Here is a 138,761-nt window from a genome sequence, read left to right on the forward strand (position 1 = left end):
GCACACGCATGACACACACCCCTCTCCCCAGCTTCCTGGTTAGCGTCAAGTCCCCTTGGGAGGCGTGTGTGCAACCCCCTCGCATGTGTCCCGGCTGGGCCGTGGTGGCCGGAGGAGGAAGAATTTCCAAACAGGAAGAGCTCACTTGGTGGCACCGTCTACCCTGTGTCAAACATCACAATCTGGCCTGGCTGAGGGGCAGGAGCCTGTCACCGGTCCCACCGGCCCTCCTGGGATTCGCACCGGCTCTGCCCAGCTAGGCTGTGGAGCCCACCCGCCCAGGTGGCCCGACCTCTTACAGGTAAGAGAACTGAGGCCAGGAGTGGGGCTCGGCTCTCCAAACTCAGCTGCTGCTTCAGCCCCCTCTGACCTCCCCAAGGTCTGGGCAGGTGCTCCCCCGACGGCTCACCTGTGACTGGCCAGGTGGGGCAGGGATGCACTTCGGTGTTCCCCACACGGCCCTCCATGGGGGCACCCTTGTAACCATCCTGGTCTGATGGAGGGGAAGCGAGGCCTGAGGTCACGCAGCTGGGAAGGGGCGGAGTTGGGGGTTGAACCCAGGCAGCAGCCCGGGGCCTGCAGAGCCCTGAAACTGCCCTGCTGAGCGGGTCTGCTTCCTCTGAGGAAATTTCAGGAACCCATCGCCAGGCACGGTGGAGAGCTCCCCACATCCTGGAAGCCCCGCACCCGGGGCGGGGAGTGCTGGTTCCAGGTCTCTCCCAGGTCGAGGGCCCTGTCCTCAGGCAGTGTTCTGCCCAAGCCCTGGAGGCCCAGGCCGGCCGCCAAAAGGTGCCCCAGCCTGGCCTGGGCTGTGGCTCCCTTGGCAGTGCCAGACTGGCCCACTCAGGTCAAGGGCTGTCCACATCCCCTGCAGGGCCTTGGGACCTGCTTTCTATTTTAGCCTTTCCTGGCCCCTGGAAGGCACCATGGGACCGGAATAGCTCTGTCTGTCTCTGTCTGCTCAGCAGGACTTAGAGGGGTGGCTCCGGGTGCCTGGGCTCTATTTGCCGACCCTGGAGTGGGAGCAGGACCGGCAAGGGGGCAGCAGCATGCGGGGACACTGTCGCAGCAGCTGCTATTCTCTGCACAGCCCTGTCTACCTTCCCTCCCAGAAGATAGTGAGCTCCCCGTCACTGTAACTGGCCAAAATAGAGCCTGGATGGGCACATTCCAGAGCTGCTGAGTGGGTATCAGCATTGGGTGGGCAGGAAGGCTGATGACCTCTGAGAAGTGGGACGCAGAGACCCCAGACTCTAAACATCACTGATTCTAGGATTCTGCGATTCCAAACTGCTAAGATGTTGTCACTTCTAAGAGTCTGGGGTTAAATTTTCCGGGACAGGCTCTCCCCAGGCTCCAACCCCCCTCCCGGAGACAGAGATGCCACCCTGAGGCCTCTCCCCACCGTCTCTGGGGGAGGCTGAGCTCCTTGCCATAACCACACCTTTGCCCACACTGTTCTCGCCACTTCTCTCCAGATCCAAATCCACCCTAGCTTTGAGGCCACCTCTTCCATGAGGCCTACCTTGACTGGCTTCTCTAAGCCCCGGATTCTGAGGACAGTTTGGGCCCCGGTCACTTGTCTGGATCTCCCCAGGCCACCTCTGTCTCTAACTGGATGTTTAGGTCCTCCCAGACAGGGCCAGAATTTTACTTGTTTCTCTCTCTCTGATGCTCGGTGTATGTGACGGTGTACAGTAGGAGCTCAATGAATGCAAATGCCCACTCATTTTTTATTTTTTTGGCCGCGCCGCACAGCTTGCGGGATCTCAGTTCCCCGACCAGGCATTGAACCCGGGCCGCGGCAGTGAAAGCATGGAGTCCTAGCCGCTAGGCCACTAGGGAATTCCCAAGCCCACTCATTTAAAAAAAAAAAAAATTTTTATTTATTTATTCTGGCTGTGCCGGGTTTTCATGGTGGCATGCGAGATCTTTTAGTTGCGGCATGCAAACTCTTAGTTGAGGCATGCATGTGGGATCTCGTTCCCCGACCAGGGATCGAACTGGGCCCCTGCATTGGGAGTGTGGAGTCTTAGCCACTGGACCACCAGGGAAGTCCTTGCCCACTCATTTTTGAAATGGGCAGGCAGCCTGGCATGGCCCCGTCGCAGGCACTCGGACCCCTTTCCTGCCTTTCCAGGCTTCCCCAGAGAGTCCTCCAGCGTGCTTCCTACCCCTCGTACAAACAGGTGGCTCTTCCTGGTGGCCGACCATCTCCCCTCCTGCTGCAGCTTCCTCTCATTCTTGCTGAGTTTTAGGGCCGCTCACCCTGCCCTCTCCTCCGGGGGCCAGGCAGCCACCTCTTGTTGGTGAAGGGGACGGGGTGGGTGGGATGCACCGTCAATACCACCCCTCCCTCTTATAGGCAAGGAAACAGACTCGGAGAGGGCAGGGGCCCGAGGCCACCCGGCTAACGGGCGGTGGAGCGAGGATGTGAAGCAGGCACTTGGGGATGTGATCCCCACATTTCTCCAGCTGGTGGGGCACGGTGGGTGGCGGGAGCCTGGGTTGGCCCCTGCCTCCCAAGGGTGCCCTGGACACGTCCCAGCCTGTCTCCTTCCTGATCTTGGTCTGTCCATCTGGGCAGCAGGGACAAAGCCCAGATCAGGGTGGCGGGAGGATGTCCGGGTCCCTGTCCATGGAGCCCCACCCCCTGCCCACTGCCCTGAGGAGCGGGCAGCTGGTGGGAACGGGAGGAGGGCTGCTGTTTCTTTTGGCTAGGACAGTGGCTTTCTGGAAAGCTGGTGCCAGTTCTCTGGGTTGGTGGGCGGGGAGGGCACTGGGGTGGGGCATCAGGGAGTGGGCAGGCACCGTCCAACGGGCAGACACACAGAGGTGCAGGCTGGATGGTCCCCAGAGTCCCCACTCACGGTCCTGAAGACCAAACTGCTCTGAGACGGGAAAGCAGCAGGTGAGTTACAGCTGAAGGGGCGCAAAGCCCCTCAGCCGTAACCAGCCAGAGGGTATTGGGATCTTTATGGGTTCTGCTCAGAGTGAGCTTGATACTTCCCGCTGCAGAACGATCAGTGTTTGGTGGAAGGGGCAGCCCCGGACCCCACTGGGGCGTCGTGTAATAGACAGTATATACGTTTAGTGTCTTTCTCAAGTTGGAACCAGAAACGCACGCAGCCCCGGAAGGTTCACAGGAGCAGCTGTGTATCTGACAGCCTCCTCCATTTTACAGAGAACTGACCCGGGTTGGGTGGGGTCTACGCTGGGGACTGGGACGTCTGCTCCCTGCCAGACCGGAATCCCTGGCTTTGCTGATGGGGTGCAGTGTGAGGTCATCTCCCACTAAGGAAGCACCTGCCCCCAGATCGGGCTGTTCTGTCCTGTGCTGTCTTCTCAGAGGCCTCCAGGGGAGCTTGGCCCCCAGCCCCACCGGGTCTTGCCCTCTGTCGGCGCTGGGCACAGACCTGCTCTGCCCCCGGCCTCAGGGCACTTGCCCAGGAGAGGCTCATGTGGCCCTCCCAGGGCCCTGGTCATGTCCTCAGGAGCTTTATTTGGTGGGAGATGACAGTGCCAGACTCAGAGTCCAAGGCCCGGGCTCGGGTCCCAGCTCGGCAACTGACCAGCTGTGGGAGCCAAGGCTGGGGCTTCACGGCTCGAGCTGCAGCGTGCTCACTGCAGTAAGGACCAGTGAGCCCTCCGCCCTCCCAGCTCATGGGCCGAGGGGGCAGGGCTCAGAGCGTGACCAGGGTCGGGGCTCAGAGTGGGACCAGGCTCGGGGCTCAGTGTGTGACCAGGGCTCATTTGCTGGCGGGGGTCAGTAGTAGGGCACCCAGCCTGGGTACATGCCACCCCACCATCTGACCCTGGCACCTCTTAAGAAAGGTCTTCACACATCACAAATGACCCTGTGACCTCCGTGCCCTGCCCTGTCCCTGCCCCAGGGAGGTCTCTCTTTCGATGGGGAATGGGGGGGCTTGCTGGGTCCTATGGGAGGCCCTTCCCAAGCCTTCCTCTTTCTCCCTATGGAGCTGGTGGTGTCTGGGATCCGCCTGGGAGGGCCTGCTGGCTACTTCCTGCTTACAAGTCATGTCAGGAGGACAGAGGCCAGACCTAGAAGGTGTTTAGATGGGTGGGAGGAGTTGGGCGTGGGTTGAATTTGGGGTAGGAGTGAGAGAGCCAGGGCGGGGGCCAAGGCCTGTTTTCAGGCTGTCAGGATGGCTGCCCATGGTCAAGGGTGTTTTCTGGTGGCTGAGAATCTGGGTCCCATCTCCAGCTGGGTGACCTTGGGCAAGTCAGTGGAGGGAACGAGGGTGGGGCTGAATGTTTGGGCCCCCAGCCTGCTTTCCCTCCAACGAGGGGGACTCTGGGCTCGGGCCCCTCCCTCACCTGCTCTCAGGCCATGAGCCAAGTGTCCATACTGGGCATTTGTCCCAGGCCCTGCGCTTCAGGCTCTCCTCTGTGGGGGTGGGAGAGCATTGGATCTGGCAGGGACACTGGTCCTCAGAGCCACAGACACAAATGGACATGATGGTGATGGTGGTGATGGTGATGATGATGGTAATGGCATTAAGATGACCAGTAGGGTGGTGACCAAGCAGCAGCAGCTGGAGTTTGTTGGGCACCGACAGAGCCCAGACCAGCTGCCGGGCCTGGGTTGGCTCTCCGCAGGGACCCCTAACGTGGCGGGTGGAGCAGTTAGGAATGCATTTGCGGCAAATAAAGCACCCCCCCCACCGCCCGTCCCCCCAGCCGCCATCCCCACCCCCGGCCGCCCTGTGGCTGGAACAAGCATGGGGGAGTGCCAGTCACCATGGGGCGGGGCTGGGGTGGGACCCGGCCTGATTCAGGAGCAGCTCACAGCCACCAGGCTCTTCTCCGTTGACTTGGGACAGGAAGGCCGCTGGGAAGGCAGGACCTCGGAGACCCGCAGCATCAGGACCCTCGGGTGACAGAACTGACCTCCTCACCCCTAGCCCGGGCGGGAAGGGAGCTGGGAGCTGATCCAACGCCACTGTCCCCCAAAGCTTTGAGCAGCGGAATGCTTTGTCTGAAGAAATTGCTGGGCCAAACAGAGAAGGGGGCTGCCCTGGAGGCACTGGGGGAGGCGACCTGAGGCCCCCCTTCCATAAGCCATAGCCTAGGGGCTGGGCAGAGCCCTGGGGCTCCATGGACCCCAGTCAGCCCCCGGAGAGGGGAGGGAGGAGAAACCCCGCTGGTGAGGTGGGGTTTCAGGTCAGGGCTCAGGCCAGGGGTCACAGCTGACAGCCAGGTCCGGGTGGGGCCTCCTGTCACCTGAGGCGGGAGAAAGGTGGAGGACGGGCTACGGCAGGCCCCCTGTCTCCAAGCGGATGCTACTCTGTCCCTCCTGTGGGTGTCTGGGAGGGGGCAGGCTGGGTATGGCCCTGGGGAGGGGGAAGTGGGTGTGGCTCTCTCAGACCACAGGAAAGGCCCCCGCGTCGAGGCCACCGGCCTAGCCTCTGCATCCCCCAGGCACCTGTGTGCACGGGCATGTGGGCAATCAGGTAATTCAAACACATGCTCCGTAAGAGGAAGCTCTGAGAATCTTTTGTTCTTTTAGCTGATACCGGGTTCTGGATCCAGAGTCCTGGGTGGCTTCGGTGGATCCGCGAACCCCCAGAATTTGTGTGTGAAATTGTCTGTCTGTGTCGTGAGGGTCTGCCAGAGCCTTCAGGGATCCGAGGCCCCGTGCGGGTTGGAGCCGGGTTGTGGTCCGGCCCCTCTCTGCAGATAGGGGGGCGGCCCCCGTGGTCACACTGAGAGTTGGAGGGTCAGAGCCAGGACAGGCTGGGGGAGCTGCTGGGGAGGGCCTCTGCCCCGACGTGCTGGACCCCCTTCTGGGGCTCATTTCTCTCCCCAGGAGGTTGGAGAGACTGGGATGGGTCCTCAGATGAGGTGATGGGGACATTTTGTGATGACAGATTTAGGCTCTCATCCTAGCCCTGCTGCCTCCTACCTGGGTCACTGAGGCTGCCCGTGCCTCAGTTTCCCCATCTGCACGAGGAGGACTGCAGTGAGTGGCACTGGAGTGAGGAGCAGATGAGATAACAGATGTGTTTTGGGGTCCATCTCATGGTCGTGCGGGGTTGAGTGTGTGGCTTGAGGGTCACCTGGGAGCTTTGATCCGATACAGAGGCCCAGGCCAGGCCCTGGGGAGGCTGGCCTCAGTGGTCTGGGTGGGAGCCTGGGCATCAGCATTTTAAAAGGCTCCCCCAGTGATTCTGATGTGCAGCCAGGGGTGACTATCACTGGGCCAACCTTGGCTCCTGCCAGCACACTGAGATGTTGGTCAGAGTGGACACTGGGCTGTCGTCCCTCTTAGCTCCCAGTTTCCAGCCTAGACCCTGGCTGACACCTGAGGTTAGTCTCAGGTAGGCATGATCTCCTTCCGTCCATCCATCCATCCATCCACTCGCCCACCCCCACTCCACCCCTGCATCCGTCCATCCATTCAAGAACAGACTTTGTCTGAGGCCTTGTAGATAATTATTTTTCCCTTTTTGTAAATCAAATCCTGTTTAAATCCCACTTCAATCCTTCCAGTCAGAGCCCCGGCCGCCTGCTGGCCTGCTCCTTGTCTCCGGTCTGCAGAGCACGTTTGTTTAAGGCCAGCTGACACTTCTTCTCCTGGGCCTCCCTGTGTTTACACTGGGGCTGTCAGCGGAAACTCCAGGTGCAGGAGGGAGGCCTCAAGCTTATTCTGGCCGGAGACGGGGCGGGGGCCGCAGGGGGCTTCAGGCCACCCTCCACACAGTGACCTAGCTCTGTCACCATCCCCATTTCACAGGTGAGTCCTCAGAGACTTGTCCAGCAGGCCAGAGTCACGCCTGAGTCCTGGCCCCAGGCTACCAGGTCCCTACTCTCTCAGAAGCAGAGCCCAGGAAGGCTTCTGGAGGAGGTGACATCTGAATTGGTTGCCTGGGAAAACTGAGGAGGGGCAGACTGGTGGGCGGTGGAGGGAAAGTCATCACTAGCAGAGAGAGGAGGCTGGGCTGTGGCCGTCCAAGGGAGGAGCGGCCAGAAGGCAGGCAGTGTGGGAAGGGTGGGAAGTTCTGGGCCAGCTGCCTGGGTGTGAATCCTGGCTCCACCATTTATTCACCTGCTCTGTGGCCTTGGGCACATTACCTAACCTCTCTGTGCCTCAGTTTCTTCACCCCTAGAGGGAAGGGAATAGTTGTATTGACTTTGCAGGGTCACTGTAGGGATGAAATAATCTAGGAACACAGATGGGAGCCACGCTCATGAGTTTGGGCTCTGCCCTGCAGACAACGGGGAGCGAGGGCAGGTGGCTGAGCAGTGCCAGAGCTGCATAGATTCTTGAGGCTCTGGCCAGGCTTCCAGACAGTGCATGGATCTGAGCTCCCAGGGCTTTTCTGTGTGGCTGGGTTGGGGGTTTTACAGTACAACCCTCTGACCAATCACAGATCATCCGCCCTCCCTCCTAGCCAGTGATTGGTTCCAGGGTGGGCAAGTCTAGGCTGATTTAGGCCAGTGAAAGGTGACCAGAGGCGGCCTTGTGGGTTCTGTGCTTTCTTCTGTCCCTGGATAAACAGGCAGCCTTTTTGTGACCATGAGGGGAGCCCGCCCGAGAATGAGGGTGGGGAAGAATCTCAGAGAAGCACAGCCAGAGCCTGATCGATCTGTGTCTAGAGCCCACATTCCCTTTGTGGTTCCTGTTATGTGAGATAACTTTCCTTCCTGGGGAAGGCCGTGTAGTCCTGGTTTCCATCACTTGTTGCTCAAAGTGCCCGTTTTCCACAGGCCCCAGAGCATCTTCCTAGAGCTTAAATCCAACCTTGTAATTCCCTACTTAAAATGGCTTGGGGCTCCCATCCCTTTACAGTGACAGCCTATGCTTCCTGGAGGCCCCAAGGGCCCCACGCCCCACGGGCTCTGGCCTCCCACTGTGGCCTCTGGGCTCCACCCATGACTGTCCTTGACCACACTGGGCACACATCTGCCTCAGGGCCTTTGCTCTGGCTGTTCCCTCAGGTTCCCTGCACTGTCTCACCCCTAGCCTCATTGAGGGCCCTGCTCAGATGTCACCTGTCCGGAGTGGGTGAGAGGTCAGTATAGCAACACACAGCCCTGAGTCCCAGGGGCCCAGACAGTGAAGATATGTTTCTCACTCACACCACGTGTCCATTGCAGGTCAGGGGAGTGGGGGTGGGGCTCCTGCTCCCTGGTGGCCTGGGGACCCTAGTGACAGAGACTCCACCATCACACGAAACCTCTGCGGTCCCAACATGAGGCTTCAGGATCCACCGCCACCGGGAGGGCGGAAGCATCACTCATAGGCTCTGAAATGCTTTGGCCTAGAAGTGCCCCTGTAGCTCTGCTCCTGTTCCCAAGGGCTGATGTCGGTGGCATGGCCACGCCTCACATCAGGGGGTGGGACAGTGACCCCCCGAGCGTGGGAGGGTGGAGACGCACAGCAGTGACCTCTGCCTCGGGGCTCCCAGGCCACTCGGTCTCTCCAAGAGACCCTGTCATTCTGCGTTTATTCAGGAAAAATTCACGTAACATAAAATTAACCATGTTAAAGTGTACAGTTCAGTTCAGTGGTATTTGGTACACTCACAGTGTCATGCAACCATCCCCTTTATCTAGTTCCAGAACGTTTCCACCACCAAAAGGTCTCCAAATGGAAAGCCTGTACCCATTAAACAGTCACTCCCCTTCCCCTCCCCCAGCCCCTGGCAACCACTCATGTACTGTCTGTCTCTGTGGGTTTGACTGTTCTGGAGATCGTATGTAAAAGGACTCGCAGAACACGTAGTCCTTCGTATTCGGCTTCTCTCACTGAGCATGATGTTTTCAAGGTTCATCCCTGTTGTGGCCTGTGTCAGGTCTCACTCCTTCCTATGGCTGAAGAATACTGCACTGCAGGGTGGACCGAGCTGTGCTTATCCTTTGACCAGATGATGAACATCTGGGCGGCTTCCACCTTTGGCTTCCTGAGCGGACTCACAGCACAGTCTCGAGCCGGTTTGGTCTGAGTCCCTGGGCTCGGTCTTTGGGGCACGTACCTGGGCATCACTCCAGAGTTCCTTCATCACACTGATTCTTCTCTGTAGTCACTTCCTGCCTGAGACCTTGGGATGCTCACAATCCCCACCTCCCCAGGGCGTGTCCGAGCCGAGACGCGTGTTGCTTTTTGCGTGGGGGGACCGCCCTCGGCTCGTGCCCACCGAGCTGCCTGGCATCCTGCTGTCGCTGTCTCCTCCTGGCACAGGCCTGGCGCGCAGCAGGTGTTCTACTGAAGCTCGTTGAATCATGAATAAATTCAGAACGATAACTTGGGCTTCCTGGGGAGTTTTGTTTGCAAAAAGAAATCCGCTGCTAAAGAAGTGACGAGCCCCACACTGTACCGGTCTGTTTCCTCTGCCATCGCCGCCCAAACGCCCCCAGCACCCGGGCTGGGGGTGGGCTCCATCTACTGGCGGGCAGCCCCTCCCCCTGGGCCGAGAGCCAAGGGAGGGCGCCCACTGCCAAACGCCGTGTTTGGGCACAGGCGAGGTGGGGCTGGGTGGCGCCTGGTCCTTCCTGTGCCTCATAAATCGCTCCGAAGAAAATTCCCCAAAAGGAGTTTCAGATGCCGCTGTGCCCAGGACAGCAGGCTGGTCTCCCCGCCACTGGGGGCGTCTCCTCCCCCATCTGCTGCCGGAGGAGCCTCCAGTGGGTCACCTCCAAGAATGGGCCTCCAGTGGGTCACCTCAGCGCCTCGCCAAGCCTGGGGTCACTTTTGACTGTTCTTCTCTAAGTCCTAGAGGAACGTGTGAGTCTCCCCAGCCCAGCATCCTGTTATGAACCCACTCTGTTCCTCACTGCCTTGGGCCATCGCCCTAGCTCTCTCCCCCATCTCTCACAGGGTGCCCCCCCCCCACAGTGTGTCTTCAACACTCACATGTGTCTTGAGCAGGTGGGTGGCTAAGAGCATCGGCAGTGGGGGTCTGCGTTGCCTTGGTTCCTCCACTGCTGCACGCACTCCTGCTGTCCTCTGAGGCTTGGTTTCCTCCTCTGTTGAGTGGTGATAAGCAGATGCAGCGGGAAACGTGCTTGGCCAGGGCCTGGCGCGTGAAGAGTACTCAGCAGATGCCAGCTGCAGCCCTAACCATGCCTAACGAGCCCCTGCCGAGCCCAGGAAGGACGTCCTGCACCGCAGAGCAAAGCCCAGGCATGTCGCGTGGCATCTGAGACCCTCTGCCGTCTGGGCACACCTGACAGTGTGCCCCAGTCCTGGTGCTGCCAGCTGCCTTTGTGCTCCCAACCTGCCACGTGCTTCTGCACCTCTGCGCCTTTGCAGGTGCCATTCCTCTGTCTGTGCTGCCCTGCCCACCCCGGGGGCCTGCGGCCTCCTCCTAATGTCACCCAGACCGTGAGCGTCTGTCTGCTGCCCCTGGAGGGCAGGGCCTATGGCATCACCTGCAGAACCTGCAGATGGTGGGGCGGGGGTACAGACTGGGGCCCCAGCCGAGGGCGGCCACTCCTTCAGCCCAGGGAGCCGTAGTCAATACCCCGGTAAGTGATGGTACTGGGTGCAAACTCTTTTTCTTTTTAAAATTAATTAATTAATTAATTTTTGGCTGCGTTGGGTCTTCAATGCTGTGCGCGGGCTTTCTCTAGTTGTGTCGAGCGGGGGCTACTCTTCACTGCGGTGCGCGGGCTTCTCCCCGCGGTGGCTTCTCTTGTTGCGGAGCCCGGGCTCTAGGCGCGCGGGCTCAGCAGTTGTGGTGCACGGGCTTAGCTGCTCCGCGGAATGTGGGATCTTCCCGGATCAGGGCTCAAACCCGTGTCCCCTGCATTGGCAGGTGGATTCTTAACCACTGCGCCACCAGGGAAGTCCCTTTTAAAAAAATTTTTATTGGAGTATAGTTGCTTTACAATGTTGTTAGTTTCAGGTGTACAGCAAAGTACATCAGTTATACATATACATATAACCACTGTTTTCTAGATTCTTTTTCCATATAGTCCATTACAGAGTACTGAGTAGAGTTCCCTGTGCTATACAGTAGGTTCTTATTAGTTATCTATTTTATATATAGTAGTGTATATATGTCAATCTCAATCTCCCAACTTATCCCTCCCCCCTTTCCCTCCTGTAACCATAAGTTTGTTTTCTACATCCGTGACTCTACTTGTGTTTTGTAAATAAGTTCATTTGTACCCGTTTTTTTAGATTCCACATGTAAGAGATATCGTATGATATTTGTCTTTCTGTGGGGTGCAAACTCTTGAGGCATGGGCAGCTCCAATGTGCTCTGCAGTTTGCACCCTCTAGCTCAGAGCATTGTAGAGGTTCAGCACGTGGTCTATATTTGGACACTCGTGTGATGGGGAGCTCACTACATTGCTAGGCCATATTTTCAGCACTGGCAGCTTCCTGGGAACGAGGGCTCAGTCTCCCCACAAAGTCTCCCGTGTGGCGGTCAGCAGCCCGAGATGGTGTGTGTGATGAGTCGTGGGGTCTCTCTCCCACCCCCTCCTGGGGCTCTCCAGCAGGGAGCTCAGGCTACAGAGAGCTGTGCTGCCCCCTGGTGGCTGCGGTTCACGGGGGCCGAAGCTCTCCTGCCCACAGGGCTCCTGTCCTTGAGTGCCCGCCAGTAAGGAGGCAGGGGACAGGGCAGCAAGTGGATCACAGACCCCTTGGAGAAGACAGACACATACATAAATGTGGAGGAGGCGGCATCTTCAGGCTTGGGGAGGTCTGACGGTAGCCTCCCTCAGTCCCTGGATCCATGTGGGCCTTGTCCTGTGGATGGGAGGGTTAGGGACGCTCAGACCCATCAGGTTTGCTTGGCCTGGACCCGCTATCTCCTGGGAAGTGTCACTGTTGGGGGCCCCATGACCTTGGCATGGGGTCATCTGTTCCGAGGTTGCCCTCTGTCCCCTACAGGCTCCCCAAGAGGGGACTCACTATGCAGGGTCAGAACATGCCAGACTTGGGGAGACCTGGCTGGACAGTCCCCACAGCCCTGGGGCCACCACACAGCTCTTACCCAATCCCGGATGCCTGGATGGCCAGCCAGCTGCCCCTGCCGTCTCCTGGGTCTAATGGGGTCTCCTTGGACCCTCTCTGTACCATTCCACCCTCCTGAGCAGTCAGCCCTGCTGTTCCCCAGCCTGTCAGGAGCTCCAACCTTTGAGCCCTGTGCTGAGGGCAGGGGACTCGGGGGGACCTACACTGGGGTTATTCTGCATTGGGGGTGAGCTTGCTGAGACACAGCCGGTGGTCCTGCTGCAGGACCCTCACCTGTCACTCCCGTCTTGCTGGTGTCCTGCTGTCCCCCCTTCCCCCGGGCCTTTGAATCCCCCATCCCGATCCGGACAAACCCTAACCCCGCTCCCACTGCAGGGCCCAGTGGGGGTGTTTCCTGCCCCAGGAAGCCTCCTGGCCTAGTCCCAGGAGAGACTGCCCTCCGGCCTTCCGCAGGTACTGTACCCCTGTCTCCTGGGTGCAAGCCTCTGTGAGGGGTGCAATGACCCTTTCGTTGCCCGCCGAGGCCCCCTGACCATGGACTGCACCCGGGAGGGCTCCCAGCTTTATCCGCTCTGGGCCTCGGTTGCTGAGGGGGGCAATGCATTGAAACAAACTCTCCTCATGGTGTCGGGGTGAAAGGACAGACCCTCTTGGGCTGGCTTCTGGGGCTTTGTGTGGCAGGGGTTCTGACACTCCGAGGCCTCGCCCTGGACCACAGTCTCGGTGGGTGGAAGTGCCAGGGTGGCTGCAGGTGGTTCCGTGAGAACCTGAGCCTCCTGCTACCCCTTTTGGGCACCCCCAGCCCTGGAGCCCCAATACCCTGCTCCTGGGGCACAGTTTTGGCCCCTGTCCCCAGTGCCTATACCAGGCTCTTGCTGGCCCCTGGGGTGCAGAGAGGAGACCGAGCAGGAGGGACCCTGTCCTCCATGGGCCCACAGGAGGTGGGGACAGACTCAGATATATTGGGGACCCCAGAGGGCTGAGATAAGAGACCTACCCCAGGGCTGTGCAGAAGCTTAGTGGGGCTGCCAGCAGGCTCTGGCGGTGGTGGCACGCCCTGCTCTTCCCGTCTCAGTCCCTTCCTTTCTCCCTTCCCCAGGGTGGTCCCTGGAGGGGTTAGGAGCCAGCCCCTGGGTGTGTGGCTTGGCCCCTCTGCGCCTCATTCTGAACTGAGTGGCGGGGCTCGTGCTCCCACACTTCCCTGTTGCCATCTCCCTGGCAACCCAGGTCACTGGGGCTGAGTGGAGGGCCAGGCAGGACCGGCTACGTAATTCCTGGGCCCAGTGTGAAACGAAACTGTGGGCCACCTGTTTCATAAGCGCTGCCCGATGGGGACACTAGAGCATCACACCCATGGCTGAGCCCAGGCCTGTGGCCGCCCAGGTCTCGCTCCCGAGCCGCTGGCCCTTCTCACAGTCACCACGAGGGGGCGCTCGCGAGGCGCGCCCGATGCCTGTTCGGGGCTGGGGCCTGGAGGTGTCCACCTCAAGCCTTCTGGTCCTAACCATCCCAGGAGGTGTCAGGAATGCAGGCTGCGTCGGTGTCCAGGCCTCCTCACTGGTGGGAGCCCTAGTCGACTGGGTCCTCTGGCTGCTAGTTCTCTGCTGCAGCATTACCGGTGGACGGCACAGCTTGTGCAAAGGCCAGGAGGTGGGCTTCATCTGGTGCCCTGGGGGCTCCAGGGATGGAGCTAGAGGTCGCCAAGAGCAGCAGTGGGTGTAGATGGACCCAGGGGTCAGCAGGGCTGGGTGGGGGACACAGCCGGCCATGGCCGTCCTCAGGGAGGCCTTGGCACACACTGGAGCACTCTTCCTGGCCTGCTTGCCTAATGGTTGCTTGGCCTGCAGGCCCCCCTCATGTGCTGATGCCTGGAAGGCACCCTCCCAATTTCCAGGCCCAGCGGCCTCCCCAGGTGCTCCTGACCACCGTAACTGGGGAGCTGCCTGGGTGGGCTCCCCCACTCCAGTCTGCAGCATCCCCAGGACAGCCTGGCATAGCACTTAACACGTGGATGTCAGAGCCAGAAATCGTTGAAAGGGCTGGAACTTCCAGGCTTAGCTGGGGACCCTCCGCTCCGCTGGTGCTCCAGCTCCAATGGCCCCCAGGGCTCCCACACCCACCCCATTGGCAGTCTCAGAAGTCTGGTCTTAAGAACTGCCCCTGCGGACTTCCCTGGTGGTGTAGTGGTTAAGAATCTGCCTGCCAATGCAGGGGACACGGGTTCGAGCCCTGGTCCGGGAAGATCCCACATGCTGTGGAGCAGCTAAGCCCGTGCGCCACAACTACTGAGCCTGCGCTCTAGAGCCCGTGAAGCGCAACTACTGAGCCCGCATGCCACAACTACTGAAGCCTGCGTGCCTAGAGCCCATGCTCCGCGACGAGAGAAGCCAATGCAATGAGAAGTCTGCGCACCACAACAAAAAGTAGCCCGCGCTCGCCGCAACTAGAGAAAGCCGACGCGCAGCAACGAAGACCCAATGCAGCCAAAAATATAAATAAAATAAGTAAATAAATTAAAAAAAAAAAAGAACTGCCCCTCCTCCACCCTGGCACTGGCAGGGAGGACTCCCACCTCCCCTGCGGGGACCAGAGCTCATCCTGCTGCTGCCTTTGCCTCCTGATCAGATTGCAGGCCCATGAAGGGGCCCTGTCCTTCCCACACTGGCTGCAGGGCTGGCCTGTGACGGATGCACAACGGTGGGGAGCGGCATGAGCGACTCCTGAGGCTGGGTTACAAATGCATGGCAGCTTCTCTCTGCGGTCGCTGACTTGGGGGATGCCAGCTGCTGTCTGGTGAGGACACCCCCCTGGGAGACCTGCTTTCAAGAGGAGGGATGGGCTGCAGCCAACAGCCTGCACAGCTGGCCAGCTGGGGCAGTGAGTCGGCTTGGAGCAGGTCCTCCCGCCCCAGGTGGGCCTTCAGATGATGCAGCCAGGCTACCACTGCAGCTGCCATGAGAGCCTGAGCCAGAATTGCCCAGCTAAGCATCGGAACTCCTGCCCCACAGGTGCCCAGAGAGGACAGATGGTCATTGCTGTTTCAAGCTACTAGTTTGAGGTGACTGTTTCGCAGCATACTGAGAGCACATGAAGTCATTGTTTAAGCAACTTGACTGTGTTATTGGAAATTTGGGAATGAGAGTGATGAACACCCAAGGCCTTGTTCTCCAAGTCCAGTTTCCTCTTCATATTTGGAACACAGTTGTGTGTTCGGCTCCCCTGACAGCAGAGCCTGAGGTCGGGACTTGGGTGCAGGGGGTTTACTCGGGTGATCCCAGGTGAGGGTGGGAAAGCCAACACACGGGGGCATTGTGGAGATCTCTCGATGCTTCCAGGGCCTCTGGAGGTGTTCCAGACACCCTCTGTCCGCAGGAGGGAGGCTGGGTGAGTACACAGGTGAGGGCTGTCCTGGTTCACACCTTTGGGGCCCGGTGCACCCTGGGGGTGGGGCACTGTCAGGGGGAGGAGGGTCCCACTGGGCTCAGGATGGGCCTTTGCTTCTGCGGCTGAAATGGGTGTGACGTGGCCACCAGGAGTCAGTCCCCGAGGTTCCTCTTCTCGTCCTGTACCTTGCACCCAGCTTTTGCGTTTACCTGACTTAACGTTCAACCAGAAACTCTTTGGGAATTCACTGGTGGTCCAGTGGTTGGGATTCTGAACTTCCACTGCAGGGGGCATGGGTTTGACTCCTGGTCAGGGAACTAAGATCCCACATGCTGCGCGACACAGCCAAAAAAAACCCCCCAAAAAACCCAGAAGTTTTTTTTCCCTTTGCTCATGTTTGACGCTGGGACCTGAGGATGATTCTGGAAGGACAGTCCTAAGAACGTCTACTGGGCACCTGTTCAGTGACAGGTGGAACCAAGCTGGTGTCAAGTCTCATCCCCCAAGGCTGGAGCTGTCACTCTGACCCCGTTATGGATGAGGAGACTGAGGCAGGGAGAGGTTAAGGCGTGCAGCCTGGTGTTGGGGGCTCAAAAGCAGCTGCCCGCTGCCCACGGCTGGCTCCGGGTCCCTCCTTGTGGCCCTGCCGCCACTGGGGCCAGGCCTGCTGGGCCCAGGCCGCTTTCTGGAAATCCATTTAGCACTGACCTTGCCTTTGTCCTCCTTGGAGCTAATCTGCTAATCCTGTCACCCCGGCAGGCCCTCCCCAGTCCAATCCTCCTAACCCACCTCCCCCTGCAGGCCCTCTTCCCCAGCTGGGGGCCTCCTCTCAGCCATGCTGGGGGGTGGTGGGCAGGTCCAGTGACTGGGGGTAGATGGGGTGGGGCCCTCAATCCCAGGGAGGATTTGGGCGTCTGGAATTCAGGTCTGCATTCTGACTCTGTCCTTCCCTCACTCAGCCATCAGCTCTGTGGCCCCATTTCCCGTGTAAAGAAGATCAGTTCTGAGCCAACCCTTCCTGCTATGAGACCACCACTCAGCTCACCCCTTCTTGCCCCGCCCATTCCACTCACAGCAGGGGTGCCCGCTCTGGCCTCCCCAGACCTGGGTTCGAATCCCAGCTCTGCCTTAACTGAGCCTCGGCTTCCTTATCTGCAGAATGGGGGTGGTGGCCCCTCCTCTGCAGGGCACGGTGCAGACTTGGTGGGACAGTGGGTGTAAGTGTCTGGTACGAGGCTGGAGTTCAGTGAATGTTTAGGGAGTGGAACTCTTGGATCCTCCTCCTCGGGTCCCCATACTGATGCCAAGAATGTGGAGGTGAAAGGGACCCCAGCCCATGAGGAAGGCCACATCCATGGCGAGAAACCTCTCTGAGATTTGGGGCAGGAGAGGAGGAAGAGTACGAAAAGTTAGGGAGGCAGATGCTGCTCTTCGAGGTCAAGCTCAACACTGAAAAAAAAAAAGATCAGTAATTAAAATGGACCCGGGACTTCCCTGGTGGTACGGTGGTTAAGAATCCACCTGCCAATGCAGGGGACACGGGTTCGAGCCCTGGTCCGGGAAGATTGCACATGCCGCAGAGCAACTAAGCCCGTGCGCCACAACTACTGAGCCTGTGCTCTAGAGCCCACGAGCCACAACTATTGAAGCCCGTGTGCCTAGAGCCCATGCTGCGCAACAAGAGAAGCCACTGCAATGAGAAGCCCGCGCACTGCAACGAAGAGTAGCCCCCTCTCGCCGCAAATAGAGAAAGCCCGCGCACAGTAACAAAGACCCAACACGGTCAAAAATAAATAAATAAATAAATGTATATACAAAAAAAAAAAGTTAAAAAAAAAATGGACCTGGAAATGGGCTGCCTCAGTGGGTGCCCAGCTCCCATTTCAGTGGAGGCGTCCTAGGCCCTCAAAGCTGGAATGTATGCCAGATGTTGCCTCTTCCAACAGCACAGCCTTCCCACTCTTCCCTGCTTGAAGGCACGAAGGACAAGGAAGCCCAGCTTTGTGGTTCAACGAGGGAGGCCTGGACCAGCTCTACTACCGACTTGCTGTGTGATCTTTGGAAGTTGCTTAACCTCTCTGTGTCTTCATCTACAAGATAGAGAGGACAATTGTCCTTACCTCATGGGGCTGTGCAGGGATTAAATGAGCTAGTGAACTGAGGTTTGAACCCAGATCGGCAAGGCTCTGCCCTCTGAGCCCCTGATGCCTCTTAGGGAGGAATCGGGGGCCTCTGGGGAGCATCCGACCACCCCCCATCCATGACTGAGTGTACTTCTGGTGTGCCAGATGTAGTTCTGTGCGCTGGAGACACAGATGGGGATACGGGTGAGGTCCTCACCCAGACCACGATCAGTGTTATGTGTAGCAGTTGCCTGTGACTTTCTGGCAGAGCTTGGTGCACAGCTCTGGGGCTGAGTGAGGGGATGGTCAGCGGAGACTGCGTTCTCAGAGGAGACAACAGCTGAGAGGGACCACACGTGAAGGACAGCACCACAGGGATAGTCTGGGGCAAGACTTTCCAGGCAGAAGGAACAGTAAGTGCAAAGGCCCTTAGGTGGGACGGACCCTGACTATTGGAGGAACTGCACGCAGGTGCACGAGACTGTGGCAGTGAGGTGGCAGGTGGAGGGCACCTGGAGGAGCGAGCCTGGGCCTGCTCAGGTGGCCTGGGGACAGTGAGGTGGGGCCCTGCAGGATTCCGCACAGAGGAGGATGGGCTCACTCTTGCCTTCCAGGAGTCCAGGTGGGTGGGTGGTTGGATGGCATCCTCTCCGAGAAATGGAGGCAGACCAGCGTCTGGAAGGAGAGGCTGGGCACTTGGCTGGGCTGGGGGTCCATGGACTGGTGTGGGGGACAGGGTTGGGTGAGTGAGGCGCCCGGGAGACCCCGGCCAGGCTCCATGCGCCCTCTGTCCTGGGTTTCCTCCATATGTCACCACTGGCCGAGCCATGAGCTCCCTAGGAACGGCTGATCCATAAGGGGACCTCCTCACCAGTCCCCAAGGGGGCACCTTAAGATCTCCCAGGGCCCCAGCACCGCCCCCCCCAAAAGCCACCTCCCGCCCCATGTATCATGGGCGGCCTGGGGGCCTCGAGGCCCAGTCTGACCCCAAGCCCCGGGACAGGTGACTGCTTTCCGTAATCCATCCTCACGGCAAGCCGCCGTGCGCGTGGGGCTCAGCCCCAGTCGACACAAGAGGAAGTCCAGGACTCCAGAAGTTTCGTGAAACCCCTGGACCCCGGACTCCATCCCTCAGCCTTGGCGCACCCTGCCCTCTTCACCCTCACTCGGGGTCAAGCCGCTCCCCAACCGCCCCGGCGTCAGGCAGCAGCCGCTTTGCGAGGGATACTGGACCATGGTCAGAGCCCACGGACACGCCCCTTCCCACCTGGGCGGGGCTCCAGGGCGCGCGCGCGCGCCCGCGTCTCCCCGGTGTGGGGAGAGCTCCCATTGGGTCGCGCCGCCCACGTGATGCGGCGGGCCCTGCCCGCGCGCCCGGAGCGGGGCCGCGCACGCGCCCGGGACCCGCGTGCACGCGCACGCGCCCCGAGCCCTCCGCCCGTGGAGCCGGCGCCCGGACCGCCAGGTCAGTTTCCTCGCGCCCGCTCGGGCGGGGGCGCGCGCGTGGTGCGGGCGCGTGGCGGGGCGCGCGCGGCCCGAGGGCGGGCCGACTCCCCAAGTCCAGGGACCCTGCTCCCGGCGGCCGCTGCGGCGCGAGCGCGGGCCTGGAGGCTGCCACGTGCAACTCTCAGCCCGGGGGCCGGCTCGGGACTCCGCCCGCCGCTTCCCCCCCGCGGCAACGGGACGCCCGAGCTGGGAGGCGTGACCCCCTCCCCCCGCCCCCGATTCTGGGGGCGGGAGACCCACCCCACCCCGAGTACCTTTTCCCCAAGGGCCGGCAGGGTGTCGGGTGCTGCCCCCCATCCCCTGGCTCAGTTTCCTCCTCCGCACAGTTTGGGGGGACTTGGTCTCTAGCGCTCCTGCCCGCCACAACCCCACCGGATTCCCTGCGTCGTGATGGCGGGGGGTGCCGGCGAACGTCGCCGAGGCTGAGCTCCAGGTCCCGGTACAGGTCCGCGCCCCGGCTTTCAGACCACTCTGGGGCTGGTAGCCCGGCGGTGCCTCATCTGTCCAAGCAGTCCCCCTGCTTAGAGCAGGTCTCAGCCTTGTCCCAGGCGGCTCGTGATGCGCTCCTGTGTTCTCCCGGGCAGCTAGCTGGTGGCCGGTTGAGTTGGGGTGGGTGGCGTGTCAGCTCCAGGCCAGTAGAGCAGCTGTCGCCCTGGTCTGGCCTTCCTGGGTGGAGCATGGTGACCCCACAGGCCGGAGCCTGATAGCGGGTCTGAGGGTGGGTAGAGTCCAGGCCAGCTGGTCACAGTGTGCCGGGCACTCCAGCCCTGGCAGGTGGGCATGCGCTGTGCCTCCTCTCCTGGCTGGCCGGCTCTGTGGTCAGCGCTGCATGTGATGGTGGGTGCCTGGGTGCTGGGCATCAGTGGTGTGTGGACTCCAGGGGGGCCTGCTCCTAGGCTGGAGCAGTGTGGGGCTGTGGACCAGAGAGGGTCAGCGGACACAGGGTGCCTGTGGCCTTGCCCAAATGGAGACCCCTTTGCAGCTCTGTGCAGGCGCCTTGCCTCCCTGACCTCAAATCCTCCCATGAAGTTCTTAACCCCACTTCTCAGATGAGGAGACTGAGGCCCAGAGAGGTGGAGTCATGTCCAGCCCCTCAGCCTGCAGACCTCACCAGAGCCTTGGTTTTCCCACCTGTGAAGTGGGTGCTGGTTGACCTTCCCGGCAGGCTGCTGTGAGGAGTAAATGGGCCCTGAGGCAGGCGTGGGGGGTCTCCCCACGGCCACCCAGGCCTCCCTTGCTGCAGGTATTCAGGAGAACAGGCTGCCCCCCAAATGTCCCCCTGGGGAGCTGGCCACCCCCCAACACCCCCATAGTGCTTGCCACGCACCATGTGCCAGGCCCGGTGCTGGACTGAGGGGTGGACGATGGCAGGTCCCGCCTCAGACCGTGGCGCTGTGCCTCCTCGTGTCCTTGTCGTCTGGGTGGTGGTCCTCCGTGGGGTCACAAGGTGGTTTGGAGTCTGGCTCTGAGCAGCCCGTCAGGCATTCCTTTCTCACTGAGTCACCAAAACTTGAGCACCTACTGTGTGCCAGGCCCTGATAAGCCGTTATCAAGACTGACCTGGGCCCTGGCCCCGTGGAGCTGGCAGTCAAGTGGAGGCGCCCACACACACAGGTGGCTGTGCCGTCTTGGGCGTGTCCCCGCCGAACCTCACAATACCCTTCTCTCACTTGGGACGGTGACGCCGCGTGACGGGTGGGGCTGTGTGTGCCCACTGACGCATGTGGCCAGGGTCCACTCTGCCAGGTGGGGCTCCGGGCACTGAGGACCAGGGAGCAGAACAGGTGTGACCCTGCTCTCCTGGACCCTGCCTTCAGTGCTGGGGGTTCTGGCGGGTGGGTGGGTGGGCTGCCGGGCTGGCTGGAGGGCCCAGGGCTTGGCCAATGCACCCTGCCGTTTTCCTGGCCAGGAAGTCGGGCCTGGAGGGACTCTGAAGGCTGGAGGGAATGAGGGCAGGTCCGTTTGCGTGGAGGAGGGCTCTGTCCACGTCCCCAGGGTCACAGCGTCTCCTGCCGCCGGGACTCTGGGAGAGGGGTGGTGGCTCCCCTTCCGGGTGGGGAAGCCGAGGCGCAGAGAAGGTAGTCACCAGGTGTGTTGGGTGCCTGCTGTGGGCCGGGCCCCTGCCCCATCCTGGTCTGTCCGCCAGCAACTGGAGTCATTGTCTACCTGTCCTGCAGCGAGAGGCCAAAGTTCAGCGAGGCTCCTCACTTCCCGAGGTCACAGGGGCTCTGGGCGGTGATGGCTCAGGGAGGGGGCCCCTCTGTCCGACCCCACCTCTGGCCCAGTGCCCCGAGTCCCCCGGGCGGGCTGGGAATTGTTCCTGTCGGGACTTTGGAAGGCTGCCCAGGTCAGGGGTGTGTGGAAGCCCCAGCCAGGCCCAGTTCCCGCCACAGTGACCGTTCTGCTGCCTGGGGTCTGTCCCCTCCTCCGCCCAGGCCTCAGTTGGGAGTGTGTGTCCTCTGCGAGCCCTCGCAAGGCAGGTGGTGTGTACATTTGTTTTTGCTTTTGTTTTTTTTTTAATATTTGTTTATTTATTTGGCTGTGCTGGGTCTTAGTTGTGGCGTGCAGGATCTTCGTTGCTGCGTCCAGGATCTTTTAGTTGCAGCATGCGGGCTCTTAGTTGCGTCATGCGGGATCTAGTTCCCCCACCAGTGATTGAACCCGGGCCCCCTGCATTGGGAGCGTGGAGTCTTAACTGCTGGACCACCAGTGAAGTCCCTGGTGTGTACACTTGGATGTGAGGACCTAAGCCTCAGTGCCCGAGGGTCTCAGCGGGCAAGGAGGTGGCTTGAGCCTTGTGGAGACCAGCGTTCTCATCTCTAGAAGGTGACGATCCCCCAGGATGGCTGGAGTGGGGTTCCGCTGTCCTTGGCCATCACAGCCAGAAGGGGGTTGAGGAGAAACTGGTCCGGCAATCAGACCTGAGCCCCGCGTGGCTCCTCCCGCTGCCCCAGCTTCTCAGGCCTCTGTGCCACGAACCCGCTCTCTATCCTGGATCTTCCCGGCCACCACCTTTATCGTGCACCTACTGTGTGCCTGGCCGGAGCTTGGCTGAGTCCTGGATGAGTCCAGGGGTGGGTGTCACCGCCCTGGGTCTCCATTCTGCACCAGCAAATGAGGGGCTGGATCAGATCCGAGGTTGTCAGTGGGGGAGGTGCTCCCAGATGCTTGGTGCTCTCTGAGGTGCGCCCACACGTCCCCCAGGAGATGCTGATGCCCCCGGGAAGGAGGCACGCGTGGCTGATGGGGGCAGGTGGAAGGTTGGGAGCCCCCAGACTGTGTCGTGCTGTGGTTCTATTTCCTGACTCAGGTTCTGAGGCAAGGGGCGGCAGGAGCCATGCAGTGTTCTAGAGCAGGGTGGAGGGATGGTCTCTGGTGCGTGGCTGGGGGCTGATGTGCTGGAATAGGACTCAGCCAGGATGTCCGTGGGTGCTGCTCTGGGTCTCCCCAGCACCCCGGCCTGGCTGCCCAGAGCCCCCTTAGTCAATGAAAGGTCATTAGCCATCTGGCTTTGGGCCAACTTTTCTCCTCTGGGGTCTCAGTTTTCCCTTCTGCAGAAGGGGGGCTCTGACCTGCTGTCACCAGCTCCTCCATCCCCTCAGCCCCTCCTGGGAGCTGCAGGAGCCCGTTCCCATGGCCTCGCTCGCCACAAAGACCCCGAAGCAAGGGCTGGCCCAGCTGGAGGAGGCGGGCGGGCAGGCAGCCCTGCCCTGTCCCCTTCCCATGGGATTGGTGCTCCCGGCCCCTCTCCTGGCCCCGGGGCCCCTCTTGTGACTCAGGCTTCCTGGAAGAGGCGCGGGAGAGCGACGAGGATTCCCCGCCACCCCACCCAGAGTTCCCGCAGTGACCGCCTGCACGTCCCGTCACCGCCCCACCGCTACCTACGGTGGGCTTCACCTGCTGTCTGCTCTGCGCCTGCCCCCAGCGGGCGCCCCTTCCTGCTGCTTCCGCTGCCACCCTCTGGGCATCGTCTGGTGGTGCTGGGACAGGCCCCTCCTCCTCCCTTGCCTGGACCAGGCCCTGCCAAGCCAAACATTTCCTCCCCTTTCATCTCCCCATGGGCTCAGCTGCTGAGCCTTCTCCTGGCCTTCACTTCTCTCTGGCTGGCTGCCCAGTGGCCCATCTGCTGGGAATTGCCATGCGGAGCTTAGGGGGTGCCCGAGGGTGCCCGGGGCTCCCCATGGTGACCTCGCAGTCCCCTCTGCATAGCCCTAGGGAGCCCAGAGCCGTGGCCCCATCTCTGCCAGGCCTCTCTGGGTGACCCTGGGCCGGCCCCTGCTCTTCCTGGGCCTCAGTTTTCTTGTCTAGAGAGTGGAGAGCTTGGAGCAGACCTTGGACGCCACAGCGGACTGAGTAGGGGGTCAGGACAAAGCTGGTAGTCTTGGCGGTTAAGCCCAAGCCGCCTGGGCCAGGCGACCTGCTTGCAGCCCCGCGTCTACCCCTTGTGACCGGCCCGGCAGACTTGCCGTGTACAGTCTCTGAAGCCTGCAACCTCGGGAAGGGCTGTCCGTGGGTGTCTCAGTTCCCCTGTCTGTCAAGTTGCGCTCTTGGGCCAGATCCTGTGCAGGGAGTGGGCAGAGAGGGCCTGGGGCCCTGCCGTGACGGTACCTCCTGGGCCCAGGAGCTCATGTTGGGGGCGGGGACCATCCAAACAGCGCTCCATGTTGTTGTTCAGTACAGATTCGGTGAGGCTCCTTATGAACAGTCACACAGCCCAGGAAATTCACAGCTGCTCTGGGCTCTGGGCTGCGGGGCATATACTGGATCTCACAGGGACAGGCTGCGCACCTGCAGCGTGATGTATCTCACTTGAAATTTCCCTCACCACTGACTGTGGGCCTCTCTCCTGATGGCACTTGGGGGCCCGGGGCCCGGGTCTGGATGGACCCTGTTTATGAATCAGTACCCTCGTGACGGCCTCTTCTAAACAGGGCCCTGCATCCCTCTTGCCCCCGTCACCACCAGCTTGGCTGCTGTGTAGTGGTGTTGGGGAGGCAGCCTACTGGCTTGGCCTGGCTCCTGCCTTCCTGTGCCTCTTGAGGGGCTGCCAGGCCTGCACTGGCCCCTGTGGGGGACGGGAGAGGGCGGAGAAAGGTGGTCCTGACCCCGGGTGGGACCATGGGTGAACAGGACCTGCAGGAGACGACTGTCACCTTCCTGGAGCGTGTGTCCCCAAGATTTTGAGGTCGTGTTGGCTCAGGAAGTCAAGGTAACCTTCTGAGAGGAGGTGGTGTCTGTCTGGGGCTTGAAGGATGTGGGTATCACAGTCGCTGGCGGGAGGGGCTCCAGGAAGGGAGAGCTGGGCGAAGGCAGCTCCTGGGAGCTCGGGGCCTGAGTTAAGAGCACCCCTCAGGGGCCCTGTCTTGGTCTCGCTCTAGGCCGGAGTGGAGCTGGTCCAGGGCACGGCCTTCATCCTCACGGCCAGCTGTGTGGCAGTGGCTGTCACTGCCCCGTCTCCCAGGCCATGTACCCTGCCCAGGGTGGCAGGCGTGTCTGGCTGGTGCCCCTCGAGTCGGGGCTGTGCGGTCCTTGTCGAACGGCCTGGAGCCAGACTGTCGTCCCCTCGTTTACAGATGAGGGGCCTCCAGGTGTGTGTGGGACCGGGGGGGAGTGGACCTCACCCCAGTACAGTCACCGGCTCATCTGGCCCGGGAGACCCTCCCCTCTCTCTGGCCTCAGTTTTCCCTGTTTCTCAAATGGGGCTGGGAGGACCTGCCTCCACGGGTGGGTGACAGTCTGATAAGGAAGGGGCATCTGGTGAGCAGGAAGCCCTCCTTCTGGCCTCTGGTGTTAACGTGCCGGTCCGTGCCTCAGTCTCCCCCTCTGTAAATGGAGGCGTGCGCCCCTTTTGTGGGCATGTTGGGAGGTGTAAAATGGGGCATCCCGGGGTGTGCAGAAGGTGCCCTGCTGAGGGCGCAGCCCTTCCCCGCTCCGCTCCCCTCCGCCGTGGCCTCGAGGGCTGGGCCGTTCCCACGGTCGCCGGGCAGCCGCAGGAAGCCATCTGGAGGCCTTGTTTACCCCTCCTCCCAGCTTCCCTGGCAGGAAGTCACCGGAAGGGCCGTCCCGAGGGGCCCCCTGGCCTGTGAGGACAGCCAGAGGCTGGGGGTCCCTGGGTGGAGCGTGGGGGGCAGGGAACGCGGAGGACAGAGCCAGGCAGAGCCCGCTGTGCGTGTGGGCTGGAGTGCAGATTGAACCATTCATCAAGGGTGTTCCTCTGTCCGTCCACCTCGTCAGCTGCCCCTGCCCCCCACAGGCCCCCGATGAGGCCCAGCATGGCCACAGCCCACGAAGTCACGGTCTGCAGACAGCAGTGAGGCCACCGCAGCCTCGGCCCTGGGTGGACTGTGTGACATTAGGGGAGGTGTGGGGTCCAGGGAGCCGGGGGAGGAGCCCCTAACCCCGGGGAGGGGTCAGAGGAAGGGACTTTGGCGCCTGCTGAGGGTCAGGGGGGAGGCGTCTAGGGGAAGGGCTGGGGGGAGAGCGCTGCAGGTGGAAGGGGCAGCCTCTGGGGCGTTAGAGGTGGAAGGGGTCTGGGGGCATGGATGGTGACGGTAGGGATGGTCGTGCCTCACAGACCTCTTTCTCTCCTCCCCTCCCCCAGCCCTCCCGCCCCTCCCCCAGGACCCCCAGGAGACCCCCAGATCAGCCTGCAGGTCTGGACGTGGTTGGAGCAGGGTTGGGGCCTGGGCTTCCGCCCCTCGGGACGTGCCCAGCTGCCCCGGCATTTGCTACAGCCCCGATGCCCACTGACTGGCCTGAGTGTGGCCGGCCGGGCCTGGGGACTGTTCCCACAGACACTGCCAGCTGGGCCTGCCCGGCGCTAGGAGGGACGCTGACCCCTCAGGGCCTCGCGTCCTGTCTGCTTGGCTGCCTTGTGCCTGCCTGGGCCTCCTGTCTTCGGAAGGAGCCTGGTGGGCTCAGGGTTCAGACAGCCCTGCCTGGCCAGCCCTGGGGAGGCCAAGGAGCACCCCACCTTGGTTTCCTCCCCTCCCTCCCCCCTCCCCCCTCCTCCCCCCTCCCCCCTCCTCCCCTCCCCCCTCCTCCCCTCCGTGCCCCTCCCCCTCCTCCCTCCCTCCCCCTCCTCCCTCCTCCCTCCTCCCCTCCCTCCCCCTCCCCCTCCTCCCCTCCCTCCCTTTGGAAGGCTCTGGCGCAGGTTCTTGTGGGCAAAGCCTCCCAGAGAGTGTGCTGGGGTTTCGGGGCCAGGGTGAGTTTACGGTACCCCACCCCGGGGAAGTGAGCGTGAGAACCAGGGCTTCGGGCGGATCGGGGATTCAGGAGCATGCTGCCGGGAGGCGTGTCCACCGAACAGTCCTGGGTGAGACTGGATGGTGCAGGGGCATCCATGGGCATCCATGGGCCGAGGACAGACACCTGTGAGCCTGTCCCGGGAGGGTCAGTGACCGTTCCCAAGCCTGCTGCTTGTGCTGCTTGCACTGACCCAGCCTCACGGCCGCGTGGGGTGTGGGTGCCCCGTTTGTGGAGGATCAGCTGCCTCCCGGTGGTAGAGGGCCGCTGACCCCAGGTCTGAGCAGTGTCGGCCTCGCTCCGCTGCGTTGTAATGAAATGCCACGTCCAGCGGAACGTGGAAGCAGAGGGAAGGGTGCTCTCTTAAGAGACGTTGGCTGCGTGCGTGAGCAGGAGTGGGGGAGGCAGCAGGAGGCAGAGGCTGGGCTCCCTGGCGCTTGTTGGGATGCTGCTGAAATGGGAGAAGCCTTGAGGGGTGTTGGGGGAGCCCTGCGCCGAGAGCCGGGAACCTGGGGAGGCTGGGGAGGTGGCTGGCCGAGGGACGGTGGCTAGCCTCAGCCCCCAGACCACTTCTTCCTGGGTGCTGCGTGCTCTGTTGATGGTACGTGACAAGATAGTGCTCTCCACGCCCCTCCCCTTCTGCCAGGGCGTCTGGGTAGAAAGTAGGTTGAGATGGGAGCTTCTCAGTGCGTCCGGAGTCCAGCTGGGGCAGGGGCTCCTCCTCAGCCGAGGGCCTCTCTTCTTCTCTTGCTGCTGCTGGGGCCATGGTCTGGGGGCGCCTGGCCCTCAGGGTCACCACCTGGTTGCCGTGGCCAAATTGGCTGTCATGCTAGGAACTGAGCTTTTCTTCCGGAGAGCTCCTTTGGACCCAGAGCGTAGCCAGGGCATCCAGTAGGTGCTCAGTAAGTGTTTGTGAGCTGGTGAGCCGGCCTCCAAGGAGGTGGGGTCTAGACAGGCACAGGAGAGCCAGGAGGGAGTCCTGGGTAGGTGGCACCCATAGGCAAAGGCCTGGTGGCAGTGTGGGATGGTGCAGGGGCAGAGAGCTGGCAGAGGGCACAGTAAGTGCAAAGGGCTGGAGGCAGGATCTCAGAGGCAAGTTTCAGGAACAGCAGGAGGGCAGGTGAGGCTGGAGCCGAGGAAGGGAGTTGGGGGAGGAGGAGGTCAGTGGGGTGGGGCCTTCTTTCAGGCCTAAGGATGAACATAGGCTTTCCTTCTTCGCGATGTGGGTGCCGTGGGAGGGTTTCAGCCGAGGAGGACAGGATGGACTCAGCTGTCACCACGTAGGGAGTCGGGGGCAGGGTTGGGGGGACCTGCGATGCCAGCGGGGGTCTGGTTCTGGGCAGATGCTCCTCAGATTCCTGGTCACCCCAGGTGGCTCCAGGCACCTGGGCCCAGGTGTTGCCATCTCACCACCCATGGCAGCCTTCTTGACCCCGGCTGGGGATTCTGGGGAGTTTCCATTTCCTTACCTTGAGCTTGATTCTGTGACACGCCTGGATTTGGGATTCTGAGGACCGGTGCCCACCGCAAGCCCGCCTGCCCTAGGGACCAGCTCCCTGTGGTTCCCCTGAAGGCTGGGTCACCTTTCTGCTCCCTGCCCTTTCCTGCCTCGTGGCCTTTGCTCAGGCCATGCCCTCCGCCCAGACACCTACCCCATTCACCCAGTTGGATCTTTTAAGGCAAAAGGGGGGCGGCGTGTCCTTCTGTCACTATTGGGTGCCGCCCAGCAGGCCGCCTGGGGCAGTCCAGCTCTCGAGGGATGTCCGTACCTGCTTCTGATTGAGTGGGGCCTGGATTCGGGGGAGTTGCATGAATGTGCAGTTTTGTCTGGTGGAGGAGGTTGCCTCCCTGGGGCGCCGTCGAACACCGCCGGTCTCTTCTCCCCTCTCCCATCTTAGCGCTCAGAATCCGCGGGCTGAAAGCACTCAGTGCCGTGAATTCTCTGAACCAGCGTTGCCCCCTGCCAGCTCCGTCACAGATGATTGACTAGATCTCAGACTCGTACTCACTTTATGTGTGGTAGTTGTGTTTTTAACTTCTAAAAAGGCTTTGACAAACCTTTCCCATCCTTGAAGGCCAGCACTGTCCCGCCTGGAACCCTGGAGGGCCCCTCCCCGTCCGTCTGGCTGCTGGGGCCTCTGTCCCTCCCAGACAGGCCCAGTGCCCTCGGCAGCCTGGCGCAGCCCTGACGGGCCGGGAAGGGGCTGACCGGGTGCCCCCAGGTGTGGACCTGGGTCCTCTCTGCCCGCCCACCCTGTGTCACCTGGATCCCCCTGTCCAGCATCGCTCCCCTGGTACGTGCTGCTGCCCCGTCCCTGTGGGTGAAATAAAGACAGACCTGGAAGTGGCCCAAATGTCCGTCAGCTGAAGAGCAGGTCACGCAAAACGTGGTCTCTCCGCACAGTGGCCTAGTACTCAGCAGCCTGACCTACCCTGCAGCCTGGGTGACGCTTGGAAGTGTCATCCTGAATGAAGGGGGCCAGACGCAAAGGACCACACGGCGATGATTCCATTTGTGTAAAGTGTCCAGAACAGGCAAATCCATAGAGAGAGAGAGCAGATTCCCGGTTGCCAGGGGCTGGGGCGGGGGGATGGGGAGTGACTGCTAACAGTTGTGGGTGTCTTTAGGGGGTGATGGAAGTGCTCTGGAATTGGTGGTGGTGTGGTGATTACACGACACTGTGAATGTACTGAAAAAACACCGAAGCGCACACTTTCAAATAGTAAAATGGCGAACGTCACGTTAGGTGAATTTTATCTCCATTAAAAAAAAATGTAAACGGCTCCCCTGCCCCACACAGCCTGGCTTGAGCAGGCTCACAGTTAGTCTGCAAAATAGGATTAACCCAGCTCTGTCCCAGGGTTCGAGCAGGCAGGGGCTTGATTCGCTTGCAGGAGAAAGTGAAGCAGCCCCTGTTCGCTGCTTGGGACGTGGGCTGCTCAGCGGGTGCGGGAGAACAGGTGGGCCATCCTTCCTCCCTGGCCTGAGTTTTGCTGAGTGAGTGGAGGAGTGAGGCTTAGGGGCAGGTAGACGGCTGTGTGCAAAGTCCCCGCCCTCCCCTGCCCTGTGACCCTCATCACCCTGATGCGTGGGGCCCGTCTTCTTCTTTGTCTGGGATCTGTCTCCGGTCTCTCCCCTGCTTCAGTCCCCTGAGCCCGGGCAGCAGGGTGCACCGGGGGGCGCGGGCACAGAGCAGCCCCTGCCCTGCCCTGCCCTGCACCCCGGGTCCCTGCCCCGTGCGGAGCTCACAGAATCGCCGAGGGGTCAGATGGAGCCAAGAGGGCACCCGCTTGGTCGCCTCTGAAGTGTGCCCCCCTACCCATTCTGTCCCTGCATACATTTCTTTTTATGTTGGCCTTGCTGGGCCTGGCGAGTAGGGCTGCCGGGCCCATGCACCCACCTGGCTCTGGGCACTTTTTTTTTTTCAATTGAAGTATAGTTGATTTACAGTGTTAATTTCTGCCGTACAGCAAAGTGATTCATATATATATATGTGTGTGTGTGTGTGTGTGTGTGTGTGTGTATACACAGACATTGCTTTTTATATTCTTTTCCATCATGGTTTATCACAGGATGTTGACTATGTCAGTAGTTCCCTGTGCTCTGCAGTAGGACCTTGTTGTTTGGCTCTGGGCGTTTCTGCCCGGTGTGAAGGTGCAGCCCAGGGGCCTCCTGGTCCCCGAGGGGCTGACCCGCAGCTGCCCCCCGGAGTCCTGGCCCGGCTCTGCTGGAGGAGGCCTGCAAGCTGCTGTGTTCTTCTGACCGTGGGAATGGCCTGCAAGATGCTGCCAGGTGGAGCCTTTCGTGCACCCTGGGGGCCACCCTCAGGCCAGCTCGTGCAGCCCTCAGCCCGCAGCCCCTCCCGGGAGGGTGTTGTGCTGTGCTGTGCAGCCCAGGGAAAGGGGGCTGAAGTTGGCCCCTGGGCAGGGAGGGGTGGAGGGGCTGGAGCAGCCCGCGGTGCCTGGCGCAGGTCTGCCCTCTGGCCCGCAGCAATGCCCAGAGCCTCCCAGGGAGCCAGGGCCCGGTGCAGACCCCAGGCTGGAAGGTGCCTCAGCCCCTCAAAAAGCTCAGGCCCGGGAGAGGAGGGGTTTCCCTCGGGTCATCCGTTCTGATGGTGCCTTGCTTCCTCCCCTGGGAGCTGGGCAGGTGCTTACGGCGGGTGGTGTAGGCAGCCTGGGTCCTGATGCCCAGCTCCCCAGGACGCGCTGTGCCCGGCCCTCTGCTGCCTTCTGTCTGGGAAGGCAGCTCTGCTGGCATCGGCGGGGCTGCTGAGGGGGCGGCAGGGGCTGCGGGGAGGGTGGCACGGCTGGGCGCTTGGCGGGCACTGGGCTCCCTGTGGCTGGGGCCTTCCCACTGCCCGCTTGGGCTGGGCATCCAGCCTCGGCCGTTCTCAGGGCAGGGGATGCCTGCATCCAGGAGCTAATCCTGCCACCCTCAGGTCATGTTGCCACGGCATGGCCAAGGTGGGGACACAGGGGAAGCAGGGAGGGGTGTGTGCTCTGCCCCCACCCCTGCTGTGACGTTCACACAGTGACCGCCAGCGTGGCCCGCCTGCAACACTCCTCACAGCCACGAGTCTTCATGGTCCCTCTTCACAGATGGCACCCAGGCTCAGAGAGATGGTCCCAGACACACAGATGAGCAGGAGTCGGGGGGGCCAGGCCAGGAGGCTCTCCGACTCTCACAGCTGGGAGGCTGGGGCCCAGGGTGCCCTAGCCTGGCGTTGCCGAAGTGGGGTTCTGTGAGGTGCCTCATTGCTAGGGCCTGGCTTCAAATACATTCTGGAGGGACTTCCCTGGCGGTCCAGTGGTTAGGACTCCGCGCTTCCACCGCAGGGGGCACGGGTTCGATCCCTGGTCAGGGAACTAAGATCCCACATGCCGTGTGGTGCAGCCAAAAAAAAAAAACCGCATTCTGGAAATGCGCCGCTGGCTGCCCTTCAGATCTTCAGGTCCCCATGTCTGTAGAGACATCCTGCGGGCAAGAGGTCCCCTTGAGTGTCCCAAGGAACCCACTGGGAGAATCATGAACCTGAACGTGGACCCTCCTGGGGGTCCCAGAGTCCTGTCAGAGCCCCCGTGGGTGTCCAGCACGGTGGGAGCATTCGGGGGAACGCAGGCAAGGCTGCTTGGGAGAGGAGTGTCCTTCTAGACCCGGGAGAAGAGCCAACGGCAGCTCCGTGAAGGATGAGCTTCCAGTGAACCTGTTCTACCGATGAGTAAACTGAGGCACAGGGAGGTTGAGGGGTGTGCCCAGGGTCACACGGCTTGCGGGGGGAGCCAGGATGGGAAGCACGCCAGGCTCCCGAGCTCGGGATCTGCTGGGAAGGGCAGACTCTGTGGGCAGGAGCAGCTTGAACAAGGCTGTGGGGCAGAAGCCTGGGCCTGGGGTGATAAGAGGGAACTGTCCCCTCCCCCTCGACCCCCAGAGAACCTGCCTGGCCTGGCGGTTTGAGTGAGGCTGCACCTCAGGGTCTTCTGCCCTCTCTGGGCCTCAATGGCCCAGAGGCCAGAGGTTCCCATGGGCCAGATGGTCATTGGTGCCCACAAAGTTATGGGGGTGGTGGGGACCCACATGGGGCAGGTGGAGCCCCAGGCTGGAGGCTGTGTGTGGTAGGGTGCAGTGCTGGCATCTCCGGGGGTGTGGCCCGGCAGGGCAGGGGGTGCCCTTGTGGGCACGGGGTGGTCCCTGCCACGGTCAAAGCCTCCTGCGGCCCTGTGTGCTTAGGGTCAGAGCCACTGGAGAGCGGAGAGCAGAGCCCCCGCTTGTTTCAGGGGTCGGATGTGGTTCTTTGTCCGGCCAAGGGCCCAGCACAGAGCTTGGTGGCCGAGAAGGCCCTTAACTGCCAATGGGACCAACGTGACCCTGACACACTAATGGTGCCGATGGGCTTTTTGAAAGGGAGCCAGCTCAGAGAGGATAGACAGTGGCGCGGGGTGCCCCAGCAGGCCGTCGGCCACAGGTAGAGACCCCGCGTCCTGGGGCTGGGGCCTGCCTCGACCGCCCCTCTTGCGCTGGCTCTTTGGGGGCGCTGGGGGGCTGCGTCTTGCTGCCAGGCTGGCCCAGAAATAGCTGTGACCTTCCGCACCCAGCTTGGCAGCGTCTGGGGCTGAGAGTCCTACGTGCGCCCGGCTGAGTCCTTGCAGGGCGGTGGGGCTGGTTATTTTGGACGTGGCCTGCCGAGGCCAGGTCAGAGCTCTTTCCCGCGGCTCCTGCAGGCCCCTCTGACGTGCATCCACCAGGGCCTTGGCCAGCGGCCCCGGCCACCTCTGTGATCTTGCGCCCCCTTCCTGCCCGCCTGACCATCAGTGGCCCTGTGCTCCGGGCGCAGCAGGGGAGGGGCGGGCCCGGGGACTGGGGCAGGCGCCGGGTGACAGGGCCGCCTCCTGGAGCCCTGACATCTGTTGGAGGCTGGGCCTCAGTTTCCCTCCAGGGGCTGTTTGAAGGAGAATGTACACAGAAAGTGCCCACCCTGGGCTGGCTGGGAATCCTGGCCTGGAGCCTCAGGCAAGTCACTGATTGCATGGTCTGAGCCTTGGTTTCCTCATCTGTAAAATGGGGTGGTGGGTGTCTTCCAGTGTGGCTTTGGGGACAGATGTGGGGAGCGGCCTGTGACGAGGGCACGGTGCGGGGCCATGACATGGAGGGGTCCTTGGGCCTTCTCCCACTTCATGGGGCTGGACGCTGGGCCCAGGGACGGGACATACATGGGAGGTAAGAGGAGGGCTGAGCTGGGTAGTGGCTGAGTGTGTCCTGAGGCTGCTGGGTGGCCCGTGGACCTGGGTTCAGCTGGGCTGCAGTCTCCTCTCTTGCGACCTGGGCAGAGTGTGCTTCTCTCCCGCTCTGGCCAGGCTCCTGGGTGTGGTGGTGAGCGGAAGTGGCCACCACATGCTGACGCTCCAAGGTCCACTCACCCCTGGGGCCCACAAGCCCCCCGGGCACCGTGCTAACAGGTCCAGCCGTGGAGGACAGGCCAGTTCTGCTCCCCACCTCCCTGGTGGGTGCAGAGTGTTTGGGTGGGCACAGGGGACTGGCTGCCCTGTCTGAGGGCAGAACCTCCCTGCCGAGGGTGCTGGGGTGGGAGCTGACCCTGCTCCCCGTTGGGATTGGGGCGCCCAGGAGCGGCGGGGAGGGGCCGCATCACTTGCGGGGTGCTGGCTGCAGCTCACAGCCCTTCTCCTCCTCTCAGTCCCTCCTCATCCTCGGGGAACCGTCCCTGCACTGTCCAGGGGTCCCAAGGAGTTAGCCATAGCCACTACTCCACGAAGAGGGGTTTGGGGCCGTGGCCCGGTTTGATCAGGCTTCATTCTGCAGAGTGGGCTTCGCTGGAACCTGCGTGTGCACGCCACCTCCTGCCCTGCAGGCCACGTGAAAACTCCGTGGGCACCTACGGGGTACAGTTCTGTTTTCTTATCTTTCAACGGGCCTGTTACTCCCGCTTTGTGCTGGTGACTCAGAAGGCCCAGAGAGGTGAGGAGATGGGCCCAGGGCACACAGCAGCCAGGGGAGGACTTTCTCAGCCGCTGTGGGCATCCCAGTGGGTGCTCCTTGTGGGCCTTGTCCCCTTGCCGGCTGAGGACCCTGTGGGGTCTCCAGCCGATCCTGGTGGGTGAGGATTTGGTGGGCAGTCTCCTCCCGGCCAGGGAGAAGGCCTGTTAGGCCACATGGACCCTCTGTGAGGGCCCCGGCACCCACCCCTGTTCTCTGAGGCCCCAGCCCGGGAGCCCAGTTTAAGCCCGGGGTTCCCTCTGCTTGTTGAGGGTCCTGTGTATGCGCTCGTGGAACAGGACGGGTTGGGGCTCTGCCTGGGGAGCACTTAGCTCTCGGGGAGGCCAGGATCGGGGGCCTCCTCTGGGCCTCCTGGGGTCCTTCACTTGAGCAGGGGGGCCTGGGGGGTGCGAGCGCCTCAAAGGGGCCGTTAGCTTCAAGTGGATCCGTGAAACTCCATGCCCTGCTGGGACGCCACGCCCGTTCTGGACAGCAGCCTTTAGGGGCCTTGGAGACGGGGTGGCATGGTGCCAGGAGTTGGTGCCAGCCCCACGGGGCCCAGGAGGAACGCGCCGGGGACTGTGGGTGCAGGTCCAAGTCCGAGGGTGGGGCAGGCTTTGAAGCTCTGCTCCTCCTGGCTAGAATCCCAACCCAGCACCCCATACTCCGGAGTGATGGGCTCTGCATCTCAGATAACCAGACCCCTGGGACTGGGGGCTCTACAAGCAGGGAGCCGGGGGCGCGGCGGGGCCTACAGAGCACTGCTGCCAACTGCCCGGGTCAGCCCAGCTGCGCGTGTGAATACAGATGTCGGGGCCCCGAAGGGGGTGGTGAGGCCTGGGCCTCAGAAAGGTGGGCTACCCATCTGTGTGTGGAGGTCCCTGGCAGTGTGAGGCTGGAGGCCTGGGTGGCTGGGGAGGGCTTTGGGGACCGGCCGAGGCACCGGGTAGCCATGACGGGCTGAGCCTGGGTGACGGGCCCTTAGGAGGGGCCTCCGTCTGGGGGTGGCAGCCGGTGGGAACCAGTGGGGACTTGTGTATGTGGCAGGGGGTGGGGAGGTTATGGGGTAGCCGTCTGGGTGGCATGGGGTAGAGGCCCCTCCTACAGCTAGGAACTGACCCCATTGCTCACCTGGCAGGGAGCAGGCATAGCGTGGACTTCTTGGTGGCCTCCCTCTGCCCCCCAAGAAGTACAGTCCTGGGGGCTGGGTGGGCCTGAGATACCCGCCCCCCCCTCCCCGCCACCATGGGCTCCAGCCCTCCTGATGTCACCATGACGGGCAGCATCCTGGTGGGGGAGGGGCAGGTGACCCTGACTCTGGGAAGCAGGAACAGTCCCTCCCCCACGGTGGGGCTCCCACTTCCTCAGTGCTTTTGTAGGGCCGAGGATCCCAGGCCTGGGCCGGGTGGGCTAACCCGCCTCTTTGCTGGAGGAAACAGGAGGAATTGAGCGCCGGGCTCAGTGGGGCTCTGGGCAAACCTGGCTGCCCCCTGAGCAGGCTGGGGTGGGCACCAGGGGGCTGCTTAGGTTGGGGGCAGGCTGCAGAGGGCTGGGCTCTTTCTCTGGGGGTGGATGGGGGTGCGGTGGGCTCCCCACCCCAGCGAGGGAAGGGCCCTGGGACCCGCTTTCCAGCCCACAGCAGGCAGTGGGGAGACACGCCAGAGGCCCGGGAAGCCTCCAGGCTGTCGCTGCGGTCCCCCACCCTCCCAGCTGCAGGGCCTGGGCTCTGGTGCCTCTGACCCCTCCCCGCTGTCTCTGAGCTGGCCCCGCCTGCCCCTCCTGCCCCCGTCAGCTCTGGCTGCCAGCAGTTACAGGGCTCTGGGGACTGTCCTGCCCCCTGCGGGGCCCCGGAGCCCGGCCCAGCAAGGGAGGGGGGCTCTCCTGCCCTCTTCCCGGGACCAGGGTGCCCGCCGTGACCTCAGACTTGTGCCCCAGCCCCCCTGCTCGGCTGCCGGGGCTGCCCTGGGAGACGGGATCCTTCCGGGGCTGCCCCTGCCTGAGCCCCCGCCTCCCGCGCAGGCGGGTGGTTCCAGGGCCTTTGACGTGGGGAGGGCGGGAGGCCAGGAGGCTGGGAGGGAGGCCAGGCCGGGGATAAAGCTGGGCTGGGGGCCGGCCTCTGCGGACTCCAGGACTGAGGACGGAGGGTGAGTGTCTGCGGGCTCGTGGCAGGCTCAGGTGGGGTGGGGACCGGGAAGTGGGCAGACCCCAAGAGAGGGCGGGGCCCGGGGGTCCCCAGGCCTTTCTGTTCATGCTCGCAGCTCAGCAGGGAGCCTCAGTGGTTTCCTCCGTCAAATGGGGCGAGGGGTCCTTTTCCTTCCAGAGCCCAAACTGGACCACGTGGGAACGTACGCCCTCCTCCCAGGCTCTGTGATGTTGTTGTGCAGCCCGGGCCTCCGGGTTGTGGTACCCCCTGCCTCGGCGGTACAGGGGGAGGGTGACCAGCGGTCCTGGTCACACGGTCAGAGGTGGAACAGGGTCACAGTGCAGAGAGGGGACTCAGGGCACGCCGGGGTCCAGCCTGGTTCTTCTGCCCCTTGGGTAGTGACCGAGCCCCCTCTGCACCCGTGTCCTCATGTTAAATGAGGGTCACGATGCAGTGACCACATGGGTGATCACGTATCATCACGCTGGGGAGTGAAAGGAGGAGGTGCTGTGAATAACCACTCCTCGCCAGCTGGCGTGAAGGGAGCCGTCCGGGGCCACCTGGCCAGCAGGTGCCCTTGGAGGTGCTGCGGGGGCTGGAGAGAGCCCAGCCCCCATGCAGTCTGTGGTTGGTTTGGCCATCAATGCAGATTCGGAGTTGGAGCCTCATAGCAACCAGTGGGGCCGCGTTAAGTCCCCTCGTACAAAGTGAATCAGTGGAGCTTTCAGGGATGCAGAACCCCCAGCCGATAAACAGAGGACCTCACGATCTGTTTGACCCTAACAGTCTTTAGGCTCTGTCAGAAAGCAGGTTCTCGACAAGGGGTAACTGCCGTTATTAATGTTTATTGTTAATAAGTGGTAGCTTAGATTGTCATCCGTTGTTATCTTGGGTTTTAATAACCCCCTGAGGGGGTTGGAAGTATCCCGCTTTCTAGGTCGGTCATAATTGTGTGCAAAGCAAGAGTTGCTGGGCTCTGAGTTGAGGACCGGGAGCTCGGTGGCTGATGCTTGTGGCTGGGCCTCCTGGCATCTGTTCCGGCTGCTCTGAAGGCCTTGTCTGTATTAACACTCCCCCGGGCTGGGCTCTGAATGGATGACGTTTGCATTGATTCGTTGGGGTGAAGAGAAGGAACCCTAGGCTTAGAACCAGAAAACCGGGTTTCGGGTGGCTCTGCTCCGCCTCTCTGTCTGGCCTCCGTGTGGAATGGGGCTCATAAGTCTTCGGCCTCTGATGGGGGTGCGTGTAGCAGTAAGGGTGACAGAGACAGCGGGGGTGGAAGGGGTCCTGCGCTGGCGAGCAGTGCTAGACGGGGCATGCTGTTCTCACGGAGCTCACGGGGAGTCTGATGTGTCCCCGCTCGGGGGCCCCTGCCATGGGTGTGGGTCCTGAGTCTCTGCCCAGAGGCCACCTCCTCAGAGAGGCCTCCATGTCTACCCCCTTACCCCTCAGTCAATGTCCTTTCTGTCGACCTCAATCCATCGCCTGGTTGTGTGTCCCCCCACCGACCCCCGCCCTGCCCTGAGGGTAGGGTCGTGAGGGTTCGCTTACCCCTGACCCCCAGTGCCCACATGGATGCTGGGTAGGTACACATAGGAATGAAAACCCAGGCCTGGAGGGCACCGAGGGCTTCCTGGAGGAGGAGGGCACCTTCACCTGGTCTTGTGGGTGAGGAGCGTCTGGGGGCATTTTGGGCCCCAGAAAGAAAAGGGAGACTGGAGGCATGAATCCTACAGCCCCCTCCTTCCCTCCCCCTACTGAGGGTAGAGGGGCAGGGCTGAAAATTCAGAACTTAGTCTCCTAGGCTATAGGGAGCCATGGATGCTGTGTGGGCAACAGCAGGGTGGGCGCCACCATACCATCTCCCGCCCCAGGCCAGGCCTCGCTGTGGTGACCACTCACTGGGGGTGGGGTGGGTGAATGACATGGGACCTTGATCCCGGGTCTAGTCTTGGGCTGGAGGCAGGATGGGCCCCCGTCAAACCTGTGTTGAGCCTGCCTCTGAGATAAGAACACACGTGTCTCTTGCTACCCACCCTGGTGGGGAGGGTGGGCCAGCTGGTTGGGTGGCGGTGGAAGAGAGAGAAGGGAGGGGTGGGGGGCTGGAGATCCCTGCGATTCCCCTCCCCTGATGGGGGCAGGGTGGGCGGGCCTCCTTTGAGGACAGCTCTGTGTCCCGAGTTTGGGTCTCGGGTGGGGTCCTGAGCTGCCTGGGGGTGCTGGGGTGGAAGGGGCATAGCAGCACGGGGGAGGGACCCGGGGAGGCAAGGCCCTGACACGGGGGACGGGGGTCGAGGGCTCCGCGTCCAGCCTCGGAGGAGGCCGAGGCGGGCGGCCACGCTGAGACTGGAGGAGGGGGCGGCGTCTGTGCTCCGGGGTGAGGGTACCACAGGCAGTGCTGACGGCCGGGCTGTGGTGGTGCTGCGTGCCAGGCCTTGTCAGGCAGCTGCTGTCATTTCCCTCTTTGCAGATGAGGAAACTGAGGCACAGAGAGTAACCGCGGAGGTCACCTGGTCAGTACAGATTCTTGGAGGAGATGGTGTTTGATCTGGAGCTGGGGAAGGTGGGCTGCAGGGGAGCACGGGGTGGTCCCGGGGAAAGAGGCTCGCGGTCAAGTGCCTGCAGTTCCATGGGGGCGATGCTCCCCTGGCAGGAGGCTGGGCCGGTGGCAGGTGTGGCCCAGCTGGGACCCGGGTAGCCCAGCGACAGGTGGCGCTGTGAAAATGCTGTATTCTAACCCTTTAAGTGACAGCGCGGGAAGCTGAGGCACAGGGTGGAGGGAGGTCTCTGCGAGGAACCCAAGGGGCTTGGCTCCAGGGGCGAGGTGCCCCCAGGCTCAGTAGTGCTGCCTGCATGGGGGGCACTTCCACCCCCTCCTGGGGCAGCTGCAGTATTGTAATTAGCCGGCCCGCCCGTGCCCATGGGAGGTGGCTTCTCAGGGTAGGGGTGGGGTGGAGGGCGGTCAGCAGTCCCATTTGGGGGTGGGGCGGGAGAGGGTTGGGCAGGCTTTATGCCTGTTCTGGTGACTTCTTCCCCTGTGTCCCCCAAGCTTAGCCCAGCACCCGGCACTGGAAGGTGCTCAATGAACATTCGTTAAGTTGGATGAATGAATGAATGAACGAACGGATGCTGGCTCCTCTGTCCGCCTTGGAGGGAGTCCTGAGCTTTGGGCCGGGAGCAGGGGAGGCCGCAGGGAGGACCCTAGTGGCAGAATGAGCTCAGAGCCAGTGCTGAGGCCTCGGTAGGTGGGCAGTGTGGGAGTGGGGCGTCTTGGGCAACGATGGGTGAACAGTGGAGCTTCAAGCAGAGGCAGGCAGCCCCAGGGGTGCAGTCCCCCATGTACCTGGACACCTGCGTGAGCTGCGGCCAGTGTGTCCCCGTGTGATGTCACAGGCGGCCTGGCCAGCAGTAGCCACACCTTCCAAGCTATCTGTGCCCCCAGCTGTAAGCCCCCAGCAGGAAGCTGGGTCTGGGAGGGAGGGGTGCTGTCTCTGGCACCCAGGCAGGGGACCTCCCCCCAGCGGGGTGGCGGAAGGGGCACCTGCAGGGCACCTGGCAGTCCTGCTTTCCCTGTTGCACCTCAGTTTCCTTGTCTGAGCTGCTGCATGGTGGCCACAGAGGCCCCGTTTTCCAGCCGTCAGTGCCTGTCCCTTTGTCCCCTCGACACCCCGGCAAGGCAGGGCTTGTCATACCTTTTGGTGAGGAGCCGGGGCTCCGAGGGGCAGGTGGTCACAGGCAGCTTTGGGTTCAACCCCAGACCCGCGAGCCCAAAGCTCTGCAGGCAGATCGGCCCTTGTCCTCCTGCCACTCCTCTGCTCAGCCCCCCTCCTCCGGCCCTACTCCTTTCCTCTCGTGCCAGGTCCCTTCAGGGGAGTGTCCAGGCCCAGCAGGGTGTGGCCAGGCCAGCTGAGGCCAAGGCGGGGAGGGCCAGGGGCCTGGGAGCCCGGCTGTGGGGAGGCCCAAGCCCTCGCCAGGACTGGGGCAAGGGCAGCCTGCAGAGTGGTAGCAGGCACCCTTCACCACGTGGGTGCCTGCCAGGTGGGTGCCGTCGAGGCCAGGGATATGCTTAGTGTGGGCCTGGCGGGCTTGGCGTGCATGGGGTTCAGGAGACCCAGGGTGCCTGGTCTGGCTCTGCTCTGTGCCTGCCACTGATGACAGCCAGGGTGGAGCACAGTGGCCTTGCCCACACTCACACCAGTGCCCACCTGCCTGACCACGGAGGTGGCAGTTATGGCTTCGGGGTCTGCAGTGGAGCTGTGGCCGGCCCGGGCAGTGCTGGCGGCTGATGGCATGTGAGGGCGGGCCACTTGGGTTGGCAAGTGGGTACCATGCCCCACGAGGCACCCTTAAAGCCACGGTGTGGTGAGGGCAGACCATGCAGCGCCCAGGGGCAGTGGTGGAGCTGCGGGGAGTGTGCTCGCAGCCCTCCTCCCCATCTCCAGATCCTGGAGGGTAGAACAGGTGCCTTCCCCGGCTGGAAACTCAAGCCTACTCCCAACAGCTCTGCTTCCAGGTCACAGCCTGGGCGGCCCCTGACCGGCTTGGAGCGGGCCCCATTGGAAGGTGCCTTCCCTTCCTGGCAGTGTCACCATTTGTACAGGAGGCCTCAAGCCCCAGAGAGAGCAAGCATTGGCCCTGGGCTACACAGGGAGTCAGGGCAGCTGGTCAAGCCCTGATGATGAGGTTCCAGACACGAGGAGCATGCCTGTTCCCCTCGCCGGCCAGCTCCTCCAGGAAGCCTTCCCTGACCACCTGATCCTCCAGTTCTGCTCTTCACAGCGCCTGCTGTGCTGGCTTATTCTGCCCCAAAACTTCCCTGCCGCTGGTCCCCGTCCCAGCAGGGGGCACTGAGGAGGCCCTAGAGGGAGGGATTCATAACTTGGGGAGCTGCCCGAGGGTGGAAGGTGCTGCCCAGGAGCAGTGAGCCCCCTGTCACCGGAGGTGTGCAGGCTGGCGATCAGATGGCGTAGTGACCTTTGAGTTTCCTCTGGACTTCAGGGGCTGGGATCCTGTGATGGGTTCTGGATGGTTCCCGGATCTGGACCTCTGCCCAGAACGTTGGGTCACTTGTTCCTTCCACAACAACTGGGGAGCCCTCCTGGTGCCAGGCCCTGTGCTGGAGGTGGGTGGAGTCGACAGCCTCTGAGCCCCTCCTTCAGGACACACCTACCCTGGGGCCAGGACTCTCTGCTCTGAAGGGCATGTGGCTGCAGGGAGGGGGGTGGGGTGGGAGGGGAGGCGGTGGAGCTTGGTCAGCGATCGGGGCTGGACCCTCGGTGCCACGGGTCCAGAGGCAGGAGGGTTCTGGGAAGGTTTCCTGGGGGATCAGCGTGGACTTGGCCTGTGGGGTCTCCCCTCCCGGCCCCCGAGCAGAGTGTGGACTTGGGCTCGTCTGGGAGGGTTCCAGGAACGGCTCCTGCCTTGATAAAAATAGACTTCTCTGAAGGGCTTGGGACTGTGCCAGCTGCAGCAGGTGCCCCCCAGGCCTGGCCAGAGCGGGTGCCCCAGGCGAGGGTGGACAGGGTGCCGGGGCCCAGGTGTGCAGCCTCAGCAGCATGGTGGGCTCTGGGTCCTGGGTGCAGTGTCACAGAGCCTGATGGGACCTTTCACCTTGTACGGATGAGGATGCAATGTGGGGTGGTAGAAGCAGCTTGCCCAGGTCTCCTCTCTCCCAGAGGGCCAGGGTCAGGATGAGCAGGGTCTCTGGGGCCCAGCAAAACTCAGCCCAACTTTGGTTCTTCTGTTTCCTTGGGCAAGTCCCTCGACCCCTCTGAGCTGCTGTTTTATTAATACAGTGTGGCCGACGTGTCTTGTTCATGGGACACAGTGTCCAGCATGGTGTCTGAGGGGACAGACTCTCAGAAAGTGGTCAAGGTGGGAGAGTGGTGGGGCCCTGAGCGCCCAGAGCTGGCCTGTAGGAAGAGGCTGCCGGAAGTGGGGACCCAAGAGCACTGGAGTGGGAGTCCTGGCCCGAGCCCACCTTGGTTCTGGGTGGAGGAGCCCTTGCTGTGGGCCGGTGGGCAGGCCACCTGGCTTGGCCGGGAGGGGGCTCCGGCGGGCCTTTCTGCCCTGTACACAGCTGTCCTGTCCTCACCTCCTCTGCCTGCTTGCCCGGCTGAGGGTGGGAAGAGTGCGGGTCCCGGCATGGCTGACACTCTGGGTACGTGTGTGGGGAGAGCCTGGGAGGGGGCCGTGCTCTGGGCTGGGCCCCTGGCCAGTTCCTCCCACCCCGCCCCTGCGGCGCTGACCGATGATTGCAGGGGCCAGGCTGGCTGTCTGGGAGCTGGGCTCAGAGCCGGGTTCCCAGCGAGGCAAGGCCTCTGGGGACCCTGTGTGCTGGGGGCTCTCCCCACCCTGCTCCACCCCCTTCCGAGGGCCTCCGCGTGGGCCGGGGCAGGTACAGGGTTGACTGCGGCGCCAGGCTGCACTCTCGGGGCTCACAGGCTGGGGAGCACTCGTGTTCCTGACATGGTGCTTCCAGGAGGTGAAGCCAGGACCCTGCTGGTGGGGGCAGGCCCGGACCCAGGGAGGGCTTCCCATCACAGAGGGCCTTGTGGGGAGGGGGCGTCTGCACTGAGCATTGGAGGATGAGCGGGATGTGGAGACCGCTCCCTGTGTGTCCGGGTGCTTCGGTGGTTTCCTCACCTGCATACGGGGGGGGGAGGGGCGGGATGACAGCACCAGCCCAGGGGTGTGGTGAGGATTCAGTGAGGGACAGCAGCGTCTGGCAAGAGCTGCCTGGGCCACGAAGGGGGCACACAGTGGAGGGGCCCCCGGGTTTGAGGCTGGAGAGCTGGGCAGGGCTCTGAGCAGGAGGGCTTCAGGGCCAGACCAGGTGGTCGGCCACCATCCTGTGGGTGTCACCCTCGGGAACCCACCTGGGCCACAGGCACCCTCCTTCCCATTTGCAACGTAGGGAGCTCGCCCTCTGGGCCTTGGCTTGTGCTGAGGTCCCCGCCAGGAGCCTGGCTCCACGCTGAGCTCCTCGAGACCTGGCGCCGCCCCCTTTCCCCAGAGCGAATCCTTCCTTGGAGAAGGAGGGCCATGGGGAGCCCCAGAGGGTTCAGGAGGGCGCCGGAGCACGGCGGGAGGAAGGCGGGGTGCGCGAACAGCGCCCCCGCCCTTGCGTTTCCCCTTCCTCCGCGGCGTTTCCTCTCCCGGCTCGGCCCTCCGCCGCCCCTTTGTTTGCCCCTGCGCGCGGGCCGGGTCGTGGTTATATTTAGGCGGCAGGTGTGGGAGCCACTACAAGCCGGGTCGCTCGCCGGTCACCGGCCACGCCGCCCACGTGATGCCCAGGCGCTATAAATAGCCCCCGGCAGCCTGGCCGCGGAGCATCCGTGGGGAGGCCGGCGCGCCCCGCGCACTGGGTCTCGGCCGCCGCGTCCCGGCCCTGCCCGGCCCCGCGCGAATGGAGGCGGTGGAGGCGGGACGCCTGCGCGCCGGTGAGCCGGGCCGCGTGAGGGCGGGGGGCGTGCCGGGAGGACCCCAGCCCCGCCCCGGGGAGGGGGGCCGCATCCCTCGGAACCAGCCCCCCACGCCCGTTTCTCCCCACCCCACCCCCGCGCCCTGCTGCTCGAGCACCGCGGGACAGGATGCCCGCGCCCACTGGTCCCAGCCCCGCCCACGGTGCTCCCATGCCCCCCTCCTTAGCTCTCCTGGGACCCCACTGAGCCGTGGTCCTCCAGCCAACCCCCCGTACCATACAGGGTCCCGGGTGCAGAGAGGCTGGCGCTCTCCGAAGCCCTCTGCAAACTCCAGCTTCTCAACCAGCTGTGCCACCAGGAGTGAGCCTCCTGGACTTGAGATTGGAACGCCCGCGGGGAGCACTTCCCGGGGCCTGGCTCGGTCAGGGCCCAGAGAAGGCCCTCCAGCTCTCCCTGGCTGGTTTATTCATCGGCAGGCAGGGGCCAGGATGGGGCCTCCCCTAACGGGTCTGGAAAGGAGGACTGTTCTGGACATAGAAGAGGGCTCAGAGCCGGCCTGGGTGGAGGCCGCTGGGGTCGCAGCCCAGCAGTGACGTGGGGCCGGTGGTGGGAAGGCCAGAGGGAGGGGCCTTGGGCTCCCAGAAGGGCTCCCGCCTCATGGGGGGTGGCGGCCAGAAGCAGTGGCTGGTGGACTTGGGTCAGCCCTGCCTGGGGGCCTGCTCAGTGACCTCACTGAGGGGGTGTGGTTAGGAGGGAGGGCCCCTCCCTGGGGGGGGGAGGCCACAGGCCTGGTTGAGCCACAGGCCTGGCTGCCTGGGGCAGGAAAGGGGGCTTTCACTGCTTTGCTCTCACCTGGGGGGTGTGGGCCCTAGACATCGAGGAGACAAGTGGGGTGTGTGGCTAGACCCCGACCCGGCCTGGGCAGTGATCTTGGCCCAACCTCGGCCCAGACCCTGACCCCATTCTATCTAGGGCCGGGCCCTCTGACCGCAGCCAGTCTGACCCCTGACCCCTGCCAACAGGTGACCCTTGAGGCTCACGTGGGCAGCAGTGTGGGGTGGCTCTGGGCCCTCAGCTCTGAGGGCCATCCAGGGACACTGGCAGAAGAGCCAGGCCATGTGCCCTTGCCCCTGGGGTCTCCCCAGGTGCCCAGCAGCTGTGGGCGGTGAGGTGGCGGGTCAGGCCCTTGGAGAGGCCTGTAGTCCTGTGGCTTCCTTGGGCCTTTGCCCTCCTTTCCTCCTGGTAAACACACACGCACACAGGAACAGTCCGCAGCCCCAGGAGGGGCCGGTGTTTGTGTGCTGCTCGGGGCGCCGCGGCTGGCTCTGTCCTTGCCTGCACTGGGCGCCGCGGCTGGCTCTGGGATGGTGTGGGATCCCTTCTCCCTGTCGTTTGCCCCCTCCCCGGGGACGCCCGCGTAACCCTCCTAGACAAGGCACGGAGCAGAGCGTGAGCCTGGGAGCAGCGCTGGAGGCCCTCCACCGCGTCCGGGTCCCAGCTGCGGGCCCTGTCTGCACCCAGGTTGAGGCTCCAGGGGCCCAGCCGGCCTGGTGGGCAGCTGGGGAAGGGGCTGCTGGGCGGGGCAGAGGTAAGAGTTGTCTGCCGCGGGGGATGGAGGGCCTGCCGGGTGAGCAGGTGGGATTGGGCCAAGCCCCGCGGCCAGGGGGGCTCTGCTGACCACTGGGTTGTGCCGGAGGGACCTTGGCAGCGTCTCGTTCGGCCCCTCACTGTACAGATGGGGAAACTGAGGCCGGTGACGTGCCCAAGTTCTCCCAGCCCGTCTGTGCGGGCGGGAGTGAGGCTGGCTGGGTGCTCCTGCTGGGGCCCCTGGCCCGGGCCCTTTGGGGCCTAGAGAGTGAGAGACAGGCATGAGGTGCTTGATGGCTGTCTCTGAGGCCCAGCAGCGTCCCTCCTTGAGGCCCTGTCACAGCGGGACCCCACTCCTGGCCACCTGCACTGTTACCATCTTGGCAAGCACCTGGTGGCCGGCCCTGGCCCTTTGGCCCGTGTGGTCTGTCCCCACTTCTCCGAGCTACTGGAGGGCAGAGCCGCTTGTTTACCTCCGGTGCGTGGCCAGCCCTGTGGGCGAGTGGTGGACGGTGGCCCAGGGCAGAGGCCGACCAGAGCCGGAGGTTTCCCCGGGGAGCCCTTGAGAGATGCGTAAGGTGGCGCATGGCTGCGACTGAGGCTGCCACACCCTGACCCCGCTGTGCTCTGGCGCCTTGGCCTCCGCGCCTGAGCCCCTTTCCCGGAGGACCGGCTGGCCCAGAGCAGTGTGGGCTTGGAAATGCCGCAGAGCCCGGTGTTCTGCAGAGGAGGGGGTGACTGTCCCCGGGCGGGGGGTGGGCATCCTGGGGTGCCCGGGCTCAGGGGATGGGGGCTGGGCCTCCGTTACCACAGACTGCCCTGAAATCCGTGCGTCGGGGTTCAGCACGCTCCGGGGGGAGGGGTGTGTCCCTCCCTCCGTCCCTCTCTGCCCTGTCCTGGTGGCTGTCCTGTCACCTCAGGGCTCTGGGTCAGCCCTGGCAGGAGCCGTCCTTCCTTGTGCCCCCAGATGGGGAAACCAAGGCCCAGGGAGGGTGGCTCGCTCAGCGTGGCCTTGCAGCAGGGCCCGGGAGAAGCACCGGCCGGGACCCCGGCCGGGACCCCTCCCGGGAGTTGGGGCGCCCAGGGACCCCTTTCCTTTTCATTTCTTTTTCTCCCCTCCTCCCCAGACGCTGCCTGCCGCTGACCAGCCCGGGATTTATGGAGAAGAGGGCGGCCCTCTGAGTGCTGCCGCGGCCTGCATCGCCGCCGCGCCTGCTGCTGAGGCCCCGCGCCTCCGGCCCTCACCATTGCCCTCGCCCGCCCATGGCCCCCGCCGCCCGGCCTGGGGCCGGCTCTGCCGCCTGAGCCCCCTGCCCCCTTCCAGGACTCGCCGTACCCCGATGGGGTAACGTGACGGAGGCCCCGTGTCACAGCCGCCTGCACCCACCCCAAGGCCGCCCCGTTGGTTCAGTTCGAGTTCATTCTTCCTTTGGTCCTTGGGGGTTTGGGGCCTTTGAGTGAAGGCGGCCGTTGACCTGTCCACGGATGCAGACGGGGCGTCCCCAGCGACAGGACAGCGCTGGCCACGGCCACAGCGGCCGGACTCACTTTGGGCTTTTTCGAGTTTTCTTTGCTGACTGTTTTTGGTTGTCGTTATTTTTGCTTTTGCCCCCTTGTAATTATCCAGCTCGGAGAGGCAGGAGCTTGGGCTGGTCCATTTTACTTCCGGGGGGCTCTTCCGTTCCTTTCGTTTTTTAAAGAGTTGGGTTTTCTTTTTTAATTATCCACCCGTTAACCCGGGCAGCATCCTCCCCCCTCCCAAGTATTTGCACAATATTTGTGCGCGGCGTGGGGGGCAGGTTTTTAAAGAAGCGTTTTCTCCCTGTTGGACGAGCGCAGGGGTCTCGTTCTCCTTGGGTTCTGGGGCGCTGCCGGGGCCGTCTCCCACCCGCGTCCCCGGCGCCGCCCCGCCTTTGGGGCGCAGCCATGGCGCGGATGAACCGGCCGGCCCCCGTGGAGGTCAGCTACAAGAACATGCGCTTCCTCATCACGCACAACCCCACCAACGCCACCCTCAGCAGCTTCATTGCGGTGAGTGTCCAGCACGTCCGGCCGCGCGGCCGGGGGCCTCCCGAGGGCCGCAGGGTGAGCCGCAAAGCTGTCGGCCCAAGGACCGCGCTTGGGAGCGGAGCTGCCAGCCTGGGCCCAGGGTCCCCGGGGGGCACCCGAGGGTGTCCTTCCTGCAGAGCTGGTGTGAGGACTGCGGGGGGATCAGCTGGGCCCGCTGGGGCCTGCAGGGTGGGCAGCGGGAGTCCACGCTGCACGAACAGAGGCAGGTTCAGAGGCAGGAGGAGAAACGGGCCTCGCCTCCTCAGGACGTCACCTGTGGCCGGGGCAGTCCCGAGCCCTTTGCTGGCCGTTCGGCCTCTGTGCAGAGGCTGAGCGAAGGAGGAGGGAGGGTCCCCCAGGTGAGGAGTGGCTGCTTAAACAGCCTGGACACAGGCGGTTGCAGGGGGCTGGGGCACGAAGGCCAGCTCCATGGCCAGCCCAGGCCGCAGGAAGCCCACCGGCGGTGGGGGAATCCTTGGGTTGGAACAGGCCGGCTGGGGGCTTCAGGCCACAGATACCTGCGTGAGGAGCGGCTGGGCGGGAGTCCGAGGCGGCCACGGGAGAGAGTGACCACTGTACCCTGAGAGCCAGCAGGTTGAGGTGTGTGCTGCTCACGGCCCCAGCAGATGGGGCCAGATGTGTCTGCGGAGCCTGCGGTTCTCCACATGGCCCCTGCGGGAGACTGGCCTCTGTAGTGCTCCTTGCTGTTTGCAGAGCCTGTGGCTGTGTGCAGGGCCATTTGTGGCCTCAGACCTCCAGCCATTCCTTCTGCAACATGAGAAAAGCTCCTTTGAGCGCTTGTCATGGTTGAACAGGGGCCTGGGCACGAGAGGACTTCAACAACTCCATAGAGAGAGGCAGTGGGCGCCCTGCCATTGGGGGACCTGGACCCTGGACATTAAGCTGGGACCCTGTAGGGGAGGGCTGTCCCCCTGTATAGCCTGTGATTAGGGTCAGGGCTGAGTGTGCCCAGGATTAGGGCTCAGTGTGTGACCAGGATCAGTGCTCAGTGTGTGACCAGGATCAGTGCTCAGTGTGTGATGAGGGTCAGGACTCAGTGTGGGACCAGGGTCAGAGCTCAGTCTGTCACTAGGGGCAGGGCTCAGTGTGTGACCAGGGTCAAGGCTTAGAGTGTGACCAGGGTCAGGGCTCAGTGTGTGACCGGGGGCAGCGCTCAGTCTGTGATGAGGGTCAGGGCCCAGCCCTGGGCTGGGTGGAAGCACCCTCGGCTGCAGGCACAGAGGGATCTGAGGTACCCCTTCGGCCTCAGAGCCCTGCACCACCGCCCCCTGCTCCCCGCATTCTCAGAATAGCTCTGTGCTGTCCTCACTGTGTCCAGTGTCCCCGTCACATGATGAGCAAGGTCCAGCAGCTGATTCCTCACTGCTCCTAAAATAGCTGCTGGGAGCAGGTCGGGGTGGGTGCAGCCCCGGCACGTGGACCCCATGGAGTGGAGCCCTCCACCCCAGCGTATAAATATCCCCACGCCTGGCTGTGAACTGCCTTGACCTTCTCCCTGGTAGCCCGGGGCTTCCCCGCTGGTGTGCAGGGCCTGGCTCCCTCCTGGGTGCCATCTGGGCAGGTGCCTGCCCTCCCCGCCCCACGGCCTGCCCCGCCGAGACTCTGAAGGCCCCTGATTGGGGTCTGGCTATGCCCCTTGACTGGACTTGTCCCTGCAACCCTGGCTGGGAGGGCTGCCCAGAGCAGGGACCATGCAGGGGCTCACGTGTGGGCTGGTGGTGTCCTATCCCTGCCTGGGGAGCCAGGATCTTTGCCTGGAAATTGCTGATGTGATCTGGGGTCCTGAGCACCCGAGAGGAGGGAGGTAGTGCTAGGAAGCTGGCTCCCGGCTGAGTAGCCACGATGGCAAGGAGGGTCGGTGGGGACACCCTCCCTGCTGCTGGGTGGGCCCAGGGACAGTTGCCCCAGGAGCATCAGGAAAGACTGTCCCACCCTCGGCAAGTCACTGAGCCTGAAAGTCAGTGAGCCACTGGGGATTCACGCTGGGGATCAGCCTTTCTGTCTGGTCAAGGGGGGGCATGGCCTGGTCAGGGGGTCCGCAGCCCTGAGCCCCACAGCCCCGGCTCAGCCATGCCTTCCTCCCCCTGCCAGGACCTGAAGAAGTACGGGGCCACCACCGTGGTGCGTGTGTGCGAAGTGACCTATGACAAGGCCCCGCTGGAGAAGGACGGCATCACCGTGGTGGTGAGGGCTGCGTGGTGCTGCGTGGGGTCGGGGGGGTGGAGGTGGCTGGGGCCCCTCACTGGGAAGCAGGCATGCGTGGCCTCTCTGCGTGCCCCCTGCCGTGCCCCCCTCGCCGTGTTCGTGCCCAGGCCTCATCTCTAAGGGTCTGGGCTGCCTCAGGGGCGCATCTCTGTCTCCCTGCCTGGCGTTCGGGGCCCTGTCGCCGGGCAGCGGGTGCCTCCGGGAGGGGGGGGGCTGGGGGCACCTGGCGGGCCCCTGGGGAGGCTCTACCGAGGCCGTGGGGAGGGACCCTGGGGGCTGTTTCCTTGGTCCCCGGTGCTGGGGACCGACGTCTAGGCGACAGGCCCTGTGGGAATGGGCCACGGGTTTCCCGGTGCCTCGACCAGAGCCCTGGGGCCAGCCCTCTGGGGAGGACGCCGAGCCAGGCGACTGTGGTGAGAGTGGTGGAAGGGTCGGAGCCTCGGGGTCAGACGGGCCTGCCTGAGTCCCGCCTCTGCCCCTTTCCCGCTGAGTGACCCCAGTTTCCTCACCTGTAGAGCGTGGGTGCTTGAAAGGCACCAGGTGAACGCTGTAAAGCGGCCCATAGCACAGGGAGTCCGCAGCCTTTCCCACCCCTCCCACAGCAGCAGGAAGGATTTGGGTTAGACTTAACAGCAGCCAGGCAGACCGGTTTCCTCCAGGGGTTGCTGAATCCGGAGTCCGGCAGCAGGATTAGATGACCCGGGGGCCGAGCCTTGGTGGGCGCACGTGGATGCACTAAACGGCACTAAGTCTGCTCCACTGGGACTTAAGTGTCTCCATCCTCACTGGGCCCGGCCTGCTCCGTGCAGCTGTGCTGGGGGCTGGGGACACAGACAGGCACATGTCAGCCACGTGTGTGGGCCAGACCCCTTGGGCCTCCTGACCCAGAACCTCTCAGGCTTGGGTGAGGGTCAGGCTTTGACCCCAGAATCGCAGTGTGGGCTCATGGGGAGGGGAGTAGGGCTCCCGGGGCTCCTCAAGGAAAAGAGCAGGGTGTTCCGGGGAGGCTTCCTGGAGGAGAGGACGGCCGCGGGAGCGGAGAGGATGAGGAGGAGCCTTGCAGCGGGGAGCTCCCTGGCCCTGTGCCCTGACCCTCACCCTCACCCTCGTGGGCTCCCGACATCCTCTGCGCTTCTCAGAGTGCCCGTGGGCAGGCCGGCCTGCGCCCCTCGCCCCACCTTCCGGTGTGGAGGGCCCTCACGGGCTGCTTCCTTCTGCAGGACTGGCCGTTTGACGACGGGGCGCCTCCACCCGGCAGGGTGGTGGAGGACTGGCTGAGCCTGCTGAAGACCAAGTTCTGTGACGACCCCGGCAGCTGTGTGGCCGTGCACTGCGTGGCCGGCCTGGGACGGTGAGCCGGCCGGCGGGGCAGCTGGCTCGAGCCTGGGGACCCTGTGGCCTGGCTCACTCTCGGATGTGGGCGCTGAACCCACATCACACGTGACCTCCTTCCTTGGAAGTTCCCAGACCTGGGTGGGGAGGAAGTCCTTCCCACAGTCTGACCCTGCTCCCTCCTGCTGTGGTTGGGGCTGTGCACTTGAGCAGGAAGGAACTGCCAGCTCCGTCCCTCTCCAGGCACAGAGGCCCCGCCCCCAGCAAATAGCCTGGGTTTCACTGAAGGACCCAGGCGGTGGAATCCCCGTTTGCAGAGGGACTGGCTGAGTGGGGTTGATAGCCAAGAGGCAATCTCTTATCCACAACCAGACCTAAGCCCAGCGCTTCGCTCTCCCTCCTTCAACCCTCCCACCAACATATTTACACACAAGGAGCCTGAGGCACAGAGAGGTTGCCTGGCTCACCTGAGGTCACACAGCAGGGTCGGGAGGAGCAGGGCACTGGGGGAGTCTGGGCAGCCCTCAGGCCCTGAGGGGGAAGGCACTGCTCTGTGTCTTCAGTAGGCGGCCTGTCAGGGGACGGGTTGGGAGCGGAGGCTCGGCTGATCTGGTTCTGCCGTCCGCTCTAGGGCTCCGGTCCTCGTGGCTCTGGCCCTCATCGAGAGCGGGATGAAGTACGAGGACGCCATCCAGTTCATCCGACAGTGAGTGGCCGGTGGGGGAGGGCGGTGGTGAGTGCTCAGGGGTCCGGGTTGAGGGGGCCCGTATCCTGTGCTCCCCGCCCCGCAGGGGCCCAGTGCCCTGCCAGTGGGCACTCCTGCCCCCTGGCCCCGGGCTGTCCTCTGAGGCATCCCCCAGTCCAGTGCAGCCTCCCATTGTGGTACCAACGCACCGCTCAGGCCGCCTGGCCCTCACTGAGGACTGGTCCCTGAGTGCGGCCTTCTCCCCTGGCTGGGAGGTATGAGTGAGGAGAGGCTAGAGCGAGGGCCTGGCTGGTCCCATCTCCGCGGCCCGCGGCTCCCTCGACCTGGGGCGCGGCAGTCAAGGCAGGCTGGGCTGCGCTGAGTAACGAGCAGGTCCACGTAGGGAGTTGGGGCAAACAACTCTTTAAGCCTCCAGCACTCCTGATGTGGGGTGTCATTCTTACCTGGGAGAGGAAGGACCCCCAGAAGCCATCCAGCCCAGCCCCTCTGTGAAAAGGAGCCTCCTGTGGCACCCTGCCCACCTCCCCTAACACCCCAGGGACGACTGACACATGGGGGTCTTTCGGAGCCACCCTTCCAAAGCCCTGGCCCCTGGGGCCTCTGCCCCAGCTTCTCAGCCCCCATGGGGGTCTCCCCCCCTTCCCCTCCTCGGGTCGGGGGCTCCTGGCTCTCCCACTGCTCCCGGGAAAAGAGCCCGGGTGGTGCAGGGTCCTGGGGTGTCAGCAGGGACAGTGGGGCGGATGGCAGAGGACCTGGGCCTGTGCTGGGCCCGAGCCCGCCCCCAGGCCAGCCGCCGTGTGCGTGCATGCGTGCGTGTGTGTGCGCGTGTGTGTGTGTGTGTGTGAGAGAGAGAGAGACACGCACGTGCTCTGTGCCTGGATGTGTTCTTGTGCTGCCTCCCCAGTGGCGGCTCCCAGGGCACAGCCGCCTCTTTCTCCCAGAGGCAGGCTTGTTTACCAGCCAGGCAGCCAGCCCTGCGTGCACCCGTGGGAGCTCAGGCCTCCTCGGGAGCCCGGCACTCCTTCATACACGCGCACACACTCGCACACACAGGCACACGCTGTTTCTCTCCGTGAGCCTGTGTGCAGCTCTGCGCCTTGGCGCAGATCCAAGGGGCACCAGGGGGAGGGCCGGGCCTTCACCAGAGCCGTTCCCGCACCCACCGCGTTGGCGGTTCCCCAGCCTGAGGCGCGAGGCCCGTGATGGGGGGCTGGGCCCAACCCGGCGACTCAGAGAAGCACAGGCTTGCTCCTCCCCCGCTCACGTTTCCTTGGCCAGAGCAAGTCTGTGGCCACGTCTGAGGTCACGGGCGGGTGGGGACACATGACCTCCCGAAGCGCCCGGTGGGCAGCCCTAGGTGCCCTCACACCTGGGCAACTGAGGTCCACCTCCCCCCTCCTCTACTCCCCCTCCCAGCCAGCCGGGATGCCCAGGCTCCAGCCCTGCGGCCTCTGGGGTCCCAGGGCCTGGGCGTGAGGTGGTACCCAGGTAGACATGGGGGCCTTGGACGGTGGGGGTCAGGGAGCCAGCCTGGAGGAGGTGATAGCCAGGCGAGTCGAAGGCCAGCTGCGGTGACTGTAGGTGATGGGGGAAGGGTGATTCTGGCAGCAGGAGCAGCCCGGGCAAAGGCCTAGAGGTGGGACGGTCTCTGCTGGCCACGAGGACCCGCTCCAGCCCCACTGGACTCTGGTGCCTCGAGGCCCTGGGGCAGGGCAGGCGGCCGAGCCGGGTCCCGCCTGATCCCCACCCCTGTTCCGTCTGCCCAGGAAGCGGCGTGGAGCCATCAACAGCAAACAGCTTACCTACCTGGAAAAATACCGGCCTAAGCAGAGACTGCGGTTCAAGGACCCACACGCACACAAGACCAAGTGCTGTGTCATGTAGCTCAGGACCTTGGCACCCTGGCCTCGGGCTCAGCGGGGCTCCATCTCCCTCCTCTCCAGATGCCTTGGCACACCCGCCACCAATGATCCGGCCCGCCCCACACGCCCTTTGCTGTCTCCTGTCACCGTCCCCCTGCGTCTCTGTCCACACGCACGTGCAAGTGTGTGTGTGTGTGTGCTCGCACCACTGTCTGGTCCATCCTTCCTTTTGTCTACATGCCCCGCGTCTCTGTCTCTTCCTCGGTGTCCTATGTGTCTCTGTCTGCGCCCTCGGCTCCTTCTGTCCCTCTGAGGCTTAATTCCCCCCTAATCTCCCCCTCACCCCGCGCCCCTGGCTCTCCTGCCAGTGCCCTGCCCCTGGGCAGCTCTCCTCTTTGGCCCGTTTGTTTGGGGGCTGGTGTATTTTTTAACCACTGGGCCCGGCCCCTCCTCTGCAGCCCCTCACCCTGACCTGTTCTTGGCACCTTAAATTATTTGGTCTGGGGCGGTCAGATGTTCTGGACACTCGAAGGCAATAAAACCGGACCCTGTGGCTGTGTGTGCTTGGAGAGTGGGGTTGGGGGCCAGGCGGCCTCGAGGGAGCAGGCGGGGCCCCGGGAGGCCCCTGAGCAGGACGGGCCGGCAGCCCCTCCGGCTGGCTGTGCTGGGGCGCCCCCTGGCGTCCACGCCGGGTCCCTGCGCTCCCTGGCTTAGGGGCAGGAACCATCCCAGATAGAACAAGGGCTGTGGCCTGCGAGGGCTCCGCCTGGTTGCCATGGTGCTGTTTCAGGGCCGGGTCACCAGCGTTGCACCTGTGCAGCACAGGGTGGGTCCCTTGGTAATTCCGTGGGGCTTGTGTCCAGTGGGGTGGCTGCCCTGCCCCCACCAGGTGCCCTTAGAGGCCCAGAGCAGGGAGCGGGTGATGGTGGCCAACTGCGCCTGCCGTGATAGGTCAGAGTGTGTGTGGGAGGGGCAGGGTCTGCCTGGGCCCATGGGGTGCCCTGCTCCCAGCCTCCCCATGTGCAGCTCTCAGCTCTGCACCTTCCCCAGGTGGGATGGTGGCCCACCCACCAGCTCACAGGCCCTGTCTCCCCGCCCCTGGTCTGCTGTGGCCGGCCTGGCAGTGAACTGTTGCCGCTGGTACGGTTCATGGGGCACCTCCCGTGAGCCCGGGTCTAGAGCCCCCCGCCCTGCTGGCAAGGACCGGGCTCCCTCCACTTGAGACTTCTCCTGTCTCGGTTCCCCTGGGGGCTTGCCCAGTCACCGTCGGCTCCAGGAACCTGTTGGGGCCAGGCCCACCCAGCTCTAAGCTTTTACTAAACCAGACTTCCCAGAGGGAGGGTGAACTGGGGCCGGGTGGAGGGATGTGCGGGAGGCCTGCCTGCCCACTGCCCGGAGGTGGCCAGGGGGCAAGTGCTGGGTGAAACCAGGAAGACCCCCCCCCCCCCCGTTTCAGGAGAGATGGCACTCCCACCCACCAGCTGGGCTGAGGGGATCCTCCCCCTCAGGCCTCTTGGTCCTGAAGGAGTGCACCCCTCCCCCCCAGGCAGGGGGTTGCAGCGGAGGAGAGATGAGGGGGTACCCACGGAGGTCCATGGACAAGATGGAGAGTCGTGAAAAGGCAAACCCACCCAGAGCTCCTCCTCAGGTGCCCTGTGCAGAGATGCACAGACGGGGAGACGGGGCTCCCGGGTGGAGAGGGGCCGCCAGCCCTACCGAGAGTTATTTCCTCCTTTCCCCAAACACACCCAAGAACACAAGTGAATCTGGGGCGTGTCCATGAAGTTGCTGTATTTTTTCAACCCACCATCCAAGTTTTGGGGTCTCCTGGGTGCCAGCCCTGTGCAGCCCCATCCCTGCCCCAAGGGGCTCACAGTCTAAGGGGCGTGGTGAGCCGGGTAGGGGGGGGTGCCTGGCCTCAGGAGGGGCTGACGAGGGGCAGGGAGCCTTGTTTGGCAGGCCCTCGAGGGATGGGGCTTGTGGAGGTGCCGAGGCTGGGGATGTGGGCAAGGCGCTCCGGGTGGAATCTCTGCCTGGGCGGAGTGGGGAGGGTCAGGGAGGGCATGGGGCGGGGGGCAGGCTGGGCTGGGCTGGACCTCCTGTTGGAGGGTGGCCGGCTGGGGTCCCGAGAGAGACACCTGGGGGGAGGCCCTAGGGAGGACTCAGGCAAGGGAGGGTCTCACAGGCAGGGAAAGGGCCCACCTGCCCATTGCACAAGTGGAAAAACCAAGGCTGGGAGGGGAAGGGCCTCCTGAAGGTCAGGTGGGTCTCCAGGGGCTCCCTGGGAGTCGGGGGACCCCTTCTAGACTCAGCCCTCCAAGGGGTCTTGGAGGAAGGTCTTACTACCCATTTTACAGATGGGACAGCTGAGGCTCAGAGAGCTGAGACCCTCGCCTCAGGCCACACAGCTCATCCAGGATGGGCCAGGCCCACCAGGAAGGTCTGACTCTGGGCCAGCCTGGTTTCCGCTGCCAACCCCGGTTGCCAGCCCTGACTGGACTCAGGAGGCTAGAGATGGGGGTGGAGGGAGACATTGAGTCCCCTGGGCTGAGGGAGACCAGCCAAGGGGCCTCTTGCCCACCATCAGCACCCCGGTGACTATGGAGCTCTAAGCTGGAGACAAACTGAATTCCGTCGGAGTGCCTTGGTGAATGGCTCCACTCAGCCGTGAGCCCCGAGGGCCAAGGCTGCCCTGGGAGTGCCCTCCCAGCGCCCAGGACACTGGCAGGCCATGGCTTGGGCTCTGGCCAAGGGGAGCCCACCTGATCTCCATGAGGGGAGGGGCTGTCATTTGCAGGGCGCTGCACAGACTTCCCAGTTTGTCTCTGGGGGACACGGTCTCCCCGCCCTCCCCCTGGCCTGCCAGTGTCTCCTGGGGCTTGCCTGGTTCCCCTGGGAACCCACGGAATGGTGGGCGGGGAGCGTACAGGTGTGACGCATCTTTGTTGAATCTAGATCTTTCTTTCAAGTGGAAAAATGTTATGCAGCCAAGCTCTGTGTGGACAGGGCAGGGCTGACTGACACAGTGGGCACGGGGCTGGGGGTGGGTGAGGAGGAAGGTGAGGGAGGACGGCTGGAGGTCACCGCGGTCTGGCTGCCATCTGCTGAAGGAAGGAGGACTGCCTGGTGGCAGGTTCTTGGATGCCAGGCTCTGGGTCATTCTTAAGATCCTCAAAAGCTCCAGGAGAGGAGGGACAAGTCAGAGGTGCCCCCTGTGGTCCCGTCTGCCCACAGCCCCGCCCTGACAGGGCAGCGCCCTCATTCCCACCTGGGGTGCGGGGGTGCAGATTGGCACCCAGACCGCACCTCCTGGGCCTTCCAGGCCTGGGTGCTCCCCTTTCCCACTCCCACCCCCTCTCAGCCCCGCGTGTTTGGGGGTCCACCCTCCCTGCGACACGGGTGCGGGTGTGGACGGGCTGGGGCCGCTTACTGCAGAACAGCAGCTTCGTGTCCATGTCCTTGACCATCTGGGACACGGCTTGGGGGTGGTGGCAGGTGGTGTAACCTGCGTGACAACGAGGAGCACGCTGGCCGGTGGACGGGGGCTCGGACCCGCTCCTGACCCTCCGAGGCCCCCCCGCCACCTTTCCTCTTGCCAGTGGCCCTCGAGCTCCAGCTGCAGTGGCGTGGCAGGCGCTGGGCGGGTGAGGCTCAGGGTGCTCAGGCAGGGCAGGCCCGGGGGTCCCCGAGCCCGGCCCCCGCCCACCCATGAAGAGCGCCGCCCAGGTCTTGATGCGACGACGGCGGCTGTGCAGGTAGCTGGGGGCCTGTGCCAAGTGGATGCTGAGACCCTCCTGGCTGTGGCTCATCTGGGGAGCACGCCTGTCACTTGCTGGGGCCAGAGGGCTGGGCCCGCACAGAGCACGGACCGGAGCCCCAGCCCCGGGGACCCCGGCTCCCGGTCCCCCTCCCCTCCCGCCCTCCGCTGTGGCCCCTAACCAGGCGGCTCCAGAGGACGTGGCGGGCGCTGAGGCTCGCCTCCCAGGCCGGCGTGCAGGAGAGGGTGCGCCGCAGCCGCCATCGGAGCAGCACTGAGCCGCGGTGGAAGGCGAGCTTGGCCTGCTGTGGGGACCGCAGGGGAGGGCCCGGGCTGGGGTGGGGTCTGAGGAAGCCGCAGCGCGGGCGCGGCCCCTCCTGGGCTCCTCGGCTCCTTCCCGCTGCCTGTGAGGCTGCGCTCAGCCCACCCACCGCCCTGGCCGCGGCACCAGGCCCCGCTCGACCGAAGGCAGTACTTGGCCCCCATCGGCTGGGAAACTGGCCGCTTATTATCCATCTCCCTGGCCGCTGGGAGCCCCAGGAAGGCTGAGCTGCGTCTTAATGGCCTGGCGTGGGGCACGGGCTGGCACACAGTAGGGCTCAGCCCAAATCTCAGCAAGTTCAACGAGCAACCTGAGCCCCGACTACAGGCCAGGCGCTGGGGACACAGCAGTGAGCAGGGCAGACAGTGTCCTGCCCACAGACGGCACGGCCATGTGTTTGCACGTGTGTGTGAGTGCACGTGTGTGAGTGCACGTGTGTGCACATGGGGAGGGGCAGGGAAACCAAGGAGGGGGCCAAACCTGCTGCCCCAGGGAGCACCCCCTGCCATCTGCAGACCCCCAGACCCCAGCCCCCTGCCACCCGTGGGTCCCCAGCCCTGCCCGCCAAGGCGAAGGCCCATCAGGAGGCACTGACTGTGATGACGGCCCGGCAGCTGTCCTTCAGGTGCAGGAGCAGGGCCACCATGCTCTGGTGCACCTGGGTTCTCAGGCCACTTTGCTTTCTGCCTGTCATTGACGCCACCGGCTCCCCGGACAGTGCCATGGCTGCTGCCCGGATTCCATCCCGCTCCTGCAAGGCAGAGGCTCAGGGCCAGAGCCAAACCTGCCTGGGGGTCCTGACCCTCCACTCCGTGGTGGGGATGGGGCTCAGTCCCCTCAGTGGGACCCTTTCACCTGGGCTCAGGGCTCTCAGGGACAGGGCTCTGCCTTCCCCCTCAGACAGGGCTCCTGGGGAGGGTCACAGGCCATCCTCAAGGACCTGAAATCATTTCTCATGCTCACAGTCACATCCTGACAACCCAAGTGTCATGAATGCAGCTGAGGGGCGGGGCTTATCCCTCTAATTTCCCAGTGAAGGAAAATCTGCCATTGCAAACGTGCTGACAGGTCAGGTAGGTGAGGACAGGTGGGGTTGGAGAGACTGGATGTCGGCGCTAGCTCAGCCCCATGGAGAAGGGCGAGCGCCACCTGGTGGCCTCCCGGCTGGTCCACCAGCGCCGGTGCACACCCAGGTAGCTGCCCTGGACCTCCACCTCCCCGCCCCAGCTGGACCGTGGCCTGGGGTCCTCCCCGCCTTCGAGGAAGGGAGCGGGGGAGGCACGGGAGGGCCACGAGATGGGGGCGCTCGCCCCTCCCTGGGCGCACTCACGTCGTCGGAGAAGGAGCGGGCGTTGATGGCGATGCCAAGGCTCTGGGCCTCTGTGCTGTGTGCGCCCAGGCGGTGCAGCACGTCTGACACGGTGCCCATGACGCGCACCACCACCGGCTCGCTGCTGTGGAAGAAGCCGTCGAGGAAGGGCGGCGGCAGTCCACGGAGCAGGCGTCCCTGGGGGAGGTGGGGCCGGTGGGCCGAGGGTGCTGGGACCCCTGCCTCTGCACCCCCTGCACCCCAGCCCTGCCGGGTAGACCCAGAACCAACTCAGACTCTGCCCTTCCCAGACCCCCATCCAGGCCTGGGCACCTGCACTGTCCCCCACACCCTGCTGGATCCCGCCCTGGCTCTGCCCATGAGGGAAATGAGCTCCGAGCCCTGGTCTGTCCACTGGGAGCTGTGGACAGACTGCGGGCAGGCTTCTCCTCCCTGAGCCACTGGGGGTCCTTCTGGGGTGAGGGGAGCATTAGCCCCGTGCTAGTTGGCTCCCAGGTCCTTCCTGTCCGTCCTCATGCTGGCCAGAGGGCCCCCACCAAGCCCTGGAGACCACCCTTCCCTTCCTCTGCCCCACCCTGCCTTTACCCCCATTCTTGGCCTCCCCATGGGTCAGAGAGGGCCTGGGGGGCTGGAGGAGACAAATTTGGTCAGGTGGGCACACGCTGAGGTCGCTGGCGAATCACATCATGGGGAGGTGGGTGCACCAGTGGTGGCTCCAGACCTTCTATGTTGCAATGACCATTTCCCATTTTTACATTACTTTAAAAGAAAAAACTAAGCTCATTTTCGGCCAATTCTTTCTGCTCCTCTTGTGTGCAGTGTGCTCATGAGTTGTCTGGATGTACGTGTCAGAAAGTGACATGTCAGCAAATGGATGTTTCCCACCATCAAGCCCCTTATCAATGACTTGTGCAAACTAGGCTGATTTTACAACTTTTCAGCAAGTTTTAGGCAACTTCATTGGCTTCCTAAGCTGTGTTTAGTTTTACAGTATTAAATTCATTTCAGTGACAAACACTTTCTGAGCACCAACTGGGTGAAGCCAGGGTGCTGGGACCCAGGTCTGGCAGTGGACTGGAGAAGGACCCAAAGTTAAACATACAATATGGCGTGTGTCAGTCAGTGACGAGTGGTATGATACAGCAGGGCAGGGCTGGGACCGACTGGGGTGGAGGTACCAGCAGAGGTGGTGGTTATGAAGGTTTTTTAAAAATTATTTTATTTATTTATTTATTTATTGGCTGTGCTGCACGGCATGTGGGATCTTAGATCCCCGACCAGGGATTGAAGCCGTGCCCCCTGTGTTGAAAGGCAGATTCTTAACCAATGGACCACCAGGGAAGTCCCTAAAGTTTTAATGTTAAGTAGGATCAGAGCATTTGTTACTGAGAAGGTGAGAGCTGAGCAAATTCTTACAAAGAGGTGCTGGAAGAGCTTTCCAGCAGAAGGAGCAGCAAGTGCAAAGGCCCTGAGGCAGGAGCACACCTGGGTGTTTGTTGATCGGCTGAACAACCTTACTGTTTGGGGCTGGAGCAACTGGACGGGTGGAGCCCCCGTCACCTGAGATGGGGGCTGCAGGAGGAGCTGTTTGGGGTGAGGGGTTTGCTGTGCACACGTTGGGTTTGAGATGCTGCTAGAATCCAAGCAGTTTGAGGGTCGAGGCTGGAGTTCAGGTCCGCGTTTGGGATACAGGTGTGTGAGCAATTGGCCAATAGGTGGTACGTAAAGATTGGAGGAGACCACCAAGGGAGCAAGTGTAGACCAAGGAGAATGGCGGGAAAGGGTCCAAGAACAGGAGAAGAACCAGTGAAGATGACAAGGCACCACCTTCGACCTGAGGGAGGGGTCCTGGGGCCAAGTGGACGGAAAGGTCACCCAGTCACGTGTGCTGACGGGTCCACTGCGGGGAGGTCACAGGTGACCTGGACGGGAATGGTTTCAGGTCAGCTGTGGGTGGGAGGGACGCTACCTGGAGCGTGTCTGCCTTCCTTCGATGGCTACACTTGCAGCGTTTTCAGTTGAATTATTTCATTAATATGTAGGCATTACATTGGTAGCATCTTCTAAAAGCAAAATATAATTTCTAACAAAGACAAAAATGGCTGGGCGCCAGTCCTGAAAACAGCATCCGGATTTTCAATGCGATCGTCCCATGACTGTCAAGTAGTTTTTAGCCTGGTTGTCTGGATCCCCTCCCCCGAGGTGAGCAGGGGGATTGGTGGAGGGGCCCCTCCTTCCGCCTGCCGAGCTGGCCCCTTGTTCCCTGGTAAGAGGACCCCTTTGTGGCAGGGATGGACTTCCCCGGCCTCCTCGCGTGACCACTGGAGCAGAAGTGAGTGATCAACTTGCAGGTCGTGCCTCAAGGGGCAGGGTGTGCCTGCTGGCTGGAGTGGGCATGGTGGTGGCCGCCCAGGCCCTGCAGAGGAGGGCAGCACCCAGAATGGAGCACAGCAAACGAGGACCCTGCTCCCCTGGGGAGTGCAGAGCAGGACAGCCACAGTGGCGGGAGAGAGATGCACTTCTACCGTGTGTACGCGGTCGGTTTGGGTCTTTTGCACGTAGCTGCTCTCCAGTCTCCCAGTGCACACACCGGCACCCAGTTAGTGCGATTTGTGTTTGACGGTAGACAGAAGTGGACAGTCCTGCGGGGCCATTTGTTCTCATGGGCCCCAGCAGAGGTTGCCTCTCTGACGTCTAGGGCAGCGACCGCAGCCCCTCCCTCAGCCCTGGGGCCCGCTCCATCCCTGCCCAGTTCAACGTGTCCCCACAGAAGCAGGCCTCCCTGGCTGGGGGGCTCACGGTGTGTTGTTTCCCCCAGCCCTGCTGTGGCTGCACCCACCTTGGGAACCATCCACCTTCCCTAGCCCTGGCCGTCCTGGTCTGGTAGCCCCTCTGGTCTGTCTCCTCTGTTCCTGCAGGTCCACACTCAGTGCGGGGTAGAGAGGAAGCACATGGACACTTCCTACTGATGGCCTGTCTGGGAGAACACCTGGGGACAGGTGTCCGGATGGCTGACCACTGACAGAATGAATGAATGAGTGAGAAAGCAAACGTGAATAACTGATTGAGTGAAATCAATGAATGAAAGAAATAATAAAAGAATGACTCATAAATGAGGGACCCAAGGAACAAGAGGATGGGTGGATGGATGAGTGGGTGGATGGATGGATGGAGGGATGGAGGGATGAATGGCTGACTTTATGAATGGATGAGTGGGTAGGTAGGTGGATGAGCTGGGGGGCTGTAGATGGAACGGCCAGACCCCCCAAAGGCAGTATTGCGGGCCTTCCCTTCTGCCTCTTTGGCAATGCTCCAGCTGTTCATTCATTACGGGATGTGGGTTGTCACGGTGATGGGTGGAATCGGGAGGGAGTGAAGCTGAGTCTGCAATGACCGGGGGGACCTGCCCATAAGATTCTCAGGGGAGGCTCCTGTCTGCGGGCCAGCCTTGGGGTGCCACCTGGTGGGGTCCTCCTAGGTGCCTGGAGGTCTGCAGGAGCGTCCACCTATCCCTAGGCATGGTGGAGACAATGTCTTTCGGGAGTAGACACTGCACCCCTCCCGCAGCCCTGCCAAAAGGCCATCACCAGCGCCATTCTGCAAGTGAGGAAACCGAGCCCCAGAGAGGTGATTTTGTGTCCCTAGAGCCGGGATTCCAACCCAGTGGGCCTTGTCTGCACCCCGCACACCCAGCCGCTCTGGGGGTTGCTCCAGCCACGGCTCCCCTCACCCTCTTACCTTCTCTGGGTGGAAGAGGATGTTTCCCAGGCCCTGGAGGCTCAGCACGCGGACCTCGGGGCTGGGGTCCCTGAGGCTTTGGGCCAGCATGGTCAGGGTGGCCTGTTTGGGGAGCACCTCCAGCAGGGCAGGGCTGTAGAGGAACTGTGTGGCCCCAGGGGCAGGCGGGTCAGTCCTGGCACCCTCTCCTAGGGACCCTCGTCGGTGTCTGGGAGCAGGGCTGTAGGACCAGGGCCTGGCAGGCGGTGTGGGGAGGGTGGCTGGCCTGCTCCCTCCGGGTATCTTGGTTAATGAGTATTTGAAACCCACCTCCAAGCTGGTTCGATCCTTCAATGTATAGCTGGGGAGACTGAGGCCCAGAGGGGGAAAGGGCCTTGTCTGAGGTCACACAGCGAGGCTGGGAGCAACATACATCAACAGCCTGGCTTGTGGGGGGGGCACTTGGGGACAAAGCCTCGTGGAAGGATGCCCAGACATTCCTCTAGCCGGGTGGGGTGGGGAGAAGAACCAGGCTTTAATTGGGGTCTCTTTCTACTCTGTCACTGCCCTTTTGGCTTCACGGTCCCAGGGGTGGGACCTCGAGTCATCAGGGAGGGGGGTGGGTGGAAAGACAGTCCCCCCCAGGCTGCAGGCTGAGAGGGGCCTGGGAGGTGCGGACCCAGCCAGAAGCCCCCGACCGCGGGCCCCAAGGAGCTGGGCGGGAAGGAGGGGTGTGAGGGGTTTGTTGGGCAAGTGAGGTCCTGGTGTGGTTCTGGCGGCGGCTGAGGCAGCCGGACGAGGGGGCTCAGGCTGTCTCTGAGGGGCCCCCCTCCCCGCACCCAGGCCCCCGTGAGGATGGTGATGGCTGCCTTCCTCCCCTGCTCCTCCTGGCTCCGCAGGTGGGGTAGCCGCTGGATGATCAGCGCCTTGACTTGCTTGCAGCGGTTCTGCACCGTGGCCCTGGGCGCAGGTGAAGGGCAGGGGCAGGGCTTGGGCTTGCGGACACAGCCCCGTGTCCCCCGCCCCACACAACCCAACCCAGGGGCCAGGCGGCCAGAGGTGCTGCTGAGCGTGGGTGGGCACATCTCTCTTCGACCGTTTCCTGCTCCCTTTGCACCCACTGGCCGCCCACTGGCTGCCAGGCCCGGGCTGAGCATGGGATGGACAGGGGAGGAGCAGACTTGGCCCTTGTCCCCTAGGAGGCCTCAGGCCGGGGGGGAAGACGCCTGCATCCTAGGCTTCCAGGGTGTGCGCGTGAGACGGGGGCGGGGCGCCCGTGCTTTCCATGCCCTGCGTGCACACACGTGAGTCCGTGGGGCTGTGCTCGCAGGCAGGCCCTGGAGGTACGGCAGTCCACAGCCTAGCCTTCTGGGCAGGGGTGACCCGGGCAGTCCGTTCCCCTGGCCCAGCCCCACCCCTACCTGGCGAGGAGGCCCACGCCCTGCGGGTCGGTGTGGGTGGAGGCGAAGAGGTCCCAGGCTCCCTGCAGCTCCAGGTGAGCGAAGTCCTGCCAGTGTCTGGTGGCGGGCAGCAGGCCCTGCAGTGCCCCCAGCGACGTGCTGCGGCAGAGCAGAGGGGTCCCCAGCCAGCCGCGCCCCTGGGGAGGGTGCCCAGCCGCCGCGGGTGGAAAGGTGCCTTGTGGTTCCCGCCTGCACTCAGGGCCCGGCAGCACTGGGGCCTCCTGGGGGCAGCTTGTTCCCGGCCGCCTTCAACAGAGATGTCGGGGCGCAGGATGGGGGCGGGCCCGGTTGCGGAGCAGGAGACTGGAGGGGGCCTCCTGGGAGGGGCGGGTCCAGGGGGAAGCTCGAGACAGGTTTGGCACGTGGTCAGTGTGAGGTGCCCACAGCTGGTTTTCCAGGGCTGGGGCTGAGGGGACAGGGGTGGAGAGAGAGAGCTAGGAGACACCAGGGACAGGTGGTTTTCCCAGTTGCAGGGTGGAGGGGGTCCCAGCGGAGCCTCGATGGGCGGTGCCATTTAAACGTGGGGCTGAGAATGCAGAGGGGCCCCGGCAGGGGAGGAGGACAGCGGGGGTGTGTGTCATGGGGGCCCAGAGGAGGGTCCATCTACAGCTCCTGAGGACACAGGGAAACCAGGTCCACCGGCCGCGTGCTCGCGTGGACTCAAGAAAGAGAGCCGGCCCCGGAGCACGGCGGGACGGGATGCAGGTCAGGGACCGCGCTGCCCGAGCCCCGTCCGGGTCACACAGCCTGGCCAGGGGCCGCAGAAGCAAAGCGCGGCCAGGCCGCGGGCTCCAGACCTGCACAGTGGTGTCGAGTCACGGGCTCTGGGCTGCCCCGGGCCCTGCAGGCAGCGCACGGGCGGAGGGCCCGGGAATAGCTCGGTGGCCCGTCTCCCTGCCCAGCCACCCCGCGCCTGCTGGCGTCACCTGGACGTGTGAGCGCCCCCAGAGCGAGGCTGTCAGCTTGGACCAGGCACAACTCTGATCAGATTTGCAAAACCAAATGTGAAGGGATGAAATGCCACTCCGTGAAAGTCCCCGGTGGGGCCGACTCAAATGTCAGCTGGCCTGTCATCTTGCCCCCAAGCCGTGCCACTAAAAAGAGGCTGTGTTTTCCAGGTCACTGGTCTCAGCCAGAGTGACGCCGGTTTCAGGAGGAGGCGACTCTGGGCACAGTGGCATTTTGTCTGCTCTGTGATGAGTCTCAGAAGCTTCTGGTCCTGGGGCACGTTGGGCATCGCTTCTCACGGTCGCTGTGTCCCTGCACCACACCAGGGCTTCTGGAAAGATGGCGTTTGGCTGATTTGGGCATTCTTGGGACTCCCTTGCTGACTCTCGGGGTGAACAGCATCACTTGTGGGGCCCTAAAGCCTAAGACCACCCCCAGCCCAGGACCCCCGGCAATGCACAGGGACCCATGTTGCCTGAAATTCATGCCGCTCCTTGACCGACAGAAGACGGAGGCCCTCGGGTCCGAGCCCGGCCACGCAGGACTCCCCTCCCTTCCTCCTGGGGTGATGTCGTGCCCTCCTTCAGCCTCACCCCAGGGATGCCTGGGGCAGAGCGACTTTGAAGATGAGGGAGGGCTGGAGGGCAGGATGCAGAGGTGCAGGGAGCCTGCGGGGTTCACACAGAGCTAGGGCTTCCTATGCATCAGTGCCACGGGACACGGACCGCTGTTGTCCCGGGGGGATGAGGGAATGGCGCGCCCTCCTTTCCTTTCCACCTGGTGTCCCCCCATCTGACGTGAGCTGCAGGAGGCGGCTCTGTCTCCTCATCTTTGTACGTCGCCCCAGTGCCGACCGGATACTGTCATTTCCGCGGCTCGGAGCCCCCTGTGGCTCCCCGCTGCTCTGGGGCTGAGCCGTGCGGTCACCTCCTTCCTGCCCCTTCGTCTCTGGGGTCCCCCTGCCTGGAAGGCTCTCTGCCCTCCTTTCCCCACCCAGTGAGCTCTAACCATCATTCAGGTCTGTGCTCAGAGGCCGGGTCCTCAGGGAACCACATGCAGGGGGCGCCCCGCAAGTTCATCCTTTGCAGAGGCTGTGCCTCTCCTTCAGGGCACTCTCCAGGGTGTGTCATGCATCACCGGGCTGTCACTTGACCCCATCTGCATTTCCACCGGGCTGAGCTCCTGAGTGCAGGCATGCCTCTCTGGTGACTGAGCGTGGCCTGTGACACAGCAAGCGCCATCCGTATTCATTAAATATCAAGAGCAGGACACACAGTACACTCAGCAAGTATCGACCAAATAATAAATAATCCGTTAGTCCTTTCTCTCCTCTCTTCGACCAAGAGCTGTGGGGAGCACGGAGTGGAAGGGGGGCCGAGGCTGAGGCCAGGGGCCAGGGAAGGAGGCAGGTCCGAGCAGGGCCGAGGGGACTCCAGACTGGGGCAGAGCACCAACCTTCCCGTCTGTCCCTTCCTGCTCAGGAATCCCTGCTCAACCCCTGGGAAGTCACAACCCCCATGGGTCCGAGGAATCAGGAGGTCCTTGGGCCTGAGACCACGGCACCCCAACTGGGCAAATCGAACAGAAGACGTTTGGGCTGGGGTCATGATCTAACCCTTAACTGAGGCCCCGAGTGTTGGTCGCTTGCACAGGGTCACCCTAGCATAGAGGCTACCCAGTCCTCTGCGGTGCCTGACCCGCACAACACCTGGGGAGGGGCCAACCCCATCGCACAGAAGAAGAAACCAAGACTGTGAGATGGAGAGGCCAGCTCAGAGTGCTCACAGCGGGGTTAGGAGGAGATCTTAGATCTCAGATCCAGGCCCCAAACAGCATATCATTATTAACTGCTTATTTGTTCCTTGTCGACTGCCAAAACCCAGGACCACGAACAGTGTTTTAAATAAAAGAGCTTTAAATTAAACGTAAAGCTTTAAGTTGAAAAGAGGACTAATCAGGAAGTGAGAAACAAAAGGAAGCACCCCTGTGCCACAGTGAGAGATGACTGGACATTAATTTTATATGTGAGCTTCCTGGCAGCCAGGGCAAGAAGGAAAATATGTTGGATTATACCTATAAGTGGATGAAGGGAGTGTCTTTGAAATGAAGAGAAATGAGATGTCCCATTAGAGTTAAAGAGATTCAGCCCATAATGGATGAAACAAGAGGAATGAGAAGTCTTTTGTGGGGTAGGTGGACATTGCCTTGAGGAGGACCTGGCTGAGGACCAACCAAAGCAGGAAATGTCTCTAAAAGAAAGGGGTTTTGTTCATCAGAGATGCAAAGGAAAGGGAGAGTCCCACAGGCAGGGCCATCCACGCTTGCTCCTTCCCTGGCAGGAAGCCCTGCCAAACCCTCACTTGTTGGTTCCAGGGGCCGGCACAGCTTAGCAGGACGTCAGGAACCTCAGAGGCCCAGGACTTGTCTGACTCTGCCTTGAGCCTTGCGTGGCTGCCACAGGTGTTCCGTGCCACCCCCATGCTGCCGGGGGCACCCACGAGACAGCGGGCCTCTCGGTAGTGAGTGCCCAGATCCCTCTTCGGCCCCCGTCCCCCTTGACGGTACCACCGCATCCACCTAGTGTCAGACCTTGGGACCACAGTGATGCGCCTGGATGGTGCTGCCCGCTGAGGCCCGGGAGCGGCTGCTGACCTCCTCACTGTCCTTGATGGCTGGCAGACATCACTGCCGATTGGCCTGCTGTGCTCTTGGGCCCCTTGGGGTGGCATCAGAATCACAGTTGTCCTCTGGGGAAGGGGCCCAGGTCCCATCCCAGCTCCAGGGAAGGTGTGGGAGACAGACCTGGTCAGTCAGAGCCCCACATGCCCCTGTGGCCAAGGCAGTTGGTTCAGGGGTGGGCCTGTGAGCTAAGCTGGGCCAATTAGAGCCAATGGACATGCCCAGGGTGGGAGTCTGTCCTGTGGTTGCTGGGGCCCCGCCCTTCTCTTCCGCGAGGACCTGCCCAGAGAAAAGCCAGGACCTGCGAGGTGGGAGGGGGGAGGGCTGAGGCTGTTGGAGCATCTTGACACAGCTGAGCCTGAGCAGAAGGGCCCCTGGTGCTCCCAGAGAGGTGACAGCCATCCTGCTCTCTGCGGGAGCCCTGTGTGAGACAGACATATGTCCCTGCTCCCCGGAGCCCCCATTATACGGGGCACAGATGACAGCTGTAGCTGGAGATGGGCTGGGGCGGGGGAACACAGCAGGGAGGGAGGAGGGCTGCTATTTTAGAGAAGATGGTTGGGAGACCACAGGAGGTGAGGCTACTGGGGGAAGAGCATCCCGGGAAGAGGGTGCAGCAGCTGCAAAGGCCCTGAGGCAGGAGTGTGCTGGGTTTGAGAAACGGCAGGAAGATGCTGAGGCTGGAGCAGAGGGTGTGCCTGGGTGGTGGGGGCGTGTGGCGGGAGCTGAGGTCCTGGAGGAGACAGGCACCCAGATGAGGAAGGACCAGTGGGCCACTGGAAGGGCTGGGCCCTTCTCAGAGCTAAAGGGGGAGGAAGCAGGAGGGTTCTGAGCACAGGCGAGGCCTGATCTGACTGAGGGGTGGAGGGCAGTGGGGGGTGGTAATGGGAGCAGGGGAGGCTGGACCTCATGGGGCGGGAGAGGGAAGCTGATGGGCCAGGCAGCTCATCATAGCTCTCTCCTAACCCTCCTGCTTCCGGGAGGAGAACGTTTTAACAGCTTATTAGGGAAGATTCATGCATTTTGCATGGTTGATTTGAATAAAAAAGGAACTTGGTGCACATTCGAATTCAGAAGCAATATGAGAGAAGTGACAGTTTTTTTCAGTGAGTGTCTTGGGGAGAGCTGTTAAAACTGACAGCTTGTGTGAAGCTCATCATAATACCAACAAATGAAAAGAGGTTGCCCCGAGGCTTTTAAAGACTCGCTTAATGGATTTCTCAAGATATGCCCCAGTGCAGAGGGAAGGCAAGCCTGCCAGCCCGGGCCACGGCCCGAGTGCAGCTGGCGGGGCGCGGACCCTCCCACATGGGTCCTGTCCACACTGGTCAGGAGTGGGATGGGGGGAGGCTGACAGCCGTCCACCGCATCAGAGCGAAAACGTGCCAGGGTCCAGCGCCCTGTGCAAGGGAACCCGGAGGGCGTCTGCCTGCAGGGGCCGAGTGGTGGCTGGGCAGGCACCCCTGCCGTTCTATGCGCTCTAGCTCAGCAATGCACGGACATTCTGTGTGGCTCAGAGGAAACCTCTGACCCTCTCTGAGCCTCAGTTTCCTCATCCGTCAAAGGGGGAAGACAACATTTGTCTCGCAGAATCCCTGCAAGGACCACATTTGGGTAAGATGTGGTGTCCCGTGTGGGCACCTGGAGACCCCGTGTGTCAGCTGTCATGGGGTGTCTCTGCGGCCAGGCACCTGCGGTCACAAGGAAGCGTGACGCACGCCCACCCTCCGCGCTGACTGCTGCGCTGGCCACAGCTGGTGTTTGGAATCATGTCTGTTGGGGATTCAACTGTGTCCCCAGAAGCTGTCGAAGTCCTAACCCCGGGTACCTGAGAATGTGACCTCATTTGGAAGTTAGGTCTTTACAGATGGAATCAAGTTAAGACAGGGTTATTAGGGTGGCCCTCATTCATTATGACTGGTGTCCTTATAAGAAGAGGGAAGGACTTCCCCGGTGGTGCAGTGCTTAATAATCCTCCTGCCAATGCAGTGGACATGGGTTTGAGCCCTGGTCCAGGAAGATCTCCCATGCTGCGGAGCAGCTAAGCCCGTGTGCCACAACTACTGAGCCTGCGCTGTAGAGCCTGTGAGCCACAACTACTGAGGCCCGCGTGCCACAAATACTGAAGCCCGCGCACTTAGAGCCCGTGTTCTGCAACAAGAAAAGCCACCGCAATGAGAAGCCCGCGCACTGCAACGAAGAGGAGCCCCCGCTTGCCACAACTAGAGAAAGCCCGCGCGCAGCAACGAAGACCCAGCGCAGCCAAAAAAAAAACAAAGAGCACTTGTTGTGTACAACACACTGCTCCCTTTTTAAAAAAAAAAAAGAAAAAAGAAAGAGGGAAATTTAGACACAGAAGCACACAGTGAAGACGGAGGCAGAAATGGGAGTGATGCGTCTACAAGCCAAGGAACACCAAGGAGGCAGGAAGGACCCTCCCCCGCAGGTTTCAGAGGAGCACGGCCCTGCCAACCCTGGATTTCAGATCCCCAGGCTCCGGCGCTGCGCGAGAATAAACGCCTGCTGCTCTAAGGTGCCCGGTGTGGAGCTCTGTCATTCAGCCCTGGGAAGCCGGTACACCGTCTCTGCCCAGGGGTCTGGGCCTTACCTCCGGGCACTGGGCACGGCTGCCTCCTGGGCCTCCTGGCCGGGCTGGGGCTCCTTGGGCAGGTTCAGCTCCAAGATGTAGTGCATCTGGGTGAGGAGGGCCAGGAAGAGCTTGGGGTAGGCCTCCTGCACGGCCTTCTTGAACTCTCGGGCGAACTGCAGCTCATGCAGCGTGTTCATGGCCTGTCGGGGCAGCAGGGGACACTCAAGGGGTCTGGGGTCCAGGTCTGTGGATCAACCTTCCGACAAAACCCACGTCCAACCTCGCCTCCCTGTGCCTGCCCACAGCCTCCAGGACCACAGCCAAGTCCTTGCCCGGGATGTCCTTCCCTCAGGGCCCGGCTCTCTCTCTGGACCCTCCATGCCTCCCCTCTCCCGCTGCTCTCCCTGCAGGCCTGGGTCCTCCATCCCACAAGCCCCGTCCACTCTGCCCTCTGCGCTGCCACTGCCTCGTGTCGGGCTCCTCGGCCCCGTGGGCTTTGCTCCTTACAGTATCCCCAGCACAGAGCCTGGCACACAACAGGTACCCATGAATGAATGTCGAGGGGACACGTGGCCCAGAAGGCAGAGCTACCAGATAGCAGCCCCGGGGTCTCCCGTGCCCAGAGGGGCATTTGGTCCAGAACGTCCTCAGGGTCAGGGGCCAGCACTGCGGAGCAACGACAAGGGGAGGGCAGGGGCTTGGGGCGCGGAGGGACCCAGGGAAGGGGGCCCGGGGACGGGGGGCATCAAGGATCAGGGCTGACGGACGGCCAGGCCCAGAGACAGGGTGGGGCTTCCTGCCGCCGTGGGTTCAGCTGTCACACCCCTCTGCTGGGGGCGGCCGCTTGTCCAGGGCGCTCTGAGCGGGGAGGGGCGGCTGCATGCTCGGTGCTCAGGGGGCTTTTGGGGTGGAGGTGGGTTCTTAGCCTGGAATAAAACAGGGTTGGGGCGCAGCTGCTGCCCCATCAGAGTGCAGCCCAGGGGCAGGTGTGGCGAGTTAGCAAGTGAGCCCCTGCTCCTGGGGCTGTGCAAGCAGGGCCTGGGCTTGTGCAGAAAGCTGGGGGGTGGGCGGTAGGGGGGGGTTCCTACAGGAGGTTGGGAGCTACCAGAGGCAGCCTCTAAGATTCCTCCAGAATGGACAATCTCCAGAACCCAAGTATGGGGGCAGGGGTTCACGAATCCCTCCACGCCCTTCCTCGTGCCTGAACCTGGCTGGCGTGGTCCAGAGCCCTCGACCAGGAAGTGGGGAGCTGGGCCTGGACCCAGGGCCTGTGTGGTCAGTCCCCAGCTGGGCAACCTCAGAGGCCCCCTCTGCCAGGCCAGGCTGGGCAGGGTGGGTTTCTTCTGAAACCTGGATATGGGGCTCCCCGTCCCATGGGGCCAGGCACACGGTGGGCGCCCCACACCCATGTCTGGCTGAACGCACACAAGAAGGCAGCTGGGGACAGCATCTGGCGGTGTTGGCAGAGACTCACGGCCATGGAGCGCAGGTAGGCCTTCTCCGTGGTCCGGGGGCTGCCATCACTGGTCCTGGTGGGTAGGGGTCGCTCCAGCACCCAGGCCAGCAGCTCGGCCAGCACCAGGCAGCTCACAGCCGCTCGGCCCCCAGGGCCTGCCACAGCCGGAAGTCATGGCTGCAGGCAAAGGGTGGCCGTGAGGGCAGCACTGAAACTCTGGCCTGGCCAGGCTGGGTCCCAGCAGCGGGCCGCCATGCCCAGGGCCTCAGGGGCCTGGAGTGGGGGCCAGAGGAGGAGGCCAGGCTGGGTCCTGAGCTGAACCCTGGCAGGACAGGTGGGTGAGGGGTGGATAAGAGCATATTGAGGTTGGGGGAGGGGCACGAGGGGCGGGGCCTGGACAGCAGTGTGGCCTGGGGGATGCGGCAGAGGTTGGGCCAGCAGCCCCGGTCCGTGTTTCTGGGTGAACCGTCTATCAGGCCCCTCTTACCCCAGCTGCAGACTCCGTCTATCACCCTCCATGGCTCCCAAGTACTGTCAGGACAAGTCCAGCTGGTGCCCAAAGCCATCGCCCTCTGACCCCTGCCCTCTGACCTCCAGTGCCTGCCTGCCTTCCCTCCTCTCCTGCCTCTGGCCCCCTCACCTGGCCTATTCCCGCTCAGCCTTTAGGGCTCGCCCTACAGCCACTTCCTCCTGGAAGCCTGCCGTGGCTGCTTCCTCCTAAGCCTGGGTTTGCTGGGGTCCAGCTCCCCTGGCACCAACCTGGGTTAACTTAGGGGCCATCACTGGCGTGTGCAGAGCTTTTCAGTGTCCTTGTGCCCATTTTGCACACGAGGAGACTGAGGACTGGGGACAGGATGTACTCTGATCAGGGCCCTGCCTCGTAACCGGGAGATGGCGCAGGAGGTCAGGCCTGCCTAGTCCCACGGCCTTTCTGCCTGGTGGGGGGGAAGCACGGCCCTGCGAGACCGGGGGAGGCAGGGGGCACCCGGGCTCTCCAGTGTCAGTGGCCATGACGGCCCTCTTGTTTTCTGTGCTAGGTGTCTTTGGGCCTGAGTGCTGGGTGGAAGGGGCTGGAGGGGCAGGAGGGACCCTGGAATGATGGGGTGTGGGCGGGGAGGGCATAGTTGGGGGGTTTGATGAGCTGCAACCCCCAGCTTTCAGAGAGACCCCAGGGGGGCTGCCCTTGAGCGCTGGGGAGGCCACCCCAGTCCCATCTGACCCTAGCTGAGTGGGCTCAGAGGACTCTGGGAGATTCCAGAGTGAGGTCACCACCCATCTAGGAGTGGGGCCTTTGGAGTGAGAAGGGCCTGGATTCAAATCCCTCTCCGCCCCGTCCTGGCTGGGTGACCTTGGCCAAGTCACTTCACCTCTCGAGGGCAAAGCTGCCTCGAGGAGCTTAGGTGAGATGGCTCCCCAGGAGCGAGGGTGCACAGAGGGCCAAGGCTTCTGTTCTTCTCCCTGTGGGTGTCTATCACTCAGTCGGCACCTCTGTGCTGGGCACTGTCACGGTCAGGCAACGTCCCAGGGTACTGAGCAGAGACAGACCCAGTAAGAATCCTGGGCGTGACCCCCCTAGGGTTTGACTTGGGCAGCAAACAATGGTGCGTCAGACACTACCCCACGTGCGTAAAGCAGGGAGGGAGGGGGCACGGCAGGAGGATACATCTGGGTGTCCTCGATTGTAAGTAGGGCAGTCGGGAGGCCTCCACTAAGAAGGGGGGTGCCTGCAGAGACCTGAGAGCAACGGGAGAGGCTGCAGCTCTGAGACGGTGGCCTGCGTGGTGTGTTCAGGGCCAGTGCGGGCAGCGTGGCATGAGCAGCGGAGGGCGGGAAGACAGTGAGGTCGTGGGGCAACGTCACGACTTGTTGGGTGCTGTAAAGGTTTTGGCTTTGACTTTGAATGACATGGGGGCCACTGGCATGTCTGGAGTGGAGAAGAGACGTGATCTGACCTAGTTTTAAAGGACCACTCTGGCTGCTGGGACGGAGGGGCTGGAAACGGGCCAGGACGCGCAGTGAGAGCTCGTTATGTCCTAACTAGGGTGGTGGTGTCGGCGGCTGGGGGAGATGGAGGCAGGTGGACCGCAGGGCTTCCCAGAGGATGGGCTGTGGGGTGGAGAAGAGAGTCAAGGCGACACCGAGAGCTTTGGCCTGAAGCTGGAGGGTGAATCGCCACGTCTGACACAGGAGCTGGCAAGACGAACGGGTGCAGGGCAGGGTCAGGGGGTGGCCTGGACGTGGCAAGTGGATGCCCATTAGACATCCCTGTGCATCCGGCCAGGGCGAACATTCGAGAGGCGCCTGGGCTTAGGTGATATTTAAACCAGGGGGATGGAAGTGGCCACCAGGGCAGGGAGTGTAAGTGAAGATGGGGCCTGAGGCTCAGCCCCGTGGTCCCTGCGTTAAGAAGCCAGGGAGACAGGAGGAAGCAGCCAGGAGGCTGAGCTGGAGCGGCTGGGGTTGGGGGGGGAGGAGCCAGGCGAGGGTGGGCTCCGGGAGCCAAGTCAGGAAAGTGTTCCCAGCCCAGAAATAAGCCCACGCAGACGTGGTCAATTAATTTACAACAAAGGAGCCAAGAACATGCAATGGGGAAAGGACAGTCTCTTCAACAAATGGTGCTGGGAAAACTGGGCATCCACGTACAAAAGAATGCACCTGGACCTCTATCTTACAGCACACACAAAAATTAACTGGAAATGGATTAAAGACTTGAATATAAGACCTGAAACCATAAAACTCCTGGAAGAAAACCTAGGTGGTAAGCTCCTTGACGTCAGTCTTGGCAATCATTTTTTGGATCTGACACCAAAAGCAAAGGCAGCAAAAGCAAAAATCAACAGGCGGGACTACATCAAACTAAAAAGCTTCTGCACAGCAAAGGAAACCATCTACAAAATGAAAAGGCGACCTAGTGAATAGGAGAAAATATTTGCAAATCATATTTATGAAAAGAGGTTAATATTCAAAATACTTGAAACACACACACAGCTCAATAGCAAAAACAAGCATACAAAAGCTCCCCACACAATCCGATTAAAAAATGGGCAGAGGATCTGAATAGACATTTTTCTAAGGAAGACATACAGATGGCCAACAGGTACGTGAAAAGATGGTCAGCATCACTCACCATCAGGAAAGTGCAAATCAAAACCACAATGAGGTATCATCTCACTCCTATTACCAAAACAACAAGAAATAACAAGTGTTGAGAAGGATGTGGAGAAAAGGGAACCCTTGCACACTGTTGGCGGGAATGTAAATTGGTGCAGCCATTATGGAAAACAGTGTGAAGATTCATCAAAATACTAAAAAGTGAACCACCACGTGATCCAGCAATCCCTCTTCTGGGAATTTATCTGAAAAATACGAAAACACTAACTTGAAAAGATATATGCACCCCCATGTTCATAGCAGCATTATTTACAATTGCCAAGATACGGAAACAACCTAATTGCCCATCAGCAGATGAATGGATAAAGAAGACGTAGCATATATATACATATATATATATATATATGTATATATATATAAAATGAAATATTATTCAGCCATAAGAAAGAAGGAAATCTTGCCATTTGAGACAACATCGATGGACCCTGAGGGCATTAGGTTTAGTGGAATAGGTCAGACAGAGGAAGAGAAATACCGCATGATCTTGCTTACATGTGGAATCCAAAATGAAAACAAAACCCAAACCACACAAACAAAAACTCAGCTCTTATCTACAGAGAACATGCTGGTGGTTGCTAGAGGTGAGGAGTCAGAGGTAAGCGAAATGGTGAAGAGGGTCAAAAGGTACAGACTTCCAGGTATAAAATAAATAAGTCCCGGGGACGTAATGTACGCACGGTGACCATAGCTGTTAACGCTGTATTGTATATTTGCAACTTGCTAAGAGAATAGCTCACCACAAGGACAAAAAATCTGTAACTATGAATGATGATGATTGTTAACTAGACTTACTGCGGTGATCATTTCACCCCACCGCCCCTCCCAAAAAAAAGAAATAAGAAAGAGAAAGGGTTCCTAGGAGTGAGGGTAGTTGCCATGAAGACATAGAGGAACCTGAAAGCATGTCAGAAAGTGACAGAAGCCAACCTGAAAAGGCTACATACGGTATGATTCCAGCTCTATGACATTCTGGAAAAGGGAAAACCATGGAGACAGTCAAAAGATCAGTGGTTGCCGGGGGTTTAGGGGGAGGGAGGGATGAACAGGCAGAGCACAGGGGGTTTGGGGGCAGTGAAACTATTCTGTATGATGCTGTAATAGTGAATACTTGTCACTCACTGTACATTTGTCCAAATCCATAGAATGTACACCCCCAAGAGTGAACTGCAATGTAAACTATAGACTTTAGTTAATAATAATATATCAGTATTGGCTCATCAATTGTAACAAACATACCACACTAAGGCAAGATGTTACCAAGAAAGGAGCCTGGCAGGGGAGGGAAGTAGATGGAACTTTGCACTTTCTGCTTAACTTTTCTGCAAACCTACAACAGCTCCAAAAAAAGAAACGTCTATTTAAAAAAATGGAAAGAGACATACAATGCAATACTAAAGAAAGGAAAACTGGTGTTACTAGATTTAGATTAGAATAGACAATCAAGATCTAAAAATCTACATTAATATCAGGCCGGTGAAAAAAGGTCTCCAAAGACTACATGCAGCATGATACTCTTTATATAAAGTTATTGAAACTACAAATAAAGTGTTTTTAAGAATATGTTTAGATGCAATCACACTATATAAAAAGACAGCAACAGAAGGAAGACCCTTGTGTGGATGAGCCAGGGGGATGGCAGCAGTGACGGTGGGCAGCCCCGTCCTTAGATGTAGTTCATAACTAGGGCCCTGGCTTTGGTACGGGTGACAGCTTCACAAGTGTGCATTCGATTACTGAGAAGAATCCTTGCTCTAAGTAAAGAACTAAATTAAAGCAGGCCATGCATAGAGCCGTGATGGATGAGTGTGCCAAACCAAGGATTATTCTTAGTCCAGCTTTGAGGGCCAATGCAGTAAAAGCAGTTGCCCAAGGATGAAAGAGGAAAAAGAGAAGACGAGGAAGCTGGGCAATGATTCTAAAAGTTATGTAGAAATGCAAAGGGCCAAGAATGGCCAAGACAGTCTTGCGGAAGGAGGAGGGGGAGACCTTTCTGGATCAGGGGAGGTGAATTAACATAAAGTTGTAGGAATGAGAACCTTGGGTGTTGGCCTAGGCACAGACAAGCAGAGCAGTGCCGAGCAGGGAGAGCCCAAAGGCAGGTCCCTAGCACACAGCCCTGTTTTTTTAAAAAATTTATTTATTACTTTATATTTATTTTTGGCTGCGTTGGGTCTTTGTTGCTGCACGCGGGCTTTCTCTAGTTGCGGCGAGCGGGGGCTACTCTTCGTTGCGGTGCGCGGGCTTCTCGTTGCAGTGGCTTCTCTTGTTGCGGAGCACGGGCTCTAGGCACGCGGGCTTCAGTAGTTGTGGTGTACAGGCTCAGTAGTTGTGGCTCGCGGGCTCCAGAGCACAGGCTCAGTAGCTGTGGCATGCAGGCTCAGTAGTTGTGGCTCACGGGCTTAGTTGCTCTGTGGCATGTGGGATCTTCCTGGACCAGGGCACGAACCCGTGTCTCCTGCATCGGCAGGCGGATTGTTAACCACTGCGCCACCAGGGAAGTCCCTCAGCACACAACCCTTGACTGCAGGATGCAGTTACCCAGAGCTGCAGGAACAGGGTGGGGCACTTGATAAAGGATGCTGGACGTTTAGAAGAAACTGGAGCCCGATTCACATCTCCACGATGTGGGTGGTTGGAGGGCTGAATGAGAAAGGCAAACTCTAGGATTTTTATAAGGTAACGTCTGAGAATGAATGATGGAACTTGGAACTCCTTTTCATCAAAGACCTAGTAAGGGAGCGAAAGGAAAGCTGCAAAGTGGAAGAAGATATTTAACATAAAATCAACTGAGACCTGTATCCAGATTACTGTACATAAAGAATTCCTAGAAATTGATAAGAAAAAGAGGGACAACCCAACAGAAAAATGTGCAGGATACTTGAACAGGCATCACCAAAGATGCCGTTCCAATGGCCAAAAAGGGCATGAAAAGATGTACAACCTCATTATTTAATCAGCAAAGTGAAAATTAACATGGAAATATGATTAATACTACCCACCAGATAGGCTAAAATTTTGATGGTTGACTAGAAAGTTGATGTTAAGTGTTCGTGAAGATGTGCAGCAACAGGAACTCTTAAAAAAATACTGTGGGAATGAGAGGTGGTTTAAGTACTTTGGAAACATTTTGCATCATATGTTAGTGTTGGTGCCATGCCTATACTATGGAAATTGAATGCAGATGTGCCTCAGAGCACATGTATGAGCAAATTCACAGCAGTGTTAACCACAGACCTAAACCCAAATGTCCATCCGTAGTAAGAAGGGTAACTGGTGTTCATAGGATGGGATACTACACAGCAACCAAAATGAATGAACTCCAACTATATGTAACATATTGGGAGGAGTCTTAAGCACAAGATGCTGAGGGAAAAAGCCAGGTAACAAAAGAATACTGGAAGGGCTCATATCACACAATTCTGTTTCTATTTTAGGACACGCCACCATTATTTCATGCACTACTAAGAAAGAACAGTTATCCAAGATGGGAGTCTAACAGGGTCCCCACCAAAAAGGTTGGACCCCAAGGGCTGTGTGTACAGTGTAAATGTGATAAAGCAAAACAAAAGGAAATAAAACCCCTGCCTTGCAGAAAGAACAGCAAGAAAACCCATGCTCACTCAGCACACTGTGGGGAAGGAGGATGGTTCTCCTGCAAATCCAAACCACAAAACCTACTTTGGGGTCTGAGTCACACCACCATTGTGCCCCCCACCAAACACCCTCCAGCAGAGACTTTTAAATATGAAGTGGTCTCAGACTGAGAGTGCCCCCAGGTGACTGAGAAGCCTACATCAATCCAGGTGTAAGGCACCATCAATGTAAAATGTGCTCCTACTTCATAGATGCTGACATGTGAAAAATGTGCTTCTTAGAACTGAAGAAATTAGATATAAATTCCAATACAGATAAAACTGAACTATAGACCTGGGCAGCTGAGGACAACGGTGGCTGCCTGGGTCCCCCCCCCCACCTCTCAAAATTTCCTTGAAAAACAACACAGCAAGAAGAAGAGAAAAGTAAAACCACCACAATGTGACCTCAGAGAACACCCAGACTTCAACAGAGTATAAGCAGAAGAGAACTATGCCAGCCCCGGCCTGCAGTCTCTCACACTCCCACCCCACCCCTGCTCCACCACGAGACTCTGTGGCAGATAAAAGGAGGATGAGAGAAACTATGGAGAGGAGAGGAGACAGGACCTGGCAACAGGGCTCAAAGTTGTTCTAAATCACCTTCAGGAAGACAAGGTCCATCTTAAGTCTGAAAATATGAAACAATAAAGAAGAAAGACACCAAGTAAACCAGAGCACTGACCACAGGAAAGGGACTGAAAAGAATGCGCATTTGAAGGGCAGCCTTCAACACACGCAGCCTTCAACACACCCAGCTTTGGGGAGAAAAAAAAGGGCAAAAAAGAAAGAAGTACCCTTTGAAATTGGTTGGTGAAAGGTAAAGGCACAAAGAGGAAAAATTTAAGGTCCTACAGGAGAAAAAGGACCTCCCAAACTGGAGGATACATAACCCTTTCACCTACCACCAAAACTAAAAATCTGCTAAGTTACCTGGACTTTGCTATACTGACAGAAGAGGGTGCCATTGAACTTGAAATTCTACAAAACACTCTAATAGTGTTGTATATAAACAGGAGAAAAATTAATAGATCCATAGAGTTACTGCAAAAACCCCTGGAAAACAAAAGCACACATCTAATGAGAAAATTCCTCCCCTGAAAAACAACCATGATTCAGATAAAAGTGTACGACAACACCCCACATGCAGGCCAATATACTCAAGCAAGCCTTTAAAGATATGAAAAACCACCTTGAATTATAAATTGAAAAAGGACCAAAAAAAAAAAAAAAAGCCTCTAATAAGAAAGGAAAAGAGAGCTGATTGAATTCAGAAGTGAAAAAAAGAATTCAAGGTGCTCAAGAGAGAGAAGACTCAAATGAAAATTAGAAAGGGGCATTGAGGAAAAGTAGAAAGACCACCAAGAGAATAAAGATGAATTTAAGAGAAGTAAAAAGGGTCACAGAGAAAGCAGGAGAAATGGAAGACAGGCAAGGAAAGACTAGCATTTGAATTACTGGAGTCTCTGAAGAAGAAAAACAACAATGGAACAGAACTAATATTTAAAACTATAACCAAGAGAGAAATAGGTGAGGGAGATTAAGAGGTACAAACGTCAGTTACAAAATAAATAAATCACAGGGATGAAATATACAGTGCTGGGAATATAGTCAATAATAATGTAATATTTTTGTGTGGTGACAGATGGTAACTAGACTTATCATGGTGATCATTTTGAAATGTATAGAAATATAGAATCACTACGTTGTGTACCAGGAACTAACACAGTGTTGCAGGTCAATTATACTTCAAAACAAACAAACTAACAAACAAACTCATAGAAAGAGAGACCAGATTTGTGGCTACCAGAGGTAGGGGTTGGGGGAGGGGGAATTAGATGGAGGTGGCCAAAAGGTACAAACTTTCAGTCATAAGATAAAGAAGTACTAGGGATGTAATGTACACCATGATTAATAGAATGAACACTGCTGCATGTTATATATGAAACTTGTTAAGAGAGTGAATCCTGAGTTCTCATCACAAGGAAAAAAAATTTTTTTCCTTTTATTTTGTATCTATATGCGATGGTGAATGCTCACTAAACTTATTGTGGTAATCACTTCATGATCTATGTAAGTCAAATCATTATGCTGTACACCTTAAACTTATCCAGTGCTGTATGTCCAATTATGTCTCAATAAAACTGGAAGAAAAAAATTACAACCTAGAGAACTTTCCAGAAACAACAGCAACAAAAGACTTAAATCTACATATTCAAAAGACTCACCAGGTACCTGGGAAAATTAACACAGAATGATCAACTCTGAGACATTTCTTAGTAAAATTGTTGTATTTCAAAGATAAAAAAGTTCCAAGGTCTCCAGGCAAAAAGATCAAATAACGTACAAAGGCAAAAAAAAAAAAATTTTTTTTTTCATCAGACTTTTCAAAAACAAAGCAAGGCAACAATTGAGCAGTATTAAAAAAAATACTTAGAGACTTCCCTGGCAGTCCAGTGGTTAACACTCTGTGCTCCCAATGCAGGGGACACGGGTTTAATCCCTGGTCTGGGAATTAGGATCCCACATGCAGCATGGCATGGCCAAAAACAAAAACCAAACAAAAACCAAACAATAAAAAAACTTAATAAAAGAAAGTGTGAACCAAGGATTTTATATCCAGCCTAGCTGCCCTTCATAAAAGAACCTAGGGTGTTCTGAATCCATGAGCCTTCTTGAGGAATCTGTCAGAGGATGAGCTTTGTCAAGCTAAGAGATGACTAGAAATCTTTGGCAAAGGGACTTAGGGTGAGTGTGTGTACTCACTAAAAACAAATGTGAGGAGGAAGGTAGATGACATTGCAAATTGTGAAGTGTGCAAATGAAAACATAAAAGGAGAAGGGACGAATAATCTCACTGGTTGTTATATGGGCAATAGATGGGAGTTTAAGGATATCAATAAAAATGGGTAAACCAGATATTAAAAGGTTAAATAAGAAAACAAGGGACATAAAGTCACAATTCATAAAGAAGATATAACACTTATGAATAGGTGTGCACCAAATAACATTATGAACCTTATGAAGTAAAAACTACAGGAGATGGAAGGATACATAGATAGAAACACATTAATAATAGGAGACTTTAACACGCCATTCTCAGTACAAGATGGATCAAATGGACACAAATTAAGTAAGGAGGTAGAAGACCTAAACAACACAATCAGTAAAGTAAATCTTACAGGTATATAGCAAGTCCTACACCTGAAAATAGAAAAAAACACCTTTTCAAGTGCCCATAGAATATTCACGAAAACAGTTTAAAAGATCAGTAAATTCCATACAGTAGAAACATTAGATGACATTCTCTGATCACACAGTGCAATAAAACTAGACATACTAACAAAAACAAAAAGGCCCTTCCATATGGAAATTAGAAACCTTCCTGGAAACAGGTCTTGGGTGCTGGGAGCTTGTGAGAGTTCTCTTCTGGTGGCTTCTGGTTTTTCAGTGGAATGGAAGCAAGGTCAGCGGCTGACTGTGAATAGTGAGCAGAGGTGTTGGGGGCTGAGGAGAGGGGAGGGGTGGGAAATGCAGCTGGTTTCCAGGCAGCATTGAGGGCCCCGTGGAGATGTGTGGTTGGGAATTTAATGGGTGGTGGTGTGCTTTTTCCTGCACTTGGCTGCACAGGTGCAGGTGTGGAGTAGGTAGAGCCAGGTTTAACTGGAGTTGGGTTTTGCCAGCTGAGTGTGACAAAGGGGACAAGGGGCTTGGGGTGTGTTCAGAGAGTTACGTTGACACTGGAAGGTAGATTCTCTGCTGGCGAGGAGGGAGATGAGGACAGGCGAGGGACCATGAGAAGGTGGGCAAGGCAGTGAATGTGGAGGTCCTGGAGGGCAGAGGCTCACTGGGGTACCAGAGGGAGTGAGGTAGGAGGTTGTCAGGGCTCGGGAGAGATGCTTGAAACTGGAGGTGACCGAGCCGAGGGTATGACTGTGGGAGTGGGTGGCTGAGGGAGGGTGGGAGAGAGGAGATCCAGGCCTTGAGACATCGGGGTGAGGGAAAGATGGTGAAATCCCCAAGATCAAGACAGAGGGAGTGAGCGAGAGGGTCCAAGGAGTGACCCAGGGCAGGCACGTGGTGGGTGGGTAGCAGGTGGTATAGACTGAGGACCTGGGATTCAGAGCTGGGATTTTAGGGAGAAAGAGATATGGTGCTCTCCTGCGGGGGACGTGCAGCCCTGCCCTGGGAAGTCTGAGCGGGGAGGCATAGTCCTGCCCTTGGTGATTCTGAGGGGAGAGACACAGATCTAAGAGGGAAGTCTGAAGGGGGAGGCACTTCCCTGCCCTGGACGCCTGGTCAGAAGGGGAGTCCCAGGCTGATGGGGAGACAAGTTCCACTAGCTTTTGCATGGCATTTAGGGTTGTCCAACTTTGTCCAAACGTTGCCCAGTCATTGGAAGGTTCAGACACACCCACCTCATCATGTCCTGATCACCACTTTGGCACGTGCTGTTCTGTGTGCCTGAAAGGCCCCTCCCCCCTTCCACTTTTGGGTCTCATCAATTAATGCCCAGCTCCAACAGCACCCCCCTGAGGCTTCCAGTCTGCAGTCTTGGCATTAGCCATCTTCTTTCTGGGGGTCCCACGCCAGTGGGTATACTCCTTTGCCTCTGCATTTACTATGCTTTCCTCCTTTTCTGTCTGGCGTCAAACTGTCTGGGTCCAGGCTGTGCCTTCTTCCCCCAGCTCCCATTCCCATCCGAGGGCATGGAACAGCCACTCAATCCACGCACGTCTGCCCCAGACCCTGCAAACACCGCCCAGGGCCCCGGGACACCTGCTTGGGCCATTCCTTCATTCATTCATTCACTCACTCACTCATTCATTCACTCATTGGAACCTATCAGAGTGGCTCCTGCTGAGGGTGGGGTCAGTGTCTCCCCCATCAGGCCCAAGCTCAGGGACGCGGACAGGGCCCAGAGGCTCTAGCCCCTGCGTGCTGATGCTGGGCCCTTCCCTCTACCCCCTGCCCCATCCTGGCAGGTCCTCAGCAGGGGCCCCAACCCCGTCACGGTCTCCAGCTTGGCCCCGTGCTCCTGGATGACAGTGAGTAGCGTGTCGGCGGCCGCCTGCCCGCGGAAGGGGCTGGTGGAGCCCAGGCTGTCCGCAGCTGTCCAGATGAGGTCGGGCAGCTCTGCCATCGTGAGATGCTTCATGATCTCCTGTAGCAGCGGGATGGAGGCGGCTGTCACCATGGTCACCTGTGCTGGGCACCCACCTCCCCGCCTCCATCGTAGCCCTTCTCACTTGCTCCAGGCTCCCCAAGTCTCTGAGCACTTCCAGTTGCCTGAGCCCCGCGCCTCTGGGTCCCCCAACATGTGCACCCATTTTGCAGTCTGCACGTCTCTCTGCGCCAACCGCAGCCCAGGGGCAGGAAGAGAGGGCGTGATGCCCGACAGGAGGTGGGGACACGGCTCCCTTCGTCACTCAGACCCCAGCGCTTGTCCCGAGACACTCGTGGCCGGGCCAGCCTCCTCTCTGCCCCTCCTCTGCCCAGTCCTCACTTCGTGGGATCCCTCGCTGGCTGGCCTCAGCCCGGCTGGGTGCTCCTCACGCGCCAGGCCCCAGTTCTCCTGCTTACAGGGTTTTAACCCAGAGCAATTGAACTTCAGCGCTTCTAAGGATCTTCAAGGTGACCTTGGCCAACCCCCAGGCCTGGGAAGGCATGTGGGCTGCCCTCATTCATGGCGCCTGGTAGGGCTGGGCAGGACCAGGCTGAGTCCCGAACCCGGGGCTCCTATCCCGTAGCAGAGTCTGCCCAGGAGCCCCACCCTGCTCGCTGCCCATATTCTCCCAGGAGTGACCCTAAAGGTCCAGGGAGGTGGGTGTCACCTCCCACACCAAACCCTGAGCAGGATGCAGGGGTTCTTGGGAAATGCCAGGTCGGGGTGGGATCCCTGCTCCACAGCCTCAGACCACAGTCTCCTAGGGGGAGACTGCCCAGGCAGAACCTTCTGGAAAGACTTAGAGCAGAGTTTCCCAGTATGGTAGCCACCAGTTATACCAAGTTATTTAACTCTAAATTTAATTAAGTAAAACTTAAAATTCAGTTCTTCAGCTGCACTACCACATTTTTTTTTTTTTTTTTTTTAAATTTGGCTGTGCCACGCAGCTTGTGGGATTTAGTTCCCCAATCAGGGATCGAACCCGAGTTCTAACCACTGGACTGCCAGGGAACTCCCTGCACTACCCACATTTCAAGTGCTCAATAGCCACATAGGGACAGTGGCCACCTTGAAGAGTGCAGATACAGACACTTCCTCCTCCCAGAAAGTTCTGTTGGAAAGCTCTGACTCTGAGCATCTGATAACCAAAGGAAGACAGAATGCTGGTGATGGATATACTTGGGAAGCCTGATAGACAATTGTAATGCTTGCAAGGATGTTAAGAGGGTAAAATGTTCCCTTGCATGTTAGGATATTTGTTGAGATGTTTGAAAGTCTGTTAGGATGTTTGCGTGTATATTAGATACAAAAATAAATATTAAATAATGGATGTGAGAATACTTATTACAGTCTTATTCTTCTAAAATTTTGGGAAAATGTTTGTGAGAATGTTAGGTTATCAGTTATTGGTTAGAATGTTAAGATAATTTAAATGGCATATTTGTAGCTAAAAATAACTTTTTGTGTTAGAACATTAGGCTATCAAAAATCTGGTTAGAACATCTGTTATAAGATTACATTTAAAATTGTTTGCTAAAATGTTAAATTTTGGTTAAAGTTCTAGTATTTAGAATGTTTTTGAAGAAATTCAACTTGAAATGGTGGTTAGACTCTCAGAATCCCAGAATACTACAATCTCAGGATTGGTAAATACATTTGAGGTAACTTATTTTAACCCAGAGCATGAATAAATGTGAGATGGAAGTGGCAGTGATGGTGGTGATGGTGGTGGTGAGGTGGTGGTAATGGTGGTAGTGATGGTGGTTCTGTGGTGATGGTGGCTGGTAGTGACGGTGATGGTGGTGATGGTGAGGTGGTGGTGGTGGTCATGATGGTGGTGGTGATGGTAATAATGGTGGTGATGGCGATGGTGCTGGTGGTGATAGTGGTGGTGATGAAGGTGTAATGTATACAAGACCACATGGGGAACAAGACCAGGACAGACTTGGGACCAGAACCCAGGTCTGTTCTCCATCCAAACCTTCCCAGCACTACCATCCCTTGACTGGCAGACCCTCCCATCCTCTCCCCCTTCTGTGCTCTGTGCATTGCTGCTTCCTGTCCAAGGAGAGCCAGGGCTGGACACCCACTCCCTGTGCGCAGGGACCATGCGGAATGGGGCAGACTGCCCTTCTCAGGTCCTGGACCCAATGTTCCTAGTCACTCAGCCCACCTGAGAGCCCAAGTGCTCCAGGGCCCCTGAACTGCTGGCCCCCACTGAGCTGGCCCCCAGGGGACCCTTCCCCCCAGCCCTGTCTTTTCCCCCAGCCCAGGTCCTTTGGCATAAACTGAAGCCATACCACGTTTCCCCATTCTGGCCCTGGACAATTGATGTGTTGGCCCCAGGACTTTAGATGTTTCTGTACTAAACTTTTTCAGATTGACTTCAGCAGGCTGACAGCCCACTGCAGCCATAGAGAGCACGGGTTTGGGAGTCAAACAGGGCTGGATTCAAAACCCACTGGGCACCTACTGGCCAAAAGTGCTGCCACTTTTTCATCATCTGGTTCAACTCGGTTCCACCTAATGGGTGTTTACTGAAGCCTGGCTCTACCACCAGGGCCTGTGCTGGGCCCAGACGAGACCCCACTTCTGGCCTGGGGAGACTGACAAGCACAGCACATACAGGGGTCTTCATTAGTCATGGGTTTAACAGCAAGAAGGGGCCAGCTGAAGTCACCACAGCGGAGACATCGTGAACTGACCACTCAGAACATGAGGCCCCACGAAACACGGCCAGTCCAGCCAACGCCAGCATCAAGCCCGTGCCCTGTGCCCCAGTCTCGCTCATCTTCAGAAAAGACACAATGCACATCGATACAGACTGTCACAGAGACTTGGGATTTCACTGGGATGATGAAAGGGATGCCAGGGAACTGCTGGACACCCCAAGCCACGGACCGAGGAGGGTCTGGCCACGGGAGATCGGATGACAGCAGAACGGGGGAGACACGATATGCCTTCGAAGAAGGAGGGTTTGGCTTTCAGAGGATGATGAGAGGCCTCTGGGAAAATGAGGAAGGCGGGGCTATATCTGCAGATGGTCATCCTGCAAAATCAGTCTCAATGGGAAGGACATCGTATGGTGCCTCAGAGGACACCTACCATGGGAGCCACCCTGCCAGCGCCGTTTATTAGGAGCTCCTGGTGCCTGGAACCTCATCGGTACCACTCTGCCCATTTCACAGAGGAAGACTGAGGCTCAGACAGAAGGGGTTTGTTTGCTCAAGGTCGCACAGCCACGAGAGACAGAGCTGGGACTCAAGCCTGACCCCAGAGTCTATCTCAAGCCCCTCCTCCAATTCCCCCTCCCCCAACTCCCCCTTCCCAGGCCAGGGGCCATGTACTTCCAAAGCTCTCAGTTAATCCCCAGAGATGCAGGCGAGATCCTGGCCTTGGTTTTAATACTCACACCCTGGCGCCAGCGGGAGCCCCGTCAGAGGGGCGGTGGTGGGGCTTAGAGCAGAGCATGGCCACGCCCCCCCACCTGGACTTGCCCAGGATTCTAAGGGCTTTGACCTTGATGACTTGGGAGTTGCCGGGCTGGAAGACTCGGTTCTTCGAGAGCGCCTTCTCCCGGGGGCTGGGGGGGGGCGGCCTTCTGGTCCCTACCGCTCCAGAGTGGGGCTCCATCCGCGCTGGCCTGGGAAAGCTGCTTGGGGGACGGTGCTTGCACCTGCGAGGCTTCCCCTGCTGGCCAGGGGCGGGATTGGGCAGGGTTGAGGGCGGGCAAGGGTGGGCTTGGGGTCTAGGTTGGGACCCGTAGGAGGTAGGGCAGTATCATCTGAAATCAGGGTCATGCCTGTGTCCAAGTTTGGGGTTGGGAGTCAGTGGGTCTGGGGGTCAGGACAAGGCCATTACTGGGCTTATGGCTGAAGTTAGAGGGTGAGTCTGGGGGAGATTTGGGTTGAGTTGAGTTCAGGAGTGCTGGTGTGGGTTCGGCTGAGGCTGTGGTTAGGGGTGGGAGTGGGTCCACTGTGGTGGTCCTCAAAGGCTCACCTCTGTGGCGCATCAGGAGCTTGTAGAGATGGCCCACCCTTTCCAGGCTGGAGCACTGGGTGGCCTTGTCTGGGTCCTGGCACAGAATCCCCAGCATGCCCACCAGCTGCCCAATCCGTTTGAAGTCCTCTCTTGGCTGTGGTGAGAGTGCAGGGGAACCACTGACGCAGATCACCACCCTGCCACGTACTTACTCCAGCACGGCCAGCGTCAGCAAGGATCCCCTCAAACTGTGTGCCAGGGCTGGGATTCAGGTCTGGGCAAAATGTAAGGGGTGGCCAAAACGCTCAGAAGTCAAGAGAAATACTGTTTTAATGTAATATTTATAAAAATCAAAATGAATGTAAAAGATCCATCAGGAACAAAGTTGCAAAATTGTAAATAAAGACAGGATCTGAGCCTGCACTTCCATGACCTTGGCTCACTCACCTCACCCTAATCCCGGCCCTGGTTCCAATAAAACTTTATTCACAACAACAGGTGGCCAGCCCATGGGGCATAGTTTGCTGGTTTAATGGTTTAAAACATCCCACTAAAATATTTATCTTGCTTGCAGAGTGTTTTGGCGCCTCCACAAATCTTGTGCCCGAGGCAAGTGCCTGACTTGCCTCTCCCAGACCCGGTCTTGTGTTGCAGAAGCTGATTCTGGGTAAATTGAAGACACTCTGAACCCCTGGAGAGGGATCCTCCTCACCAAAGGAACGCTGGAGGGAGGTCTGTGCATTGCCAGCTTGCCTGTCCATCTTCATTAGAAAGGCACGCCCGCCAGGCGCCAGGCTGAGGAACTAATTTCCTCATCTCTCCCGTGAGTCTCCCGGAGGGATTGATGCTGATTTTGGTTGAGAAACGCAGAACCACTCACTACCTGAGCACGTGCTGATGTTCATTCAACCCAAGTGCGTCAGTGACAGATGGTGGTTAGGCTGTGATTCGTGAAACGACGGGGATCGTGATGGACGAGGGCGGAGGGATGCTGGCTGCTCCACGCAGAGCTGCCAACCCTAGTCTGGGGCAGGGCTGCACACTTTATGGGCCCTTTCATGGTCCCCCACCCCCATCTGATTCCCCCTGTATCCCTCTGAGGAGGACTTGTTTCCTCCCGTTTCCCTGAGAAACAGGCTCAGGGTGGAGAGCCTGCCTGAGGCTTCAAGGTGCTTTGGCAGGAGCCCTGTCTCTTGAGTCAGGGGTCAGGGCGCCTGGGTTCAGCTTCCAGCTGGGAGGCCTCGAGCAGGGGTCCCCAACCCCCAACCCAGCCTGTTTCCTTGTGTGTAAGAAGGGGGATTACTTGGCCAGGCCACAGGGGACTCAGGGATCCAGCCTGTCCTGGTGGCAGGGACCCCGTGCGCCTTGGCAGGCTCTGGGAGAAGGGCGGCTTGGCTAGGGCAGCAGAGGGGGTGTGGATGTGGCGCCAGAGGGCCGGGTACTCACGTCCAGGTAGTGGTGTGGGTCAGGAATTTGAGGAGGGCCATGCAGCTGTGTACAGCCCGCTGCCGCTCGAGTGCCTTCTCTGACGCCAGCCAGACGTACATGTACTGCAGGTGGGCGGGGGCAGGGAGGGGTGCTGCCGCCTGGGACCCCGGTTCCGGGCAGGCTCCGCCCCCAGCTCAGGCCCCAGCCCACCCTGGTCCCAGGCTCCGCCCACCGGCCTAAGCCACACCCACTCAAGACCAGACCACATCCTCAGCTCAGGCCCCTCCCACTCCCAGCTGAAGCTCAGGCACCAGGACGGCCACCACTCCCCCCACCCCTCCCCCCCGTCCAGCCTTCCTTGTCCCATTTCACAGCCTTGGCTAATCTCTCTGCTCCGGGCAGCCGCGCCCCAAGAGAAGGAGTCATTTCTTTCTTTTGTAGCTGACACGCCCCTCCTGCTCAAAGCCCTTTGAGGCTCTTGGTTCTTAACCTGTTTCCCCCGCAGTGCACCTCTTTCCAGAGCAATGCTTTTCTGTGCACACCATAAAGGCACAGAACTACAAAGGAATACAAAGGCATATTGAAACAGTTGTGCTGAACACTTCAAACCATATTTGAGCCTCTTCGTTAAGGGGGTGTATGATTAGAGTTAGTGATTCTGACGTTGGATGAGGATAAAGTGTTGGGAGATTCTGTGACTCGGTCACGTCCTGTGACAGCCACCGTGCCTCCTGTTGGTGGCAGACAGCCACTGCTGGCACTGCTGCGGTCTGCTGCCAACACCCTCCGGGAGAGGCATGCTACTCTGAAGCTCGAGGTGAGGGAAAACACAGACGGTGTTTCCTCCTGGCGGTGCTCATACACCTTGACTTCCTTCCGTGCACCCCAGGTCGGGAGCCCCTGCTGCAGCGGCTCCCTTCACCTCCACAGGGTCCCCAAGCCTGAGGTGGCCTGGCCCCTGCTGACCTAACCTCACACTGACCCACTGCCCCCTGCCTCCGCTCTGTCCCCAGGCTCCAGCCACGCAGACCCTCCCTCCATTCTGGCTCACTGTGCTCGCTGAGGCGGCTCAGCTTTGCCCCCGCGTGCCCTCTGCTCGAGGGCCCTCCCTGCCCCTCCTCTCCCCTCCCCTCCCGCCCATCGGCCCTCTCAGTCCTCACTCAGGAGGAGCCCCGCTGGCCCCGACCTCCACCCTCCCAGCAGAGGCGGCCTCCCCTGACCCTGGACTGTCCCTTTCTGCTGGCTGGTCTCCCTCTTACCAGGGAGGGACTCCCAGAGGGCAGTGACAGAGTGGGTGCACTTGTGAGACCCCTCGCAGCTGGGGACCTGCTGCAGGTGAGGTTCTCTCAGGCGGAAGGAGGGCAGGTCCCGCCAGGGCCATGTTTCCTCATCAACTCCCTTTAGTGTGACATTCACGGCCCACTGACCACCAGGCTGCACCTGCTGCCCCCTCACCCCAACTTGTCCCAAACTACTGTGATCCCTCATAATGGACAACCCTTGAGCATCTGTGTTCCTGGACCACTCCCCACCCCCGGTTCAGGCCCTGCCTCCTCTGTCCACCCTCTGCCCCGCCTCTGCCAGACCCGCACTGCTCCCACCGCCCTCACCAACAGCAGGAAGTGCAGCTCGTCGGCCGTGGGGTTCTGCACGATGAAGCTCTGCAGCATCTGGTCCAGGGCCTCCGAGGTCTTGTTGCAGAGTCTGCGCAGGGACGTGGAGCAGCTCAGGTGGCGGCCAAGCCCCGGTGGGATGAAGGGAGGCCTGAGGCCTCCCGAGGCACCTGCGTGCATTGGCCTCTCAGGGCCAGTGGTGCCCACTTCCTGCACACTCCCCAGGCCCGGCTGCACACCAGCGAGCTCACACCATGCCCAGGAAGGGCCCCCCATGATCCCCACTGGGCAGCTGGGGAAAGTGGGCAGGGGTGGTCTGGACCTGCCCCAGGGCACAGGTTTCTCAGCGGCGAGGGAAGTTCATTTCCAAGTTCACGGGCGTGCGACCCGCACAAGACCTGGCTCAGAAGGCTCCATGTGCTCAGTTTAATGCTCTGCTGTCACCACCTTGAAATTCTCAAAAAGGTTTAAACAAAGGCCCCACGTTTTCATTTTGCACTGGCGCCGACTCCTGGGTCTCATACAGGAGAACCACCCCCCACCCCCCAAGTCTTTGCTGCTTGGCTAGCCAGGACTGTTCAGGGAAGGAGGGGCCACAGGGAGTTCTCACTGGAGCAGAGCCCTGGGACGCTGGCCATCAATTCCCTGCGGGCCCCAGGCAGCTCACTTCAGCTCTCTGAGCCCACCTTTGCCACCTCAGTTACCCTTGTCACTTGAGAACTGGGCTGGAGCCAGCCCCCTGCCAGGGTGGAGGTGGACACGGGATGCAAATGAACAGGTCCCACAGCCCAGTGCCTGGCTCCCGGCTACATTTCCTGGGGGAGCCAGCATGAGGTCGTCATCTGGTAACTGGGCACCCTGGACTCCTGCAGGGCTGGGGTGTAGGCAGACGACACCCTTCTGGAGGGCAGCTGCAGTGGTGTTGCCCTGGGCCCGGGGGGGCCCCTCACTCTTGCCCTACACCCAAGCTGCTTCTCTGTCCAGTTCCAGCCTGGACTCAGCCTGGGGGTGTGGCATGAAGAGCAGGGCCCAGAGGGCAGGGGTGGGGTTCAACGCTGATTCTCCCTCCAGGCACCTCCATTTCTCTGAGCTGGTTTCCTCGCTCTCTGGACGGGTCGCTGCTGGGAAGGTGAGCTAACGCACATGCTAGGCCTGGCACACAGCAGGTGCTCAGTAAACACCGGCTCCCTGCCCTTTGCAGGGGACTCAAAGTGGGCGCCGGACGGGAGTGGGGCCGGGCGAGACGGCACGCGCCCCCTGGTGGCGGCTGCCCGCAATGGCAGGCGTCTCCCCGCGGTTCAGCTTCCCTTTAACAGAACTCGGGAGGGGATGGGCTTCTGGCCAGGGGTAGAGCGCGTATCAGAGCTCTGTCCTCCCGCCACTAGGGCGGGCCGGACCAGACCAGCTGCAGTAGCTGCATAGGTGACACTGAGCTGCATGCTCTCAGTGCCGGTAGGGAGGAAGAGAGGCCACTTATATTCCTATTTACAGAGCGCCGCTCTGCCCCAGACACGGGTCACCCAGTGTCTCCTTTCACTCCGAGTATTAAGACCGTTAGCTCTAGGATTATCATCTCCATTTTACAGGCGGACAAACGAAGGCTCAGAGCAGTTAAGAAACACACCCAGGGTACCCCTAGCCCTTGCCTGAGGTGGGGGTCAGGGGCCCTGCCGGTCCAGCCCGCCCCCTCCCAAGCCGAGAGTAGCAGGCGGAGCTGGATACCCTTCCCGAGGAGCCCCCTCCAAGGGGGGCAGGCTCCAGGTTCGCACCTGTGTGCTGCGCGGCTCCAGAAAGAGGCAGGTGTGTTTCTCCAGGACTTCCAGCTGCGGCAAGGACAACACGCTGCGGAGGCTGATGGGCAGAAGCCCGAGATCTCTTCTCCAAGGCCAGGGGCGGCCTCATCTTACCGTGTGGAGGGCAAGGCGGAGAGGGCGGGGCCTGGGGGCGCCGCTGGTCAGAACGGAGGGGAGTCGGCAGCCCCGAGCGGCAGCGGCCCCTCTTGGGAGCCAGTCCCTCCTGTTTGCCCAGAGGCTCGTGTGCACACTTGTGCCTCCCGGGCTTTTGCCCCCAGGGCTGTGTTGACCTCGGGGCAGGATTTGTAAGGGACTCCGGGCCTGGCTGGGAGCAGGGGCTTGAGAAGCCCTCAGCCCAGCTCTCTTTACTGGGCAGGCTGGTCTCGCCTGAGCCCTGCTTACACCTTTGGGACCTTAGCAGTTCTGTTTTGGCAAATGATGCCAAACTTTCACTCTGAGATCTGAATGAGTAATAATACCGTTTACTGAGTGCCTCCTGTGCGCCAGGGCACCTGTTTTACCAGGGGTAGGGCTGCAGGACCTTCCCACGGCTTCTTGAGACCCTCTCCTGACTCCACTTTCCCTTCAGGCAGCCTGCCTCTCTCCTCCCCCCTTATCCCCCAGCCCCTAGAAGGGTGGTCTGCACTGACCTCCCAGCTCTCTCCACCCCCCCCTCGAGTCCAGCCAATCAGATTGTCACCCTGAACACCCCCTAGTCTACCTAGCGGATGCGAGGCCGCGTCTTGGGTGGCCGTCAGTAGCTTTGATGAACTGATCAGCCCCTCCTCAGAACTCCTTCCCCTGCTCCCTGACTCATCTCTCTCCCTCCCCCTACGTCCCCTGTGCTTCAGCTCTGCCCCTTTTCTCACCCTCTCAGCCCCTGGGGCCCCAGCCCACGCCTTGGTCCGCTTCTCCTTTCCATCCCTGGCGTTACATGCCATCTGGATGCCGACGACCCCAACCCTGGGTCTGCAGTCTGGGCCTCACCTGAACTCCACACTCACTGCCCACTGCGCGGTGCCATCAACTCACCATCCACTCAAAGGACAGACATCTTTCTCAAATGTAATCCCCACAAAGGCCGCACCTTGCTCAGCCAAGAGCCAATGTCCCTGCAGTGGCCTGTATGACCTTCCCTGTGACCCCTGGGACCTCACCTGTACCCGCCCCTCACTCACTCCACTCCAGCCACTCTGGCCCTTTGCTTGTCCTCCAGCACCCAGCTGTGATGCAGCCTCAGGGCCTTTGCATTTGCCTTCCCCTTGGCCAGGTGCCCGAAGGGCTCACTCTCTCACCTTTCAGGTCTTTGTTCAGTCTCCTTCTTACAGAAGCCTCAGGGTGCTGGGTGCACCGGGGTCACTCAATCAATCAATCCTCAGTCAACCAACTTTCGACTCAGCGCTGAGCCTCATTTAGTTCTCAACCCCATGAGGGTTTTACATTCCCTCCCTGTCTCATCACCCCCACCTCATTTTTCTCCATTATTCTCATCAGTCCTTGATACGCACGGTCTGCTCATTCTGTGCCCCCTCCCCAGATGTCAGCTCTCAGAGAACAGGGACCTTCCCTGCTGGCTCACAGCTGGGTCCCCAGAGCTCAGAACAGTGCCTAAACATTGTAGGTGCTCAGCAGTTATTCGTGGAGTGAATGACAGAGGAATCTGGGGCTTGGAGAGGTGAAGTACCTGGGCTACCTGCTCTGGGGAAGGCCCACCCAGCTCCACTTGCCACCCTGCCCAGTGCAGTGTGGGTCCCTCTGCAGTCTCAGAACAGGCAGCTCTGAGGTCCCTGGCCTCCACTTCCTTGTCAGATTCACCCTGTCCTGGCCAGGTGGGGAGGCTGGTACAGCCTCACCCACCTGTAGCTTCACCGCTAAATCAGGACCCACCTGTGGCCCTGGGATTCCCTCTGGACTCTAGCTTCCCTCCTTTCCCTGGGATGTTGGCTGGAGTCTAGACTCAGTTTCCCTTTGCAATTCCTTGCCCAACTGCTAGAGCCTGCTCTAGACTCTGCCTGTGGCTGGGGTCTTACCATGAATGACTGCTCTGACCTTGAGTGTCTGGGTGGGTCAGCTCACTCTGGACAGTGGCTGTGCCCCAGTGGCTCTGGCCTCCATAAGCTGCCCACCTCCTACCCACTGTGGCCTGCACTGGCTCAGGTCCCTAGGCCTGCCCAGTAGGGTGTTGATGTCTGATCTCTCCCCCTTCAGTGTCCTGCTGGTACCAAGCCTGAGCTGTGAGGCTGCTGTTTGATGCTGAGCAAGGTCCTGTGTGGGGTTGGGGAGCCTACCAGAGGCTGGAGATGATGTGGATGGCCTGTTGGCGAGTTGACGTGCACAGCATGTCCTGGGGCTCCTTCTCCATCAGAAGCTGGAAATCCCAGGTGAAGGCTGAGTCACTCACACCTGGGCCTATCCCACTTCTGCCACCAAGTCTCAACCCTGCCTAAAGACCTTGGTGCCCAGCACCCCTGTAACCCACAGGATTATGCTCTAGATCCTCACTTACCCAGGGGGGTCTCTGTGGCCTGGCCCCCACTTAGACAACTAGAGCATAGACTTTAGAATCAGACAAGTCATGTCTGAATCCTGGCTACCCCCATACGAGTTGCATGACCTTGGGCAAGTCTCCAAACTGCTCTGAGCTTCTTTTATTCACAGATAACATGATGTTGTTGCCCTTGTGTTACACATGAAGCAAGGAATGAGAAGCAGAGTGTCTGAGTCACAGCAGGGGCTCAGTAAATGAGAACTGTTATTATTTTTATTATCACTATATAATTGTCCATCACTTGTGTGTTTCCTCCACTACCCCAGGGGTTCTGTGAGGGCAAAATCTCTAGTAACTAGTGGTGTGAGCTAGGTCAGTATTAGCAGAGTGGATGGTGCTGGCCTTTCTGGGTCTCGGCCACATCAGCTGTGCAGTGGATGTAACTGGCCAGCTCAGGGTCCCTGTAGGAACCAAGTCATGGGGGGGGCCATGGATGTGCTTCCAGGTGTGAAAGCCTGTGAGGGGCTTGTACACGCTCTAGAAATCCAGTCGGCCCAAACTTTTCCAGTGGGTGCCTCTCATGAATGCTGCTGCTCTGAGGGAGGTGCCCCCTCTGCCCCGGGAAGCCCTTCCTCTGCCCCAGGACCTTGCACTCACCATCAGACACTCGAAGAGCTCAGAGACCTGGGAGAGCTCGTAGCTTTGGGTGCCCTCGTTGCGGCTGACAGCCCCCACCAGCATGAGGATGGCCGTGAGGAAGCTCTGCTTCAGGGTTTCGTCCTGGCAAGGGGTCAGGTGGTGGAGCAAGGGGGCGGGGTCAGGGAGTGGGAACACCAGAGGGGCAGGAGAGCCGCAGTCACATGTGGCAGCAGGGCCTCTGCTCAAGGGGGCTCAGCAGAGATCACCAGCTCTGGGGCCACGTAGCTGGGGTTTTTTTGATGGGGGAACCGGTGATTTTGTTTAACAATGCCGATATGTTGATGATGCTTAAGCATCAGGAGGTGCCTGTAAGAACCCTTCCTCTGGGGGAGCAGTGACAGGAGGTGCCCCAGACCCTAGCAGGGTCCTGGAGGCAGGGTGTTCTGAGGGGTGATGGGCCTGAGTTTATCTCACCAGGAAAAGAGGGGACATGGAATCGTCTCTCTAGGGCGTTGGGATGGGCCTTGTGGGGTCACCTAGGGGTGTAGGTGGAGGTGCTTGGCTCTGCCAGAACTGGCTAGATTCCAAGCCCCTCGCCCTCCTGGCCCTGTGGTAGCCCCTTCCCCAGGAGCCCAGGGCCTGTCCCCACTTCTACCCTGCCTCAGGCTGTTGGGGGCCTGGGAGGGTCGTGTCTGGTACTAGAGAGATGGGGATGGGCTGCCCAGAGCTTTGGATCTGGGTGAGACCCAGAGAGTGGGGGGCGCATCTGGGACTCTCCCGGCTGTCATCTGAGGACATCATGGTTCTGTTGCCCATCAGTGACTAGACCTTCTCTGAGGGTTTGAGACTCAGGTCTCAGACCCTGCTCTGCCACCTGCCGGCTGTGAAACCCCGAGGAGGAGGCTGGTCGGACCCTGGCCATCCTCTTTAGTTATGACTCTTGCCCCCTTTGTCCTAACCAAGCTCCCCTCGTGTGGTGCCTGGCACTGCTTCCACCCTCGGGAGTTATCCCGATGCAGCAAGGGCCGGGTGGCCGCACTGTCCATCGGTGGGGCCCTGGGGCTGACCTCTGGCCCTTGTCTCATGTTTCGGACAAGGCGCAGGATCAAAGAGCCGTTAACCAGTGCACAGCAGGCACCACAGCCAAGCCAGAGCTGTCACGCAAGTCCCTGTTGTGTTGGCCTCACAGCCAGGCTTGCTGCAATCCCAGCCTCGGGAGGGGGAGATTATTATCCAGGAGGAAGAAACTGAGGCACAGGGGCCACGCCGCAGGTGGGCGCAGAGGTGGGACCAGAGGCCAGGATGCAGGGTCCACAGACCGTTCCCCTAATCAGCCCCAGGATCCCCACCCTGGAGGCCCAGCCCTTCATGCAGGGCGGGTCCCAATGTCCCAGCCCCTGGTCGAGGCCTCTGACAGCCCGAGAGCCGGTACCTTCGGGGAGAAGCTGTGCAGTCTCCACTTGACGGGCGTGCTCCGGCCAAACTGCTCCAGGACGGCCCAGACGTGGTCCAGATGGCGGGCTGCAGCAGCCCCACAGTGAGAGCGATGCCCTGCGGGGGCCGGGAACCAGGGTCACCGACGTGGGGTGGTAGGATCAGGCCTGCCTCTCACCTGGGTGTGTGGAAACTGAGGCCCAGGAAGGGAGGGGACTTGTCTGAGGTCACAGGGCATCTGCCTCCCATCCCTATGCTCTTTAGGACGTGCAACTCTGAGCCCAACCTGGTGGGGGGGGCATCTCTTTATGGGCGCTGGAGGGGGGGTGGGGCAGGAGGGAGAGGTGTCTCCTTGGAGGCCTGTTACCCCCTCCTCCCCCCCCACCCGCTCTGAGCAGCTCTGTCTCCGAGGTGGGAATGAGGGTCCAGGAAGCAGATGTGCAACAATGAAGAGGACACAGCTGTGATGGGCTCAGCGCGGGACCGGGGTCAGGGCAGAGGGTGTGACCAGGGTTAAGGCTGAGAGTGTGACCAGGGTCAGGGCTGAGAGTGTGACCAGGGTCAGGGCTCAGCACGGGACCAGGGTCATGGCTGAGAGTGCGACCAGGGTCATGGCTGAGAGTGTGACCAGGGTCAGGGCTCAGCGTGTGACCAGGGTCAGGGCTCAGAGTGTGACCAGGGTCGGGGTTCAGGCTGTGACCAAGGTCGGGTCTTAGTTTGTGACCAGGGTCAGGGTTCAGGCTGTGACCAGGGTCGGGATTCAGGCTGTGACCAGGGTCAGGGCTCAGGCTGTGACCAGCGGTCAGGCTAATCCTGTGGTCAGGGTCAGGCAGTTAGGGATCGGGTGATGGCTGGGTCCTCTCCTCTCTCTGCTTGGGCCACTGGTGGGACGTTTCCGGGAGGGTTCTCAGGTGTGTCCTGACCGTGGTGCTGTTCTCCTCGGCTTGAAGGATCAGCCCAGAGTAGATGAGCAGGAAGGCCTGGGGGAGGGTTCAGCTTCCTGTCCTGAGCCTGACCTATCTCTATCCATCCCTGTGCACCCCGGGCGGCCTGCCACTTCCCCTGTCCAGGCTCCCTGGGCCTCCCTGGGCTCCTGTAGCTGCCCTACCGCCCTGCTCTGGGACTAGCAATCCTCCACCTGGTGGTGAAGCTTCAAGGGTTTGGCTTCAAGTCCTGCTGCCTCGCCCCCGCCCCTCTGTTTCTTTCTGGGGCCCAGGCTTTGTTCTAGGTGTGTGTCCCACGGACAGAGCCCCTGGGCCTGTGCGGCGGGCAGCAGGGGTGCTTGTGGCCCACCTTCTCCAGGGGTTGCTCCTGATGTGTCCGGCCGGGCTTGCTGAGTACCCCTAGCAGCTCCTAGGACCACACTTCTGTGTTCAGAAGCTGGACTGACTTGACGGCCATCTGTGAGCAGATGGGGGCGGGCAGGGCTGGAGAGGTCTCTCCCTCCACCCTGTGAGCCTCTACCAGCCCGGCCTACCCCCACCCACTCCCCACTGGAGCCTGACCATGTCCCCAGCCCTGGGCAGGGGCTCGGCCGGCATAGATGCCCAGTGAGTGTCCCCTGAAGGTGGCCCCACCAGCGTGTGTGTGCCTAGAGGGCAGAGTTTGTCTCGTTTTCCCACGGCTGTCTCCCTAGCACCTAGACCAGTGCCCGGCAAGTAGTTGACACTCTGTGAATATTTTTTTGAATGAAAAAAATATTAATAAAAAATTTTTTTTTGAATGAATGAAGGAACGAATGAACCGATGATCAAATAAATGAATGAAATGTTTCTTCGAAATATAAAGTCCTAAGATTTCTGCTGTAACATCGCATGATTTTATCATGATGTACTTCATGGTTTCTCTATTTCCAATGTTTCCACAATTCAACAAGTCTGAGATTTTTGATCCTAAGATTCTTTGAGGTAGAGATACTCCTGATTACGCTCCCAACCCAAAAATCTTAAAAGAAGAAAAGATTGGTAAATGTGAATATACACATTTCAAGAACTTTGTTCAGCCAACCCACCATAAATTAAGTTGAAAGACACAGTAGGTTTTTTTTTTGTGACCTACTGCCCAGAGTTAACATCATTGATACAGAGTACTTTATAAACCTGTAAGAAAAAGATGACAATCCACTAAAAAATGGAGATATATAAACTCAACCTTGCTAATATTTAAGGAATGGAAATTAAGATTATGTATCATTTTGGCCAAGACTGGCAAATAGCAAAACCACCAAATTTTGGCAAGTAAGTGTCCTTTGGTGGGGAGGTGATTGGATTGCACTGAAGTGCAGGTTTGGGCAGTGTTCATTAAAATTTATAACATGCATCCATTTCCCCAAGCGATTCTGTTTCTGGGAATCTACCCTAAAGGCGCACTAGCAATGCCATACTTGGAGCACAAGGGCATCCCGCGGCCTTGTGGGACCGAACACCTGCCCAGAGCGCCCCCTGCAGGCAGGACCGTTTGCACCCCCTCTGGGGTTACTCCCTCGGACCCTGAAATAGAAATTGCTCCGGCCTACATCAGAATTGAGAGGAGCTTGTCTGCCCTGGTTATGTCCCCCACCTAGTCCATTTGCAGAATGCTGGGGTGCAGCAGGACCCAGGTGGCTCTCTCACCCACCCACAGAACAGGTGTCTGCTTAATGCCCAGGGGACCCTGGCTTCCTGGAAGCTCCTAATTTCTCCAGAAGCACCAGGGGCCCCCGTCCCCTCCCCCAAACCTTTGTTGTCTTTTGTTCGCTGCTGCATGTACCAGCGTTTGGCGGCCAAAGCGGACCCAAACTGATGTGGCACCATTTGTGGGAATTAGTGTGAATTTTGCATGTTTCTGTAGCAGATATATTCATATATTTAATTCTGCATCTTCCCCAGACCCTGCTAAGGGTCTAAGGGTGTTTATATAATATACAGGGTGGGCACCATATTCCTTTAAAAAAACCTGAAGTTTTTTGAAATTTGAAGCACGTCTGTTTCCAAAGTTAAATTTTTTTGAAGTTTTAAATATTTTTAAAATCGAGGTACATTTAACTTACAGTGAAACACACATATCTTTAGTGTGTAGTGCAATGAATTTTGACAAATGTACAGACCCGTATGTCTCATCCTATCAAGAGCTAGACCATTTCCCACCACCCCGGAAAGCTCTCTCACGCTCCTTCCTAGTTAATCCCCATCCCTACAAAACTGATTGAATTTAGTTCACCATAGGTTACTTTTGCTTCTTCTAGAATTTCATAACAATTGGAATCATGCTGTGTGTACTTTTCTGTGTCTGGTATTTTTTTCACTTAGTATTTTTTTTTTTTTAATCAGTCATCGATTTTATACACATCACCGTATACATGTCAATGCCAATCGCCCAATTACTCAGTATGTTTTTGAAATTTGTCCGCATTTTTTTTAAAGGATTCATTTCTTTTTATTCTTAAATTAATTAATTAATCAATTTTTTTTTTGGCTGCATTGGGCCTTCGTTGCTGAGTGCGGGCTTTCTCTAGTTACAGCGAGCGGGGGCTACTCTTCGTTGCGGTGTGTGGGCTTCTCATTGCGGTGGCTTCTCTTGTTGCGGAGCACGGGCTCTAGGTGCACAGGCTTCAGTAGTTGTGGCACATGGGCTCAGTAGTTGTGGCTCGTGGGCTCTAGAGCGCAGGCTCAGTAGTTGTGGCGCACGGGCTTAGTTGCTCTGCGGCACGTGGGATCTTCCTGGACCAGGGCTCGAACCCCTGTGCCCTGCATTGGCAGGCGGATTCTAAACCACTGTGCCACCAGGGAAGTCCTTGTCCGCATTTTTGCATGCATTCTCAAGTTCACTTCTCTATTTCTGCTGTGAATTTTATTATTTCATTTCTGCTGCTTGGTTTCAGTTTTTTTAAAAAAATTTAATTTAATTAATTTATTTTTATACAGCAGGTTCTTATTAGTTAGCTATTTTATACATATGTGTATATATGTCAATCCCAATCTCCCAATTCAGTTTAACTCGCTCTTGGTTTCAGTTTAACTCGCTCTAGGTTTCAGTTTAACTCGTTCTTCTTTCTCTAGTTTCCTCAGGTGGATCTTTGGGAGGGAATGAGTGTGCCTAGTACAGATTGTTTCCAGTTTGAGGCTCTTATGAATAAGGCTGCCGGGAACATGCTTGTATGTGTAATTTTGTGTACGAATGTTTCATGCCTCTGGGGTTAATACCTAAAAGTGGAACTGGTGAGTCATAACTAAGACAATGTCGGTTTTCCAAGGAGGTGTCACCATCCCACCAGCAGTGTGAGTTTCCCCGCCAGCATTTGGTGGAGTCTTTCTCTTTCCTTTGAGCTCTGTCCTGGGTGGGTAGTGGCAGCTCCCGGATTTTAACTGACATTTCCCTGAGGATTCAAGATGTTGACTGTTGTTTCTTTGGCTTTTGGTCATTCATATGCCTTCCTTTGTGACATACCTATTTAAATCTTTTGTTCACTTTTGCAATTGGTCTGTTTGTCTTTTTCTCCCTGATTTTGTAAGAGTTCTTCATTTATTCTGGATACAGTCCCTTGTCAGATATATGTCTTGTGAATATTTTCTCCATGTCTGTGGTTTCCCTTTTTTCACTTTCCTCATAGTATTGTTTGATGAGCAGAAGCTTTAATTTAGATGAAATCCAATTAATCTATTTTTTTTTTCTTTTTATGATAAGTGCTTTCTGGGTCCTAAGAAATATTTACCTACCCCAAGGTTGGCAAGATTGTCTCCTGTGTTTTCTTCTAGAAGCTTCTAGTTAATCCCCTAGGTATGTTTTCGTTTTTTTATATTTAGGCCTTGGGTCCATCTCAAATTAGTACTCGTGAATGGTTAGAGACAGGCATTAAAGTTCTTTTTTTCCCCCTAGATACGCAATTGTTGTAGAACCATTTGTTCAAAAGACTCCTCATTGAATTACTCTGGCACCTTTGTAAAAAAAAATTAATTGACCATATAAGTGTGGTTTTATATTGGAGTTTCTATTCTGTTCCATCGATTTATTTGTTTAATCTCTGTCAATTCTCACTGTCTTGTGGACTATAGCTATTTAGGAAATCTTGAAATCAGGTAGTGTAATTCTTCTAACTTTGTTCTTTTTCAAGATTGTTTTGGCTATTCTAGGTCCTTTGAAATTTCCATATAAATTTTTAACTTATAGATTATGTTTAATTCTATAATAAAGTTAGTTGGATTTTGATTGACATTTCATTGAATCTATAAATCAATTTTGGGAGAATTGACATCTTAACATTATTGACTCCTGTTATCCATGATCATATATCTCCATTTATTTAGGTTTTGTTTAATTTCTTTTTGCAATGTTTGTAAAGATCTTGCACATATTTTGTTAACTTTATCTGAGTCTTTTATGTTTTTCATGTGGCTGTGTCATTGTGTTTTTAAACCTTACTTTCCAATTGTTTGTTGTTAGTATATAGAAATTCAATTGACATTTGCATATTGATTTTGTATCCTGAGATCTAGCTAAATTCAATTATTAGTAATTAATAGTTCTAGCATTTAAAAAAAAAACTTTTGTGAGATTTTCTGTGTATGCAATTATGTTGTCTGCAAAGAAAGATGGTTTTACATTTTCCATTGCAATCTGTGTCTGTGTGTTCCCCTTCCTCTTTTTTTTTTTTTTTTTTGAGCATTTTCTTTTTTCAAATTTTTATTTATTTATTTAACTTATGGCTGTGTTGGGTCTTCATTTCTGTGCGAGGGCTTTCTCTAGTTGTGGCTAAGCGGGGGCCACTCTTCATCGCGGTGCGCGGGCCTCTCACTACCGCGGCCTCTCTTGTTGCGGAGCACAGGCTCCAGACGCGCAGGCTCAGTAATTGTGGCTCACGGGCCCAGTTGCTCCGCGGCATGTGGGATCTTCCCAGACCAGGGCTCGAACCCGTGTCCCCTGCATTGGCAGGCAGATTCTCAACCACTGCGCCACCAGGGAAGCCCCCCCTTCCTCTTACCTTACTGCGCTGCTTAGGACTTCAGTGCAACGTTGACCAGAAGTGGAGAGAGTGGACATCTTTGCCTTATTCTGATCTTAGCGGGAAGGTGTTCATTTATTTGTCACTAGGTATGTTAGTTGTAGGGTTTTCATAGATGTCAGTTTCCTCCTATTCCTACTTTGTTGAGAGCCTTTCTCTTTGTGATATTGTGATTTATAATAAAAATATATATTTGGTCTTCATCTCTATTTTCATCTGGCACAGAACTTCTAAAACACTTTCCTAAGTGATTAGAGCAGTAAAGGTGTCTTTTGTTGTTCATAACAAGCCCGGTTCCACTTTTGGAAAGCCCTTAGGTAATCACAGACTGGGGGCAAGTTGCCAGGGGAACCAATCATGGTTAGAGGGTTGGAACTTTCATTCACTCCTCAACTTTCAGAGAGGGGAGAGGGGCTAGAGATTGACTTTAATCACCAGTGGCCAGTGATTTCATTAATCGTGCCTATTAACGAAGCCTCCGTTAAAAGCCCCAAAGGACTGGGATCCAAGAAATTCCAGGTTGCTGAACATGTGTGGACTTTTTGTATATTGCCGGATTTATTTTGCTAATATTTTGTTAAAGACTTTTGAGTTCATCTTCATGAAGGATTTTGGTCTGTAGTTTTGTTGTAATGTCTTTGTCTGGCTTTGGTGTCAGAGTTGTGCTGGCCTTATAAAAAGGTTTTGGAAGTGTTTCTTTTTCCTCTATTTTCTGAGAGAATTTGGATAGAATTGGTATTACTTCTGCCTTAACTTGTGATAGAAAATTAACCAGCAAAGTATCTGGGCCTGGAGTTTTCTTTGTGGGAAGGTTTATATAATATGATTCCAATTTCTTTGATACAGGACTTCTCAGATTTTCTGTGTCTTCTTGCGTCAGTTTGGTAGTTTGTGTTTTCTAGGGAACTAGTCTATTCAATCTAAATTGCCTAATTTATTGGAATCATATTTTATTACCATTCCATGTTTAAAGGATGTGTAGTGATATTCTTTCTTTTCTGATATTGAATATTTTTTATTTTCTTGATCAGCCTATCAAGGAGCTTATCATTTTATCAATCTTTTTGAATAACCTACTTTTGGTTTTATTCACTCTCTACTGCTTGTCTGTTTAAAAAATTTCTTTGATTTTTACTCTACTTTTTATTATTTTCTTCCCTCTACTTACTTTGGGCTTAATTTGCACTTTCGGGGATAGTTTCTTAAAATGGAGGTTTAGAAAATAGATTTTATACACTTTTTTATTTTCTAATATAGGCATTAAAAATATAAATTTCTTCTAAGCATTGTTTTTTGTTGAACCCCACAGATTTTCAAATTTTCATACTGTGTTTTACTTACCATTCAGTTCAAAGTATTTTCTAATTTCCTTTGTGATTTCTTCTTTGACCTATGGATTATTTAAAAGAGTGTTGTCTAACTTCCAAATATTTGGAATTTTTCCAGATGTATTTTTGCTATTGTTCTCTAATTGATGTTCTGGGCAGAGAATGTACTCTGTTTGATTTCAGTCCTTTCAAATTTATTGAAACTTGACATATGGCCCAGCAAATGATCTATCTTGGTGAATGTTCTATTTACATTTGAAAGGAACGTCAATTAGATCAATTTGGTTAATTACGTTGTTCAAGTCTTCTATGTCCTTGTGATTTTCTGTCTTATTTTTCTATTAATTACTTGTATTGCTGCTGCTGTTGGTGTAATTTCCACTAAGTGCCATTTAATGACTACTATTCTGCTGCTACTATATGATACTAATAACTAATGTAGGGAGTGAGGGCTTCCTGTCGGGCACAGTGCCAAACACTACATGGATTATTTCCTGTCATCTCACAACGAACATTTGAGGTTGGTACTTTTACCCCCATTTGACAGACGAGGAAACTAAGGTACGGAGGGACAAAGTAGGTCACCCAACACGCAGCTGTGATTGGTTGAATCTGGACTTAAACCCAGGTCTGCCAGGGCCCCATGTCCCTTTTCCCTGCCACACAAACCCTTCACGTGGTGTGTGGTCGGAGATGGACCAGCATGACACCCATCCTCGGCTGTGGCAACTTCAGTCCACGCCGACCTCTTCCTTCCTCCCTTGGTCTCAGATCTGGCCTCTGCATCGTCTCTGGGCCCCTCAGTCACAGATCCAGCCCCCAGGGTGGGTGGAAAGGACACTTACTTTGTGCCAGGTGCCTAGAGACCAAGGTTCAAATCCCAACTCCACAGGGACCAGTCCCATGACTGTGGTCAAGTCCCCTCCCCTCCAAGCCTGTTGCTCATCTGTAACAGCCTCGCCCTGCCTCCTCCTCTGTCCCCTCCCTCCCCCTCCCTCTGGGCATGGTTGCTTGGGATGTACTTGGGTCTCCTCAAGGGTGGGAAAACGAGGCTCAGAGAGGGGCACATTGGGAGGCTGGAAAGCTTTTACAGAACTTTGGAAACCCAACCTCAGAGGGAGCGGCTGCTTCAGGGATGGCCCTGGGGGTTTCAGAGGTCACCCAAGGCAAAGAGGGACCTCCACCCAGCCTGCCAGTCCCAGGCACGGGGTGCAAAGCTGAGCCAAGAGTTCACACTCCCAAGCACGGCCTCTGAGGCCTCCCCGCCAGGCTTCCTTGTAGAGAGCAGGGCCTGCCACCCCCCTTTCCTCCCCCTGACCTCAACCCCTCGCTGAGGCTGCTGACCAGCTCCTCCCTAAGGCCCTGAGGTGTACTCACACCATTCCCTCCTCAAACTCCTACTCATCCCTCAAGGCATGGCTCAGACTTGGCTGCCTGCTCCGGGAAGCCCTCCCTTGTGGCCACCAGGGCCGCCCGGTACCTCCCCCGCTGGGCAGAAGTGAGCTCAGCTCATGCTTGTGAATGGATGAATGAGTGAGGGCTGAGAGTTGGCGCGTGCCTGCCTGGCGAGGCTGCGAGCTCCGGAGGGCGGAGCCGGGCACATGACGGGCGCTCAGTGTTTGCTGTCTTGCATTAGCTGAGCCTCATCCTGGCAAGACCCTTCCCTGTAAGTCCTCCCTGGGGGTTCTCAGAGACCCCTGCTATCCAGGCGGTCCTTCCAGGGGCTCAGAGGCAGCGGCTGCGGCGGAGACACGGAGACCCGGACCCCGCAGGCCCAGGACGTGCGGCTGGGTGACCCAGGCCCGTCGCACAGCCTCTGTGAGCTTGGCCTCTGTCTGCCGGTGATCCGGGGAGAGGCCCACGTGGCAGGGCAGGCCTGCCTCCTGGGCCTCCTCGCTGCGTCCCGATTCTGTCCAGGCCTGTTGTCGAAGTGCTGACAGCAGGAGCGCGGGCTAGTGGGGATGGGCGGCACAGCTAGCCGCTGGCGCCCTATCCTGGGGGTCCCGAAGTGGCCCAGGCTGGCCGAGGGGAGGTGGGCCGTGGGAGTGCTCGGGCCAGAGCCCATGGCCCTCTGGCACGGGGGTGCTTCACTGTCGCACAGCCTGCGTGTGTCCCGCGGATCAGCAGCCCTGCACGCCCCCTCCTGCTCTCTCCTCATGACCTCCCCCTCCCCCTGCTGGCCTGGGGACAGAGGGTGGCCAAGCCCAGGCCCTGAGCACGGGACGTACCGTTAGAGGTCAGGATGCCCATCACGTAGAGGACGCTGCGGGGCGGGAAGACGCCCGACAGGACCTCGGTCTCCAGGTGCTGGGCCACCAGCCGCCACACGTGCCTGCAGATGGCCACCAGCACGTTGCTGGCCGCGTCCCGGTGGGCCTCCTCCAGCTCCTGGGTGCGGGCAGAAAGGAAGAGTGGTCTGGTTTGGTGGGCAGGACGGCTACCGTCAACCCAGTTTTTCAATAGAAAACTGAGACTGAGGAAGCCCGATATACACAGCTGGCAGGTGAAGATCAGGTCCAATCTCAGGGCTCAGAACTACATGTGACTGTCAACATCCCTGGTCCTCTTACTGGTCCAAGGACCCATCGTCATCCTTCCTGCTTCTGAGCCTTTGCTCGTGCTGTACCTGCTGCCTGGCGCACGGTTCCCACTTGCCCCGTCTATCCAAGCCCTAGCCCTGCGTTTGGCAGCGTCTGAAAGTGAGGGGTCTCTGGTCTCTCCCCACGTGCCGCTGGTCCCTGTGATGCTGTTTGATCGTCCTATGAAATTGTTATATCATTTATAAATTTTTAAAAATTTATTTACTTGTTTTATTTATTTATTTTTGACTGTGTTGGGTCTTCATTGCTGCACGTGCGCTTTCTCTAGTTGAGGTGAGCGGGGGCTACTCTTCGTTGCGGTGCGCAGGCTTTTCATTGCGGTGGCTTCTCTTGTTGTGGAGCGTGGGCTCTAGGGCACGCAGGCTTCAGTAGTTGTGGCACATGGGCTCAGTAGTTGTGGCTCGCGGGCTCTAGAGCGCAGGCTCAGTAGTTGTGGCACACAGGCTTAGTTGCTCCGCGGCATGTGGGGTCTTCCCGGACCAGGGCTCAAACCCATGTCCCCTGCATTGGCAGGCGGATTCTTAACCACTGCGCCACCAGGGAAGCCCTATAATTTGTTGAAAGGGTGGATATGTGGGCTTCTCGTTAAGATGGTGGATTGAATGTGATTTTGCTCTTTCAAAAAAAGCTCTCAACTACACTACATTTAGGAGATTTTTGGCAAGGGCAATAGCCACCACGCTCTGAAGCTGGAAAGGAGATGGGTGAGGCAACTGTGCTGAGTGCTAAGCTGCTGGGAGGGCAAGCTGAGAACCAGCCCCCCCAACACCACACATTGTTTGATAGAAATCCTGAGGGTTGTGTCTCCCAGATGTTTACAGCTAGGGAGGCCAGGGAGAGGGCAAAGAGGTTTAAGGAGTAGTCAGGTGCCCAGATGCCGTCCCCACTCCGCACACCTTGAGGGTCTCTGGAGAGGCCAGGCAGAGGGACTCTGGGCGGGGAGGCCAGGCCTGCAAGCTCAGGGGACAGACACTGCCTGGGCCAGGTCCTCCACAACGCTGCCCAGGGCTGGGCCCCGGATCAGGGTCTTCCCTGGGAGATCTGGACAGCCCGGGAGGAACGACACAGAGGTGCTGATACGGGGGCAGGGGACATGGGGAGGCCAGCAGAGGGCTCACCTCATAACTCTACGGTGGGCCTCCAATCCCATCTCCCACCTGTGTGCTCAGAGCGCCTTATCAACCCCTAAGCACAGGCAGACGGCCACTCAGAGAAGGCCATGCACGCGGGAGGCACTAAAACCACAGCCACAACTGCAAACCCGATGAAACCCAGAAAAAAGCCACTTGGAAGAAATAGAGGCCAGAGAGATGAAACTTCAAGCAAAACACTACCTTTAATATCCTGAGAGACGAGAGGAGATACTGTATCCGTGAAGGTATAAACAGGATGAAACGGGAACATCCTGAGAACAAAAATCGAGATCTCTTGAAAGTTAAAGCCTCATGGACATGAGTGGAAAACTCAGTAGAAGTTCTGGAAGATAACGGATCTTCAGAGAGCGGAACAAAGGACAGAAAGATGGAAAAGGAGAGGCAAGATGAGAATATTAGGAACCCTTGAAAGCTCTGCGTCTGAGTGTTAGACATTCCCCAACCCTAGAACAGAGAAGCACAGGAGACAATATCATCAGTGAATTAAGTAAGCATTTTCCAGAAGCAAAGGACTCAAGTAGCCAGACTGCCAGGATGCAGGACCGCCAAGCACGGAGGCTAAAACAAACCCAGAGCCGAGCACACGCTGGGCGTGGCAGAACGTGCAAGACAGAGATGCCACGAAGCAGGGAGGAAGGACCAGGGTTCAGAGTGGCTTGGGGTCTCTACAGCAGCACCCGGGGCCGGAGGACAACGCGACAAGGGTCGACAACGGTCAACAACGCAGAGTCCGGGGGAAACGGAGCAGAGCTATTTCCAGAAATTCATGGTCTCAAAACTGTACATCCCTAGGGGGATGTGAATCCAGCACAAGAGTAAATCAGGGTGGAGGAAGGCTTGGGTGTAGGAGAGGGGGGTCCTGGTGGCACTGGGTAACCGGAGTCCCAGACTCCGAGACGCCGGAAGACGAGTTCCGCCGGCCTTGACGTGCCCGCTCTCCCCTGTGAGTCCTGGACCAGCTCGTGGCACCCGCAGAAGCACCTGCCCCCACCTGCTGGAGAGCCGGAGGTGGGCTGAGCTGTATTTAGAAGCAGAGAGTGAAGAGCAGTCTGGCCTCGGAGCCCTGCTGGCCCTGGCCCTGCCTCAGGCTGCTCCAGAGAGGCTCTTGTCACCCGGACACCTGCGGGCTTTGCTTGTCCTGCAGCCCTGGTCAGCCTGGGTCCCTGCCGACCGCCTCCCCCCCCAGCTCTGTATGACTACTGTGCTGTGAACGCTACATAGATGCTTTGCACTTTTAAATTATCCCTGACATGTGTCACAGTCATGAGTGAAAAGGTTTTTTTAATTAAAAAAAAAAAGAATTTTAGAAAGAAAATAGTTATAGTGGATATGGACTTTGTTTCCTGCTTTTCTCCGATATTCACAGTAAGATGGACGCACGACGTGTTTGTGGGGCGTGTGGGAGCTTGCCACCCCTGCTCTTTACCAGCTGCGTAATTCCTCCAGGCAAGTATCTTAAACTCTCTGAGCCTCGGCCCCCCCACCTGTAAATAGGTGTCATAAACCCGTGGTGGGAAGATTAAATTACGCCTGTTCTCACTTTGTGGGGTGCCAGGGCTTGGCCAGTGGTGATGGGTCTTGGTGGCTGGTCACAGCTCTCCGACCACGATCACCACATGTTTATTGCCTAGTCTACCACGGGGCAACCCTGGGCTGGTCTGTCTAAATAAGAGCCGCTGGCCCCCAAGCCCCTGGAGCAGAAATCAGCCGAGACCTTTGCTGGGCCTGGGGCAGCCCTGACTGAGTGGGGGGTGGGAGTGGGCGGGGAGGGTGGCAAGGGATGTGCGGTTCAAGTCCAAACCCGTGGTCACCATCAGGTAGACACCCTGAGGCAGGCAGCCGAGGGCTGAGTTACAGCCTGGGGAGTGGGTGGGATGCACAGACCAGCAAAGAGCCTCGCCTTTCTCATCTGTAAAGTGGGTGCGTGACGTTGTCCCTCTGAGGGGGCTGGTGGTAAGAAAATAAGAAAATGGGCAGAATGGCCTGGTCAAGCACAAGGCTGGGTACTCCTGGCATTCTTTGGGTCCCTAAGGCAGCTGCCTGCATCCCAGAAGCCCTTGTGGAACGGCCTGTTTGCTGGTGGGGGCGGCAGTGGGAGGCCCACCGTGGTCTTGGTCATGTTCTCCAGGGCCAGCTGCATGAAGGTCTTCTCCCAGGTCTCCTCCAGGGACTCACTGGCTCCAATGACAGCCTCCAGGACGTGGAAGAGCCGGAACTTGTGCCAGGCGGAGATCTGTGGGCAGCAGAGAGGATAGAGGCTCAGGACGAGTTGGGTCTGATCATGCGGGGAGTTGCCAATGGGAGCATTGGTGGGGAGAGGGGGAGGAGGCCAGAGGGGAGAGAGCACAAGTGGACGCTTTTGGCCATCTGTCCAACAACCCCTTCATGAACAGGCCCTGGGCTAGGTTCTGCAGAGACAGATGAATAAAAATTTGTCCCCACCCTCAGGGAACTGCTAGGGGGTTTTAAAAGCATTCCATCAGTTCCTCCAGTCATTCTTTTTTTTTTTTTAATAAATAAATTTACTTATTTATTTATTTATTTTATTTTTGGCTGTGTTGGGTCCTCATTGCTGTGCGCAGGCTTTCTCTTAGTTGCGGCGAGCGGGGCTACTCTTCATTGCGGAGCACGGGCTCTAGAGTGCAGGCTTCAGTAGTTGTGGCGCACTGGCTTAGTCGCTCCGCGGCGTGTGGGATCTTCCTGGACCAGGGCTCGAACCCGTGTCTCCTGCACTGGCAGGCAGATTCTTAACCACTGCGCCACCAGGGAAGCCCCTCCATTCATTCTTTTATTCACTCATTCATTAAAAAGCCAGACAGAGCTTTCCCCCAATCATCTACCCAACCATCCATCCCCTGTGACTTTAGGCAAATCATTTCCCTTCCCTAAGCCTCAGTTTCCTCATCTCTGGGGATCATAATAATCTTATCGAGAGATTGTTCAGAGGATGGTGCACACGTCTTCGTCCACTGTCCTCCCTTCCCCCTTGGTTCATTGGACACATGAGATTGACTTGCCCCAAATCATGGCGCTGCTGTCTGGAGGAACCAAGGTTTGATTCCCCTTTGGGATCCAGCCCTCCCCTCTGCTCCCCACGCCTGCCCTGAATGGCCCGAGCAGCTCCCACCTCCAGGTTGTCTACAAAGTAGTCATGGATGGTGTCCGGCACCAGGTTGGGGTCCCCGTGAGCCACGTTCTTGATTTTCTTGATGATGTACTTCAGGTGGAGGGGGTCTGAACTATTCAGGTCCCGGAGCATCTTGAAGCAGATGGCTAAAGCAGATGGCAAGAAAGTGTGTGGATTGGTGTGCTGTGGCAATGTCACATTGTGCTAACAGGGCTGAGTGGGCAGGGAAGGGGTAGGGCTGCGAATGGGAAACAGTGATCTGAAAGGGAGGACTGGGAACTGAACACATTGGGAAATCCTGGGCCTCCTGACTCTTCTGTCAGTCCTTCCGGGGTTCAAGGTAGGATGAGAAGCAAGAAAGCAAGCAGGGAATGCATCCTTGTTCACCCATGCATATTTCCATCCATGCATTGATTCATCCTCCTTTTCATGCATCCGTTTCCCCGTTCATCTCTCACCCACCTCTCCTTCCCCCTGCTTGCACACCCTTATGCTCGTCCATCAATCCAACCATTAATAAATGTATCCATCTATCGACCCATCCATCTACCCATCCACTCATAAATTCATCTATTCATCCATCTACCCACTCTTCATCCATTTAAAAATCCATCTACCCATCCACCCATTTATCCCTCCATCCACCCAGCTATTCATAAATTAATCATCCATCTCTCTGTCCCTCCAGCTATTCATTCCTTCATCCTTTCATCCTCCATCCAGTCACCCAACATTCAATGATGTTCATTCACTGTGTGGTCATAGGGCTGTGTGTGCGGCTTAAAGGGGAGTCAAGGCCCAGCTCTGTTCTGAAGGAGCCTCCAGCCCAAGGGAGCCCCTACCCAGTATTGGTGGACTTTAGTTCTGTGGGGGAGTTGTATAAAAGGCCCTGGGCACACAGAGAGGGGAGGGGTGATAAATCCTGACTCAGGTGGAGAGTCGGGACTGTCTCCTCAGAGGAGGTGGCACTTTAACTTGGCCTAGAAGGATGAGGGCAAGTCATCCTTTGAATGAGGGGAAAAGCATTCCAGTGAGCGGACCAGGGGTAAGCTGAGGTTCTAGGGTGTGAAAGGTGCTGGAGGAGAATGGAGGGTGACGGGTGAGAGAAGGCATTTTGGATGGTGCCTCAGGAGACATGAAGAGGCCAAGGAGGATGGGCAGGAGTCTCTGCTGAAAGCTGCACTATGTCCGCACCTCTTGACACTCCAAGGTCCCAGAGAGTGGACTTCCTCTGGCCCTCGTCCCCAGGACTTCTTCGGGTGGAGGGACTGAGGGGCTCTGCTGGAACCTGACTGCCCTGCCTGAGTCCCGGGGCCAGTGGTCACCTGCGCTGTAGGCTTCCTCCATGAATGTCTTGTGCTCCTTGGGCACCAGGGTGGCCTGGCTGCTCCGTGACTTGCAGAGCAGGAATGGTGGTGTGGTGCATCCATCTGTCCCTGCGGGCAGAATCCTGAGGCACGTTTATGTAAGACTGGTTCTTCGTGGATTCAGAGATGTGGGAGGAGATTCTGAAATGGAAAAGGGGTTCCTGGGTGTATGCATCTGGGTGCCCTCGTGTGCGTTCATGGATGCAGGTGCAGTAGACGCCAGGAGCCACCTTGGTCTGGTTCAGGCTTGGCAACATTCTTCCATGCACCCACCCTTCTGTTTAATAGACTGACTGAACCCTGGGAGGAGGGCAGGGGTCTGGAGGCCCCAGGGACACGGTTGAGAGGGCAGCATCACCTGTGGGCCTGGTGGGGCCTTGTTTCCCAGCAAGTGTTGGTGGCACAGACACGGCTGGCAGGAATTAGAGGGCTCAGGGTATGGCAACCCCTCTTAATACTAATATTAAGAGGGCCAAGCCCTCTTAATATTGAACTATGAAATGTGTGTCAGATAAAGTCACTCACAATCCTCCCATGGTTTCCCACTGCGCTCAGAGAAAAACCCAAAGTCCTAAAAATGATGAAGGTGACACTTCCATTCAAATGGAGTCCCAAGGACAAGATTCACCCTCCTGCCTTACACAACTGGAAAACTGGAAAAAATATACAAAACCATGAATAACAGATATTAGGCAGAAAGCAGGGCAGGACAATGATTCCTGATGGATGGAAAACCAGCAAGGCTAGCTCCAAATTGCTGCAGCTTGCTGCCTGAAAAATTTCTAATTTGCAGTGCAGGGGGAGGGAGCCCAAGAAAACCTAGTGGTCTACCTGAGTTGAGGAAATAGAGGTGGAAGTTTGGGGAGGCCAAAGCGGCCAGAGTTTGCAGGGAAGAATAATAGCAGAGAGCTGCACAGGGGGGGACTGTGAGCTCTGGACATTTTCAGAGCACCCCTCCCCCCCAAGTCTTTCTCTGCATGCTGATCAGTACATGTGTGAAAAGAAAGCACCCGAAGGAGCAGAGGAAACAATTCTTGGAGTTTACACAGTCTGAGAGTAGTTCCTTTTTTCATCAGCCAGAGTGGAAAACCTTGTAATTCATAGGGCATTGGTCAGAGTACTATGAATGGTATTATCTCAATAGTGGGGAAAAATTTCAGCCCCAGACAAGAATGCTTTGGCCTGCCCTTATAAAGCTTAAAGGAATGCCTCGAAAGGACCAAATTGTTTTTCAATAATTAAATTATATGCCAGACCAAAGCTCAAGAATATTTATAAAGTACAGGAATATCCAGTACCCGAAAAGGTAAAATTCACAATGCCTACAATTGAATAGAAAATTACCAGGCATGCAGACGCGGCAAGAAAATATGACCCGTTATGAGGAGAAAAATCAGCAGATCAAAACCAACACATAAATGACACAGATGATAGAATTAGTAGGCAAGGACATGAAATATTATTATAATTATATTCCATATGTTCAACATGGTAGATTAAAACATAAGCACACTAAGGAAAGACATGGAAAATATAAAAAAGAGGAAAAACACAATGCTTAAGATTAAGAATACACAGAATGAGTTTAACAGCAGATTAGACACCATAGATGCAAAAATTAGTGAACTTGAAGACACAACAGAAACTACCCAAAAATGTAACACTAATAGAAAAAGATTGAAAAAAAAAAAGGAACAGAGCATCAGTGAGTTGTGGGACAACTACAAAGGGCCTATTTGAGTCCTCACAGGAGAAGAAAAGAGGACAGAGAAATATTTGAAGAAATAATATCTGAAGTTTTCAAGTTAATGAAAACCATAAATCCACAGATCCAGGAAACTCAGTGAACCACAAGGAAAAGAAACATGAAGAAAACTACACTAAGTTACACTGAAATAAAGAGGAAATCTTAAAAACAGCCAGAGGAAAAAAAGACACATTTTATACAAAGGTATAAAGATAAGAATGAGAGCCATAAGATTAAGAATTAGTTCTGTTCTTGTCAGAAACAGTGCAAGCCAAGTGACAGTGGAGTAACATTTTAAAATAGAAAAGAAAAATAGAACAAAGAAGAGATGGGACAAAGAGAAAACAAATTGCAAGTTGGTAAAATAGAAACCAATAATAGAAAGAGAGATGGGAAATCCCCAAGCATTTGGAAACTAAATAACACATTTTAAAATAAGGCACAGGCCGAGAAGAAATCAAAAGAGAAAGTAAAAAGGATTTCGAACTGAAGGAAAATAAAAACACAACATATCAAAATGCATGGGGTGCAGCTAAAGCAGTGCTTAGAGGGAAATTTATAACATTAAAATTTATAGTACTAGAAAGGAATAAAGGTTTGAAATCAATGACCTAAGCTTCCATTTTAAAAACTAGGAATAGAAGGGTATATTAAAGCTAACACAAGAAAATAAAAAGTAGAACAGAAATTAATGAAATCGAAAACAGAAAAACAATAGCGAAAATCAACGAAACCAAAAGCTGGTTCTTTGAAATGATGAAAACATTTGATAAACTTCTAGCACTATTTATCTGAGGAATACAAGGCTGGTTGAACATTTGAAAATCAATCAATGTGGGGACTTCTCTGGTGGTCCAGTGGTTAAGACTCCGTGCTTCCACTGCAGGGGGCACAGGTTCAACCCCTGATCGGGGAACTAAGATCCCACATGCCACGTGGCATGGCCAAAAAAAAAAGAAAATCAATCAATGTAATTCACCGTATTGGCAGACTAAAGAAGAAAAGCATATAACCATCTCAATAGATGCAGAGAAAGTATCTGACAAAATTCAACATCCATTCACAATAAAAGCAGGAATTAAGAGAACTTCCTCAATCTGATAAAGAGTACTTACAAAAATCTTACAGCTAATATCATACTTAGTAGTGAAAGATACTGTTTCCCCCACATAATCGGACATGAGGCGAGGATGTCTGCTCTCACTACTCCTATTTGACATTGTACTGAGGCGCTTAGTCAATAGAAAATGGTAAGAAAAGAAATTAAAGGCATGCAGACTGGAAAGGAAGTATCCATATTTGTAGAGAACGGTATTATCTAAATAGAAAATTCCAAAGAATCTAAAAAAAAAACCCTACTAGAACTAAGAAGTGAATTCAGCAAATTTGCAAATATAAAGTCAGCATACAAAAATCAGTCATGTTTCTATATACCTAGCAATGAACAATTGGGAATTAAAATAAAAAAGGTACTATATACAATAGCACTAAAAATCATGAGAAATTTAGGGATACATCTATCAAATAATTGCAAGATCGATATACTGTAAAATATAAAATATTGGTGAAAGAAATCAAGACTTTAATAAGTGAAGAGGCATACCATGTTCACAGATTGGATGACTCAATATCGTTAAGATGTCTGTTTTCTCTAAATTTATCTAAATATTCAATGCAATTCCAATCAAAATCCCAGAAGAATTTTTTTGTAGTAACCAACAAGTTGTTTGTTCTGAAAATTTATATGGAAAAGTAAAGGAATGAAGATAGCCAAAACAATTTTGAGGAAGAACAAAATTGGAGGACCGACACTACTGATTTGAAGAATTATTATAAAGCTATAGTAATCAAGACAGTGTGGTACTGATGAAAGCACAGAAATATAAGTAAATAGAACAAAGCATAGAGTCTAGAAAAAGAGCCACATGTATTTTGATGAAGGCGCAAAAGCAGTTCAATTAAGAAAGGATAGTCTATTCAACAAATGGTGTTGCAATAATTGGATATACACATGTAAAATAATCCCAATTTATACTTCACTACATACATAAATTAACTCAAAATGGATCATAGACCTTAAAGTAAAACCTAAAATTCTAAAACTTCTAGAAGAAAATATAGGAGGAAATCTTTGTGACCTTGAGTTGGACAAAGATATGTTGTATATGACACCAAAAGCACTATCCATAAAATAGAAAATTGGTAAATAAATTCATCAAAATTAAGAACGTCTGCTTTTCAAAAGGCAGCTATAAAAAAATGAAAAAATAAGCTTTGGACTTGGAGGAAGTATTTGCAAAGCACATATCTGATAAAGGACTGTATCTGAAATATACAAATAACTCACAAAACAAAACAAAACAAAACCCAAACAACCTAAGAAAATACAGGCAAAAAATTCAAGTAGACATTCCACTAAAGGAAAAAAGCAGATGGCAAATAAGCCCATAAAAATGGCTCAACATCATTCCCCATGAGGGAAACCAATTAAAACCACAGTGGGATATCAATACACATCTACTAGAATGGATAACATAAGAAAAATCAGAAAATACCAAGTGCTGGTGAGGATGCAGAGTAACTGGGGTCTCCATCATCGCCAGCGGAAATGCAAAATGGTACGGCCAGTGTGGAAAGTAGTTTGGTACTTTCTTAGAAAGTGATACCTACATTTACCATCCAAATCAGCTATTCTACTCCTAGGCTTTTTCTCAAGTGAAATGACAACTTCACAGAAAAATCTGGACACGAATGTTTATAGTGGCTTTATAACAACCCCAGACAGAAAAAATCCAAGTGTCCTTTGACTGGTGAATGCCTAAACAAACTGTGTTCCATTCACAGAAATACTACTTAGCAATAACAAGAAATGAATGTATGTAAATAAAAAAGAAATACTGTAAGTAAAAACAAAAACAAAAACAAAAACAAAAGAAATAAGAACAGAGAGGATCCCCTCCACCTCATTTTCTTCTGCTCTTTCTCGCTAACTCCATCAACCCCAGGTACAGTGAGGTCTTGATGCTCCTCCACCCGCCAGGCACACTTCTGTCTCAGGACCTTTGCACTGGCTGTTCCTTTGGTCTGGGGAGCGTCCTTCCTTCAGAGAGCTGCTCGGCTCAGTCTCTCACCTCCTTCAAGTCTTTGCTCAATTGTTTCTTTCTTGATGAACTTCTTTAAAATCTGACCCTCACCCTGCACTCTCTACCCCCTAAACTTGTCAATTTCTTTCCATATCCCTTTTCACCTTGTAACATCATATAACTCACTGTACTATGTCTCTGGTTTATTGGCTGTCTCCCCCACTGGAATGTAAACCAGGAGGCAGGGCTCTTCATGTCTTGTTTCCAGCTGTGTCCCCAGTGCCCGGAATAGTGCCTGGTATGCTTAGCAGGGGCTCGGCAAGTGTTTGTGGAATGAATGGTAGAGCGATGTGTCGAAAGCAGCCATCAGCCCTACCTGGATCTTCTGGGGACAGCCCTGGGACAGCCCTCCCAGCTCACTAGGTTCCTGGTGGTCTGTACCCTGCAGCCTCCACACCAGGATTAGCTGCCGGAGCCCCTTCCAGCTGACCATGGGACTTTGCTCTTCCCTCTGCCCAGAGCGTGTGTCCTTCCTCCTTGCCCCTTTGCGAGGCCCGCGTGAAATCAGCCTTCAGCCTTCCTGACTTTGTAAGAGCATCCTAAGGTGTGTCCCCCGGCTCCCTGGCTGACTGATGGTCCTCCTTGGCTCTTCCTGAGCTCCTTGGAACCCTGGTGGCACCACTGACTAACCCCTGGTCCTTTGCCTTCCCAAGTTTCCCTGGGGATGTGCTGGCTGTCTCTGGGTCCCCAACGTGTCCCAGGGCAGGCCCTGAGTAAAGGTCGACTGAGTGAGTGAATGCTGCTGAGGGCGTGCTCCTGGGAGGACCTTCCTTGGACAGCCGGACTGTCCTCCTCCCGTCCACCTGGAGCTGCTATCGGCAGCCCTGCCTCCTTCAGCTCCCTTCCCACGTGGTGTCCCTGCTTGGAGTGGGGGGGGCCCCTTCCCCATCCCTTGGCCATGCCCAGCCTGAGCACCCTCCCCCGCTCCCCGCCATCTGCCTCTTTGGGGACCAGTGACCGTGCGGCCAGGCAGGGGACACTCCCGGTGTTGCCCGAGATGTTGCTTTCCTGCGTGTCTGAGCTGGCGACACAGAGGACTCAGCCCTGGCCAGGGGACTTGCTGGGATGAAAGGGTTTATAAACTGCAGGGAACAGAGACTGGGTCGGGGGGGCGCTTGGCTTGCGGGTGGCTGACCGGCTCCGTAGTCCCCGAGTCTGCACAATGCCCTGGGCGGCATCCTTCCTGCCGCCTCCACTCACTCACCGAGTATTTAGCAAATGCTTACAGTGTGGTGGGCACCACTCCAGGACCTGGCGGTTCATCAGGGGACAAAAGCACCCAGAAACTCCTTCCCTCGTGGCACTTATGTCCCGGGGACAGTGAGAAGGACGAAGGTCAAGCAGGACAGGGAGTGGGTAAGCTGTGGAGGTTATTTTAAGCAGGCAGGTCAGGGAGGCTTGGCTGGTAAAGTAGGTGCCCAGAGTGGGTGCTGGATGACTGAGTAATTGAGTGGTGAATGAATGAAGGCATTCTGGGAACAGGGCAGCTCGCCCCTGCCCGGGAGGGATGGCCACTTCCCTTCCCGTCACCTCTGCCCCGTCACCCATCTCACCGGCGCCTCCACCGCCACCAACGAGGATGGCCACGTGTTGGGGGCTTGATCATGTCCACACTGTCCTCACACCAACCCTGCGAGGTGCTGAGACACAGAGAGGTTCAGGGACCCGTCCCTGGACACACAGCCTCTGCAGGACAGTGCACGTTCAGATCTGCCCAACTCCAAAGCCTGCATCCCGGGGACGTGGCCACCGGGGCTCAGTACACACTCGACCCCTGCTGGAAGGCCCTTCTTCCTACGGCCTCTCAGAAAACCACTCTCTCCCCTGCCGCTCCGGGCGGGCTCAGCCATTCACACAGAGCCTGGCCTCCCTCTGAGCCCAGGAGGGGCCTCGGGCTGGTCAGTGATGGCCACGGCCACAAGTGAGACCCCTGTCTCACCACAAACACGCATCCCAGCCCCACGGCGACCAGGACTGAATGTATCTTTAAAGATAGAAAAACAGTAGGAACACAGCTAGCAAACAGCTGCAGGGGGAGCGTTTTCTCGCCATAGACGTGATGCAGGGTGCGCCGGGGTGAGGGGGGAGACAGGCCTGACAACGCAGGCAGAAGCAACGGTGCAGAACAGAGGAGCTGCGCTCAGAGGCGGGTGCGGGCTGCTCCCCTGGGGACAGCCGCAGGGATGGGAACACAGGCGGGAATCCCGCCCTGGAATCCACCCCCACCAGGGACGGCCTGGAGAGCCATGCCTGAGTCCCCATAGGGCGCACCCTGGGCTGGGGGGCCGAGGAGGCCGGGGAGGGAGCCTGCAGGCCAGCCTCCGACCTGCGACTGGACACAGGAGGTGGAACTGCCCTCGTGCCTGCCTGGGGCACTGGGGACACGAGACCGAAGTCCCCAGAGGAGCCTTCCTTGGTGTACGTTCCTTGAGTCTGTTAGGTCACGGGCTGCCATAACCTCTCGATGAAGTCGGGGGTTCAGGGAAGCAGTGGGCAGTCTGTCTGTCGTCTATCCATCCGTCCACTCATTCTCATACCTCTGGTCCCCACAAGCAGTCAGCAGCCACAGGTGGCGCGACGGCAAAGGCTGTGTTGGAATTTGAGTACCCCCCTCTCCACATCACCCCCCAGCCTCCTCTCCACCAAGTCAAGGGGACCCTAGCTGCCGGACCCCTCTCTCCTCGGCTCAGGGCCTGAGGGTCAGCCCCCTGCTGGGGGGTGCTCTCCTGGAAGACCACATGGGGGTCCCCTCCTGGGCTCCCACGTGCCCCTGCCTGGCGCTGGGCTGACCTGGGGTTCTGGGAACCTGGCTGAGGAGATCCTGTCGGCCATGGTGTGGCTGTGTGGCTTTTCTGAATGCTGCCCGTCCCTGTTGGGGTGCTGCCAGCTCTGTCCTCATGCCCGGCGGAGCAGTCCTATCTCTGGGCATGCCCTCCGCCACCCCAGCCAGCCCTGACCTCACCCCTGTGGTCACAAAGTTTCCAGCACCCAGCACACCTTTCCAGGTGCTATGGAATCAAACACCGTGTTCTGGGCACAGCATGTGTGCGTGTGTGTGTGCATGTGTGTGTACACCTATGTTCCCAGTGTGGCCTCGGGCCCGGCCTCTCCACTTCTGGTTCTCAGTTATCTCCTTCTGGACACCCGTGGAGCTGGCCCCAGCTGACACCTTGATGCACCTTTGAGACGCCCCAAGGCAGAAGGCCCAGCTAATCCCTGCCTGGATTCCCGACCCAAGCAATCGTGAGGCAGTAAATGTGTGTGGTCTGAAGTCCCTAAGTTTGGGGTCACTTGTTCCATAGCGATACATAAGTAATGCGTGCCCCGTGCCAGGGAAGAGGTGGCAGAGCTGGGACTCTGTATGGCCTCCCAGCAGAAGCTGTCTCTGGGCGGTTCTGGAGCGGAGCTCCTGCTTGTGGTCCCCTGGTCCAGTTCCATGGCTGCAGGGGAAGCTGGGTCCAGAAGGCAGACCGGGACTCCCAGCGTGGACCCCTGTCACCACACGTGGCTATTGGAGGCCCTACCATGGAGGAGGCCCCAGGGCCCACGGGCTGCTGTGCCTGGACCTCCTGCTGGGCCAGCTTGCTCCGGGTCCACGGGCATCTTCCTCTGCCCAGCCAACCCACACTGTGCCCGCAGCCCCTGCGTCCTGGAGATAGTCATGAGGGGACCCGGGCCACCATGGGGGAAACCACAGAGACAACGGGTGGCCACCGCCCACCGCCGAGGCCTTGGGGGCTCCGGAGCTGGCCCAGGGTTCAGACCCCAGTTCCGGTTCTGCTGGCCAGATGACCTTTCAGAGGCCATGACCCCTTTAGAAACAGGGGCTGACAATGCTCGCTCCCCAGCTTGTTCTGAGACTTAAATCACTTTTCCCTGAGAGGCGCTTGGCACGAGACGGACGCCCAGTGCAGCACAGCTGCCTGACATCGTGGGCGGCCTCACCAGGTCTAAATGCGACTGAACTTCACGACCTTCCGTGAGATGCGCATCGTGGATTCGCACCCCGTGATGGGGAGGAGACCGAGGCTGGGAGGGGCGAGGGCAGAGTAAGCAGGAGGGCAGGTTTCTGGAGGCCTCGCCAGGGCCCCTGGAGTCTTCACCCTCACCGCGCACCCAGGAGCTGGGAGCTGGGACTTTCTCCAAGCTGTTTGCTCAGGTCACTCTAACTGGGGGTGGGGTGGTTCCTGCACGTAGCCCAGTTTGCGCTCTCCCATCCTTCCAGCACCATGAACCGGACTGTGGAAAACTGGGTCCATAAATCCATTTGTGAAGGAGGGTCCCTGGGAGGCCCGATCCCTTGCAGCGGCCAGAACGGGCATTTGGTGGTGCCCCTTCTCTGAGAGCTGCGCCCCCATGTCTCCAGGGTGTGCCGCCCGCAGCCTCTCTGCCTGGTGGCCAACAGGCTTGCGTGACTGGGGCTTAAATTCTCAGCGATTTTGAGAGTTGGTTGTTAAATACTGCCGTAGAAGCTTACAATTCAATGGACTCTATTAGAAACAGAGGTAGTAAGTACCCCAAACTCATCACTTCCTGCTTATTGGACTACATTTTACTGTCACCTATGTCCTAGAGATTATTTATAGCTGTGTCTCTGTCTATATACGGTGAGGTACTGTGCATCTCTGCCAGACTCTGCGTGCTGTGCCATCACAGTGGCAGAGGGAGATCAGCCGTGGTGGGAGCATTTACACCATGGCCATGGGCAACACTGCAAGTCAGGGCCTTTGATTTCTTTCTTTCTTTCTTTTTTTTTTGGCAAGTCGTTGTTGGACATCGACCAGGCTGATTGGGCAAGGTGGGCCAACCAGTTCCCCCCCTTAGGAATTTGGAATTGGGGCCAAGAGTGAGGCATGGAGGTTGGGGTCCTCTACGGCTGCCCCCCCTCCTCAGGGTTCCAGGCAGAAGGGAGGAGAAAGTGGGGTACAGAGAGAGGCTGGGCCCCAAGGGGGATGAGCTCGAGGGACGAGCTCAGGGGATTTCGTGGGTCCTGGCCCCAGACCTTCCTCTTGGGCCTTCTGGGCTCTCGGAATGCACCTGGATTACAGTGAGGCAGGTTTTCTGCAATCTCATTTCCACAGGAGAACTTTCCAGCAAGCCCTGGCCGGGTAATGAATGAGTTGCCTTAGAGGGAGTACACTTCTATCCCTGCAGGGTCCCAGGGAGGCCGGCTGTTGAGGGGGTGGGGGGGATTTGAGCATCATATAGGTGGTGGGGATGGGAGTGGGAGTGGATGAGCCTCCTCTGTGGACAGACAGCCCCACGGGACACGGGGAGGGACACCTGTTGAGACCTGGGATCTGACCCGTGTCCATCTCCCACTACCCCTCACCACGTTTGAAAATGGTAGATGTCAGGGTTGCAGGTCCCTGGCTGGTTCATGCTGCATGCCTGCTTCCCCCACGGACCCCTCAGGAATTGGGGGGCAACTTCGGCACTGGGGGAACCACCTCTGCTGGATGTGGGCTCCCAGCCTGGTGGCCACTTTTCACAGCAACCTGGGGGCCAGATTGCTCACCACCCTGGGATTGGGATGATGCTCAGAGAGGGTCGGGAACTGACTGGAGGTCACACAGCAGTCGGTGGTAGAGCCAGGTTCAAATTCAGGCCCTCAAACCTCAGTTCAGGGTGAGCATGGTGCCCATGGACCATCTCACACCCGCCTCCCCAGGGTACCAGGCCCTCCCCAGAGCAGAGCTCGCAGGGGCCTCGAGGCTGCTCCCGCCCGCGCCTCCCTGTTCCGCCGGCAGATGGCGCTGCGGGCCCAGGCAGGACTCGAGGCGGAGGGACACGAGGGGAGGGCGGAAGAGACGTTCCTGCAGTGATGGGCTCTCCCCCTCCCCGCAGCCCTCCCGAGCCCAGACAGCAGGTCGTGGGGAGGGGGCCCTGGCATCCCACCGCCCAGGCACCTGGCACACCTGGGGGTGTGACCCCGCTACCCCCCTGGGAGGCGGCAGCTATGGGTAGAGTGCCGGCCCACTCCCAGCTCCGAGACTTTGCACAGGCCCCTCCCCCTCCTGGGCTCCCTCCAGCTCCGGCTCCTGCTGGGAACCTGACAGGAGGCTGCTGTTACTGCCCCAGCGAGGAGGGGGCCTGACCCAGGGCCCAGCAGACCAGCCCCTGCCCTGCTACCCGGACCCGGTCTCTCTGCCCCCCTCCCCTCCACCGCAACTCAGTTCCCAGCTGCAGCCAGGTCAGCCCTCTGAGGCTTGTGCAGTGCCTTCCTCCTGGAATGCCCTTGACAAAGATTCTTGGTTTCCAGAACCTTCCCCTGGGCCCATCTGTGCACTTCCTCGTAAAATACTGTTCTGGCAAGAAACCCCCTCCCCACTGCTGTCCCCTGCCCTCCCCCCTGCATCTGATCAGGTTCCTCACCCTCCCCCCTCCCCCAGGTGAGGTGTGAGCACCTGGCCTGCCTTCAGTGAGAATCCTGGTACATCGGTTTAGCTAAAATCGCCCTGCTCCTGATATTTCCTCTTAGTAATTTTCCATCTATTGACCGCCCCCCTGCCCCCCGCCCACACCCCATCCTGCTCCTTGGCTGTAAATCCCCACTGCCCCTGCCGTATTCAGAGCTGAGCCTGGTCTCTCCCCCGTACACCCCCATCACTGCGGTCCCTGCACTGGTAGTGATAACCACCCTTGAATAAGTCTGCCATTCCATCTTCAACCAGTGTCAGCCCCGCCCCCCCACACCCCTGCTTTCCTAAAGAAACTCCTCGCACTTTCCTATTCACCCTTGGAGACCCCCAGATCAGGTCACCTCCTCTGTGATGCCACCCCTGATTTCTCTGGGCTCCCATAGCATTTACTGTCGCTGCTGAGGTTGGTTCAACATGAACTCTGAGCTCTGGGACACAGGGTGGTGGAGGCTGGGGTACCTACAGGAGGGGCCAGGCAGACAGACGCTCCCTCCTGGATGGTTCCCGGGAGCACAGTGGCTCCATCAGACCACCTGGCATCCTCCTGCGATGTTTAAGGCCACTGAGCACACTCAGCCCAGCCTCAAGGAGCAGAGCTGGGATTCCAATCCTGGGCTCTAGGACTTCCTGGCTCAGGGAGTTGCTGCCCCGCTGCGTCTCCTGTGCGGTGGCAGTCAGACCCCCGCCTCACAGGCCCACGTGGTCCCCAGGCCCTGGGGTCAGTCTGTGTCCTGCCAGCCCACCCAGGCCCACTTGGTTCTGCCCATGCGTGCCGCCCTCACCTGCCAGAACCCTCCCTGCCCCCTGCCTGGCCCTGCTCCAGGCAGCCTTTGCCCCTCCCCCAGTCTCCCAGCCTTGGGGATCCCCCGTTGTCCCCTTCTCCCCACTAGACCCTGTGCCCCACGAAGGTGGAGACCCGGAGTCCCCTCCCTGCCGTGCTCTAGCATGTAGTAGGCACGCACAGAATGCCTGCTGGGTGAAAGCAGCAGATGCGCCCCTTTGAAGAGGCTGCCCAGGGAGGGGTCCTGCCTCATGTCTCTGGGGCCCGTGGAATGGGGGGGAACAGAGTCAGCAGAGCCCCTGGGCCCCCATGCAGGCGCACTGCCAGGGGCGCCTCCTCATCTTCCAGGCTCCCTCCTTCCTCCACGCCCCTCTCCTAAGCTTTCACAGGAAAAAAGAGGGGGAAAAAGGCCAAAGTAAGAGGTTTTCTCCTCCACTTTCTGAAAATGAGATTTTAAAAATAACCAGGAGGCGGTGGCATCACCAGGAGGGGATTATGTGGGGAGCGGGGACTGCGCGGGCCTGCCTGCCCCTCCTCCTCGTGCGCCTCAGCCTGGACCTCCCACTCTGCCCCTCCCTCTCCTGATGGGGGAGGTGGGAGGGAAGCCCGCAGCAGGGGAGCTGCTGAGAAGGGAGGTGATGTGGTGGAGGAGGAAGGAATGCTTGGGTTGGGACCCCAGGCCCCCGCTGGCCTCCCCACTCTCCCTTGGTGCCCCCTCTCTCGGCTCACGGCTCAGCAGCCACCTGGCCTCCTGGGCTGTTTCTTGTTCCTTGGGGTACTGTGCTCCTTGCTGCCACAGGGCCATTGCACGTGCACATCCTCAAACTCTCTTTCCCTCCCTTCATGCGACATCCCATCTTTACCCTCAGCTTCAATGTCATTTTCCCGAGAGGCTGACCTTGACTACAGGATGGTCTATGGGTGTTGCCCCTGTCACTGCCAACCTCAGGGTTCCCTGACAGTCTCCTCCCGCATCCTCATCATGATTGGTGTTTATTTATTGACTTGACTTTTACTTCTCTCTCCCGCTGTGAGCCCCTTGAGGTGGGGGCTGAGGACCAAATGATACAGGTCTCTCCCACCCCCATCACCTGGGCTCTTCCTATTTCTGTAGTTCAGGGCCAGCCCCTGTGTTTCTTTGTCTGAAGTGCTCTCTGGCTGCTGGTGGAAGATGCCAGGGAATCAACTCTCCTGGGAGCAGCACTTAACTCATGACTGATGGGGTGGGTGGGTGACAAGCCCCTCACCCCTCAGACAGGATGGCCCAATGAGACTGAGCCCCAGTGGCTCCCAGAGGAAACCACTTAGCTGATAACACCCTTGATCACTGGCCTCCTTCTGTCCCTACCACGTGCGCTGGGATCACTTCCCACATGACCTCCTGTCCTCAAATCATTCCTTAGGCCCTGGAGCTAGGCTGAATAATGACCTCCCAAAGAGATCTATGTTCCAGTCCCTGGAACCTGTAATTGTTACCTTATATGGCAAAAAGGGGCTTTGTGGCTGTGATTAAGTTAAGAATCTTCAGATGGGGAGATTATCTGGATTATCTGGGTGGCCCCTTAAAGCAATCACATGCAGCCTTATGGAGGGAGGAAGGGGGAGTTTTGACACAGACGCAAGAGGAGGGGGCCATGTGACCACAGAGGCGGGGATGCCAAGGGATGCTGGCAGCCACCAGAAGCCAGGAGAGGGAAGAGCAGATTCTCCTGGGAGCCTCGGGGGGAGCACGGCCCTTGACTGCATCCCAGCGATACTGTCCTAAACCACCAAGGTCGTGGTGATTGTTACAGCAGCCCTAGGAAACAACACCATGTGCTTCAGGGGGAGCCGAAACTAACGCATACTGGGTCTGTCTTAATTACGGTGACAGGCTGGCAGTTGTCCCTCCAAATGCTGAGCACCTGGCCGCCCAGGTGTGGACTACATCCCCCAGCCTCTCTTACAGCCGAGAGCGACCACGTGACTTAATTCTCCCCCTGGCATTTGATTTGAGAAGTGAAGGGCACGGTTTCCCCTCACATTCTTTTTTTTTTTTTTTTTTCCCCTCACATTCTTGAAGGAAACTGCTGGCCTGTGACTGCCCCCGCCGTGAGAATGCGATGGGGGCATCAGTGGATAAGACCACACCCTTGAGGGGCGGAGCCACAGCTGGAAGGAGCCTGGGCCCTGGATGCCCTGGGGAGCAGGGCCGCCTCGGCCTGGACACCTGGACGGCTGGACGGCTGGACAGCTGCAGGAGGGAGAACAAGGCTCCCCCTTATTGAAGCTGCTGCACTGGGGGCTCTTTCTCAGCACAGCTGAGCGATCCCCCTACTACGCTGGGGTTGAGCAGCCGCTCACAGGCCTGTCCTGTCCACAGTGCTCGGTGCCCATCTGTGGGATGAGAACGTCAGTATCGGGTTTTTCTCCCGCATCGGCCCCACCGTATGGATAGCGAGCCACCACCCGAGGCTCACCAGGCTGAACTGAGCCGGTACGACGCTTGCCCCCAGGGCCGGTGCTTGGGGCCCACGTGGCTGGAGCACGGGACCGTGGGAAGCACGGCCGCTCCTGGGAAGCACGGGCGTCGCTCGCCCACGGCTGCCTTTGAGGCCCGAGGGCTGGCTGTGCTCCTGCCCACCAGCGCCTTGAGGACCGGGTCCTCAGCCTCCTGGGCCTCCTCTGAGCCCCAGCCTGGGGCCTGGCTGGGCAGGGACTCCGGAAGTGCTGGTGGGGTGGGCGGCAGCGAGCGCCGGGCAGCGTATCGGCCCTGTATGGGGGCTGATGGGGCTCCGGGACGTTGCGCCTCAGGATCCCCGGCGGCACTCAGGACCCGGGCCTCCCTGGTGGACGCGGGCCCCAGAGCCGGTCCTCGGGGCTCGTGCTCGTGCCGGGGAGCACCCTGGCCATCGTGCCGCGGGCCCACGCAGGAGGGTGAACAGGAGGGCACTGTGCCGTCCTCTCTTGCCAGCGTGGGGCATACAGGGGGATTCTCTTCATTCCCTGCGCGGCCTCTGTCGTTCTGTTAGTGAACGTAGAAGATACTCACAAGGGCTGTCAGAGGAGAGCTGGAGACCGTCCGGCCCCTCGTGGGGCTCTGAGGTTCAGAGCAAGCAGGGAGGGATACTTGGGGCCGATTAACCTTGGTGGGTCCGTGCGGTGGGGACGGAGGTCTCTGAGTGCCGGGGTGGGGTCCTGACGGCTCCTGAGCAGGGTCAGCTAAGCTGTGGGAGTGCGGGGAAGGGGGCCCTGTGCCTGCTGACCCTCCCCCTCCCAGAACCAGCCCACTTCCAGGTGGGGCTCCTTTAAATGCAGGGTTCTCTCCTCCCTAGAAGGCCCCGCCCCCAGTCTCCCGGGCAGCCAGGTAAACAAGCCTGACCCCAGGCTGCTGACATGGCTTCCCCCCGTTCCGGGGACCCCAGCCTGGCAGGTCTGCCCCCTCGTCCTGTAGCCACTCCAGGTGAGACGCGTGGTGGGGGGAGGGACGGAGGAGAAAGGGGTGCCCGCGGCAGCCGGGGCTCTGAGAAGGTGGGAAAGGCGGCAGTGGCTCCGCCCCCTCTTCCTGGGGAGCGGCTCCTCCAGGGTCGCTGACCAGGGCAGGGCCAGGGTGGGGGCGGAGACCTCATCCCCTGACGGTTCTTCCTGCTGTCCTGCAGCCCTTGGATCCTGAGCCTGGAGGTGGGCCAGGGTCCTCCTCACTCCTCAGGGTCCCTTCCTGTTCATTCTCTGGCCCCCCTCCTCCACCCCCTCCCTAAAATCCCAGGGCTGGTCCCAGGTCCTCAGCGGTGCACACCCACTGCGTGCTGGGGAGGGCAGTCATCCACGCCCACCCAAGGTCATCCTCCTCCACCCCTTGAATTTTGGACTCTGGCCACTGACCCTCTCTCCATCTCTGCTGTCATCGCATTGGTGATCTCCTCCTTCTCCTGGCCCTTCAGTCCCCCCACCCAGCCACCTACACCCTGGTCATGTCCTTGGCCTTGTCAGCATCCAGACTGCAGCTGGGTCCTGACCCGGATCTCAGGACCGGGACCCCAGCACTCTGTGGGCGGAACCGCAGTCCACTGTTTCCAGCCTGTTTCCCGCCTCCTCCAGCCCCCCAGCTCCCCCCCACCCTGCTCATCCAGCTCTGCCATGATCATCACACCCTCACACACACCCTCCTTCCCTGGGCCCTCTCTCGTTTGATTGTACCAGCACCCCCCCCCCCACCCCCCCCCGCCCCCCAGCTCTCCGCCTACTCCTCGCCTGCACCCATACAGCTGAGCAGAGCTGGGGATAAACTCAACCACGCTAACGCTCTCTTTAAATTCCTGACTGCAAGCTGCAGGGGGACCTCCGTGAAGAGCTGCGGGTCCCACTGCATCCCTCCTCCCGTCCAGTCCCTCCTCTCTCCTAGCAACCACCTTGCACGTCCCTCCACAGCCCCCATCCCTCTCTCCCTCCTCACATTCAGTTGCTGGCCTCACTCACTCTTTCACAAAGAAAGAAGATTCCCGCAGGTTCCCGGCACCTCGGGCGCACCCAACCGCACCTGTGCCCTGGGGCTCTGTGCTCCCTGCCCGCTTCCTGCACCACTCACCCCTCTCCCAGCCAAGGCCAGCTTTCCGCTTGTCCCAGCCTTGCCTCCTGCCCACGGCCATGGCCCCAGCACCTCTCCACCCTCCTCTCCTGCCTCCTGACGTTTTCTCTCTTCACGAGGTCTTTCCCATGGACCTAAAAGCATGCGGTTATATATCCTGTCTCCTGACCCCACTTCCCTTTTAGCTACCGCCCTATTTCCCTGCTCCCCATTTTTAGCAAAACTCCTGGAAAAGGTTATTTATACTTGCTGTCTCCCAGTCTTTCCCTCCCATTTGCTCTGGAACCCACTGGACCCAGTCCCTCAGCTCCAGCAGCTCTGGTCGGGGTCAGGGATGACCTCCATGCTGCTGAACCCGAGGTCCGTTCTCTGGTCCCGCTGGACGTGACGCGTGGGCGGTGCGCGGCTCAGGACCTCCCCTCCTCCTCGCTTGGCTCCCAGAACCCCGCGCGCTCCCGGAGGTTCTCCTCTTGCATCCCTGCCGGCTCTACCTCCTCTCCCTGGCCCGGTGAGGGTAGGGCCCAGGCTGACTTCTCAGGCCTCTTCTCTTTCTTCTCACGATCTCATCCAGTTCTGTGGCTTTTTTTTTTTGCGCGGCTTGTGGGATCTTAGTTCCCTGACCAGGGACTGAACCCAGGCCCTCGGCAGTGAGAGCGCAGAGTCCTAACCACTGGACCGCCAGGGGATTCCCTGTGCCTTTCAATACCATCTCCTCGGGGTCTGTCTGTCTCCAGCCTGCAGCCCGACCCCGCCTCAACTCCAGACTCTAGCTGACTATACTCCGCACCTCGTCCCCAGCCTGTCTGAAGGTATCACCTGTTCAAAATTAGACGCTTGACACCCCAGCCCCAAGCTGCTCCTCTCTCAGTAAATGGGGCTTCCTTCCTCCAGCTGCTCAGGCCAGAAACCTCGGTGTCTTCCCTTTTCCCCACTCCCCACCCCCAGCACCAGCCCCTCCATCAGCAGATCCTGTGGGTTCCACCTTCCAGACACAGTCAGAATCTGAGCACTTCTCTCCGCCACCCTGGCTGGGCCCCCAGCCCCTCTGCCCTGGCTGCCTCACGGCCTCTGTGCTGCTGCCCTTACCCCTCACCTGTCTGCCCCACAGCCACCAGACTCACCTGGCTAAGTGCAAGTCAGAGGGTGTCACTCCTCTCCTGTGCCCCGGGGCCCACTCCTCTCCTCTCCTGGAGGCCCATCCATAGTTCCCCTCTTCTCCACAGCTTTTCTCACCCCCAGCCCACAGCAACACCCCACAGCCCCTCCCGACAGCCCACCCACCTGCTGGTACTGAGTGTGAGGCCAGGCCAGTGCTTTGGACACCAGGGCAGTGCTGTGCCTCCAGTTGCTCACCCTGGAGGTCTTCAGGGAGGAGGTGTCCTGGTGGACAGGGCAGGCTGCCTGGGATGGGGGCACCGCCATCCTGCCCATCAGAATCTGAGGCTCCTGCAAGGCTGCCTTGGATCTGTCCACGGTGCTGAGTGCTATGGGCCCCAAGCCGGCCCCTCTGGCCTCACACCCTGCTCAGAGCCAGTCCACCACCTCTCCCACCTGTGTCTGCGGCTCTGGGAGCAGCTGCTTTGGTGTTGCCTGCGGGACTGAGCCACGAGAGCACTTTCCAGTGACAAGAGGTTCGTCATGGCCTCATCTCCAAGGGCGGCAGATCAGGCTTGATTGTTTCCATTTTTCAGAATGGGAAACTGAGGCTCAAGGAAGTTAAAAGACTAGTCCAGGCTCTCCCAGGTGGAAGGTAGGACCCCTGACCCAGGTGTGCCGGCTCCCGGCCCTGGCGCAGGAGAAGCTGAGTGTGCGTTGTTCGCAGCTGCGGTGGAGCCGGGCACACAGTAGGTGCCCCAGGGCACTTGTGTGAATGGAGGAGAATCACCGTCCAGAGGCTCCTGAGCCAGGTGGGGGTGGCCCAGTGCAGCGTGATCACATCGCGCAGCTGGGGTTGCGAGGCAGTTCGGCGTGTGTCTTCTCTGGGTCTGTATCCTCACCAGTAAAACGGCCTGAGTACTGTCACCCCCTCGCTGGGGTGCTGGGAGGAGGAGCTGAGAATTCATGGTCAGAGGTTCACTCATCACCTCCTCCAAGGCCCCCCGGTCCTGCCTGTGCCCGGGGAGCCTGAGGCTTGTCTATACCCAGAGAGGGCCCATGGCTGCTTCGTTCAGTTCAGTACCCCCAGAGCTAAGGCTTTGCTGAAGGGAGGAAGGAAGGAAAGGTCTCCTGAACGAGGGGCCCAGAGCTGGCTCAGCAGCCCAGACAAGGTGTGGGCGTGGAAGAGCAGCTTGGGCTGCTGCCTGGGGCCGTGGATGGGCTTCAAGGGTGCAGGGACCCCAAACCAGGGCACAGTGCTGTGTCTATACACACGTGATTCTCCGAGAGCGGACCCCTAGATTTCACCAGACCCCCGCAGCCTGGGAATCCTCGTGTGAGTCACAGAGATCAGAGATGTCCCCATTTCTCTTGGGACGTGCTCCTGGGGTGGGGGTGGGTGCTGTCCAACAGGCACAGACCAGCCCAGCTTCCAACCTGACCCCTCTCCCGGGTGAAGCTGCTCTGCCCGCTGCGTCCCAGGGTCGCTGTGCCCAGGCAGGGCTCCTCCCCACCTCCATCCACAAGGCCCTGCACTGGCCCCTCAGTGTCCGCCCCGCTGAGTACTCATCCTGTGCTTGTCCTGCTTCATCCTGGATCTGCCCCGACCTCCAGCTGGGCCGCCACAGTCCATCCTCTGCAGGGGCCCAGGAGCAACTTTCAACCAAGAGCCACCAGGTCACCCCTGCCCCAGTCCACTGTCTGGGGATGAACCCATGTCCACAGCAGGCCCTGTGTGGTCCTGCCAAACTATCCAGACTCCTCTCCTTCTGGAACTTTCTGCCCAAATAGTATTTAGTAGCCATACTCTACACCCTTAGGGCCTTTCTGCCCCTCCCAGCTCCTTGGTGCTGTCCCTGGGGATGCGCCTCCCCCGCCCCTTTCAGCCTCCACGTGGCCTCTCTTGGTCTTCACGGTTCAGCCAGGTGGCGGGTTCTCCCTTCTCTTTCCTCGACACCCCGACAGTTTCAGGTGGTCGCGTATCCCGGCCGCTCCATGACCCCTTCCCGCAGGTCCCGCCGCGACCCCGCAGCCCCCGTTCCTGGACATCTACTGCGGGGACGCACAGCTCTGGGAGGAGCACTTCCGCGGCATCGGGCGCGCCTATTGCGCGCTGGGCAAGGAGGACGACTTCGCCATCCGCGTGCTCACGGAGGACTTCACGCTGCCTTTTCCTTTCGCCTGGCCCCCGGGGCCCGACCCGGCCCGCGGGCCGCTCTTCTACGACCCGCACGACCGCACGGGCTTCGACTTCCTGCTGCGGGGCCCGGACGCACCGCCCCCCGCGCTGCTGCGGCCCCTGCACAACACGGCGCAGGCGGCCGTGCGCAGGCGGCGCCTGGAGCAGCTGGCGCTGAGCTACGTGCACGCGGGGGGCGGCCCCCGGCCCGGCCTCCCGCGGCTCCTGCCCTCGCCCACCGCCGGCAGCGCCTTCCCGGGGCCCGTGGGGCCTGAGGCGGCCTCCCCCGGCGGGGGCGCCCCCAGGCTGGGTTAGCGCGGCCCCCAAGAAAATGAATAAAGAGTGCCTCTGCTTCTCCCGCCCCGAGGCTCTTTGCCGGACACACCCGGACGGGCATCTGGTGCCAGCTAGACCCCCGGGGCCGCCCGGGGGGGTCCAGACAGCGTCAGCGGTGGTGCGGGAGGTCCACTTTGTCCCAAGGGGATAATGAGCGAGGGGGGGTAAGTGGGAAAGGCCGCGGGGGCGGGCTGGCCAGGCCAGGAGTGGATGTGGGAGGGAAAGGACCCGGGATAGCGGGGTTGGTGGCCTTCTGGGGCCTGGCCACTGCCCTGTGGTGGGCATTAGCGCTCCCATCCTGCAGGTCAGGACCCCAGGTCCCAGCTCCTCCGGTATGCAGCTGGGATTTGGTTCCCATGTGTCTGATTCCAAGTTCAGCAGGCTTCCTGTTTTCCATGACAGAGCGGCATCAGGATCTGGGGTGGGGGGTAGGTGGAGAGGCAGATGGACGGGCAACGGGTAGCAGAGCAGAGGGGAAGGGCCACCCGGAGTTGGAGCACAGGGTGGGTGGGGGAGGGGACGTGACAGGGAAAGGGATGCCGGGGTGGGAACACCACAGGCACAGTCCCCACGCTTCTGCTTTCCTGCTGGCCTCCACGCTGGCTCTGTGGAGAAGGGCGTGCGTCCTGCCCCCTTCCCCTTGTGGGGCTGAGAGAATTGGCTGGGCCGGACCGGCCATCAGTGACCTGGCTTCCATCCTGGGTGCATCTCCCTCTGTAGGTGACAAGCCCTGGCAGGGGCCTGTCTACTGTGGGAGGCCAGCGGCCAGGCAGAGCCGCTGCATGCAGGACCCCAGTGGTTTCCTCCTCTGACCTGTAGACCAAAGGCCCAGGTTTCCTCTCGTTGGGGGTTTGGATTCCAGGTGTGCAGGCGAGGTGGGGTGGGCTGGGAGGACGCATTTTCACTCGAGTGCAGATGGAATCAGAGTTTTTCTTCCTTTCTTCTAATCCAGGAGTTATTTATAGCTTTCTGGTCGTGGGCAGAAATGGTTTCTCCAAAGTCTTGCTTGGTTTGCAGGAGAACCGGTGACAGGAAATGCTTAGCTCTGGAGGAGAGGGGCTCAGGCTCTCCAAGAGGGGTCCTCAGCTTCCCTCTCCTCTGCTGGTGGCCCCATAAGAACCCCAGCCCTGCTCCAGGTTCCTTTCCTCTTGTGGACTCCTCTCTCCAATTTTATAGAGACGCGTGATGGTTACACTGTAGTCCTTAAGCATGTGAATCCTGGTGGGGTAACAGCAATTAACAGCAGTAGGGATCATATATCCTATGTTGTGTATTAATTGTTTGGGTTGCCCCAGAAGCAGTCCCTAAACGTAGATTTGAGTGCAGTGGTTTATTTGGGAGGTGACACTTGGAAACACAGGTAGGGGACGGAGGAAGTGAGACAGAGAAGGGAAAGAAGCCAATAAAGGGCGTGACGCACAGCTAGTTAGGCCTGTGGGCGACTGGAGGTCCCTCTGGAGACCCCGGGAGACAGCGTGGGGCATGCCTCACTGCCATCCCACCCCGGGGACAGGGAAGCCAGTGTTGTTTTTTTTTTTTTTAGTTTATTTTTGGCTGCGTTGGGTCTTCGTTGCTGTGCGTGGGCTTTTTCTAATTGTGACGAGCGGGGGCTACTCTTCGTTGTGGTGCGTGGGCTTCTCATTGCGGTGGCTTCTCGTTGCAGAGCATAGGCTCTAGGCGCAGGCTTCAGTAGTTATGGTGCCCGGGCTCAGTAGTTGTGGCGCACGGGCTTAGTTGCTCCGCGGCATGTGGGATCTTCCTGGACCAGGGCTTGAACCCGTGTCCCCTGCATTGACAGGCGGATTCGTAACCACGGTGCCACCAGGGAAGCCCTGGGAAGCCAGTGTTTAATCACTACCTCCCTTGTCCTGCGGGGACCAAGCACGCACCTTGCCCGAAAGCAGCAGAAATTGGGAGTAACCATTTAGAAACTTTTACAACAAGTTGTCAGAGTAGTTTTATGACTGTAAAGTGTAATAATAAGAATTTGGGGTTTATATTTAGTATATTCTTTAAGTAGAAATTTTTCTAGAAATGTAGTTTATGACAAAGTATTGGTCTGTGACAGATTGGAAATAAAAAAAAGGCGGTCCTTTATCACCACTAGTTTGAGAAGCACTGACCTAGGGGAGGAAGACCCCAAATAAGTAACCTATTAAAGAAACAAATGTGATTTTAAAACAAAAGCAAAACAGCAGTAAGTACTATGAAGAAAATGAATAAGGACAACCCCATTTCAAACAGGGTGGTCATGAGGGCCTCTCGGAGGAGGTGGTGCTTGAGGTTGGAAGAGTGAGGAGCCAGTCATGTGAACTCTGGCGGAGGGTGCTCCAGGCAGCGGGGACAGCCTGGGCCAAGGCTGGGCAATAAAAAAAGCTTCAAGGGTCATAGGACTGGAAACAGGGGCTGTGAGGCCAGAGCACGGTGAGCAAGAAGGGAAGCTCACTGTTCGGTGAACGGCCTCCCCCTTATGGGGGAACAAGGCTCTAGAATCCCAAGGCCCTTTCACATTCACTGCATCATTTCATCCTCCCTGCAGTTCCATGAGGTCAGTGGATGGAAGAGGACCCTGGGGCCTAGAGAGGGGAAGGGATGTGCCCAAGACTATAAGCTAGCATGTTATTAGAACTCCACATTATAGCCACAGAAGGCCTGGCTTCAACAGGCTTAGACCACAGAAATTTCAAAAATGGTTCATGTAACTGGATGGTCCAGAAATAAACTGAGCTTCAGGTAAGGTTTGATCCAGGGGCTCAAGGTTTGCTCTAGCCCTCAGACTAGTTACCTCAATGGTGGCAGCATGGCTGATGCACCTCCTGCCTTTTCAGTCCCCCTGGCCGCTGAGAAGGAGAGAGGCCACTGGTTTCCCAGAGCTCTCATGGAAGAATGAACCTGCCTCAAGCCCCAAGAAGCCTCCCTGAGTGGCCTGTTGGTCCAGTAAGGTCATGTGCCCACTTCTGAACCAGAGGGTACCCTGTATTGATTGGCCTAGGCCTGTGTTTCCTGATCCAATCCCTGTGACCAGAGGGTGGGATTACCTTGACTGGATTCGAAGAACAAGGCCAGGAGCACTATGGTGGACCAGCTTGAGGCGGACGGAAGGGATGGTGGGGAGATGACCACCGTGTCCATCATAGCCAGGAGATGTGAGCACTGGGATTTGGCCCCAGGGCTGACTTCTTCTGCCAAATCATGCATTTTCTCTTCCAATTAAATATGCTGTTCCCGGGGAGAAGCTTGGTCAGAAATGGCGGCAGTAGGTCCTCTGCTGTTTCATGTGAAGCAGGGTTGATCATCTAATTTGTCTGGTGACCACCCACTCAGTGCCAGGTCCAGTGCTAGGGCAGAGCATTTGGAGAGGGAAGACCTCCTGCGTCAAGAAGCCCCTGGGTTGGGGGTTGGGAGACATCAGGACATCTGCTCGTTGCCCCTTAGATGCATGTCTGGGCAGTCCCTTCTGGGACACAGGGTCTCTTGCTGCCCTCCACCACAGGGAGAGCCATGGAGCCCTCACCTTGCCCTTTTTGCTCTGGCTGCTGGGATGCTCAAAGCACATCTGTGCCCCGGTGCTCTAACCTTCCTCAGGCATGATCTCCCAGGCAGCGTGCCTCTCCCTCTGGCTTCACTGTTTTATCCTGGGCTGGCTTTCAAGTCTTAGGCTGAGGGGTTAGAATTTTAAGAATGATGCTTCCAATTATTTTTGGAAATTGGAGGGAAACACTTTTGAAAGTTGCAGACCCTGGATCTGGGTGGCAACCTTTCACCCACACCGTCCTCCCATTGACTTGCCAGAAGGTTCTGCTGTCTTCTCAGAACAACGCCTGGTGGTCTGCACTGAATATTGTGGCTGTTGTGTCAGGGGCCGACTGCTGTGATGTTGGGCCCTGGTACTCCCTGGGGTGGGCAGCGGCTGCAGTCCGGGCTCCGGGGGACGACGGACCTCTGCTAGGATACTGGGTCCTCCACCCACCGGCCTGGCAGCCTTTGGTCATCACTAATCTGGGGCTTCAGCAGTAGGTAGGAGCACACTCACGGTGCCTCCGGGCGGGTTGCTGGGGGGTGGAGGTGGGCGATCTCGTTGGTCTGGCCCCTGGGTCGGCCTGGCACACAGTGAGAGCCCACAGAGAGGCAGCTGATTCCACCAGGATCTTCCACTCTGCCAGCGGCTAGCACTTGTTCCCTTGTCTTCACCCAGGGTGGCCGCCCCTCCTCTGTCCAGGGTCCTGTTTCCCCACCCCGGAGCCCAGAACACACCTCCTCTCCACACCCCCTGCCCAGGGCACCGGCAGCCTCGCCAGGTCATTCGCGTCACCGCTGGCGCAGCAACACGCGGGGCAGGGATGTGACCTGCCAGCATTCACTCGGGACCTCTGCTCCTAGAACCTGCTCGGCAGCAGTGGGAGCTCTGAATGTGCGAATGCGACCCGGGGCTATAACCTTGCTGAGCAGAGGGGCTGGGCAACTTGGGGGTCCCCAGGAGGAGGGCAGTAGTCAGGGTACAGGGTAGGTTCCCTCTACCTCCCAGCCACCACGGGGTTCCCAGGGAGACAGGAGGCTTCACGGCCTTCCGTATCCAAAGGAGGCGGCTCCCTTTGATCCCTGGGCTGCTGGGAACAGGGGTCAGGACCCCCCTCCCCCACCTCTGCTCCAGTTTCCTGGGAACAGACTCTGAGAAGCAGTGAGGGTGCTTAATTAATTGCAATTACAATCTTCAAAGGAAGCCGGGAGTTGAAAGTTGTTCCTAATTACTGTGTTATGATGTCGGCCGGCTCCCCGAATTGATCGTGTTAGAATTTCCGATGGAGGATTAATTGAGTTGCTGCGAGGACCACTTTGGGTCCCTCCCCCTTACATGCAGTCCGTGTTCAGCCTGGAATGACAGTGAGGGTGGAGGCCGGTGGCAGCTGCGCCTATGAAGAGCTCAAGGCCGAGGTCAGGGCCTCCCCCTCGGCTCTGGCTCGGAGTAGGGCTGTGGGACCAGGGCCAGAGCGGCTCCCTGCGGTCCCTAGTGTCCTTCACCAAACGCCTCCTGTCCTGCCCCTGGCACTTCCCCGGGTGGCGGCTGCTCTGCCAGGCCCCTGCGGCTGGGTGGGGTCGGTGACCAGTGCTGGCCAGCGAGTCGCGGTCACCATGCCATCTGTCCCTTCTGGGCCAGAGCGCTTCCTGCCAGGGTGAGACCCCCTGGAGTCCTTTTTCCCTCTGCCACGTGACCGGTGGCACTGGGGACAGTGCCTCCTCCACCACCCTGAGTCCCCAAAGCACCTGCAGCGTGAGTGAGAAATAGCCCATTGTTGCCCCAGCCCCTGAGATCTGGGGGGTTGTTTCCTCCTGCAGCGAAGCTAGCCTCTCCCGACTGACACAGGCAGGGGCACCTGCAGAGTGTGCAGGCTCAGTGCAAAATGAGACGGGGGGCGGGGGCGCCCTTGTTCAAAATTAGTAAAATTGCAGGAGGGCGACAGCAGAGCGTTAAACCAGGCTCATCCTGCCCCGAGGCACCTTCTACTGCTTTTTTTTTTTTAAATTAATTATTTATTTATTTATTTATGGCTGTGTTGGGTCTTCGTTTCTCTGCGAGGGCTTTCTGTAGTTGTGGCAAGCGGGGGCCACTCTTCATTGCGGTGCACGGGCCTCTTACTATCGGGGCCTCTCTTGTTGCGGAGCACAGGCTCCAGACGCGCAGGCTCAGTAATTGTGGCTCACGGGCCCAGTTGCTCCGCGGCATGTGGGATCTTCCCAGACCAGGGCTCGAACCCGTGTCCCCTGCATTGGCAGGCAGACTCTCAACCACTGCGCCACCAGGGAAGCCCACCTTCTACTGCTTTCCATGGCGTCACCGAGCACTTGACGGTCTCTCTGCTCTGGGACCTGGCAGGGAGCAAGGCCAGGAGCCCCTGCCCTGGGGGGTGGGTGGTGCAGGCCCACAGGAATGCTGCCGTCCAGGGGTGCTGAGAGGCTCGAGGGGCGTCGGGCGGGCAGGCGGGGGATGGAGGCCATCAGAGAAGGGAGATTTGATCAGTGCCCCCAGGGAAGGGGGGGGGGAGGCAGACTGGGGGAGGGGAGCCCAGGTGGGCGGAAGTGGAGGGTGCCGCCTTCTCCTGTGGGGTCAGGACCTGATTAACGGGACTTTGGCTTGTCCCATGGGTGGGTTTGGAGCAGAGAAATGACACCATCTCATTAATGCTTTAAAACATGCACTCATAAGGGGGGTTGGTGATTTTGCCCCCAAGGGGAAAACCTGGTTCTTGGCGGGGGGGTGAAGAAATTTTACTCTTTATGCCTGAAGCACAAATACGCATACAGTACATGCAGA

The 138,761-nt window shown here is 58.4% G+C and overlaps 3 protein-coding genes across 5 annotated transcripts; 2 read left to right on the plus strand and 1 right to left on the minus strand.

Annotated features, from left to right (window-relative positions):
* Nucleotides 1-18,838: 18,838 nt before the first annotated feature.
* Nucleotides 18,839-53,188, plus strand: PTP4A3 (protein tyrosine phosphatase 4A3). Of its 3 annotated transcripts, none has more exons than XM_068525959.1 (6): nucleotides 18,839-18,922; nucleotides 45,979-46,882; nucleotides 49,013-49,105; nucleotides 50,347-50,477; nucleotides 51,090-51,164; nucleotides 52,931-53,188. In XM_068525959.1, the coding sequence occupies exons 2-6, from the start codon at nucleotides 46,778-46,780 to the stop codon at nucleotides 53,046-53,048; spliced, it is 522 nt and encodes a 173-aa protein (XP_068382060.1). In that variant the 5' UTR covers nucleotides 18,839-18,922; nucleotides 45,979-46,777; the 3' UTR covers nucleotides 53,049-53,188. The 3 variants fall into 3 exon arrangements, with proteins under 3 accessions (XP_068382060.1, XP_068382062.1, XP_068382061.1); XM_068525961.1 differs by lacking the exon at nucleotides 18,839-18,922 and adding an exon at nucleotides 35,820-35,841; XM_068525960.1 differs by lacking the exon at nucleotides 18,839-18,922 and adding an exon at nucleotides 43,222-43,282.
* Nucleotides 53,189-56,106: 2,918 nt separating this feature from the next.
* On the minus strand, nucleotides 56,107-112,441 carry LOC137751068 (maestro heat-like repeat family member 5). The gene is given in 36 exon segments (XM_068525492.1): nucleotides 56,107-56,204; nucleotides 56,457-56,531; nucleotides 56,733-56,835; nucleotides 56,966-57,088; nucleotides 57,701-57,856; nucleotides 58,436-58,612; nucleotides 62,174-62,317; nucleotides 62,998-63,112; nucleotides 63,574-63,711; nucleotides 68,375-68,380; nucleotides 69,848-70,029; nucleotides 71,304-71,422; nucleotides 71,425-71,462; nucleotides 83,095-83,252; nucleotides 86,775-86,828; nucleotides 86,830-86,948; nucleotides 87,255-87,390; nucleotides 88,683-88,693; nucleotides 88,696-88,786; nucleotides 90,275-90,508; nucleotides 92,047-92,142; nucleotides 92,144-92,179; nucleotides 93,158-93,161; nucleotides 94,359-94,438; nucleotides 95,216-95,338; nucleotides 96,630-96,748; nucleotides 97,212-97,396; nucleotides 97,484-97,611; nucleotides 97,925-98,032; nucleotides 98,137-98,222; nucleotides 105,632-106,117; nucleotides 106,165-106,324; nucleotides 109,795-109,923; nucleotides 110,818-110,963; nucleotides 112,143-112,224; nucleotides 112,226-112,441. Coding segments are annotated over 36 exon segments (4,461 nt in total).
* Nucleotides 112,442-127,652: 15,211 nt separating this feature from the next.
* C17H8orf90 (chromosome 17 C8orf90 homolog) lies at nucleotides 127,653-132,602 on the plus strand. The gene is given in 3 exon segments (XM_068525493.1): nucleotides 127,653-127,731; nucleotides 131,949-132,295; nucleotides 132,297-132,602. Coding segments are annotated over 3 exon segments (732 nt in total).
* The last annotated feature ends 6,159 nt before the right edge of the window (nucleotides 132,603-138,761 follow it).

This window comes from Eschrichtius robustus, chromosome 17 (genome assembly GCF_028021215.1).
Source record: "Eschrichtius robustus isolate mEscRob2 chromosome 17, mEscRob2.pri, whole genome shotgun sequence".
NCBI classification, from domain to species: Eukaryota; Metazoa; Chordata; class Mammalia; order Artiodactyla; family Eschrichtiidae; genus Eschrichtius; species Eschrichtius robustus.

Bases quoted from the DNA above. Each gene is read 5' to 3' on its own strand.
- PTP4A3 (XM_068525959.1), top strand. From the start codon at position 46,778: ATGGCGCGGATGAACCGGCCGGCCCCCGTGGAGGTCAGCTACAAGAAC. The intron at 49,106-50,346 runs GTGAGGGCTGCG...TTCCTTCTGCAG, and splicing joins AGGACGGCATCACCGTGGTG to GACTGGCCGTTTGACGACGG. The intron at 51,165-52,930 runs GTGAGTGGCCGG...CCGTCTGCCCAG, and splicing joins GCCATCCAGTTCATCCGACA to GAAGCGGCGTGGAGCCATCA.